We start from the raw sequence: 140212 nt of genomic DNA, 5'->3' as shown, positions 1-140212 counted from the left end.
GTTAGAACCGGACAGTGGCTCTTGAATAATGTTTTCATCAGGTGTCGCTATATCGGGTGCATCAAGAAATACATCCTCCTCATCCTGCTCCTCCTTTTTCACCTCTTCTTTATTAACTTGTCTAAACTTGTTATCGATAGCATGATGTAACGTTTTTGATGATTGAGCAATATCCTTGAGAGGTGTCGAGATTGGTTTAAAAAGTTTATTTAGTGACTCATCTCGTTCAGTCTTGCCTAATTTCAATGCCAAATATTTCTTGCGAATTGCTCTAGCCAACTCGGCGACTTTCTTCTTGCGCATGGCAATGGCAACCGTATCATCTGACATTTTGTTGGCGACTAAACAATTAGCTTACAATTTTATATATTTATCAAATCCTTTGCGGTATCGGCCATTGTTGAGGGCAAAATCTTTCATAATTACCAGCGTGCCATACCTGTCACGCCAACATTCTGAACACATTTTTTTAAATTGATCAAATGACACGTCTGGTGATACGTGTTCATCAAATATATGTTTTAAATTTATCTCGTCTTGCTTGAATAATACAATCATGTTACAATTGTCTCTTATTAGCTGCTTCGGTATTTTTGAATATGTTTGGCATAAATAGGCGGCATCGATATCTTTATGTCTGCACATGGAATAATACTCGCGAATCTTCTGCTGTCCATCACATGCAACATCGTCAAATAAGAACACGGAGTTTGGTTGAGCTTCGTTGGGATCAATAATTTCATCATTGTCTTTGAATGGAAAATACCCAACACCTTTAACTTGCGCTATTACATCTTGCAGTAGTTGGTATTTCGGTTGAAAGAGGGATTTCGAATAAACATAGACATTTTTGAATTTGGCGCCATTTGGATTACATAAAAGTGATAGCATGATGTTAGTTTTTCCACATCCGCTTGGACCACAAATAATGGCTCTGAATGAGTTTGGTAATAATTTTCCATGTTTACTGGTTGTCACTTTCTGGACAATGTCTAGATTATCAATTGGCAGCGTCTGCTCTTGTTGAACGACCTTCATCGTGTGACATGTGTAGTAAATAAGTACGGCAATATATTATAGATGTCGCCACTTGCATGTCATCAGTCCAATGTTGGTCTTCGAAGGAGGCGGTCTCTTGAACACTCTCATTAATAAACTGCCGATTGAGCTTCATATTCCTGGTGGTTATCAGTATTGTGGGCCTGGAACAAAACTAAAAAAACGTCTTGCACGCGGAGATCCAGGAATTAATCCATTAGACGCAGCTTGTAAACGGCACGATATCGCTTATTCGCATCATACATCTCTCGAAGAACGTCACAAGGCTTATAAAGAATTGGAAGATAGGGCTTGGGAGCGATTCAAGTCTAAGGACGCTAGTTTTGGTGAAAAAAGTGCTGCTTTAATTGTAACCGGTGGAATGAAAACCAAAAGAAAGTTGGGAATGGGATGTCCTCATCATCGTGGAAGAAAGGGACGTTATTCTTTCAATCGAGATGTTGTCTCACAAATCACAAAGTCCATGAAGAGAGGAGCATCGTTAAGAGATACTGCTTTGACGGCTGTACGAATAGCAAAATCGGTAATTAAAAGACTTGGTGGTCGCAAAGAAATTGATGTCCCACGAGTATTGCCACTAAAATCTGGAGGTTTCCTACCCCTCATACCTCTATTTGCCGGTCTTTCTGCTTTGGGGGCTTTAGCCGGTGGTGCAGCTGGGGTGGCGAAGACTGTGGTTGACGCAAAGAATGCTCAAAAGAAATTGGATGAAGACATACGTCATAACAAGGCGATGGAACACATCGGATCAGGTCTGTACCTGCGTAAGAAACCCAGAGGTGGATTTGGCTTGTATTTGAAAAAAAACTTCCAATAAAGCTACCCAATCGTCCGCTGTACGACTTGGACATTGCACATTACGCAAAAATGCTTAAAATACCACATTTTCGAGGAGTTTTCATGAATGACACTCTGCCTAGAGACGGTCCTCGACAGCGAGAATGTGCAATAGTTAACTTGGATGTGTCAACACATAACGGAACACATTGGGTAGCATATAGAAAGACAAACGATGACGTAGAGTATTTCGATTCATTTGGTAATCTGAAGCCGACCAAAGAACTTGTGAAATATTTGGGTGCACGTGCCAGAATTTTCTACAATAATCATCAGTATCAAACTTATAATCAAATCATTTGTGGACATTTATGCTTAAAGTTTTTATATAATGGAGCATATTAAAGGCATGGAACTGCTTATGGATCACATGTTTCACAAAAAACGTTTTGAGGAATTCAGTAAAGAAGAACTACAATTAATACCGCTAGATTATATTATACGAACTGTAGAACCTATAGAATTGTTATATATATGGCATAAATTGCCGGGAGAATATCGAGGAGAATGGAACTTGCAGATACTACTTTCGTGCTTCGTACATTACAACAGGCCAGATTGGAGGACTCACTGGGATGGGCCAGCCGATTCTCAAGCATCTTGCCATTTATGTAAACTTGCTTTAGAACAAATAAAAAATATGCGAACATAACATTGATTTTTATTCCACTATATAACCTATTAATCTATTGGCATGAATCAGTCATCATGTCGCAGTTGTTGAGAGTAGTTAGTACCAATTATACATTTTCATTTCAACCTTTCACACCAATCGTGTTGGATCCGAACAAAGATTATGAAATAGCTCTTCGTACCTTTCATTCCTACAACAGTATACCAAACCTTGAAAATAACAAGTTTTATTACTACAATGACAAAAACCAATTGACAAAATTTGATTTTCCCGATGGATGTTATGAAATTGTCGATATTGAAGAATACATACAAAAGAAACTGGGTGCTGACAATGAGCTTCGACCGGAAACGATATTTAGTCTAAAACCTAACCACAACACGTTACAGTGCCAAATATTCAGCAAATATAAGATTTCGTTTAAGCAACCAGCTTGGCACCATATTAGGATTTTCTCCGGCAATACTTACTCCCGGCAAAACATATTCTTCAGATCTACCTGTTAGGATTATTAAAGTATCTAGCATACGCTTTGAATGCAACATTAGTACCGGAGCCTTCGACGGTAACAGACCTGCTCACACGATCTACGAATTTGTCATACAATCGAACCCTGGGTACGCAATTGACGAAACTCCTCACAATTTGTTGTATTTACCAGTTGTGCCGCAGCGTGAACTTACCAATATCACAGTCTTGGCTCTCGATCAAGAAGGACGACCTGTGAACTTTAGAGGAGAAGAGAGCACATTGGTGTTGGAACTTAGATCACGAGGGAAATGGGATTAGTAATAAGACCATCTACTACTCAAAGAACGTCATTAGTTGTGCAGCAGTCTAAGCGGCAACATCTTACGTTCGCAAACAAATTGTTTTTACAATCACTTGGTTTTAAACTACAAAAATGACAACAATGTATGGAAAACGAGCACATTCAGACAGCGTAGTAATGCCTCCAATATTTGGTATTTATCGTAAGCCAATCTTTGATGAATCGATTCGAAAGGCTGAATACCGAACTTATGCACCATTCATCAAATCATTCAACTGCAATGATATTGTTGAATTTAGCATTAATCAAGTTGACTCGTTTTTTGCCATGAGCGAAACCCTGTTATGCATTAAAGGATCACTCGAAATAACTGGAAATGGTGACGTCAAACTAGCAAATAATGTGGGTGCCTTCCTTTTCGATTCGTGTACGTACAGCGAAAGCGCAAGGGAGATGGAAACAGTGCGGGATCCTGGCATCGTAAGTGCTGTACGTGCCATGACATGTTATACTCAAGAAGATTCTAATTATATGGTTATGGCTGGATGGAATTACCCTAAGGACCCAATTCTTAACGATACTTCATTCAACATACAGATGCCTCTTAAGCACATTTTTAACATTTTCAACGATTATCCAATGATTACGTGTGGTCGTCAAACAATAAGACTAGTTCGAGCTCGAAACGACAACGATTGCATTGTCATTAAAGAAAAACAAAACGCTGACAAAACTCCAACTGTTACAACCGCTAAGATTAACATTACCAACATTGAACTCAGAGTGAAGCACATATTTCCAAATGATGAAATTAAATTGGAACTCATGAAATCCATTCAACAAGATCAGCCTATAGTTATTCCATTTAGAAAGTGGGAATTACACGAATTGCCTGCCATTACCAAAGGTGCTAGGCGTGAAGTTTGGGCTGTTAAAACTAGCACATCCGTTGAAAGACCACGTTATGTCATTGTTTTCTTTCAAACAGGCAAACGTAACACAATCACATCTGATCCCACATTATTTGACAATGTCAGCATCCAAAGTATTAGATTATCGTTAAATGGAGAATACTGGCCAAACGAGAGAATGCAGTTGGATTTTAGCAAAACTGACTACAACGAGGCCTATTTCAACTATACCGAATTTTACCCAAGCTACATACATTCCCAACACAAACGACCTCTACTTGATTTCTTAGCTTTTAAGAATCGTGCATTGTTCGTTATCGATTGCTCGAAACAAGAAGAAAGCATGAAAGCATCCACCGTTGACGTAAAACTCGATATTGAAGCGTCTACTGGCTTTCCCACCAACACCAATGCCTATTGTATTATTATTCACGACTGTGTAATGGAGTACTTCCCTCTCACCGAAATTGTAAAAAGTCTAACTTAGATGCATAAAGTGTCATTAGTACACGAGCAGTCATCATGAGAGTAGCATTCGTAGATATTCAGGGATTCGATGTGGACGGGTGGTTTGTTCCCAAAGAACTAACCATCGAAATAGGTTTTAAACGAAGCCATTACATATTTCTACCTCCGAAACCATTCAATGCGCTAAGTAATGAGGATAAGAAGACTGCATCATACGTGGAGAAAAAACTGCTTGGTATTCGGTATTCTGATGGAGATGTAGAATTGTCCAAACTAAATGAAATACTTGAAACCAAGTTGTTGTATGCCGCTGATTACATATATGTCCGAGGAGAACAAAAGGCCGAATTTTTAAGCAAGAAATGCCACATTTTTGGAGTTTTTCCCCTTCTTATTGATGTTTGCAAGTTTGATGGTACGCCTCTTGCTACTGGAAACGTTGGTCCTGCTACAAACCCCTGCCACGCTGTTGGACTATTTTCATGCACCGAAAGAAATGTGGATCGTCTACGACACTGGTTTTCTTCTACTGTAATACCGTTGTAATTTTTTTCTATGTATAAATAAATAATTTAGAGATTTTTTTTTGTTTTTATTTAAACACCTTATTTACTGATCAAGTCTTATATTACATGAAGATTGAAATTTTCTTTTTACAATTTCAAAAATAATTTTTAAAATTAAAATAAATACAGATGCTAATATTACACAAGACATTGTCTATTTCACTTTTCATATTCTCGCTGTTGGTGTTGTTGCTGGCTCCCATGGTGTAGGCTGAATACGTCTTAACGGATATGTAGCTTGTGGTAGTTTTCTAAAGGCGTAAAGACCTTGCTGCTGCTCTTCAGACCTCCACGTTTGCCCCTCAATATGCAGACTATCGAATTGCCTATTAATTTGTTTTAAATCCTCATATGATTTAATATCTTTATTTAACAGGCTGAGTTTACTTTGAAATTCCATTACCCTATGTATGTACTCGATGGGATTCATACTAGTACTGATCATGTTCTGCGTGAAATGTCTCAATAAATTCCAACTTTGGAGCACACCTCCTGCGTCGAACGTCGTGTAAATGTCACATCATTCACGTTCAAATGTCACGTTATTTTACGTCACGTTATTTTACGTCACGTTATTTTACGTCACGTTATTTTACGTCACGTTATTTTACGTCACGTTAGGCACTGTCATGTTCTGTTAGGCATTATACGGAAAAGAAGAAGAAGAATTGACAGTTAATATTGAACGTTGACAAAAGAAGAATTGACAGTTGGCTTCTGTGTCGCCACCGCTTTCATTTGACACCCCATACGTCAAAATCGGACCATTAGCAAAGAAGATATGATAGAGTGCCGTTTTGGCAATTGCGCTGCAAGTTTACATTCTCCTGGTTACGTTGTTAATTTCAGAGATAAGATTTCCATGTTTTGCAAAAACAAGACCTTGTGGTTTTAAAAATATGCGATAACATTTACACAAATAACAACTGTGGTTACGTATTATCATCCGACTCCATCCGGCCTTTTAGCATTGAGGTTTGTCATATCTTTAGCGGTTTCCTGTTGTTGCAAAAATAACGTCTACATTCTTTCTTATCAACCATACGCATCCGGCATGTTAACAAACAACTTAAAATATTTTTGTAAATATTTCAAAATGTTTGATTTTTCGTAATTTTGTACAAATATTATATTTTCATCTCTATATATGATGATCGTATAGCATTTCACATTTTATACATGTTCAGAATGGCGCCCATTGTCATGCTCTTCATCCAAGAATGGCTCATTGTCATGTACTTCACCCCAGAATGGGCCATTGTCATGCTCTTCATCCCAGAATGGTCCATTGTCATGTACTTCACCCCAGAATGGTCCATTGTCATAATCTTCATCCCAGAATGGTCCATTGCCATGCTGATGATGATTATATTGCATTTTTATACATGTTAAGCATGGCCCATTGTTATGTACTTCACCCTAGAATGGCCCATTGTCATGATCTTCATCCCAGAATGGTCCATTGTCATGATGATGATTATACATGTTAAGCATGGCCCATTGTTATGTACTTCACCCTAGAATGGTCCATTGTCATGATCTTCATCCCAGAATGGTCCATTGTCATGATGATGATTATATTGCATTTTTATACATGTTAAGAATGGACCATTGTCATGATGATGATTATATAGCATTTTTATATACTTTCAGAATGGCCATTGTCATTGCCATGTTGCCTTTTCAAAATCAACAATCTTCTTACGATTCTCTGGTCATTGATGGTCTTTTACTTCTTCTCATGTTCAGAATGGGCCATTGTCATTGCCATGTTGCCTTTTCAAAATCAACAATCTTCTTACGATCCTCTGGTCATTGTTGATCTTTCACTTCTTCTCATGTTCAGAATGGTCCATCGATGCCAAGGACCCTGATGGCTCATCGTGAGCGAGAACCCGCATACCGATTCTGGATCACTTTTCCCACGGTGAGCGAGAATCCGCATACCGATTCTGGCTCACTTTTTTCCCACGGTGAGCGAAAACCGGCATACCGATTCTGGCTCACTTTTTTCCCACGGTGAGCGAAAACCGGCATACCGATTCTGGCTCACTTTTTTCCCACGGTGAGCGAAAACCGGCATACCGAGTCTGGCTCACTTTTTTCCCACGGTGAGCGAAAATCGGCATACCGATTCTGGCTCACTTTTTTCCCACGGTGAGCGAAAACCGGCCTTACTTACCTACTGGCGTTCCATTTACCTTTATTCCTGCTGTTTCTCCCTTAAGAGCTCTTTTCATAATTTCTTCAGAGTATGCATTGAATAGTAGTGGTGACAATACACACCCCTGTCGCACTCCACTTTTAATTTCGAACTCTTCTGATGTGTGTTCGTTAATGCGTATGTGTGCTTGCTGTTTATAATATAAATTTGTTATAATTCGAAGGTCATTGTATTGTAATTGTTTTGCTTTGAGGATGTCCATTAGCTGTTTGTGGCGGACTTTATCGAAAGTCTTGTTGTAATCTATGAAACAGACGTACATATCCTGGTTCACGTCCAAGCATCTCTGGATTAGTACGTTGAATGCAAAGAGAGCTTTACGGGTACCTGCGCCTCTACGGAATCCAAATTGGGTTTCTTCAATATCCATATCAAGTGTTTGGTAAATGAGTTTATGAATGATCTTTAAAAACATTTTAAGTGTGTGAGACATCAGGCTTATGGTGCGGTGGTCGGTGAATTTTCTAGCATTTTTCTTTTTTGGGAGACAAATAAATGTTGAGGTCAACCATTAATTGGGTATGTCACCCGACTGATAAATTTCATTAAAGAGCTTTAAGAGGACATCTATGTACACATTTTCTATTATTTTAAGGATATCAATAAGCAGTTGATCTGGCCCGGGCTTTTTCCGTTACTGGTGTTTTTTAGTGCATACAATATTTCTTCCTTTGTAATTTCTACACTTGTTTCTCTGTTTTCGAAAGATATGTCGTGTAGGCTTCCTCTATCGTCGTCGAAAAGCTCTTCCATATATTCTTTCCATCGTTTTAGCTTTTCATCAGTCGTTATAATAGTGTTCCCATTTTTGTCTAAAATAGTTGTGTTGTGGTTTCTTTTTTGCAGCCCTGCCATTTCTTTAACCTTTTTATGCAGGTTAAATAGATCGTATTTGTTCTGAAGATCTTCTATCTCTTTACATTTTTCCTCATAGTAAGTTTATTTTGTCTCTCTTTTTGTTCTGATTTCATTGTTAATTATTTTGTAATTTGATTGTCTTTGTTCTTGGCTTGTCTTCGTTGGTCCATCATGCCGAGTATCTCGTCGGTCATCCAGTTGTCTCTCTTTCTTATCGGTTCTTTTAATATCTCTTTGCATGGAACAAGTAGGCAATTTTTTAGTGTTTCCCATTGATATTATACATTTATTTTCTCATTATACATTTATTTTTCTTGCTTCTCTGAATATTTGATCACTTTGTTAGTAGATTTATGATATTTTTGTTATGGTTGCTATGTAGGTCAAGAGACCAGGTCTGAGTGGGTCTCATGGTATTCACTTCACATACCTTTTTAGTTGAATATTTACTATTACTTAGCCATTGAACCACTCTGAGTATATTAATTGATATCGCGGTCTAATTATTGTTGTTAAGTTGTGAAGTTTACTAGTCAGGAAAAGGGCTTTTAAGGTTACCTGTTCTAATTTTGATTTACCTCTAGGGGATTTTAAGAAGCCTATGACCACCTCCTATGGCCATTCGAATAGCTATGATGATTGCCGACTTCCGTTTCGGAGATGGCACTTGAAGAAGAAGATGGCCATCTAAAATATATCGGGAACTGATGAACGGTGATACTTGCATACCATATTGATATATTTGTCTGATTATTTTACTAAGGAGTGGTAATGAAGCAAGTTCGTTTTGCTGCCTCAATTGCCTTTATGTGTCTCATTTGCACTTTAGTATCACTACACAAACTTTTGTCAGTTGAAAGTTCAAACCACAATCTAAAAAAGAACGAATGGAGCATGAAAAAAGTAATAAGATAGAAAGGACCCCCTAATCTCTATCTGTATGTCTAATCTCTATGTGTTATTCTTAGATTACTTCAAACATTTTTAACTAATTGTCATATTAAATAATCTTAAAAGAATTTTTAATACATTTAATTGGAGATTACTGACAGATAAAAAATGTATATCAAACACATCGAAGTAAACACATATCTAAAGTCTTATCTTAAACGAATGTGTTGACCATTACGTTAAATCATGCATTTTTATAAAATTAAAGATTAAATACACTGGTCATATCAGAAAAAAATTTCGACAAATAAATACATAGATATGCTATCACCTATCTTCGAATTAAATTGAAAATATGTTTTGGTTTAGCAAATTTTTTTATCAACTAGCATGCATATCTAAAGTTTCTAGATGACTTTTACCCCTATTTTTACTTGTTCTGCTGACAAGGGAAATCAAAACTGCGACTGGAAATGCCATTTAAAGAAAAAGACGATTTTGGAATAAATTTTATGATTAGGGATAATTCTTAGCTATTGCTTGCTCAATCATAATTATCATTCTCGTTACCTTTACCTTTATGAGGGGTCGGCTTACCTAATTACATTTATCCATAAGTTTCAATCATCAGCCATACCAATATCAGGTCCATTTACCAACATGTCCTGCCTAATCGTCTCCCTCCAGGTCTTCTTTGTTCTTCCTCGCCTACTCCGTTCAGTAAATTGCAGTTCAACAATTCTTCGTATTGGGTGAGTATCTAACGTCTCCCCGTTGAAAATGACCAATCCAACTCAACATATACTCCCTTATTCTGACATCAATTAGTGCTACCCATATACTTCCCCTAATATACCCATTTTTAATTGTATTCTGTTTTGTTACTCCACTCGTCCACCTTCTTCTTCTTTAAGTGCCATCTCCCAATCAGAGGTTGGATATCATCATCACCATCTTTACTCTATCTACCGCTGCTCTGAAGAGGTCTATAGAACTGAATTTAAACCAGTCCCTTAAATCCTCCTTTTTCCTAAACTAGTTCCTCCTCTTATCTTTCTCTGTATTTATCAGTCTTAGAAGTTCATATCGCTGTCCCCTCATTACCTGTCCCAGTTATTGGAACTTTATTATTTTTATAGTGTTTATTAATTCGTATTCTTTGCCCATTACTCGCAAAACTTCCATTGAAATGACCACATTTCAAATGCTTCAAGTTTGTTAATTGATGCTATTTTCAAAGTCCACGTTTCCATCCCATAAACAAGATGGACCATATGTAGCACTTGACCATTCTGTAGCTTATTTCGAAATTTAGGTTTTGATTACATAGGAGCGGTCTGAATTCCATAAAAGCTTGTCTTGCCATTTGTATTCGGGTTTTATTTCATGTTGTGGTTCCCAGTGATCATTGATTGTGGTGTCAAGGTATTTAAAAGTTTTCACGCATTTTATATTATTGTCACCTATGCATATTATCGGGTCTTCTGGAGGGTTTCTGCTAATGACCATACCTATATTTTGTTTTCAAAATGTTGATCTTCAGGCCATAGTTTTCACCTATGCTATTAACCCTATCTAATAATAACTGCTGATCTTTCAAATTGTCGGTTCTAATTACTGTGTCGTCCGCATAGCATAGATTGCTAACTGGTATGCCGTTCACCTTAATGCCTAATTCCGTGTCTTCTAATGCTTCCGCGAATACATTTTCCACATAAAAATTAAAAAGCATCGGAGAGAGTATGCAGCCTTGACGGAACCCTTCCGGATTTAGAATTAATCCGTATATTTCTTTTGTTCAATCCCCATCTTTACCACTTGGTCCCAGTATAGATTTTGAATAATTCTGATCTCCTTCTGGTAAATGTTGGCCTTATGTAGTAGTTCCATCACGATATCATGCTTAACATTGTCAAATGTTTTCTCGTAGTCTATGAAGGTTAGGTAGACGTCTTTTCGTTGATCTAAGCAGTTTTGTATTAAGGTGTTCAAACATAAAATTGCCTCTCTTGTTCCTAGTCCTCCCTTAAATCCAAATAGTGTTGTCCCGCTAAGTTCTTCTAGTATCTTGAGTGTAGTATCCTAAGGAAGAGTTTCAGCAAGTGTCCCATTAAACTGATTAAGCGGTGTTCATTGCATTTTGTGGCATTAGCTGTTTTTGGGATCATTATAAATAATGACTGCAGCCATTCTCGCGGAATGTAACCAGTGTCATAAATTCTATTGAACAGCTTTATTAGGATTTCGATATTAGTAGGGGAGCAGGGGTCTAGTTGTAACAATTTTCATAAAATCAAATAAGTATATCTTGACAGCGATTCTCCCAATTATCATTAATTAAACACTAAACGCTGGTTTAACTCTTTCTGAATATAATTGAACTGAAGAAAAGGTAAAAGGACTGGTATTTTTTAATAAACTAGCATTTTACCAAAAAAAGTGCATTGTCAAAACTTACCCCGCGCTTGGGGCTAGTTGTAACACCTAATGGGGCAGGTTGTAACAGTACGAATATTGTTGGTAAATGCCAACGTTGGTCCTGTTGAAAGATGTTGCTCGACTTAATAACGTGGCTTCCGGTGTTCTTAAATATAAATGTAGATTTCTACGCATAAAATTTTGGACCCAATCTGGACCAACTGTATGATTTTGATACCAAGAAGAAGTAAGTTGCTTAGCACTGAGTAGTGTTGCCCAAATGCAAGACCAAGACGAGACTTAGACAGTCTTGGTCTTGGTCTTGCGCCAGTACACCTGGTCTTGGTCTTGATCTTGGTATTGCGCTCCCAGTCTTGGTCTTGGTCTTGCAGCAAGAGTCTTGCAAGTCTCGCAGTTGCCCATTAGCCTATTGCATATCTTAGAACAACGTAACAGAGAGGTACATTTTAAGCTTGAATATCATAGCCATAGTAAAGACTAGCCAAATTAATAAATATCTAAACTACTGACACCGGGTGGGGTTTGAACCCACGATCTAAAGTGATCGCTGTTATGTTTTAACTAACAAAAGTTAAAACTACCTCTTAAAACCCACAAAATTTCATTGGCATATCTCATCCGATTTTAGAGCAATAAATAAATCGTCAGTTTGTAAGAAAAATTTCAACCCCACCCTATTTGGTAAACAAAGCATTTATAACGCAAGAATATATATTCTTGCGAAAACGCAAGAACAAGACCAAGACTGCAAGACCAAGACCGATTTTGGGCAACACTAGCACTGAGTTTCACGGCACATTGGTAAGCCAGTTTTCGCATATGCATGGGAATTAATCCAAAAGATATTTCGGCGCACTTTAGTAAACAGCACAGAAATTTAATAAGATTCAGCGCAAGTTGTAACATGTTACAACAAGACCCAACGTTTTGTTACAACAAATCCCGTAGCACACTTTTGTATATTTATTAAAAAAAAACTGTAAATATACCTTCCAAGTCGTAAAATTGTTAATCAACATCAAAGTATAACTAAATTTAGAAAAGAAATGAACACCGAAAGTTTCATTTCCGTTTAAAACAATAGCGATAACCAAAATTTTATGAGTGTCAAATTTTATATTATCTCATCCAAGTGAAGCACGTGCACAAGACTACTATTTGCAACTACCGGAGGATGACTGGCTAGACGGTTTCATTTGCAGGGCGATAAGAGAATAAGATTAAGTCAGCTAAGTTAGTTAAAAACGTTCAAATAACCCATGAAAAAGCCGTGTTACTACTTACCCCTGTTACAACAAGCCCCTTGTTCCCCTACCCACTGGAACGAAATAAAAAAAAATCTGAAAGTTAAATCAAGTTTTAACTTGATTTGCTGACTCCTATAATATAATCTATTGTTGATTAGGTATTGTCTAGCCCTAGCTAATTAATTTAATAATTCATTGACCCGTTACGTCACTTTAATTAACACCATAGATAAAAATGTGATACATTATCAAATATTTTTTAAAAAATAATTACGTATTGATAAGAAATGTGTAAATAATATCGGAGTGCTCTATTTAAAAATTACACATCACACATATATTATATTGCCTATCAGCTAGCACGTTTTGTATCATGCGTGGAATCCATTGAACCATTGTAATGAAACGGATAATTCACACTACACATTTTGTAAACTATTATTAGATTTCTTAATTGTGGCCTCGATTGTTTTTTTGAAAATGGGTCATAGTTTTAAAGATTTGGATTGTCGCATTCAATAGGCCAGTAAAAAAGCACCTGAAAAAATCCTTGTACAGGTTTAAAAGGTTCCAAAAAGGTATACGAGGAATTCTTCTCCTTATTGCGCCATCTCCCTTCGAAGGTTGGCTATCCAAATGTCAATTGTAGCCTTGAAAACTGCTGCACGAAAAATTTCTGCGGATGACCGGGAGCGGTCAAACCATAATATCCTCATATCTTTCAGTAAGTTCTGTCGTTTTTCTACTGATTTCTTGCCCTCTAATTTACCTTCTAATATTATTTGAAGTAATTCGTATAGGTATTCCACTTCTCAACACATGACCCAAGTATTGATTTTTTATTTCTTTGATTATTATTAGTAATCCTTTTTGCTTACTCATGCGCCGAACATTATTGTTAGTAAGATTTTGTATCCATGGAATGGGATTCTTAGCATCCATCTGTATTGATCCATCTCAAAGGCGCCTATTCGTTTTTCTGTTTCAGTGTCCACTGTCAACTTTCATAGCTATATAGTCCAAGCTGTGGGTGAAAAACAGGTCGATTTCAGGATATAATTCAGGAATTTTTAAAACCTATCAGGTGTTGTAAAGGATGATGCCAGGAATAACTTATACTAAAATGTAACCAAAAATTTTGTGCGGTTTTTTATTTATGACGATTTTCATTTGTTAAATTTGCAATTTTTAAAGATTTTTAATTTTGCAGCTTAGGATATTCATTTTAGAGAAAAAGTTTTAAATAGAAAATTGTAGTAAATTAGAAAACCTGCAATTAGAGCTATTGCAAGTTTAATTTCGTTAATACGTTATTGCAAATCAGCGTGCGAAAGGTCCAAAATGGCCGTTTTTTGCAATTGCGTTATTTATTGTAAAAATAACTTTTATGTATTTTTTAAGGGTTTAAAATGAATATCTTTTAATACTAAACATAAAAAAAATTTGAAGTGCCCGATTTGTGAATTTGTTGCTTAGATATTATAATTTGTTTATCCCAAGAGGTCAAATGTCCAAGGTTATAACTTTTTGAAAAAAAATCGTACAGAGTTAGTCGAAGATCCACTCTCCTTCTATAGACTTATATTTTCATATTCTGATGTAAATAAATGCGTATAACATTTTTCAACCTCTTATTTCAGGTTTGGAAATAAGAGGGCAAATTTCGTTAAAAACATTTAGAACTGAAGCCGCCCCTGTACATCCTATGAGTTTCTAACTTGCAGATTATTGTTTCTGAAGCCAAAATAAAGATTCAGAACCAAATAAAAATATTCTATGACCAACTGAAGCCCAGATAATTGTTTTTGTTTTCTTAAATCGTAGTGACTTTATTTATAACTGTTATAAAATGATTTAGGTGAGCTAACTAAATGACCATCAACGATTATAATTTATTCTTAATTAAAGAACAATAGGAAACTTGACTGACATTTTATTTTCTTGACATTGACATTACAATACTTCAATTATCAATACTGTCAAATACATAAAGTGGCAACCATAGAGCAATAGCTACTTTTTATATTGTATATTCTAACACTCTCCCTCAATATGAAAAGTAGATAAGCTAAACATTAGACCCTAAAACAAAATCATTATACAATTTTGGTTTATTTCTAAAACGCGTAGGGTAACGCCTAAATTCTTCAACATCATCGCTTCTTTCTACACTTTCCATATTCTTAGATTCCACAATTTCATTGATACCACTTTTCCCTTCTTCGGAGTTTTCATTTACACTAAAACATTCCGACTGATTCTGGTTCACTGGTTTAGCTTTAACTTCAAAAATTCGCAAATTACATGTAACCTCAGGTTTAAATCGTACGTCGTGGCTCGATACGATTCTTCTTTCAGATGGGATCCATATTCTAAAACCATCCCTGTCATTCACGTAACCAACCAAATAACCATGTATCGCCTTGTCATCAAATTTACTGCGTAAATACTTGTTTACGTGAACATAACATTCAGTGCCAAATATTCGTAAATGTTTCAAACTCCCAACTGGCTTTCCATACCACAATTCATAGGGACTTTTATTTTCAATTGATGAGTTTCCTGTGCGATTCAGAAGATACACTGCAGTATTACATGCTTCTGCCCACAATGCTTTGGGTAACTTGCATGGGTTTAACATGGAACGAACACACTCTACAATGGTACGGTTTTCCCTTTCAGCAACACCATTCTGCTGAGGTGTATAGGGTGGAGTGATAAAATGCTCTATACCTCTACTCGCAAGAAGTTCAGATACCTTTCTATTGTCAAACTCTCTCCCTCCATCACATCTCAGTTGCTTTACTACATGGCCATTTGTTTTTGCTTCATTTAAAAATTTTTCTAAGAAGGTACATACCTCACTTTTGTGTTTCATAAAGAAAACTTTTCGAAACTTACTAAAGTCATCTTTAAAACATACGTAATAACGTGCTTTTCCCAGTGATTCTATAGACATGGGTCCATTCACATCTGCATGGATCTGTTCACCAGTGACTTGTGGCCGATTGATCCTAGTTTTAAATGGCAATTTATGCATTTTTCCAATTGCACATCCATCGCAAAAGCTTTCTTTGCACCCATCAATATCTATATTCATTTTTTTCAAGACCTTCTTTACGTGTTGCTTATGCTGATGACCAAATCTTTCATGATACACTTGTAACATATCTGTTGACACTTCTAAGTGTGCTTGAATGGGATTGGTCGGTTTCATAACACGTATATCAAGTGCATACAGGCCATTACTGAAGTACCCAGTGATTACAGATTCAAGAGTATTTTTATCATGTAGATTTACACCTTTTTCGTCGAGTACTGTAACGAACCCTCTTTGTGCAGCAGCTTTCACAGAAAACAAATGAGCGCTTGCTTCAGGAACATAAAAAACATTCTTCAGTTCAGCATCTTTCCATTTATTATTCAGACGCGTTTGAATTTTCACCGTTCCTTGTCCACAGGCTAGCATACATACATCCTTCTTACCAAGTGATATCTTTTCGGGTTCAGCAAACTCTGTATAAGATGAGAAATATTGCTTATCTGTAGTGATATGATTTGTGGCTCCACTGTCACAATACCATTTCCCAGCTTCAACACAATAATTGTTAGATGAGGCACTTAAAACAACAGACAAAAAAACAGCATCATTACTTTTATTCTCGCCTAAATTCTCAGCAGATTTTTTCAATGGACACTTTCTCGCCCAATGGCCTAATTTCTTGCATCTGTGATAAGAAAATTTTTCTTTTGCACGATGTACATTTTTCTTTGACTTTGTAGTAGCTGCACTTTGGCTCTGTTTGTATTTTTCTGTCGGGCTATTGCATGCAACAAACGCAAAAGATTCTGTGGTACTTTGGTCACGTAATTCAATGGCACACAATTTCTCAATCAATAAATTCAAAGTTTGATTCTTCGATGGTATCGTGTCCCACAAATCTTTGAAATTATCAAATTCCTTACCCAAAGTTGATAAGATCCGACCATTTAACATTCTTTCGGATAAAACATTTTCATCATGCTTCAGCAATTCATCATTCAAATCTACAAACAGTTTCTGTAACTTCGCAACATGTGTGCTAATATCTTCTTTTTCATCACGCTGGACTCTAAAAAAGGCTTCAATTAACATGTTTAACCGTTGCGTACTGCTACGTTCAAATCGCGCACGTAATTTGTCCCATATTTCACTAGCATGAGCACATGTCAACACCAGCTCGGCGACAGTTTTTCCTAGCGTACCTGCTAACAAACTTGCCGCTTTTGCATCGTCTTTTAACCATTGTTGATGCTTCTCTACTTCCAATGAAGTTGAATTTCCAGTAACCTCGGGACACTTAGGGTCGATTTCTCATACCTGCGTTAATCTATGGTTCAGTTGAACCAGGTTCACCCGTGATCTGTGGTTTTGTTTGAAATGCATTTCTCATTGTGGGTTCATGTCAGCGCTCGTTCTACAGCTTTCGAGAAATGCCAATAGATGGCAAAAGGTAAAAAACTGTCGCCATTTTGAACTACAATTTTTATGCTGTTTTTGAATAAAGTTAAATTTAAGTATTTATAGTCAAATAGTAATTTTAATAATTATAAATAAATATTATAAAAACAAAAATAATGTTATCATTTATCGTTGGGCTTAATATAATAAAATAGGATATATTTATTATATGACAGCGTTTCGTGTTAATACAACGCATGCGTAGTCCATGGAATCATCTGAACTGAGTTCTGAAATCTTTGAACGGCCGAATTCCACCGTTCAAGCATCGTTCAAGTTTATAAACTGCAATCGGTTGAACTTGAATTGAGAAAGACGATTTTGACTTTAAACTGACGTTTACTAGAAGTTCAGGTTAAACTGGAGTTGAACTCAATATGAGAAATTGGCCCTTACACGTACCGTTCACAATATCTTCAAGTGCATACGCTCGTAATAACATCGAAATGTGCCATTTCCATTTTGCCCAGTCTTCAGGACCCTCAAGTTTATCGACTTGAATTTTATAATCGTTATTGCTGGTCGCCATATTTTTTCACCTGTTCACAGTTCACGTGAATTGGGCCCGTAACCTGTTATAAAATGATTTAGGTGAGCTAACTAAATGACCATCAACGATTATAATTTATTCTTAATTACAGAACAATAGGAAACTTGACTGACATTATATTTTCTTGACATTGACATTACAATACTTCAATTATCAATACTGTCAAATACATAAAGTGGCAACCATAGAGCAATAGCTACTTTTTATATTGTATATTCTAACAATAACAATTAAGAAATTATTTCACAGTCAATGACTAAAGAAAGACTGATATTATCTTAAAATAAAAATTATTTTGACCGAAAATTACATTTAATTATTAAACATGATTTTTAAAATGTAGTGGAGATTTATTTTTCGTTTCGACTGTGATTTATTGTGTCGGTTGCCCTTAGCAACGGCTAGCAACTTATAATACATTGAATCACGGTTTTCGCTTTAAATTTTAAAGCAGCGCTTGGATTGACATGAAATTTGGTAAACACATAGATAATATGTTAAAGAATAAAAATGATATTGGGCCTTTGTGTGCTTTTGTCCTAGGGGTGAGTTTCACCCCTTATAAGGGGTGAAAAAATATATGTTCAAAATAAGTTCGGAAATGGATAAAACGACTAATTCTAAGCACCTTTTGTTCTATAGAATTTTTTCACCAAGTTAATACATGTCGAGTTATTTTCGAGTAAATACCTTCATTTTTCAACAACAAAAAAGACACGTTTTTAGGCGGTTTTTGACAAATAACTCAAAAAGTAAGTATTTTATTGAAAAAAAGAGTTTGAACAAAAATATAGCAAATTAAAAATTGAAAAAAATGGTGCGGGTGAAATATCTAGACCCAGTAGAAACAAAGTTCTAGCTAATGAAAAAGAGGTTCATATCCGTCAAATTTCAAAGTAAATTATTTCAACGTGAAATAACCGAAAAACCATGCACTTTTTGGAGGAAAATCATTACAACTTTTTTAAAGTGTTTAAAAAATATGTATATCTGTTTTAAAAAAAAGTTTATAGCATCAAAAGTAAGCAAGTTACGCTGAAAATAAGGTTGATCTCTTTTTTTTTGGTCAAAAAACTCGGGAAAGTCACCCTCTAATTAGTATCAAAAATGAAATTAATCAATTTTACTTCAATGTTGTTTTACTCGTGTATGTGTCGTTTATGTCTGTAAGTTTCATCGGTTCAAAGTGCTTATTTTTGAAGGGGCAGTAGTTAAAAGCACATGAACTAGTCAATAATCACGAGTGTATGCAAATTTAGAACAGCCATATCTTAACAAATTTTTGCCTTCCAAAAAAAGCAAAAAATCCAATATATTCATAACAGCAAAAACTAAATTTTTTTTACTCTTTGTGATTTTTGGTCACATTAATAAATTTTAAGTTATTTAGAAAAAAACCATTTTTTTTTTAATTAAAAATTAAAACAGATTTACTTTAAAACCAATTTTCTTTAAAATAAGCCCTTTGAACCGATGATACTTACAGATCATATAAATAATACATGAGCAAAGAAACTTGTGAAGCGGTAATGATTAATTTGATTTGCTGGATTTGATGCTAATTGAGGGTTGACTTTCGAGTTTTTTGACCAAAAAAAAAAGAGATCAGCTTTATTTTCAGAGCAACTTGCTTACTTTTGATGCTATAAACATGTTTTAAAAACAGATATACATATTTTTTTAAATACTTTAAAAAATGATTTTTCTCCAAAAAGTGCATGATTTTTTGATTATTTCACGTTGAAATAATTCACTTTGAAATTTGACGGATATGAAGCTATTTTTCATTAGCTAGAACTTTATTTATACTGGGTCTAGAGATTTCATGCATACATCATTTTTTTCAATTTTTAATTCGCTATATTTTTGTTAAAACCCATTTTTTCAATAAAACACTTATTTTTTGAGTTATTTGTCAAAAACCGCCTAAAACGTGTTTTTTTTTGTTGAAAAATTAAGGTATTTACTCGAAAATAACTCGAAAGATATTAGCTTCGTGAAAAAATGCTTTAGAACGAAAAGTGCTTAGAATTAGACGTTTTATCCATTTCCGAACTTAGTTTGAACATATATTTTTTCACCCCTCATAAGGGGTGAACCTCACCCCCAGGACAAAAGCACACAGAGGCCCAATATCATTTTTATTCTTTAACATGTTATCTATGTGTTTGCCAAATTTTATGTCAATCCAAGCGGTGCTTTAAAATTTAAAGCAAAAACCGTGATACAATATATTATAAGTTGCTAGCCGTTGCTAAGGGCAACCGACACAATAAATCATAGTCGTAACGAAAAATAAATCTCCATTACATGTTAAAAATCATTTTTAATAATTGAATGTAATTTTCGGTTAAAATAATTTTTATTTTAAGATAATATAAGTCTTTCTTTAGTCAATGACTGTGAAATAATTTCTTAATTGTTATAAATAAAGTCACTACGATTTATGAAAACAAAAACAATTATCTCGGCTTTAGTTGGTCGTAGAAAATTTTTATTTAGTTTTCAATCTTTATTTTGTCTTCAGCAACAATAACCTGCAAGTTAAAAACTCATAAGATGTACATGGGCGGCTTCAGTTCTAAATGTTTATAACGAAATTTGCCCCCTTATTTTCAAACCCGAAATAAGAGGTTGAAAAATGTTATACGCATTTGTTTACATTAGAATATGAAAATATAAGTCTTTGGAAGGAGAGTGGATCTTAGATTAACTCTGTACGATTTTTTTTTCAAAAAGTTATAGCCTTGGACATTTGACTTCTTGAGATAAACAAATTATAATATCTAAACAATAAGTTCACCAATCGGGCATTACAAATTTTTTTTATGTTTAGTATTGAAAAATCTTCATTTTAAAGCCTTAAAAAATACATAAAAGTTATTTTTACAATAAATAAGGCAATTGCAAAAAACGGCCATTTTGGACCTTTCGCAGGCTGTTTTGCAATAACGTATTAACGAAATTAAACTTTCCGTAGCTCAAATTGTAGGTTTTTAATTTACTACAATTTTCTATTTAAAAGTTTTTCTCTAAAATGGATATCCTAAGCTGCAAAATTAAAAATCTTTAAAAATTGTAAATTTAACAAATGAAAATCGTCATAAATAAAAAACCGCACAAAATTTTTGGTTACATTTTAGTATGTTATTCCTGGCATCGTCCTTTACAACACCTGATAAGTTTCAAAAATTCCTGAATTATATCACGTTTTTTCACCCACAGCCTGGGGTAATACAGCAAAACAGAATAAACGTAACATATGAATAAAGGAATGGCTGACGACAAATCATTGAAGACGTATAATAGCTGATTTTGCTTTGTTTTTTTGAACAATCATGGACAGTGAAAAAATCATTTTTTGGTATAAATTGTTTCTTACACATTTTAACGTTATGTCTATACCCAAATAACGGATACGTTAGTCTATACCTATACCCGTGCTACCCAGGTACCCGGCATTGTTTCGGTACACTTCGCTTGTTTGTGTGTGTTCACAAAGAGGGGATGGCATTAAGTAGGGCGAAACCAGACGGACCACTCTGCAGCGCTACTCTGTGGATCCACAAAGCAGCTTCCGATGATTGGCCGTGAGTTCTTATGTGAAGTGGACGTTGCACCCAAGACGAGCAACTGTGGCCAGCCACAGTCGCCGGGCCTCAAGACTTGTTTACACGGGTAGAGTTTTGAGGAGAGAAGACTCTACTCGCTACTCTACCAAAAATGGCTTGATACCGTTCACACGAGGAGAGTATAGGGGTACAAGTATAGTACTGATGCTAGTACATATCTCTCTCTCTCTTCTATCCTGACCCCCCGGAGGGAGTGTAGTGGTCGACGTGATGTCGTGTATTGTCCGTCTCCAAAGATCTCTGTCTCTGGTCATTTCTTTTAACTCATGCATAGGTCTTTTGCATATTCCTGTAATTTGATCGATCCATCTTGTTGGGAATCTTCCTCGTGATCTTCGGCCTTCCACCTTTCCTTGTACAATGAGCCTTTCCATGTTTTCTGTCTTTGCTCTCATAACATGTCCAAAGTATTTTAATTGTTGGAGATGGACTTTACTGGAAAGTCGTTGGCTAACTTTTAGCTCTCTTAAAATTGAATTATTTGTTCTATGGTCGGTCCAAGGAATTCGTAGCATTCGTCTCCAACAGAACATTTCAGTGGCGTCTATCTTTCTTCTTTCCGAATTTCTCAGGGTCCAAGATTCACATCCGTAGGTCAGTATTGGGAATATTAAGCAGTTGATCAACCTCATCTTTAACGTTCTTGAAATTTGACAGTCCCTTCATATTGTGGTCATTTTTGCTGTGGCGTCTTTTGCTAGGTCACATCTACGTTTTATTTCTTCCTGTAGTGACCCTGTGTTTGTGATTAATGATCCCAGATATAAGTATGAGCTCACAACCTTAAACCGATCAATTGTGGTTATGTGTGGATGATTGTTATGTAGTCTATCCACTATCATGATCTTTGTCTTTGATATGTTTAATTGCAGACCAAATATTTGACTTTCGTTTTCAACCAGTCGTATAAGATCAATCAGCTCTGCTTAACTATTTGCAAGAAGGGCGGTGACATCTGCGAAACGTAGGTTGTTTATTTTATGACCATTTATTGAGATTCCTTTTTCCCATCCTTCAAGTGCTCTTCTCATAATAATATGCTCTCTATATATATTGAATAATTGTGGAGATAGTATACATCCCTATCTGACACCCCATTCTGGATGAAATTCGTTTGAAAGTGTGTCAAGCACTTTAAATGATCCAGTAGTGTGTTCGTATAGTTCAGTTATAAGCGAAATAAGGTGTTACGCCTACTTCTTTTAGTATTCGCCATAAGTGTCTCCACTTGACCCTGTCGATGCTAGTATAGTGAACCCGATTTTTTTTATTTATGCATTTTTAAACACTCTTGATTATAAGTGCACCTTAAATTCTTAATTTTTTGCTTGAGCTCGTTTACTCCAAAGACCCCCTTTGCCATTCTTTCGACGATTTCATCCTCCGCAGCTTGCCTCATACTGTTATTTCTGTAGTGTACACTACCTAAATGCCATAAACACTGGTATTCGCCATACAGATCTACAAGTTTTAAAGTTTCTTATTCGGTGAACTTCATTTTCACTATTTACACAAAATACAATTCCAGCCGGAATGACAGCGTCCCTATGTACTCTCCTACCTACTCTACTCTACCACTTCTACCAGAATTGAGCGCGTTCCATGGGTAGAGACCGCAGGCGAGTGGACATTTTGGCAGTGGTGGTAGTAGTAGAGTAGAGTTACTTTGCCACATGTTGCTAGTCACTCTACTTTACCACCTACTATACACTCTACTTGCTACTCTACTGTGCTGAGCGTTTTTACGGGTAGAGTTACTCTACTCTATCAAGCACTTGCATCATTACTCTACCCTTGTAAACAAGTCTTCACTGCTAGTGGCGTCCACTAGTGGCAAAACCCATGCAGACGGACCACTTTTGTAGCAGCCGCAGATGCTTACGAGAGTTTATAGGGTGAGCACCTAAAATTAATTTCGATTCGGAACGGTTTTTGATTGAAGTACAAAACAGACCAGCTATATGGTATCAATATGGGATCTACATCTGGGATCAATCATGGAAAAAAGGCGGTAGTAGATCAGATGTAGAAAAAATAATGCTAAAGACACAACATGCATATTATAGCTCCCTAAATAAAATCTGGAACAGACGCGATTTATTAGAATTAACCAAATTCAAAATAAGCTGTATTAAGACTATCTTATTGTATGGCGCAGAATTTTGGAGACACGAAGAAGCAACTACCAAAAAATTACAAATCTGTATAAATAGATCGTTCGGAAAAATCATAAAAATATACTGTCTGGATAAAATAAATAAACTAACGTAGAACTATGGAGAATAACAAAACAAGAGAAAATAACAATCACGATTAAAAAATGGAATCGCAAATGGATTGGGCATACTCTAAGGAAAGACCAAAATAATGTAACCAGCCAGGTACTCCAATATCAACCAGATGGAAGAAATAGCTGCAGAAGAAGTGTAACAAGAGATCATGAAAGAATTGGCCTGAGATGGAGAGAAGTCAAACACAGTGCAAGAAATAGAAAGGAATGGGAAATACTTGTAGCGGAAATTTCTAAAGAATAAAACAGAAGCGGATGCGCTGATCCAGCCACCTTTCACTTTTGGCTAAGAAATGCAATAGCGCCCAATACCAGGGGCGACTCGTGATAGTATAAGGTGGTGAGGCACACTACACCTGAGGAGTTTTATTATTATGGTTAGCTTCTCCTTAATGGCCAGAAGGTTGATTTTGTGACGTCATAATGCTAGGACGAATCTAGGACCAATAATCCCGGACAAAAAATCCTCACAAATTATCCCTGGACAAGAAATCCCCAGACAAATAATCCCCGGACAAATAGTCCCCGGACAAAAAATCCCCACAAAAAGTCCCTGACAAATAATCTACAAAAATTTTTTATTCAAAATATCCCTACAAAGAATTCCGGACAAAAAATCATCAAGAAATATTTGCTGCCGATTAGTTCTCTAAAACTTTTCCAGTGAATTATGCGATCGACTCAAATGCTTTCAGCCTCAGTGCATAGAGTTATTTTGAATTCCAATTCCATATTGAAAACTTTAAGTTTTACATAACAAAAGAGTGTGCGTTTTTTCAAAAATCGTGTAAGATATGGGGAACGAGCTAAGGCTGTGGGAATCATGTTGCAATATTATTCGCTTAAATCTTTTGCTCACTCTGATTTGAATGTATGTTCAAAAAAAATTTACAAAAAAAAACAACCACAGCATACAATATGTTTATAACACTTAAAAACTACTTTTGTATGTAAACGTCCGATGTGGAAGTGGAAACGTTAATAAAATCATTTTTTAAGTTAAATTGTATAATCTTATTTCTCATTTAGAATAATAAATTACATAAATGCCACAAAGAAAAAATAGCTTCAGAACAATATATTAGATGATGATGAACAATGATTTAAAATGAACACTGTTTTAAATACATATCTATAAACTTCTAAAATATAATAAGCCATTCGTATATACCGCGCGTACATAGAAAGCTATTATCTACAATCGACTTGTGCTTGTACTAGTCGGTTCAGTTCGGCTATTCCCATTCCGTTCCGCGGAGCCTGAGACGGTTCGGCTATTCCTATTCCGTTGCGTGGAGCCGGAGGCAAGCCTCAAGAATGGATGAATTTTTTTTCCTAGAATCGGTGGCACATTTTTCAAATTTTGCCGGTTTTACTGTTGGCGTTGTCGCATACTGTTGCAGATGGTGTGAGGCATGCTTCAACTGTAATGATTTGAGAAAGTTGGAATGGCACGTGAAAGACGGATATATAATATAAGATAAAGAGTCAGGGCCGTACCGATTATTTTAATTTTTTTCATAAAAATAAAGGTATTTAGGAAATTTCAAAAAGCTAAATTATATTTAAAAAACTGTTTATAAAACAACGAAATAACGTAAATAGTCGATTGATATACTATTGAGACACTGCCTCACCTGCCTCATAGGACAAGCCGCCACTGCCCAATACTGCATACGGTTATAAACTTTCTGGGAAAGTTAGGTTTGTGGAGGACGGCGGACGGCCAAATTACTCATGCACCCGGAAGATATCCTAGGAACGAGCCTGTGCTCTTAAATTCAACTATGTACAATTTAAGCTCACTTATTTTCTGGTCGTTCTTCATTGATTGTATTTGTTTCTTTTTAAAAGAAATTATTATTCTCAAACTGCAGTAAATCCTGGGGAAGCCTCTAGTGTCGCAATGAAGTTATCTCAACGTTATAAGATATAAGTGGATTGTAACTTGAAGCAACTAGAACAGTAGACAGAGAAAATGACAATTCTGTCTCTGGGGGCTTAGAATAATTTAGTTTTAACGAGTTTCTGTGTACAGAAATATTTGAAATAGTTTCGCTACAAATTGTTCGTGCTTTAAAGCTCAGAGCAGATCTTAGGTGGGCTTAAAGAAATTTGCAATGGTAATGGACAACGATAAACGAGGCTTTGTTATACAGTGAGGACTTGTGTATGTCTGTATTAATGGATTATTTATTCTATTTAAAGCTATTGTTTGATTAGAAGTTCACAGTTCATTCTATAGGGGATTACAACATGCCCTCAAAATTAAATCAATATGGGGGCTAGGAGGCAAACATAAATCTTAAGCTATTAGTTCTTAATGTGTTTTAGATCATTTTAGTTGCATTTATTTGTAATTTTGTTTTGTACAAGGATTAATTGAACATTTTCACTGGAAGAATTCTGTGGCTTGGTTCTAAAAGGGCCAATGTCAAAATCTTTATATTTGACAAAACTGCAGTTGAAGTTTTTGCCGAAAATACTTTTATTTATAGTTTCATCATAATGCAAGTTGTACTCACCAAATTTTGCCCAGAGGATAATATATTTGAACAGAATAAGACTGTGTTTTTATTTTTTTTTCTGGATTTAAAAATTTCAAAAAAAGACGACCTTGGCCCTTGTTGCCTAAATTTTTAGTTGTATTTATTTTCTTTTGAGACATTGGCCATTAGAACTAGAACAATAATAAACATTGTGGCTTTATACTAATAGTTTATTATGTAGCAACATAGTTAATTGTAGACAAAAATAACAGAAATAAAAATTAATAATAGGAAGATACAAATGGTAGTAAAAGATACATACAAATAAAATTATTATTATTAATAAATTAATGAGAGAAACTGTTTCAAGAAACTTTTTTATCCTGAAAAATCACTTTCTCCCTCCAGAGCTTCATCTGGAAAGTGTTCCACTATATCAGCATTTGCAAGTATTTGTTAGTCTGCTGTAGCTGCCTTCATTCTATCTCATCTGTGGGAACTTATTTTCATCTACCTTCATCTATTCAAAGTAATTGTTGATACATTTGTGGGTTGCTTATTGAATTATTACTAAACTCTGTATTTATCCCGGATAAAAACATATTTTGAAAAATATATTTATCATCATTTGCGTAGTACCTGTGTATTATTTTTCCATATCCTAACCCATTTTCTCTAACTTGTTCTCCATATCCTAACTGACCAGCACCGAGAGCTTTTCCCAGACATTGCAACTGAAACAAATAGGGTAGGTGACTAGCGTCATCTGGCAATTGAAAGATGAAGTTTTTCAATCCTAAAAGCAACATTAATAATATTGAAAATATTAAAAATATTACTAAAAGATTTTTAAATTGAAAAACTTATTGGTACATTTTCCTGGTGACACCTCCAAGGCTTCTACAATTTTCAAGCCAAATGGATGCTGCCGTGAAGATAAAGGGAAGGAATTCTACACTATGCAATTCACATCCCGCGTCTGCAGCTTGGTAAAGTTCCAACGGAAAATGCACCTAGTTACTCTACGGAGTAATACGAATATAAAATAAAAATGTATACCATTTTTATTATTCAGTTGCAATGCGAAGGCAAAACAATCTTACTTTTCAATTAGAATACGGAGTGCAATCCAGCTCTCTGAATCGCGATTTTCGATTCTTATTGGAATCTCATCGGAGAGAGCGCAGGCTGGTTCTCCATATCCTAACTTACCAGCAACGAGAGCTTTTCCCACACACTGCAACTGAAACCAATAGGGTAGGTGACTAGCGAAATCTGGCAATTGAAAGATGAAGTTTTTTAATCCTAAAAGCAACATTAATAATATTGAAAATATTAAAAATATTACTAAAAGATTTTTAAATTGAAAAACTTATTGGTAAATTTTCCTGCTGACACCTCCAAGGCTTCTACAATTTGCAAGCCAAATGGATGCTGCAGTAAAGACAAAGGGAAGGAATTCTACACTATGCAATTCACATCCCCCGTCTGCAGCTTGGTAAAGTTCCAACGGAAAATGTACCTAGTTACTCTACGGAGTAATACGAATATAAAATAAAACTGTATACCATTTTTATTATTCAGTTGCAATGCGAAGGCAAGACAATCTTGCTTTTCAATAAGAATACGTAGTGCAATCCAGCTCTCTGAATCGCGATTTTCGATTCTTATTGGAATCTCATCAGAGAGAGCGCAGGGTTGTTCTCCAGATCCTAACTCACCAGCACTGAAAGCTTTTCCTACACATTGCAACTGAAACAAATAGGGTAGGTGACTAGCGTCATCTGGCAATTGAAAAATGAAGTTTTTTAATCCTAAAAGCAACATTAATAATATTGAAAATATTAAAAATATTACTAAAAGATTTTTAAATTTAATTTAAATATCTTTCAATTTAAAAATTTTTTAGTAATATTTTTAATATTTTCAATATTATTAATGTTGCTTTTAGGATTGAAAAACTTCATCTTTCAATTGCCAGATGACGCTAGTCACCTACCCTATTTGCTTCAGTTGCAATGTGTGAGAAAAGCTCTCGGTGTTGGTCAGTTAGGAGATGGAGGACAAGTCTGCGCTCTCTCTGATGAGATTCCAATAAGAATCGAAAATCGCGATTCAGAGATCTGGATTGCACTCCGTATTCTAATTGAAAAGTAAGATTGTTTTGCCTTCGCATTGCAACTGAATAAAAATGGTATACATTTTTATTTTATATTCGTATTACTCCGTAGAGTAACTAGGTGCATTTTCCGTTGGAACTTTACCAAGCTGCAGACGGGGGATATGAATATCATAGTGTAGAATTCCTTTCCTTTGTCTTCACTGCAGCATCCATTTGGCTTGAAAATTGTAGAAGCCTTGAAGGTGTCACCAGGAAAATATACCAATAAATTTTTCAATTTCAAAATCTTTTAGTAATATTTTTAATATTTTCAATATTATTAATCTTGTTTTAGGATTGAAAAACTTCATCTTTCAATTGCCAGATGACGCTAGTCACCTACCCTATTTGTTTCAGTTGCAATGTGTGGGAACAGCTCTCGGTGCTGCTCAGTTAGGATATGGAGAACAAGCCTGCCCTCTCTCCGATGAGATTTCAATAAGAATCGAAAATCGCGATTCAGAGAGCTGGATTGCACTCCGTATTCTAATTGAAAAGTAAGATTGTTTTGCCTTCGCATTGCAACTGAATAATAAAAATGGTATACATTTTTATTTTATATTCGTATTACTCCATAGAATAACTAGGTGCATTTTCCGTTGGAACTTTACCAATCTGCAGACGGGAGATGTGAATTGCATAGTGTAGAATTCCTTCCCTTTGTCTTCACTGCAGCATCCATTTAGCTTGCAAATTGTAGAAGCCTTGGAGGTGTCACCAGGAAAATGCACCAATAAGTTTTTCAATTTAAAAATCTTTTAGTAATATTTTTAATATTTTCAATATTATTAATGTTGCTTTTAGGATTGAAAAACTTCATCTTTCCATCTTTTAAATATTTGTTACTTTGTTACGCGTACCAGTTCGATCTTTAGCCGACAAATGCATGGGTCATAAAGTAATTTTTATTTATCTACAAAGTTCTGTACATATTCTCACCCACTGTTGCCTGTTATAAAATTGTTAGAAGCAGTTTATTTAGAATTCACCCAGAGAGTACCTAATTGTTTTCAAGATGTGAATTATGGCTTTGTTAAATTCGAAAAGAAAAGATCTTACTTTAAGCCGACGCACGTGAGGTTGAATAATGTAACAATACATTTCTTGCCGCCAATAAAACTTCGATTCAACCAATAGATTAAGGATGACCACACGGATTAACAACAAAAAAGCTTTACCGATAATTTCTCAAGAAAAAATAAGTAATTTTGTTATACAGTACGTAAATCGCTCAGCTGGACATAGGGAATACACATTGAGAGGATCGTGGCAACTGCGCTAACCTGTGTTAGTTGAAGCTTCTGTTCGAGTACGAGTTTTTGGTGCAATGGGGCTGTTAGAACGAACAGAATTAGTAAGTTTTGAAGCTAGGCTGTCCTACTCCTGTCGCCATTGGGGGTATAACGACCTATAATTGTTATAAACAAAGAACTTAAGGAATCACACAACAGCAATTTTTCGCAAAACTAAACATTTTTTTGTATTTTTTGGGTCATTCTAAGCAAAAAATAATTTACATGTTTTTTCGTAGGATGCATAGTTTTCGACATAAACGCGGTTGAACTTTCAAAAAATTGAAAAATTGCAATTTTTGAACCCGAATAACTTTTGATTGAAAAATAAAATAGCAGTTCTGCTTACCGCATTTGAAAGTTCAAGTCAAATTCTATTGGTTTTGATTACTTTCATTGCTAAAAATTAATTTTTTTATTGTTAAATAAAGCTATAAACACATAGTGACTAAATGATGTCAATGCATTTCTAATTTGAAATCCAACGAGTAGGCGCGCATGAAGACTATATCTACGTAGATTACGTACATTAAAACGCATGCATTAGGCATGGGAAACACTATGTGTTTATGGCTTTGTTTAACAAATAAAAACTTAATTTTTAGCAATGCAAATATTCAAAATCGATAGAATTTGACTTGAACTTGCAAATGCAGTAAGCAGAATTGCTATTTTATTTTTTAATCAAAAGTTATTCGGGTTCAAAAATTGCACTTTTTCGATATTTTGAAAGTTCAACCGCGTTTATCTCCAAAACTATGCATCCTACGAAAAAACTTGTAGGACCATTTTTTGCTGAGAATTGCCCAAAAAATACAAAAAAATGTTTTGTTTTGCGAAAAATCGCTGTTATGTAATTCGTCAAGTTCTTTGTTTATAACAATCTTATCGACATCCGGATCAACTGTTACCCAAAAAATTCGTGTTCTACGGGCCAAAATACATAAATAAAACTTGGGTAAGTCCATCTGAATTAAGGAGACCGTTGTACCCCCCTAGCGACAGGACTATCCATAAATAAATCAAATACAAAGTTTATGATTAACGAGTTAATAATTTTTCTTTAATTTTTAAAATATTTTTTATTAAAAAACTAATTTCAAAACTAAGCACTTTTCCCACTCCCTTAGGCCAAAAGTATATTATTTATACGACGATACTCAAAGGAAAATTGAAAGGTAAGGAAATTTTTTTAAATAAAAATAGGGGTCTTTTGCAAGCTTATTTGAAAGGTTATTCAATTCTCTATTCAGTAATATTAATATTAACATAATTATTTATACAGGGTATCCAAATTATTTTTTTAATTTAGCTAATTGACACAAATGACTATATTTAATCTATTTGATTCAAAATTCATTTTACTGCTGCCAGAAAACAAATTCAATGTTAAAGCTTATACTCACCTGCCTCTTGGCAGTAAATACTTATAAATAGATGAACAAATTAATGGTCCAATATTTTGGCCGCCATTCGGCAAAGATGTTTGTTTATAAAAGGGAAGCCTGTTCGTTTCGGATACAAAATGTGGTGCCTTGCATCTAGCAATGGATATTTAAACAACTTTGTTCCTAACGCTGGAAAATCCAACCAGCATAATTCAAAAGAGTTTTTAACTATGGGTGAAGGAGTTGTTATCAATATTATAAAAGTTGTGGGAAACAAGTCTTCACACAAGACTTATTTTGACAATTTCTTTACCAACTACAAGTTGTTAGTCTTTTACAATTGAGACAACAATGATACTTAGTCACTGGAACAATACGTAAAAACAGGCTACTAAATTATCCGTTGAAGAACACAAAATCCATTGGCAAAAAGATCGCGGTACTGTGGATTGTAGCTATGATCAAATTAATTTAGTGGCCTTTCAGCCACTAATTAAGTCAGCCTTTCCGAACCTAGAGAGGTAGGCTCCAAAGACCCGTGTCCTTTGAGTACCTGCGTTAGGAAATAATCCAGTCGCCTGTGACCACAGTCCACCCAATCTTTTAGGTTAGGGAGCAGCATCTTTGTCCACTGTTTCAGATCCTCCGTATTACTCCATTCTTCTTGCCATGTTTCAATTGGCCTTTCTCCTTCCTGTCTTCTCTCGAACATAGTAAGCTCTAGGCCTCTTCTCTCATATAGTTCTTTTCTTTCCACTACCAACACATGCAGCGGAGCACATTCAGTGATGGCCAGAAGGCTGCGACAGACACAGTCCTGTAGACGCATGCCACTCGCAGCAGACTTGTTCTGTCTACTTGTATCATGAGCCCCCTGTAGGCATGTATCTCTACCGCCCCACTCCAGACTGATGCCGCGTAGAGAACGTTCGTCTGCACAACACCGTGCCAGGCCATCCTCCTTTCCCTCAAGAATTTGGGTCCCCCTATGTTGGGCATCACCCTCCCCAACGCAGCCGCTCTATTTGCAGCCTTTTGGGTCACCACCCGCACGTGATCCTCCATTTTCCTTTCTGGTGCAACATGACTCCTAGGTACTTTACGTGTTTCTTGGGTATTACCTTGGGTATTATCTCCCATCGTAAGCTAAGCTGAGCGAAGCTGTCCAAACATATTTTACCATCTGGCGCGTTGAGCAGAATACTTCCTCTCATTATGTATTTATTTCGCGTTAAGAAATAAATGAATGCGATTCCTAATTCCCTCGATATTCGTGTCGGTTGTTGTTCATATATCAGGTACCGTCATACAACCCCAACACGTAATTTTCTTTTGTATATTTGGTTTCAAAAACATTTTTTTATCATTTTATTCGGTGCAAATTTACAATCTACTCCACTTACAACACAGAGTATTTAGCAAATAGCTGCAAACAGTTTTGAATCGTGGCATGCTTTGGGCACCATCCATGGATGGTTCTCCAATACACCTAATAAATATAATAATAAAATACTGGTTTCAAAATGTCTTATAAAAACGAATCTTGTCTTCGGTTGAATTTGTTACCCGAGATTATCACAAAAGCAACTACTTCTTAAATGAGAAATATTTTGTTTTTAGGTGCGTGAACGCAAGCGCTATTATGTGTCTCTTGCAAACCAAATCCGCACAAAAACCACATCCAAATGAGGATAACGAAAAATCACCATGGTTGAGCTCAAACTTTTCTTTTAAATTCTGATCTTTTTTTTTTTGTTTTTCAAAAACAAAAAATTTTAAATATCACTTTATTTTATTTCTCTATTTTGAATTTTTTAAAATATATAAAAAAATATTGTTTATATTTTTTTACATTATTGTGTCTTCCATGATATTCACGATGTTTCTCGATCAATTTTCAGAATCGACTTCTCAATTTTTTTGTTTCTTAACGTAGTTCATGTGAAAAATTAAAATAAAAAAAATCTTTTTTTATGGCTTAGTTTTTCAAAACATATTTTGAAAACTATTGAGTAGATAATTGGATAGAGTATAAGCAATATTAATTTTTTTGTCCTTTTATGAAAACTAAAATGAATTATTGTGAATTATAACCTGTTCCATACTTTTTGATATATGTGTTAGAAAGAATAAAAATAATAAAATTATAAAACCAGTACCTATTTTCCAATATTTCAATTAAATTTTTTTTGCGTTACCTACGTGCGGCGCAGATTTTTTAAACACATTTTAAAAATTTTGAAGTTGTTAAAAAAATTTTAATTTTGCGCCAAAAATTTTGTAAAAAAACACCATAATGTAGGAAATAGAAATTCGTACAAAATAAAACAAAAAAAGAAGTTTTTACGGTAATTAAAACCGAAGATATTGCAAAAAACGAAAAAACAGGTTTTAATTTTTTTTAAGTTATTGGGCTAGGGTTTTAAAAATTTTAAAATATTTTTTTCGGAAGCTCTTGAAGAAATTCGAGGCAGAGAATGATTTTAAGATTTAATTAGGTATACGGTTATTATGTCATAACGGTCAAAGATCGGAAAATGTATAAAACAATGATTTTTCGTTATTTTGAGGATGATGCCCCACCTATAAAAATCTGACAAAATCATGGACATAATTTGACAGCCAGAAAATAATCTTCCCTTTCGGCGTACGTTCGACCCAATTTTTTTGAAAAGTTTTCAAAATTTCAAAATTTTAAACAAATTTGAATATTTTGCCAAAATTTTTGTAAAAATACCGTGTTGTAGGGCGTAGGGAATAAAGAACACTACAAAATGAAAGGAAAAAGAAGTTTTTACGATGATTAGAACTGAAAATATCGTCAAAAAAAAACGAAAAAACATGTTTTAATTTTTTGGGGGTTTATAAGTGGGGCGATTTGTCCAAAAATATTTTAGTGAAATTATTTTTGATATTGAACAACAGGGTATTTTTATTTGTGAAATATCGCTTGGGGCATTTTTCACTATCTTAACAGAATATACCCTTTAATAGGTTAAATTTTAAAACGTCGATTTTGGAAATAACTTTTGACCTGAATCCAAAACGTCGAAATAAAGCAGCCCCAGTCTTGAAAATGAGAAATATTTTGTTTCTCGTGAACATTTTATTTTTTAGGTGCGTGAACGCAAGCCCTATTGATTGTCTCTCGCGAACCAAATCCGCACAAAAACCACATCGAAATGAGGATAACGAAAGATCACCCTCGACGAGCTCAAACTTTTCTTTTAATCTGGCAGAAAGCATGCACCGTGAAAAGACGGAAAAGGTCAGAAGCCCCTCCGCGTACGTTATTTACAATTTATCCCTTTTCAAAGTACTTTGTCACTTTGCGTGAAGTGCTTTTTGGAATACATCTAATTTCTTTAAATGTTTTTATTATTAATGAAGTTTTTTGGGGTGTCTGTGGGAAAATTATTTGTGTCGTTTCACATAAAAAGTTTATTTTATATCACACCATAGACTTTTATTTGTGATTAGTGTTATATATCAGTGTCGCCTTTAATTTGGCATTTTTAACAAAAGAACCTAAGTTATATATTTGTAATAAACCAATAAAATACGAAAACGGTGGAAGAAATGAAAAATGTTACTAAAAGGCAGTTAAATATAGACGAGAATCGACCAACTACAGTGAAAAATATAATTGTGATATAATTATAAATAAAAGTTGATTGAAATTTACACAAAAAAAGTTGATTACCGAATATGCAGAAAAGTATTTTTTTATTAACGGTGATACAAGTAAAGACGATAACCGAAAATTTACAGAGGAGCAATAAGACCAGTAATCACATAATATGTCATAATATAAATCTGACAATGTCTTCTCCTTGCAAAAGTTGTCTTACTTCGTAGTTCATCAGTTTTCTATTTCCATTATTACCTAAGTTTAGTGGGCCTACTATTTTTCGAATTATTTTTTAGGATCCTCAATCTGTCTTTATCTCTCTGTGTCAATCACATTGCATCAGCACCATATTATGGTAACAAATGTAACCTAATGTAACCCTTACACAGGTTATTGGCTAGCTCAGCCTGTCGTAGGTTCTGCGCTGTGCAAGAAAGAATCACTCTTCCAAGAATCTAAAGGAGGCTAAGCAATAAAATTCGAAAAGTTCACATATTCATTTATTGACCTTATTAAATCTATTAAATACACATTATCGCCATTCAAAATATTGAATAAAGGAAAATTAAAATTTATTAACAATAAAAAGACTTGTTGTCAAGAAAATAGTTCATTCAGCAGCACTTTGCGAACATCTAACTGCAAGAGGCTACTTATCTTATGCGATCGTCGAGGCGTCGAGGGATCTCCGTTGCTGTCTTCTGGTCTTGGAGGAACTTCGGCTCCACGTAGCCCTGTTGACTGACGGTGAAGGTGTTCGGGTGCAGGCCTTTACTGTAATTTCATGGTCACCGGTGCAAAACGGCGGTTAGATGGTATTTGATTTGTATAGACTGGTACATGGGCTCTTCCCAGCGACTAAATAAAAAGAAAATCCTAAAAAATAATTCGAAATATAGTAGGCCCACTAAACTTAGGTAATAATGAAAATAGAAAACTGATGAACTGCGAAGTAAGACAACTTTTGCAAGGAGAAGACATGGTCAGATTTATCAAGGCACAGAGACTCAGATGGATAAGACATTAGAAAGGAGAGATCCAGAAGCAATTATCAAGAAAATTACCAAATAGAGACCAGTATTAGGCAGACCACGAAGAAAACCGAAAGTGGGATGGGAGAACCAGATAATTGCGGACCTTAAGAAGATAGGGGTTAGAGAATGAACAGCCATAATCAAAAATAGGAACTAATGGGGAAATATTGTAGAAGATCACAAATCACACAACCAATTGTAAAACCAAAATATTAATGCGGACCGGACTGATTCCCCACGACAAATGATGATGAACAAAAGAACCTAAGTTATGTATATGTTACCGGCCAAACCCGATTTGAGGACAAACAAGTTTGGCCTAGTCCAAACTAGTTTGTCCTATCGCGCGTAGGCCAAACCAGTTTGTCCTAGGCCAAACTAGTTTATCCTGATATAATAAAGACTCACACTTCAGGAAAACTAGTACGGCGTAGTCTAAACCAATTGAGCCGAGTTGAAAGTAATTTAGCGAACATGAAAGGATTTTTTCCTGCGGGAATTTCCGAAATCACGTCCCAACAGGGATGGCAAAAAAAAATTATACATCGATATATTGTATCATATTATGATACATCAAATAAGGATATTAATACATGCTATAAATCAATATATTTTTGTATAAGTAATTAAATAATAAAGGTAAAGTTAAAAAAATGGTATAGGTACATTTTTATTTTAGTTTAATTAAATAATATAAAAAATAATAAATAAAAGCAGGAGGTTTTCTCCAAAAATTAAAAGAAAAGATACACTTACGAATAAAATCGAGTACGAATTAATATTGTGTTCAATTTTTAAAAAATGTGAAAAGGTTTAATTATCCACGTACGTCTGTCCGTGAACTCAACTCCTCCGTCATTATACCAAGTAGAATGACAAATGACGTGTCAAATGAAAGCTTATAATCCAAGGATGGTACTAAAGGTAAGAAATTTGACCTAGGCTGTTTGTCCGTCTATCCGTCCGACAGCGAATAAAACTCAATATTATTTTTGTTTGTTACGAATAATTATAATTTTAATAAAAATAATTATTTTCCAAGAACAAAGTATTTTATTCTATTTATTATTTATATTAAGCAGTACTAGTTTGCTGAATTACTTTCTTCTTCTTGGCTTTTTCCAATTATGAGTTTGCCGTTTTCGTCTACCATAGCACTCTATTCTCCCAGTCGCCATCTCTGAGGCCTCTATCTATCATAGCAAGTTATGGATCCCGCGTATGAAAAAAAAAGTTGATTAACAGCAAGCTGAAAATTTTTTAATAGCTTAAAGGTGTCTAGTCGGACAAATTTTGATATATGGGAACACTGGAACAGGGGAAGTTTTAATTGTGGAACTGGTTAAAAATTTAGAACGGTCAGACCACGAAAACGGCACATGTATTTTGTCCAACAGAACAGACTTAGACTCTCCGAACAGAGAATAAATTCTCATGCAAAAATCAGACTGCTATTTATCAATAAATGGGCGTTTTAATGAGTGGAACATGTAGAATATGTCAAATGACAGGAATTATGACAGGTGATAAATAGCAGTCTGATTTTTGCATGAGAGTTTAATCTCTGTTCGGAGAGTTTAAGTCTGTTCTGTCGGACAAAATAAATGTGCCGTTTTCGTAATCTGACCGTTCCAAATTTTTAACATGTTCCACAATTAAAACTGCCCCTGTTGCAGTGTTCCCATATATCAAAGTTTATCCGACTAGACACCCTTAAGCTATCAACAAATTTTAACAGTCCAGTAATATTTTCGGCCACCTGTGCTTCGGCATTATTTGTACATGCCCGTACCATTTCCGGGCTCCACTTTTACTACCACAACTTGTTTGTAATTGAGCATTCTACTTCTATTCTGTTTCATATTTCCTCTGTTCTTATTCTATCGTACCTGGTGATTTTTAGACACCTTCTAATAAACTCCAATTCAACTGTCCGTATTTTATTTCGTATTATTGTTGTCACTGGCCATTCTTCCGCTCTTGTAGAGTGGTATTCAGCACTATGCCCTGAAAAATCCTTTTTTGTTTTCTTTAGTTAGAGTGTTCTTCCATATCACTCCATGGAGTGTTTTCGTAGCTTGTTTTCCCCGTACTATTTTCATTTCTATATCTTTCATACAAGTGTCATCTCGGTTTATCATTTACCCTAAATACTTAAAGTCATACAACTCTTAATAGTGTCTTCTAAACTTACGTTTAAATCAGCAGCCAGTGTGTAATCAATAACTTTCGACTAGTTCAAATTGGTTTAGACTAGGATAAACTAGTTTATCCTGATATAATAAAAACATACACTTCAGGATAAACTACCTTGGCGTAGGCCAAACTAGTTTGGCCTGAAATGTGCGTCTTTATATCAGGATAATTGGGTTTGGCCTCGGCCATACTAGTTTATCCTAACGCACTTAGGACAAACTAGTTTGGCCTGAAATCGGGTTTGGCCGGTAACATATATATTTGTAATAAATAGAGAGCGGAATATATGCAACACAACATTACCAAAATATGTGCATATATATGCATTACTTTTACTACAAATATGCAGGTATATTTTCTAAATTTGTCTAAATATGCAAATACATATTAAAAATACTCAAAAATAAAACAATATATTAAATATAAACATTTATGTTTAATACATATTTATTTTTCGCATAAAAACAAATGAAATGATACACAAAAACGGATATTATAATTAAATTAAGAATCTAAATTATAGTATGAATAATTTATAATCAAATATTTTTCAAAATTTTCAACTAGCAACTGTTGCCTTCTATCACTAAAAACGTGTTTGGATACAGAAAAAGGTCGTTCTACATCTACTGATGTTACAGGACAATATTTTAATTTCACTCGTCACTCATTCATCAGTCACTCGTTCATCGTTACTACCGCCCACTGCGGTAACGGTCCCGGTAAGACGCCACGTCACTACTGAGGCGCCCACATAGGCTAAGTACCGGCTCAAAGAACTCCGCATCTTTGCCATTCAGCTATTGCTAATTCAACAGGTTAGCAACAACTGATTTTCTCATTTTCCTGGCTCGTCCTAAATATGCTCTCGATGCCCTCTCCTTCGGTTTCGCCCAGCGGTAGTATGAAAAGGGAATGCGTCAACTCGGATACTCCTACGGTCGTCTCTGGTCGACCGCCACATCTCCTGCTGTGGCGTCATATCATTACAAAATACAGTCTTATTCGGCTGTCGAAAAATGACAGCGGCAATAGGTTAATAAACTTAGAAAGATCACTTAACATGGTGACTGCTGAAACATTCTTCGCTAGAAATGATAAAGACAAATTCACCTTGAAATTACCAAGGTAGATCATTTTTTTTATTGTATACTGGAGACACCCATCGAATAAAATAAGTCCGCATCAAGAGAGGAGCAAATGTAGATTCTGACCTCAACCTGGTGGAAAGTAGTGTAAAAGCCAGAATTTCAAATATCACCAATGAAAGAGGTTATAATAAAAACATAATAAAATAAATAAAATATAAACATCTATTAATAAAACAGACCAAAACATGAAATCATAAATAAGGACTGGAAAGAGTATAAAATTTTTGTATTTTTTCATTGCATCTTTTTAGTGTACTTAATTTGTAGTGCATCCATTGTTATTTCATCTACTTCTTCTATGTCACTATTAATTGTCGTCTAAATCTATGATATTACTTCAGGCTGGTTCTAGTTTTTGTCAGAGTGCTTTGCAGTGGTTTATCCATTGGTCTTCTTTGTTCACGTACAGTTTAGCCACGTCCCTTTCTATCTGATTTAAATACTTATGACTTTAGCGTGTATTCTGTAGCAATTAAATTAAATTTAAGAGGCCCTTAAAATTTAATTTTTAACAGTCCTCTTAAACTTTTAAGTTAGATTGTCATTCAATAAAGATATATTATAGAGGGACGCTAAAATCAATTTTTTAGAGGAATCCACTAAAAGGTTTTCAAGTCAATAAGTGAGGAAAATGATAGAGAAATAGGTGGCAAAAGTGAGGTTAGGATTAGGATATCAAAGAAAAATATTCAAATAATTACCTACTTTACATAACAAATTTATAACACAGTCGAGTTAGAAGAAGAGGTAAATGATGGATCAAGAATATTACAGCAGGAAGTTTATTCTGCCATAACACATCTAAAGGATGGCAAAGCAGCAGTTCCCGATAATATACAAGCAGAACTACTCAAACTGGTGGACAACGAATCAACAGCCATAATCACAAAGATATTCAACACCATACAACTCTGGAGAAATATCAACAGAATGGCTAAAGTCTGAGTTTATTGCACTTCCAAAAAAACCAGGAGCCAAAAAATGCGAAGAATACCGTACGATAAGCTTGATGAGTTATCTCCTAAAACTGTTCCTAAAGGTAATCCATACGAGAATTTACAAGCTATGTTAAAGTCAAATTTCGCCCAACGAGTTCGGGTTCATAAATGGTGTTGGTACGAGAGAGGCTTTGTTTTCAATACAAGTGTTATTCCAGAGATGCAGGTTGATCACGAGAAGGTGTTTGGTCGAGTACAACACGCCAAGATGATGCAAATACTAAAAAAAGAAGCAGGAATTAACAACCAAGATCTGAAAATAATTAGAGACCTTTACTGGAATCAGACTGCAAACCTCAGAGTTGACGGTGAACACACCGAATATTTGAAAATCATGCGTGGAATAAGGCAAGTCTGCATTTTGTCCACCCTAATTTTCAATCTTTATTATGAAAGAATATTTATCGAAGCCTTGCACGAAATTGAAAAAGCTAGTCTACTAAACGTGTCCCGGCTAAATAACATCAGGTATGTAGATGACACCATAGTATTTGCGGACAACGTAGAAGACCTACAAGTCCTCATGAACAAAATCACGTATTACAGTCAACAATATGGACTCAATATAAACGTAAAGAAAACAAAACCGGATCGTCAGCAAGAAAAAGATAACAGAAGGTCAACTCTATGTCGACCAAACCCCTGTAGAAAGAGTGAGGCACTACAACTACCTCGGCACCATAATAAATGAAGAATGGACCAACAATCAAGAGATAAGGGCGAGCATCGGAAAAGCTAGATCTATCTTCAACCGTATGGGCGTGTTTTTCAAGAGCCAAAACCTTTGTCTTGGTATAAAGTAAGAATGCTGAGATGATAAGTTTTTGTCCTTTTTTATGGTGTTGAATAATGGACCATAACCGAAGATATGTGCCGAAAATTTGAGATATCGTTATATCGGAGAATTCTTAAAATTCCATGGACTGATCTGGTCACAAATGAGGAGGTCCTTAGAAGAATGAGGAAGAACCGAGAAGTACTAACCACCATCAAATCTCGAAAGTTGGAATACTTTGGACACATTATGCGAAATGAATCCAGATGTGCCCTCCTACAAGCCATGCTGCAAGGAAAAATATTTGGAAAGCGAGGTTCAGGAAGAAGAAGAACATCCTGGTTAAAGAACCTCAGAAACTGGTTCAATACAACATCTGTGCATCTTTTCCGAGTTGCTGCAGATAAAGTGAAGATTGCCATGATTATCGCCAACATTCGTCACGGATAGGCACATCAAGAAGAAGACTTACTTAAACTCTTTTTTCGTAGAGATAAAATCTGCAAATATATAAATGGGTATTATATTGTTATATAAATAACAAACATTGTTAAAAATATAGACATAATAAGCTAGTAAAATATTTAAAATATAAATTCAACTGTTTTTGTAAAAACATCATCCAAATTTTAAAATGCCAACAAATCTACAAATCTCTTTGTAATACATAAATACTACGATAACGTTATTTGTATATAAATAATTAATATAGGTACAGACAAAAATTACGGTTAATTACAATTTTTTCATTTAATTACTGAAGATTTAAAAATATTTTTAATAGTTAAAAAAGATCAAAAAAGATCAAGGCAGGTTTTGTTTATATTTGATTCAGAGTTGGACCACCATCTCCATATAGCTATTTCAGCATCCTTATGCCTCATCGCTGAAGCTCAGAAGTCTCAACTCTGAAGGAAATACAAACAATTTTGCCAATTTAAGGCAAACCATCGCAATGCAATGAACTCACCTCTGAGACGCAATTCAGCGACATCTCTCGTATTACGAGGAAAACAACGAAAAGCCCCAGATGCAAAGTTTACTACCTTTTAAACAATTAGAATAATTGAAATAAAAATATAATAAACAATATTTTAAATCCAAGACTTTTCGTTAATAAACTGCTTTCTGGCTGCATCCCATATCTCCGGATTTTACAATATATAATCACAAGAGACGACGAAAGTAGGAGAAAGCGAATAGAGGACGCTTAGACCACGCATTTACCTTCCCTTCGTCAAGGAAAAGGACCGAAAGACAGTTTCTAAATACTCAAACTGAGTAAAAATGAAAAAGATAAAAAAGATCAAGGCAGGTTTTGTTTATATTTGATTCAGAGTTGGACCACCATCTCCATATAGCTATTTCAGCATCCTTATGCCTCATCGGTGAAGCTCAGAAGTCTCAACTCTGAAGGAAATACAAACAGTTCTGCCAATTTAAGGCAAACCATCGCAGTGCAATGAACCCACCTCTGAGACGCAATTCAGCGACATCTCTCGTATTACGAGGAAAACAACGAAAAGTCCCAGATGCAAAGTTTACTACCTTTTAAACAATTAGAATAATTTAAATAAAAATATAATAAACAATATTTTAAATCCAAGACTTTTCGTTAATATTGTTAATCAATAATTAATTTTCAATAGTGTTAATCGTATGATAGTATAATAATAATAATAATAGTAACTTCCTGTGGGAGTTTTTTGTCAGTTCTTCTATCAGGCGCGGTCCCCTGCGAATGGGGATGCTTTTTGGGTATTCGTAGCGCCAGTACCCAGAGAGTAGCAGGGATACTTGCCGTGGAACAAAAACTGACACCTGGCAGTAGGTATAAAATGCACACCCATGAGAATGGAGATTAATAATTTATGTTTAGGATCGCAGCCTAGGGATCGGGGTACGTCTGGAGCCGGCGCTGGACGTGACAGCATGCGGGACGTCGGTGGCAGGGTGTTGAGGAGCCGGGCTCATGTCATAAAATTAGCTACAGCCCAACCACAACCACAACCACAAGAGAGCCAAACAACAACAAGAGCTCCACCCGCTGAAGGTGCTGCGCTGGAAGATCAGCCGGCGCTCACTCAAGCGGGACGATCGAGGCAGCGCATGAAATGGACTGTGTCCATTAATGAAAACATTTTGCGCTTCTACTACAAGGTGATAAACCTCGGTCAAGAAACAATCGGCTACCGACAACAGCTGTATGTCGAATTTTGCAGGGCATACCCAGACATTCAAGTATCGGAGCAACGAGTATCAGACCAATACCAGGTAATTATAAGAAACAACCTTATCCCAGAGAGACTAGACGCAATATCATCAGAAGCGAAGTCAAACGGGAGATTCATAACGATGTAGTAATTGAAGATCAAGTCCCAATTGAAGTTCATGAGCAGATTCCTGAGCTTCCCGTACAAGAAACTCAACCTGACAATATAGAGCAGGAAACCAACGCGTTACGTGATAACCTAGTAAGCGAAATGGCACGTGCGATCCCAGGAGTTTAGCGGAACAAACCCACTTAGCAGACCACCGCTACCACGAATAAACTATTGTAAGAAACCAGGGGCGCTGTTGCAAATTGTAAACACTGAAGTCCTACTCAATTATGTCGTAGAATTCCACACATTAAAATATTTGCACATGCTAATCTTTTGTGCAGCAATAGCAATTGCTAATGTAATGGGCACTAAGGTCAGAACACGACGTGGTAGTAACAACGAAAGGACTGGTAACAGAATTGCATCCTGGGAAAAAATGCGCGGAACAATTGAATTACTGCATAGTAGGGTGCATCGAAAAAATAAAAGTTGGAAATGTTATATCTAATATCGTGAAAAATTGCTAGTGTTATTTTTCAGCATATTAATATTTTTAATTTTTTTTTAAGCGAATTTTCTGCCCCCAACGACCTTGAATTTTATTATATATCTGATTTTTATGGAAATTTCAATTTATATTATTTGGAATAAAATATGTGCTAACTCGATCTAAGATCAATTAAATTAAAGAAAACTTAAAATGTTTTCAATTACAAATTTAAACGATATTTAAAGTTTTATTTGTTTTTTTAGTCTCCCCAACCCCTGTGAAATGTCCCGCTTCGTGAATCCGTGCGTGTAATTTTCATTTATGTTTGGTGCGCTGCCTTACTTTGTTATTATTGTTGTTTGTAAATTAAAGATTTTTAAAATAGATAAACCAGGACCATGGGGAATAAAATCAAGATGTACTGTGGACCGCCCCATATTTGGGCAACCACCACATATACCTGAAAATGTTTTAACGAAATACAAACAAGCGATGAAGTTTTTTGGTTGCAAGAGAATAAAAAACTCAGCAAGAAAGAGCCAGAATTTTCTGGTATTGCCGAACAGGTTGCAATTAAATTGGAGGAAATATGGAAAAAGACTTTAATTTTAATAATTTAACATACAAGAATTATTCAGCTTTTAAAAGCCTATCATGACAAATATATGAAACTTATGAAACCATTTAAGAACAGACAAAACAGTGAATTTTTCAAAAATAAAATTCAATGCTTTAAGAACAAAACTAAAACTACACGTTTCGATCTTGCAGCATGCAATTGTGACACTCTGGTTAATTGTCTTTGTAGCAAATTTTAAAAAGTGCCTCTGGATGAGCGTGAATTTTTATTAAATCAAAGAGGTCCCAGAAAAATGGTGATAAGCTCGATTGATAGGGAAAACAAAAACAAATATAATCAGAGAGAACAACGGTAAAAGAAGAAAGTTACCGACGCAAAGACAAAACTTTAGCTCAAGTAAAAAACAGTACCAAGTTTTATGGTCAATCGATCGTGGAAGAACACATAACACTTGTGCATGGGCCAGGGTCCAAATATTTCGGATATGGGTATCCGCTCTCTGGTATATCAGAAAGTATCAAATCCAGCTATTGCATGTGACGAAACAGTCGTAAATACTGGAGCTAAGGGTGATGTAATACGGCTTTTAGAAGAACATCTTAAAAAACCGCTTCAGTGGTTTATATGTCTGCGACATTCAAATGATCTACCCCTTGGACACCAAAAGAAGTTTGCCAGTGACCAAATCAAAAAACGTGAGGGTCTTCAAACTTTCTCCTATAAAAATTTTGATTCAAACGACTACTTTGAGTTAATTAACTAACAAGAATAACACCTTACAGAACCACCTATATTCTCTAGATTATCGAGTGACAATCTGCGAGATTTTATTAAGAATCCTAACTTAGACCCTTTTAACATTGATATTGAGAAATATCACTGCCACAAACAATGTGTAGAACGATGTGTCAAGCTTGTGACATAAGCTTCTCTAGCAGTTTGTGGAGCGTATTCGAGGGATGGATTTATAAAAACTCGAATTGATTCCACAAAAACTATGTCTCACTTTAATGCTAAATTGAAAGACATTTTCGAATAGATTGCTTTTACCATGTTTTTTTGTAATATTTATATACCTAATTTTGTACTTTGCTTTATATTTATTTTAGTATTAAAAAACTTGGGTGACGTCAGGGAGACGGATAAGATAGGCTATTTTGTTATAAAAAGAATATTTTAGTATACTTTTCTTAAATAAACTTTTTAATTGCCTTGTGAAACCAGAAAATATTTTCAAATTTAAACCGAATTTATTTATAAAGTTATATAAGGTATTAAATTTCCCTTACAAAAAAATTCGCATATTAATGTATTTTTTTTTAATTATTAGTTGCCGTGGGGGCAGAAAATATTTTTTTATTTCAACGCAATTTTACTAAACTACTAAATAGTGTGTTAGGCAACTTTTGTGAGCTATTACATTTTCGTCTCGAAATAAACATTTTTTTCGTCCGTTAACATTTTTTCAAAATTTTTAATTGTCTTCGGGGGGCAGAAGATATTTTCCAATTTCGAAAAAATTTTACCAAAATACTTTGGTTGATTGGGGGAACAGTTGGGGGAACAGTTGATTGGGCAACTTTTGTGAGGTATTACTTTTCCATCGCAAAAAAAATTTTTTTTCGCCTTTTCCGATGCACCCTACTGCGTAGGGATATTGGTCAAGTCAAAGAATATATACGAGGTATTAGAAGTAGAAAAGTCATCAAGAGAGCTGAAGGAATAAACTGAGTACTGCAAGACACTTAAGATATGACCCAGAAAACAACATAGCCCAACAGTGCCTAGACACATTAAAAAAAAACTCTTCGTTTATTCAGGACGACTAAGAAGGTACAAAGTGAGTAACTACCGAAAATCCGACAATGCCCTTTTTGAGACTGCTGAGAAGGCCTTCTATTGAAAACTCAATTCCACCGTAGAAAATCTCGATAAGTCTTACCCAAGCCAAGAAGAAATCCATAGTTTTGGGGAAATCAACTTACCACACCAGCTGCTCTTAACAACAATGCTGGATGGATAGAGGATACGACACAGAACTGCCAACACTACCCTACTGCTCTCTACGAACCCTTCACCACTGAATAAGTCTCAAATATCATCAAAGAGCTTCATAACTGGAAATCTCCTGGACCAGACGGAGTTCAAAACTTCTGGCTTAAGAAGTTTTGGAGTGTTCATGATTGCTTATCAACATTAATTAATAATGTTATTTCTAATCAGCAGGAAACACCATTATTTCTAACTCAGAGAACCAATTATTTAATACCGAAGGATCAAAATAACACCCAATATCCAGCCAAATACCGCCCAATTACTTGTCTTCCAACTTTGTATAAATTGGTCACATCCTCTGTAGCTCGGCGTATCTACCAACACTGTGCACTGAAAAATATTATAGAGCCTCAACAGAAAGGATGCGCTAAGAGTTCCATGGGTTGCAAGGAACAACTTATCATCGACTCAGTCATTTCTAATCAAGCATATTCCAAAAAGAGGAACCTATTTACTGCCTTCATTGATTACAAGAAGGCCTTTGATTTAGTGCCGCATGAATGGCTTATAGATATATTGAGAATATATAAAGCCGATGATAATATAGTGACCTATTTACAGCATATAATGGCAGAGTGGAAGACTAGAATTCACCATCAAATACCTGGTGAAAATAACATCGAAACTGAAAATATCGCAATCATCCGGGGCCTGTTTCAAGGAGACTCGTTAAGTCCCCTGTGGTTCTGTCTAGCTATAAACCCACTATCTCAGCTATTGAACTCCACTGGCGCAGGTTTTAGCATCAAAAATAACAACAATGTGGTGGCGAAGCTTAATCATCTGTTGTACATGCATGATTTAAAATTAATGGCTTCCACTCGAAACCAACTAGATGAGATGCTAAGAACTGTAGAATCCTTTTCAAATGATATTAGTATGCACTTCGGACTAGACAAGTGCCGTGTGTACAATATAGTCAGAGGAAAACTACAGGCCGGAGGATTCGATATGCAAAATGGCCAGAACATCGAGGCCACGGGTGAAAACAAATATCTTGGAGTAAAGCAAGTGCGGAAAATTGACCATAGTCAAATGAAAACTGAGATAACTACTGAGTTAAAGCAAGGGTAAAACAACTGCCTCGTTCACATCTTAACAGTAGAAATTTGTTTAAGGCACTAAACACCTACGCATGTTCCGCGCTTAGATATTCGTTTGGCATTGTTAAGTGGACAAAAACGGACATAGAGAATCTTCAACGAAAAGTAAGAACAAACCTCACAAAGGCACAAAAACACGATCCTAAAAGTGCAGTAGAAAGAACAACGTTACCACGGAATCTAGCAGGAAAAGGACTTATGGATATAGGTGAGTAATTAGATAAACAAATTGCTAATTTAAGAACAGAAATGCGCATAAATCACCTCACCAAAGAAGAAAAAATGCGCACCTGGATGGGTAAACCTCTGCACGGGCGATATCCCAATGAGGTCAGCCAAGACAATACAGCGTCGAACTATTGGTTGACATCAGGAAAGATGTTCCCTAGAAACGGAGGGTTCATTACTGGCCATTCAGGACCAGGTTATACCAACCAGAAATTACCTGAAATATATCGTCAAAGACCCTCAGGTTCAAAACGACAGTTGCCGATATAGATGTCAAGCCCAAGAAACCATTCAACATCTTACAGGGGGCTGCCAGGAATTTGCTGCAACTGAATACAAGCAACGGCATGACGCAGTGGGAAAAATCCTTCATCAAGAGATAGCAATCAAGCTGGGACTTCTCCAAGCGGACCATTTCCCATATTATCAAGACTTCCCTGAGAGTATGCTCGAGGATGGCAACTACAAGCTATGCTGGGACTGCACTGTGCTCACAGACCATACAGTGGCACATAATAGGCCAGATCTCGTACTAGTTAATAAATTAACAAGACAAACAACACTAATTGATGTGGCGATACCTAACAACAATAATCTACGTATGTAGTAAATTTACCGAAAAGATCGCCAAGTACAGAGATCTGGAAATTCAAATACGAAGACAGTGAAGAATGCAAAGTACCCAGACGATACCTATTATTATGTCTAATACTGGAGGCATTCCGAAGAACCTCCTCGAAAGCATAAAAAGGCTGGGTCTAAATGAACATCTTTACAAGACAATGCAAAAAGCTGTACTACTCGCAACGGCCAGATGTATACGAAAATTTTTGGGAGATAAACCTGCATACCAAGTCACCTAGGGCTCGATAACACGGAAAGAGTCCCACCAGAGCTCAATCCTTTTGATACCGTAGGTTTTTGGGATGAGTCAATTTTCCCCTTAGAGGGAGTGTGAGCCTTATGGCTAAATCTGGATAACAATAAAATTTTATAGTGGACGATACATGTTCAGCTACACGGAGCGAATAATATATCTTATTAGCTTTTTTGTTTGTGTGTATTTTTTTTGTTTGGAGTTTGGGATAAGTATTCTGCTTTTGTTTATCTATGTTCTTAGTTCTTTTTAAGTCTAGTTTATCTTTTTTCTTTTTCGTATTTCTATCTTTGCTACATTATCTTAGGGCGAAATTACACGGTTCAACCGAATTGAACCCTTTGGTTGAATGAAGCAGAAGTGAAAGCAATGCTATTTACACAGTATCTGGAAAGTAAACTGTTTAACACAATATATTCCTCGAAACATATCGTCAATTGAATTCGTGCATTTAGGAGTTACATTAATATGTGACCATTTAGTAAAATATTTATCGAAAAAGAAGCTAAGGAAACGCCGTCGTTGGTCGGTGCTCTCATGGGTATTAACCCTTAAACGCCCAACCTTTTTTAGGTTCCATGTACGCCCAAGGGTGGTAAAAAATGTCCACCTCGAAAATAGCTAATATATTTATTGAGAGTTGTTGAAAATGGATTAAACTTAAGAATCTTATGCTTAATACACACAACATCTTCTAAAATATTAATATAAACAATTTACAAACCTTACAACCAAATTACAGTGTGCATCAAAATTAACATGCCAGTAAAAGCCAGTAATTCAGATTTGTCGATTTTCTCCATATTCTTTCTTTCAGCCTCCTCATTGGCGGATAGTTATGTAGATTATGTAATTATACTTCGATAATTATATGGATTATCTTTCTACCAACGAGAAATTATATAGAAACCTTTAGTAATAAGTTTGCCAAGGGTGCACTTTTTATGCCCATCCATATTTAACTCAAGATGCTGCTTTTATTTTCAAAAATATTGGTAGAACCAAATTAACATTCGATAATGGGCTGTCTTTTTAACAATAAATAATTTTTAAAAAAATTTAAACACGTAATAAATATGTTACAAGGGAATACGCATTAGGTGGACATTTTTTACCCACCCTTGGGCGTTTAAGGGTTAAGGAGAAAAGCCTTAGGAAACCGTTTATCGAGAGAATTGGCATAGAGGACCCAGATGAATAACTTAATCATATTCGTATGAATAAAGCAAAATTTGATAAACTTCTTACAATGGTTACACCGTTAATGCAGAAAGAAAATAGGCAACAGCGATAAAATCGTGGTTGAACTTTGTATTGAAATCTGACGGTCTGTCTATAAGTATGATACAAATGGATTCAAAATCCCGATACGCGCCTTTTTGCCAGTGCCGGATTTAGGGTACTTGCGGCCCTAGGCCAAATTACCCCGAGCGGCCCCCGATAACTTCACGATTATGTAATTAAAGCATACAGACTTAATAATAATAGTAATAATTATAACTTTTATTCTAATTTTACTTTTTAAATCTCGCAATACAAAGTATAACATAAGTGAATAGAAATGCCTATAATGTTATATTTGAATACGGACATAAATTGGTTGAAATGTATTCACTAATTAAATAATCTTGGTTTGCAAAATTTGGCTAAAACCTCAAAACAGCTCTAACGACAATTTCTATATTTATAGAAATTTCGAAAAAGAAAATTTATAGAAAGAATACTGAAGATCTCTTGGACAGATCACGTGACCAACAACGAGGTGCTGAGAAGAATGGAGACTGAGAGAAAACTCCTAAATATTGGAAAAAAATAGAAAAACGAGATATCTAGACATAATTCACAGAAGAGAAAGATACAACTTTTTACGGCTCATAATGGAAGGTATGAACACACATTCGATACCAAGAATTTCTCAAGATTGAGAGCAATTTGCTGTAGTTATAGCCAACCTACAGTAATGGAGAAGGCACCTTAAGAAGAAGATATAAAATATATAATTCAAAATGTTAGCAAACAGCAGTTAATTGTAAAATTATTAATATTGCTAAAATTATTATATTATAAATTAGTATTGTAGTTAATTGTTAAAATTAAATACCATTTGTTTCATTCCGAGGGAAAAGTACAGATGACAACAAAAGACTAAAAAAGCCGAGTTAAAAAGACATTGTAAGTAAAAGAACAAGCAAAATAATATGAACTGTACTAGTAATAGGCTACGGTACTGAAAAATAAAAATATTAATGCCTGGTTGCACTAACAAATCTTAAGATCCAGCTTAACCCAGCTCAGCTTATAAATATGGCCGATTTGACTGTCACATACGTTGCACTATATTTTTGAATTCTTAACGATGCAATCCACATGACAATCCATTGTGACAAGCTGAAAATTGATCTAATACTCAAGAGTGCAACGCATATGTTTCTTTAATGCACGCCTTAAGCTTAAGATCTGTTGGTGCAACCAGGCATAAGAATACAACAAATAAACTTCTACATCATTCAATTCATTATTCTCTTATACTTAAAAACGTCAATGTCATGTTCTTAAATTCTTAATTTGTATAAAGTTGGATTAGTGATTAACATTGACACTCACTCCACTCCATACTCATAATAAATATCATATCTAAACTCTAAACACTCACTTTTCTAGCTTTTTGGCTGCAAAATCTTTAATCAAATTTTTAAAGTCTAAGGCTTGAAAAAACTCAGCATTTGAAACAAAACTAGCCAAACTAGACAATCTAGCATCTTCGTCAGAAGTCGAGTTCCTCAAGTAGTTTTTAATTCTTTTCAACACCCTGAATGATTTTTCTCCAGATGCATTAGATGTCATCATGCATAGTAGAATGCGCAAAGCCGTGTCCATATTCGGAAATAATGTTGTTAACTGTTTTTCATGAATGAGTTTCAGATACCGCAAAAGTGTATTCCTCGGAGGCTTGGTAATCTTGTTGTCATGAGATTCTCTTTCTTCATCAATTCTTTCATCAATTTCTTCATCAACAAAGCCTTTGAACTGTACACAATCTTCTCTATAAAGTCACCAACTATGTCGATTCGATACTTTTTAGTCAAAATAGAAACTTTTACCCTGATTTCTTCATTGGAAATTGACGATAAGTTGTTTAAAAATCCAAATGTTTCATTAAGACTGAAAAGGCGCGTTTACATGTATCCAGTAACTGGAGCCAGTCGCACTGGAACGACAGTGCTGGCATCATGTAAACGCTTTTTTGTTCCAGTCCAGCGCTGTCTGCCAGCGCTGTCTCGAATAGAAGGCTGGTCTATTTTTCGTGCCAGTGACACTCGTCCGCGTCCCCTCTAACCCCGTGCCAGTGGTTGTAGACACGTGTAAACACAGCGTTCCAGTCGCTGGCGCTGTCGTACCTGTGGTTTCAGTGGCCGTATTAGGATTTTTAATAAGAGTGCCAGTGAGATTGGCGCCAGTTACTGGATACGTGTAAACGAACCTATCCAGCGCTGTCTTAGTCAAGCACTCGCATTCCAGTGAGACTGGCGCCAGTTACTGGATACGTGTAAACGTTACTTAAACTTCGGACCTTTCATTCAATTCTGAATAAAGCGTGTCAATTACAACATCGAATGTATTAATCTTTAAGTCTTCTTTGCCAGTAAAGTGGGGTTCAGTGGATTCATCTTCTTTGCCTTAGCCAAGGAAAGCTTTTCTTTTCGGGCATCTTTTTATTTCAAGAATATAGGTTTCCTTTTTAGACAACTTTTTTCCTCTTTTTTCATAGGAATCAAAGTTGTCTCTCAGACTCAATGCGTACTCCTTTAAAGATTTGTATGCTCCAAGTCACATTCAAGTCTGTAGCAGTTTTTGCAATGTTTTGCTACTCTTGTCAAAACATTGTAAAATATCGAAAAATTGTTAACTGATTTCAATTCAATTAGTAAAAATTTTTTACCAAAAATGTTTTTTTACAAATCGCTGCGGCCCCCTTTTGCTTGCGGCCCTAGGCCGCGGCCTAGTCGGCCTAGTGGTAAATCCGGCACTGCTTTTTGCCATGATAAAAATGTTCCTCATGTTTAATTTTAAGGCGTAGGTATTTAATATAATTTTATTTACTTTTATCGTAAAGCAAACAAATATAAGTAAATACAAAGGTAAAGTTATTTTAAGCTTATTTGTACGTAAGGTTAACTTACTTTTAATTACTTTTAAAATCTAAAAATAAAAGAAAGTTTTTAACCGCTCATACAAGTTACATGTCATTCAGTAAATATTTAAGTGGTTAAGTTAATAAAAAAATTTGCATTGTTACCAGTAGCGTCGTAATGCTTTGAGATGCGTATCTAATAGTATTTGTACCTTGAATATATTGGCAGAGTTCTCATAGATTAACCCATTTTCTTTTTCTTTTTTAAAAGCAAATCCACTAATAGATGTTTGCGATCGCATTTTTCATTAATCTCTATTTCTTGCAACATGTATCAGATATTGTATGTCGTTGTCCCTGTAAATTGTCTTATGTTTCGGAGCCAGAACATTTTCTTGCGTCCCAATCCTCTTTTGCCATCAATTTTACGCCGTTTTCCTGTTCTTGATGGTTTCGAAAAGTTTGTGGTCTTGGTTGATTCTTTTAAGGAAATCTACATTTGTGACTTTCGCCGTCCATGGTATCTTTAGGATGCGGCGATAAAGCCACATTTCGAAAGCTTCTAATCTATTATATCCCGAGTTTTGAGTATTCAACCCTCTATGCCATATAGCAGTACCGACCATACGTAGCACTTAGTAAATCTTAGTCTTAGTTGAAAATCGAACTCTGAACAGGTCAGTACCTTCCTGAATTTAACGAAAGCTTGTCGAGCTTGCTCAATACGACATTTTACTTCCCTCTCCGATGCTCAATGTTCAAAAAGCCACGTTCTTAGGTATTTAAATTTGCTCACTCTTTCAATGGACTTAGTATTAGTGTTATGGTGGAGTTTTCGCGTGCATCCAAGTTTCTGGAGACGATCATGAATTTTGTCTTTTTGGTAATAATCTCTAAGCCCATTTGCCACCATCATCAGCATATCCTATGTTGTTGATCAATACTCCAGTCACTTTAATTCCCATCTCTGCATCTTCCCAAGGTTCTTGAAATATGGCTTCTGAATAAATGTTAAATAAATGTGTTAAAACACATTTCTGTCAAACACCCCTTCTTGTATGTATGGGTTTGGATATAGAATTGTCCATTTTTAACTGTGCCGTTTTATACCAGTACAAGTTTTCAATCCAAGTACGAGTTTTATGTATTTTTGGTCTATATCAAGTTTGTTGAGGATTTGCATTAACGTGGTGTTCGATCACGTGGACACGATCAAACGTTCTTTCATACTCTAAAAAGCATAGGAACATGAATAGCATCATTCGATTAAAAGTAAGTTTTTAAGTTTGGAAGAAAAAATATCGGTGATAAGCATCTGAAAAGAAAATAATTATAGTGTTCGAGATTTGTCCGAAAAGTTTCAAATAGGAAAAACTCAAGTTCATGACATTTAAAAAAAAGGCCGATCCTAAAGTTTAATAAAATACAAGCCAATCGACATGTCAACCATCCATTTCGGTCCAAGGGTATGGATTTTAGGGCCCTTCCCATTCGAGGTCTGTTTTTAGTTCTCATTTCCAAAGCTCCCAAAAATTTCAACAATTTCAACAATCCGACCTCTGCGGCCTCTTTTATTATTGATCATTAGTTTCCCAACGCAGTTCTAATTTTAAAAATCGGTTATACCGTACAAAAGTTACAGAGCTTAGAAATTTGACTCAATTTCTATAAAGAACAATGTTTGTATGTATGTATTATTGTGTTTCAATTTATCAATCAAAGATAGAATAAAAATTTAATTTTTTTAAAAATAACGCGGGCACATAAATTTGATACACCCTGTATACTGATTTGTAAATATTTATTAGAAGTTAGCTCCCAACGCAAGGTGGTTTCTCCTTAATAAATTTTTCCATGAAGAATATTAAAAACATTTTTGTAAATAAAAGTGAAGTGAAAGTAATTTAGGATTATTATTTTAAACCGATTGTTTATTACGGGAAAGGTCAAACCACAGGTAGATGTAATTATTAGTTTTTAGAAAAATAGAGGTAAAGAGAATTGGAATTTTAAATATGTTTGTTTAATGATAGCAATATTTAGATAATTTCCGAAAAGTCATTACTTTTGAGTAGAAGTATTGTTTGAAAGAATGACTGGGTTTTTCGATTGAAACAGAGGGAGGTGGAGAGAGAAATGTTTCTGATTGGCTTGGCAATTTGGAATGGGGAAAGTTTTGTTTGAATGTTGAGATAGTTTTGGAAAGAGGAATTCATTGTGTTACCGGCAGCCGAGAGGAGCAGTCAAAAGTTTTCGTGAATAGTTCAGAAGCAAGTACTAGTGGTTGTGTTTGATAAGTGAGAGTAGCTGAAAAGTGGAACGAGAGACAAATCAAATCGAGAAGAAATACCTCTTTGATTCTGTAAAGTCCAAGAGAGTAAGTTACAAGAATTATCGTTATTAAAATTATTTGTGACACCAAGTAAAAAAGATACTTGGGTCTCAGGAGATTATTGTTGAGAGAAAGAGAGGAGAGAGATTTGGAGTTTATTGAACGAGTCCTGGTCAAAGGAAGCCTGGCTTGTGTTTTGGAGAAATAGTTGCTGGTATCCTGCTGGATTGTTTGCTGAGAATGGAGAGGGCTTTGATTGGTAGCCTAACATAATCAACAAGGAGGAGCTGTTTGGGTCAAAAGGAGACATCATTGTGTGTGAATCAAAAGGTCAGTCAATAACCTATGTAATAGATTTTTTATAATCAGAAGTTAATTTTTTTACGTAAAAGCATATGAATTGAAGATTCCAACATTTCAAAAATTTAATAGGAAGTATAAGTAATTTGCGAATACCAAATTTGTTTGTTTAGCTGGGTTTATTAATGGTATCAAGAACAAAGCGATAAATATTTGTTTGAATTAGATTAATTTATATGGTAAAAGTTTCTTTTGGACAGTTATGCCCACAGAATTTAATTGATAAATTTACAGAACATTGCTTTTGATAATAAAGTTAATTGTATGTTTTTATTTATGATTTTTCTATTTATTTCCTTTTCCTATTTTATCCCGATAAGGATCAACTAAGAGATACTGAAACCACGAGAAAGGAATAACCTAAGAGAATTTAATTAGAATTTTTTTGACAAAAGGCACCCTGAGATTTTTTCTTAATATACTTATGTATGATTTGCGTTAATTAAATAATTGATCAAATAAATAATAATTAATATAAAAGTAATATAAAGCAGATCATAACAGTATGTATGTATGTATTATGTACAGTGCACAGATGCTAACGGTGCCGGTGGGGGATGGCGTCTATGCGCAATATTATAGTCGGTGTATGAGAGATAAAGTATTCGAAGTAACGAAATAACAAATTTTGTGTTATTTGTTTAATTTGTAGGCCTCATAAGTAGGATCGAATATACAACGGTTTTTCAAGCTCACTAAATCCAATAATACATTCAGTTATCATATTTGACCTTGGATGCATCAGACACTAATTGTCAATACCTTTCAAACTCATGTCTACTGATCAAAATCGGTTAAGCCGTTTAGAAGTTATCCAGCTCCAAAAGTATAATCCATTTAACAATTATCGCTGAAATGGTCTAGTTGTACTAGTTATGACGTTAAATTTAATCATGCAATCCGAGTCAATTTGCCAGCCATCCCAACATTTATTTTTTTTTTCAATCTATTCCGAATAGAAAAAAAAATTTAGTTTATATTCGAAGCACACAAAGAATTATACTGAAAAAAAAAAACTTGGGATGGCTTGGATATGAACTCGAATCATATGAACTATCACAAATTTAATATCGTAACTACAATTTACAATGCTTAACCCTTAAACGCCCAGGGGTGGGTAAAAAATGTCCACCTAATGCGTATTCCCTTTTAACATATTTATTACGTGTGTAAATTTTTTTTAAATTATTTATTGTTAAAAAGACAGCCCATTATCGAATGTTAATTTGGTTCTACCAATATTATTTAAAATAAAAGCAGCATCTTGAGTTAAATATGGATGGGCGTAAAAAGTACACCCTTGGCAAAACTTGTTACTAAAGGTTTCTATATAATTTCTCTTTGGTAGGAAGATAATCCATATAATTATCGATGTATAATTACATAATCTACATAATTATCTGCGAATGAGGAGGCTGAAAGAAAGAATATGGAGAAAATCGACAAATCTGAATTACTGGCTTTTACTGGTATGTTAATTTTGATGTACATTGTAATTTTGTTGTAAGGTTTGTAAATTGTTTATATTAATATTTTAGAAGATGCTGTGTTTATGAAGCATAAGATTCTTAAGTTTAATCCATTTTGAACAACTCTCAATAAATATATTAGCTATTTTCGAGGTGGACATTTTTTACCCACCCTTGGGCGTACAGAGAACCTAAAAAAGGTTGGGCGTTTAAGGGTTAACCTGTAATTGAGAAATATTACATACAAGTTCATACATTTTACTTATAAAAAACTTTGAAAACTTCTGATACAAGAACGAAAAACCGCTAAACGCCGTAAAAATGCGTGGCGCACACAATATTCAGCTACAAAAGAGCTGATATGAATATTACTTGGCTCAAAAATGTATTTTCATTTCGATAGAAAATAAAACTCCAGTTTTATTTTGAAAGATTTTCCATAATATTTGCTAAATTTGAAGTAAAACAAAAGAGCTTCGAAATGCAAACTGTATCAAAGTTACACTTTTGTGTCTCAATATACTTCAAATTAAGCAAATAATATTGAAAAATAGTTCAAAATAAAACTATAATTTTATTTTTCATCAAATTGGAAATACATTTTAGTACAGAGGAATAAGGATTTTCTCAGGACACTCAAATATCCAGGTAGCTGACCACTATTTTAGTTATTGTAGGCCTATAGGAAGAAAACCTACCTGGTTCCTGGCTAGAGTTCGCGTCCGTTTTTAATTATTAATAATTTAGTGCAATAAATTACAAACATTAATTTTTAAGAACATTGAAAAAGCTTCAAATTACCGATTTTTGAATGTTAAAAGTCAATTTGTTGCTTCACAATTTGCAAAATAAATGAAAATCGATATTTGTTAATAACTTTTAATAAAATTAACTTAGAATTTTAGCGTTTTATCCAAAGTTGGCTATTTTGGTACTTGACAAACTCTCAAAATTTGAGACCGATTTATTAATTAGTTTAAAATTTATTTATTTGTTTACCCCAGAGACTTTTATTTTGCAATATCAATATCAAAGTGAAATAAAAAAGATAAAAAAATTAATTAATATAGTCAAAAATCCTAATGCCAAATTTTTAAAATTTTGTAGTTTATAAACATTTAGAATAACTTTAAAAATACTGTCTGTAGAAATAATCTTTTTATTTATTCGAAAATCTAGTACGAATTTAACACGAATTTTCAATGTTGTTCTGAAGCTATTTTCTTGTGGCATTTTTATAATCAAGTATATTCAAATGGGAAATAAGCCACAATTTTACCTAAAAATGATTTTATTAACGTTTCGACGCCCAAGTCGGGTGTCGTTGTCAAAATACAAAATAATACTAAATAAACAAAAATGGTGTTGCTTAGTAAAAAATTCTTCTAATAATTTATTTAATCTGACTCATTTATATCGGCAATTCAGATACGTATTATACATTTTAAAGTAGACGACTTTAAAATGATATTGCCAATATTGATGAGTTGCGTTCCTGGGACGACTTTACTAAAAGATAGTTCATTCGATTACATGAAATCAATCCCAACTCAAGAATATCCGCCACAAAAAATCATAGCATGTGATCTGTCTTTAAAAAGACAACCAAATGCAACGGTGGCACTGAAATTCTCGCGTTAGAGATTCCATAGTAAATCACGAGGGAAAAATAATGTATATATATATATATATATATATATATATATATATATATATATATATATATATATATATATATATATATCACATAGTCGGGATAGTATCACGAGGTTTTTCCTGGTTTTCCCTCGTGATTTACTATGGAATCTCTAACGCGAGAATTTCAGTGCCACCGTTGCATTTGGTTGTCTTTTTAAAGACAGATCACATGCTATGATTTTTTGTGGCGGATATTCTTGAGTTGGGATTGATTTCATGTAATCGAATGAACTATCTTTTAGTAAAGTCGTCCCAGGAACGCAACTCATCAATATTGGCAATATCATTTTAAAGTCGTCTACTTTAAAATGTATAATACGTGTCTGAATTGCCGATATAAATGAGTCAGATTAAATAAATTATTAGAAGAATTTTTTACTAAGCAACACCATTTTTGTTTATTTAGTATTATTTTGTATTTTGACAACGACACCCGACTTGGGCGTCGAAACGTTAATAAAATCATTTTTAGGTAAAATTGTGGCTTATTTCCCATTTGAATATACTTGACGAATTTTCAAATAAAAAATTTAGCCTTGGTTCATTTGGGTTAAAGTTAGCCATGTGTTTTTTTAATTCGCAGCTAATTTGTTTATAATAATTAAGGAATCTCATTGATGCCATTTTAAAGAAGGGGATTTGTGTTTTTTGTTAGAAAATGTGCACAAATATTGTACCTCCACAGCATCCTCTACGATTTTTCAAAATTGTAGTTCAAACGGTTACTAGGGGGAACCTACAAATCCACCCTACGTACATTACAAATATGCAATTTGTTTATAAGTTAATTAATTAATAAACAGTCTAATTTGTTTAAACCATTCTTGAAAAAATATTTTTTAATCATAGTATCATTAATCATCATATAAAAAGTTAAAGTACACTTTAATAAATAATTTATTTTTATTAGATAATTATTTATTGAAGATAATTTATTTATTAAAGTATACCTTAACTTTTTCTATAACTAATAATAACAGTATAAATAAAAACATGGATTTTCGGGAAAAAATAATTTTTTTAAAAATTGCTTAAACAAAGACTGTTTATTAATTAATAAATGTCTAGCCAAATTGCATATTTGTAATGTACGGAATCATTACATATAAATTAAAAGAAGAAAGATTAAAATATATTCAGTAGATCCCAAGATATACAAAATTATAGTAGTTTTAATTTGCCTTTTCTAGTTCTTGAACTCGTGCATTTGTATGCTCCCAGCTCCCCCTTCACTTACCACGACTAGTCACCAACTGAACTACATTTTTAAAAATTCATGTAAAATACCAGCTTTTCGAATATGTAAAATGATTTTTTCTACGGAAAATATTTTTAAAGTTTTTCTAAATCTTTTTAAACTACAAAATTTAAAAATTTGGCATTAGGATTTTTGACGATATTAAGATAATTCTTTATCTTTATTTTGTACATTTTGATAGCACCACTTTTTTACTTTCATTAATTTGGCATACGCAGAATTGCCCTATCTTCATTATTTTCTGCCTTATGTTATTGCAAAATAAAGGTCTCTGGGATAAACAAGTAGAATAACTTTTTGAAGGTTTGTTAAAAGTACCCCAATACCCAACTTTTGGTGAAACATTAAAGTTGTATGGTAGTTTTAGTAAAAGTTATTAACAAGTAACGACTTTCACTTATTTTGCAGTTTGCGTAGCAACAAATTAACCTTTTAACTTTTAAAAATCGGCATTGTAAAGGTTTTTCAATGTTCTAAAAAATTAAATTTTGTAAGTTTATGTCAACTATTTAGCATTTGAATGGGGTGCAAAAACTCGGAAAAGTCGCGATTTTTTGCACTAAATTGTTAATATGTATTAAAAAACGGACGCGAACTCTGGGCAGGAAACAGGTAGGTTTTTTGAAGTTATACTTCTTTACCGGCGATAGAGGGTGAATTTTTATATATGTTAAAACCTATCAGCCCGGCGCATGCGCATTATAACTTTGTTCTGATTGGATGTTCAAATGACATGTCAAAAATTATCCGATATGGCAGCTGTAGGACAGCTGTGGTTTGGAGGTAAAGGTAAAGGTAAACAAATGTATAATATATTAGTTTTATTGTTGTGAGGACAGAAACAAAAAAGTTTATAATATTGTAGTGACTTTTAAATAGTTTTTAAAAGCAACAGGTACGTAATAATTGTTAATGTATCATGGGTATAAACCTACCTATTTGATCTGCCAAAATACATAGTATGTAATACTTTTATTTATATAATTTGATTACCATCAAAATTTCTATCAATATTCACCTAATATATTGTTTTCTTACTCTATGTTTTGTTGTATTTTTTCAATTCTAAATCATTTCAATTCAAAATTAAAATAATTTGATCAATTTTCAAAATATCAAAATATCACAACCGTTTAGTTAGTCGATCTTCGTAAATAATGACACATAGTGTCCGTGGCTAAGCGTTGAAGGCGAATGAATTCCAATACCAACCGCGCTTATCAGAGTTGGTTCGAGTCCCAATAGAAACTTTCTTTTTTGTTTTTTTTAATACATTTTATGATTGTAAGTATATTTATTATATAATTGTATTTTCAGAAAATACGTATTTAGTTAAAAAAATTTTCAACAATTAATGTTCAGACATCATTAGTGGCTTATTTAATGTGTTTGTGTGTGTTTTATTCTTTTATTATTTTAATTTTTGGCACTGTTCTAATAAAAATGTTTGAGAAGTAGTAAGTATAAATTAGTTTAATATTTAAACAAAATATAAATAAAAAGTATATTAATTTCGTTTAAATTATATAATAGAAGTATAACTTCTTACGTGCGTACAAAGTACACACACACATTCTTTTTCCTATAGGTCTACAATAACTAAAAAAGTAGTCAGCCACCTGGATATTTGAGTGTCCCGAACATGGTCTATTTCTAGCTTATTTCCCTGGAGTATTTTGGCGTCACGTAATATTCATATCAGCTATTTTGTAGCTGGAATATTGTGTGTGCGACTCATTTTTACGGCGTTTAGCGATTTTTTATTCTTGTATTATTTACACATATACGTTAAAATCGGTTTATAAACGCCCATGAAAGACATCAAGCATTTATTTATATATACTAATCATATTAAAATTTAATCCTCAAGTAGCTGTAGATTATGTTATTTGTTTAAACATTTGTCATGTTGTTTAAAAGTCCGGCTAATATTCGCCACCACCACTCTGGTAGAATATTGTGAGTGCTATTGTCATTTTTTGCTCTTGATTTTTGTACAAGGCATGGTTTTCCGGAGTAAATTGATTAGGATACGAGAGGTAAAGATATTATGTAGTAATATGTTTTACCTTTTGTTTAAGGGTTGTATTTAAAAACTTTAAATATTTTTTTGCATGTTATACGAATAATATTTATTTATATTTATAATGTATTTTTAGAAAGAAAAAAGTTTCCCATTATTTAAAGAACATCAAAATCTATCCAGTTAATACTGTGATCAGGGAAAATGACGATTTTAGTCCAACACATATTTTGCAAGACATTTATTAGTTTAACAGGGATCATTGTATGTACAATAATAATTTTTAATGTAATTACAAACATCACTCCGACCGCAACGGAACAGTAAGTTTAAAATTTAAATTGTATAAATATAAGTATTTATATTTATAAGTAACCATATAAGTAGACATTTGTGTTCACTAATATGGTTATACTTATAAGGTAACAGCACTGATGGTGCTCTACTTAAAGCGGAAACGTTCTGTGATAGATGCATCCATTTATAGTTATTTAACCAACAAGTGTATTAATAAGGGCGATTAACAATTGAGATATTTTAAGGCGTGAGCGGCGCGATCGCGTTAATGTTCGAGATTGTTAATCGCCATTTTAATTCACGAGTTCGTTACAAAACTTTTCCGTCGACCGTACTTTTCAGAAATAAAGATATATCCATCTTTTGATTTTTCAAGTACAGAGAATTTTAAACAATTAAGTAAATAATGACATACAATGACAGATAGTACTAACAGCGGCTACTTGATTTTAAATTTTTTAGTGGGAATACAAATAGGTATATGTTTGGTTGCCTACACCACAGGTCACTGCCAATCACAGAGCGTTTAATTAATTTATGCAAGCAATGTATGTTGTGTTGGCTATAATAAAATCGTTCATTAATAGAAAATTTTTCATTAATAGGGGCCATTAATCAATGATTTTGAAGGTGTTCAAATTGATCATAAATGGACGGAAAAGTGTTTTTTTTTAAATAAATATACCTGTCATAAAATATTTTTTCATTAAAACTTGTTTATTTAAAGATTATATACTTTTTACAGTCTTTATCTGCGGATACTTGTCCTTTGTTATTATGTGTTGTACAATATTTTTGATCGTTCAATGACAAAGTCAACAGTTCTTGTTTTGTTCACTAAAATACTTTTAAAGAATATTGAGGGATTAGTACCGTCTCTTTTATACAAAAGTACTCCAATTATTCCATAATTGTTATACAAAATATTTCTTCTTGTGACTCTTGATAATAGTATGAGGTAATTTGTGATAATTTGCTTTTAAGGGGATGGGTACTAGTGGAGTCACTGAAGGTGAATATGAGCTATTACCTCCAATTTGGTTGAACCTACATATATTTGCATGAAAATTGGTGAGTGGTTAGAGGATATCTCAAAGAACAAAGATGACATGGTGTCAACTTGCGCTTTTACCCTGGAGGTGGACGCCACCCCTTCTCGAGGGTGAAAATTATTTTATTAAAAATAACCCCATAATTCAATAGAGGGACAAATTTTAAGCAAAATTTGTTATATAAAGTTATTAAAATAAATCAAAACTTTTAGAGTTATTAAAGGTCAAAGATTTTAATTTTTCTTGAGAAAAATGCATGTTTTTAACCAATTTTTCATCAATAACTCAAAAAGTGTAAGTTTTTACAAAAAAGTTTTGCTTATCAAAATTGAAGCTAATAAAAAGCGAAATAAAGCCCTTACTACAAAACCTTTTAATGTTAACTAAAACTGAGTTATAGGTAATTGAATGTATATTTTTTTCGGCGAGTAAAAAACTCTAAGTATTCAAGCTGAAATAACAGAAAATTTATGCATTTTATAACATAAACTTATTAAACATTTGTCAAAGTACTTAAAAATGTCTATTAAATGAGCCCCCTAACATGTTTATAGCGTTAAAATTTATGCTCCAAAACTTTTTTTTTAATTTATCTTTTAAAATATTTCTAAAAAATGTTTTAGTTTTTTTTTAATAACTCCGTTCGTGTTTACGATATTAGGTTTATCTAAAAACTGTTCTAAGTTAATTCCAAGTGCTATTTAAGCACGTTGAACCTAATATTTTAAACCACTAAGTTTTTTAAAAATAAATGGTTAAATGACCCTGGTTGCATGGCTCACACAGCAAAATTTAAAATTTAAACGTTTCTATCTCGGTTAATTTTTACCCTATAGAAATAGTAAAACAGGTAAAATATTTGACACAGAAAAAACTAAAATTTAGTTATATATAATTTTTTACGTATATTGAGTATTTTTGGAGTTATTATCAAAAGAATATGAGAATTACAGTAATTTTAAAAATTATGATTTTTTTCAATTATATCTTTTTTTCAAAAAGAATTTTTTCTAAACCGGTCAAAATTATCGAAAACATTACTTATGCTAATATAAAGAAGTTTTTGTAAGGATTACTATAAATTTTAATTTTTGTGGAAATGGCGTATGTTTTATTTTTCACTTTTTCCTAAAAAATTCGAAAGGGTTCTTTTATTTTCATTATAACTTGCTTAATTTTGACGCTATTACTTTGTTCTAAAGCTCATTGGATAGGTATTCCAAAGTACTTTGGCAAATGTTTAGCAGGAATATTCTATACATTGCATCGTTTTCCCATTATTTAAGCTTGAATAATTAAATTTGAGTACTCGTCGAAAAAAATACACATTAAATTACCAATAACTCACATTGAGCTAACATTAGTTTAGTTCTTTATGTGAGAAATGTATTCAATTTTTTATTATCTTCAATTTTAGTAAGAATAACTTTTTTGTAAAAGCTTATAGTTTTTGAATTATACGTGAAAAACCGATTTAAAACATGCATTTTTTACGAAAAAATAAAATTTTTGGTCTTTAATAACTCAAAAAGTGTTGATTTATTTTAATAACTTTATATAACAAATTTTGCTTATAATTTGTCCCCATATCGACTTATGGTATTATTTTTAATAAAATAATTTTCACCCCCGAGAAGGGGTGGCATCCACCCCCAGGGTAAAAGCGCAAGTTGGCATCATGTCACCTTTGTTCCTTGAGGTATCCTCTAATTACTCACCAATTTTCATGAAAATCGATGCAGGTTCAACGAAATCGGAGGTGAAAACCTTCAGTGACTGCACTATACGTAGTTTCGGCTATTTAAATAGGATTCGTTTTTTTTTGTTTTTAAAAACCTGAGAAAACTTAATAAGTATTTTTGAAAAATTGAAACGCAGAATGAAAGATTACGTTCTTACCGAAGGTCGAAAGTTCCTGAAAACGTCTGTAATGTTTATTTTAATAAGTTACAGGGGTGAAAAACTAAGAGAAAATGTAGTGTGATTTTTAATTTCAAATTTATTTATGCTAAGGGACTTTCGACCCTCGATAATAATTTAGTCTTTTATTCTGCGTTTAAGTTTTTTAAAAATAATTATTAGTTTTATTAGGATTTGAAAAAAATGGACACCATGTGCGTGGTGATATTTTCCAAATCGAACATTCGTTATCTTTGTCATACAACGCACTGAGTTAAATAGAATATGATGACAGACAGTGAAAATTTTAAATATTTGACATGGCTTCGAGAATATTTTGATTTGTTGATTAAATAATATTGATAGTGTATTTGATAAATAATTGATTTAAGACGTAAAACTTATAAAAAGGTTAACTGTTTGTTATTTATGGACGATACAAGCAGATAATTAACCAGGACATATTCTGTGATTCGAGTATTTTGTTGTTAAAGATGTTCAAAATTGTAAGCGTTCCATAGTAACAATATAATATTAAAAAATCACAAACACTTTTCCTCTTTTCTCGATTGAATATTAGTTTTTGTTGTACAGTATATAAATTATTACAATCACTGAATACATAATTAGTGAAAAAATTATCATATTTATTAACTGAATTAATAATTTGCAATTATACAAGTAACAGTTATCCAATAACATGCAAAAGCCATTTCTTTAAAGTTAATGATGACATTGCCAAGTAGTAATGTTTACATATCCATACCAGTGAAAATTTTACAATTTGCCGTGTATAGACAGAAAAAGTAGGGATAGCCGTAAAATATTTGCGAATTATGTACCGATGGCCTTAATACCAAACTTTTAGTTGGTGTGTATGTACCTAAGTTTATGAAATAATTTTAGAAGCTATACAGAGCGATTTATTAGTAATGAAACTCAAGTACAGCCTGACATACAGCCAAAATCAATAGAGGAAAACGAAGTTTCATTTTGTAAAGATGTTGCATCTTCTCAGTTTGGTAAGTAATATTATAATTACTGTTAATTCGTATACGTACTGTTAGTATGGTATAACTAGACCCAAACCCTGACATCCAAAGTGAAAGTTATCCTCGAACACGAAATTGTTTTATATGGTCCACATAATGTTCAGAAAAAAGTCACACCATTTTGAGCGTCGGGTTTGGGGGGAGAGGAGGGAGAAATCGGTAAATTCGAAGTTTTTTACGTTTTTCGTCAATATTTCTAAAACTATGCGGTTTATCATGAATAACTCTCTATACAAAAATATTCTACATTAAATTTGAAATAAAAAAGGTCCTACGCATAATCCTCCTAATATAAAAGGAACGGTTCCAAAGTTACGGAGGTAGTATAGTATAATTGATTCAAAAAAAAGGCCTAACCCAGACATCCAAAGTAAAAGTTTTCCTCCAACACCAAATTGTTCTATATGGTCCACATATTGTTCATTAAAAAGTTACACCATTTTGAGCGTCCGGTTTGGGGGGCAGATGGGGGAAAAGTCGGTAAATTAGTAGTTTTCTTACGTTTTTCGTCAATATTTCTAAAACTATGCTTTGGTGTAAACAATGTTTTATACAAAAATGTTCTACATAAAATTTAAAACAATAAAGTTTGTATACATAATTCTTATAAAATCAACGGTTCCAGAGCTACGGAGGGTGAAAATTGGGGTTTTCGATACTTTTTATATGTTTTGAGAAATTTATAATAGATTGCATTACTGATGAACGAAATTTTCTTTAACAGGACTGTCTTTTGTAAATAAAATTTGCTATTTAAGTGGCCGATGGTGTGTTAGTGATAAGCCCTTGAAGAAACGTCAACCTCACCACCCAAAATCATCATCAATTGCCCAAATAATATAAAAAGTATCGAAAACCTCCACTTTTCACCCTCCGTAACTCTGGAACCGTTTATTTTATAACAATTATGTATAGCACCTTTTTTCTTTGAATTCTATGTAGAACATTTTTGTTATAGAACATTATTTACGCTAAAGCGTAGTTTTAAAAATATTGACTAAAAAAGTAAAAAAATTACTAATTTACCGACTTCTCCCCCATCTCCCCCCAAACCGGAAGTTCAAAATGGTGTAACTTTTTACTGAACAATATGTGGACCATATAGAACAATTTGGTGTTGGAGGAAAGCTTTTACTCTGGATGTCTGGGTTAGGCCTTTTTTTTGGACCAATTGTACTATACTACCTCCGTAACTTTGGAACCGTTCCTTTTAGAAGGATTATGCATAGGATCTTTTTTATTTCAAATTCAATGTAGAATATTTTCGTATAGAAGGATGTTCATGCTAAACCGCATAGTTTTAGAAGTATTGACGAAAAACGTAAAAAACTACGAATTTACCGATTTCTCCCCCCTCGCCCCCCAAACCCGACGCTCAAAATGGTGTGACTTTTTTCTGAACATTATGTGGACCATATAGAACAATTTGGTGTTCGAGGATAACTTTCACTTTGGATGTCTGGGTTATGCCATTATTTGGATCAATTGTATCATACTATGTCCAAAATCCGAATTAAAACACCTATACAGTGATGAGCGCCGTATAACCGGCAAAATAACGCAAAATATGGAAAACATAATACATTATGAAGTAAAAAGGAATGAAACTAGTTGAGGTGGAAATTATCGATATAAACGTATAAATTAACAGTACATTACATAGTGTCCTACCTTCAGACGTATCGGAGGAGTATGACAACTGTCACTGTGACAGGAGAATTTTATAAAATACTCCTGTCACAAACGTCTAAAGATGGGAAAATATGTAAGGTAATGTTAATTTATACGTTCATATCGATAATTTCCACTTCTATTAGTTTTATCTCTATTTATTGCACAATGTCATATGTTTTCCATCTTTTGCGTTATTTTGCCGGTTATTAGCGGACTCATCACTAGGTTTATAATATATAATAGCCCAGTAAATGACCATTTTGGAGGGTAATTTTCAGGTTCAACTCCGAATTGCATGAACATTTGGATTTAGGTTCTACTTAACATCCAGTTCAAAGTTGGACTTCGGTTGGTTGCATTGGTTGCATAATTTGGTAATAATAACTAATAAATTGTTTAAAATGCCGAAGATGAGACTATATACCTGTAAGTCACCAGAAGATCAAGAAGGGAGAGTTGTAAGAACACAAGTAGATTATGTATTAATTAGACAAAGATATAAGAACTCAATTAAATCTGCAAAAACCTATCCAAGTGCCGACAGAGGATCAGACCACAACCCAGTAGAGACCAAAATTAGGCTCAAAATGAAAATAATATAGCGAAGAACAACAGATCTAAAAATCGATACAAGTAAACTAAGAAACCCATTAATAAAACAACGCCTGACAGATGAAATCAATAACCGATTAATGAATGTTAGAGAACAAATTCTACAAAATACTGGAATGGAGACAAAATGGTTATAATGGTTATTAATGGAGACAAAAACAGATAAAAGTCAAAAAGAAATTCTGATACCAACTCGATAAAAAAAGAAACAATGGATGACGGAGGAAATCTTAGATTTAATGGAAGAAAGATATCAACATAAAAACAAAGATAATCAAATGTACAAAAATGTAGATAAACAAATAAAATCCAAAATTAAGCAGGCAAAAGGACAATGGTTAAAAGAACAATGCGCAGAAGTAGAAGTACACCAGAAAAGACATGCTACTTTTAACACACATAAAAAAAATTAAAGAACTCAGAATAACAGAAAAAGAAAACCGGGTATATTAAAAGATACAAATGGGAAACTTGTGTTGAGTACTAACGAAAAATTAAAGAGATGGAAAGAATACATAAATGAATTTTTCAAAGACAATAGGACAGAGCAGATGGAAGTCGAAGTAGAAGATGATATGGTTTTAAAGATATTAAAAGAGGAATTTAAATCGGCATTAAAAAAACAGTAAAAATGGTAAAGCAGTAGGTCCAGACCACATCCTAGTACAAAGCTTAAAATTCATTAATGATGAAACCTTAGATCTTATCGTAGACTTGTTTAACACAGTGTACAAAACAGGAAACATACCAAAATAATGGTTACTCCCCACTTTTTGTGCTATCCCTAAAAATACAAACGATAAAGATTGCAGTGAATACAGAACAATATCATTAATAAGTCACATTCTCAAATTATTCTTGAAAATAATACATGGTCATATTAATAAAAAAACTGGAAAAAGGAATAGATCATAGTCAGTTTGGGTTCAGGAACGAACTAGGAACCATAGAGGCGGTATTTGCTTTTAAGGTGTTAGCTCAAAGATGCATAGATATAAATATGTATTTGCATTTTTGTTAGCTTGATTTTGAGAAAGCATTTGACAAAGTAAGACATGAAAAATTAGTCCAAATTCTAGAGACAAAAAACAGACAAAAGGGACTTACGAATAATAACAAACCTTCACTGGAATCAAAGAGCTCAAATTGTAATAGATAACGAACTCAGTCCAGAAATTGAAATCAGGAGAGGAGTTAGGTAGAGAGAGGTATTACTCTTTAATATATATAGTGAAGCCATTTTTGAAGAAGCATTACTGTCTCAAAGTGAAGGAATAATAATTAACGGAAGATCTATTAACAATGTAAGATATGCAGATGACACCGTGATTATGGCAAGCTCTGCTGAACAACTCCAATCACCACTAAACAAGGCCAACAGTTTCTGTGAAGAATATGGACTAAAAATGAACATAAAAAAAGACCAAATGCATGATAATAACTAAGAAAACAAACTTATAAACAAGCATACTTTTGGGAAATGTACTGTTAGAAAGGGTTGATAAATACAAATACCTAGGTACCTAGATTTCAGAGAAAAAAGAACTATACATTGCAGAAATTACTTCAGAGTTCACGGAATTTTAACACTTCCATCATTATATATTTTAGAAACGGTTTTCTTAATTCGTAAACACCTTCATGTCTTTTCAGCAAGGCCTAATCATCTTTACTCCACCAGAAATTCAACCTTTGATATTTATTTACCGATCCCGTCTACTGAGTTAGTAAAGAAATCTATATTATATTTCTCCCATCTCCCATTAGAACTTAAATCTGCAACATATTTCCCAAAGTTCCGTAAAATGACAAAAGCCTATCTATCTAAAAGACCATATTATTATTTAATAGAAGAATTTCTTAATGAATAACTAAGAAAATTGCAGCAGCTTAAACCTATTAGTTCCTTATGTTGTATTTTATTTGTTGTATGTTCAATTTGCAATTTATATTTTTTTGCAATACATATATTTTATCTTTTGTTTTGGCTTTACTTTAGTTATCTTTGTATACCTACAGTAGATTAACGATTTATCCAATTTTAGTAAAGTGTATATTTGTTATTGTTATTTTTGACTGTATGTAAGCTTTGTCCATAAAATTGTAAAATTTTCAGTGACAATAATGCATATTTCTATTCTATTCTATAAGATTTTTTTTTTAATTTTAAAGATTTTAGTTTTAACCAAAATTTTTAATATTATTCTGAAGCTAAATCGAAACGTCAAAATGAACTAATTTTAAAGTAAAATTGTGGCTTACTCCGTATAAAAATAGTAAATTATGTCAACACTTTTAGTTGGAAGAGTTCTGGTATTGCGATCACCATCAACAATTAAAGAAATGGAACACCAATTTGATTGGCTTCAAGCAGGCGGACATTGGCACCCTCCAAATTGTAGAGCTAAACAAAAACTAGCAGTCATAGTTCCTTTTCGAAACAGAGAAATACATTTATCTGTGTTTCTTAGACACATGCATCCTTTTCTCAGACAGCAGCAACTGGATTATACTATCTTCGTGATAGAACAACAAGGAGATAAGCCTTTCAACCGCGGAATGTTGATGAATATTGGCTTTGAGCAGGCGATGTCGATGGACCAATTTGACTGCTTTATTTTCCACGATGTTGATTTGTTGCCTGAGAATAATAGAAATTTATATATGTGCGGCAGTGTACCTAGACATATGAGCGTAGCTGTTGACGTACTTAGGTACCGGTAAGTACATGCACTTTTAGACTTTTAGCGACTTTGTATCTCTCAAACCTTCTACTTCTCCTTCTTCTTTTAATGGCGTTTCAGCCCAAAATGAGCCTTGACCTCTTCAATAGGGAGCCAAGGGTCAATGTATGTAAAAATGTAAAGATTTTATCAGCAGAGCACATAACACATAATTATTTTTAAGTGCAAATCTGACATCTGACCTCTGAAGGTAGGTAGTCTGCAGATACTAGTTCACAGATTTAAGATAATAGCGAAAGAATTGAATATGACAATCTCATCTCAGAAAACTAAATAAAAATAGTAATTAGCAAAGAACCAATCAGATGTAAAATATAAATTGATGGCATCAGTGTTGAACAAGTAATGGAAATGCAATATCTTGAAATCACACTGTTCAGCTGTGAGGACCTGGACAAATAAATGAGAGATCATGTACAGAACTCAGATACACTGGCAGGATGCATTAATAACACTGTATGAAGTAACCAACATATTAAACCTGTGATGAAGTCAAGAATTTATAAAGCCAGTGTAAGACCAATAATAGCATATGCACTAAAAACAAAACCCGATACAGCCACAACACAAGGGCTACTAGAAACGGCAGAAATGAGAGTACTAGGGCAGTCAATGAGGGTATTTGGCTCCGAATTCCATCCTACTACATCGATTTACTTGATATTTTCACTGTAAGTAGGAAATAGCTCAAGAAACAAAGTGGTTCCCACCCCTTCTCGGGGGTAGAAAATTTTTTGATTAAAATAACCACGGAAGGGGCTAGAGAACCTAATTTTAAGCAAAAACTGTTTTATAATTATTTTTTGAAAACTCATTACTTTTTAAGTTATTCGTGGTTGAAAATTGGCCATTTTCATTGAAAAATGACACCTTTTTGGACGGATTTTTGCGATTACCTTAAAAACTATGCATCTAACAAAAAAACTATATATAATATTTCTGTAGGTTATAAAAAACAAAGAGATTCGTTCCATCATAAGTCTTCTAGTTAAAACACAAAGAGGGATATGGTAGGTAAGAAGAGTTTGTTTTTTTGCTGCATGCCCAAATCGGTGTATTCAACTTGAAATAACAGAGAAACTGTCGATTTTTGGTGTATAATCATAGTAATAACTTTTGTGCTGCTTGAAAAGACCTTTAAAATGAGCAATACTAAATGTCGATTACATTCAAACTAAGCGAGATATTCTGCAAAAAAGTTGATGACTAATGTATTTTTTCTTCAAACGTCAAATAATGATGACATTACTTATCTAACTTGATCCTGTCAAAGTTTGATGTCTCCGCCGGCAGCAGTTTTTTTCCCATTTCTTTACGGCGGAGGGAAAAATGTTGTCATGGCAACAATATGAAACATGTCACAAAGCAACAATACAAATGTCATTAACAACAATTAAACATCATTTTTATTTATAGTAATATTAAAAGTACAATTAGTTAATGAGGCATTTTCAAAATTGAAACCGTGCAAAAATGTTCCCGACTCTTGATACACATTATTAATTGTTGATGATACTGATGGTCGAGCACAACTTTCAGCAATCATTCCCGATGTTGGCGAATCATGAGGGTTTAAAAATTTTTGAGCATTATCGTTCTTATTTCTTATTGAATCCTCTATATATCCTTCGGCAACCGTGCTTGATTTCCAGCCCCCATGTCCTTTGAGGCATTCTAGATTTCCGCCTACATCAATTAAAAGTGTTGCACTTGGATAGTTGTCACAGTTAATTTCGAGTAAAAATAGCGTATGAATTGTACTATTTATGGTTGAAAATTGCTACGTTTGAAGAAAAAATAGTATACTTTATTCGGCAAAGAAGCGACTTTTCTTGACTTGCCCTCTATTACGCGCCTCACTTCGTTCGGCGCGTAATAACGGGCGCGTCAAGAAAAGTCATGCTTCTCCGCCTCATAAAGTAATATACTATTTTCTTCAAACGTCAAATAATGATGACATTACTTATCTAACTTGATCCTGTCAAAGTTTGATGTCTCCGCCGGCAGCAGTTTTTTTTTCCCATTTCTTTACGGCGGAGGGAAAAATGTTGTCTTGGCAACAATATGAAACATGTCACAAAGCAACAATACAAATGTCATTAACAACAATTAAACATCATTTTTATTTATAGTAATATTAAAAGTACAATTAGTTAATGCGGTATTTTCAAAATTGAAACCGTGCAAAAATGTTCCCGACTCTTGATACGCATTGGTAATTGTTGATGATACTGATGGTCGAGCACAACTTTCAGCAATCATTCCCGATGTTGGCGAATCATGAGGGTTTAAAATTTTTTGAGCATTATCGTTCTTATTTCTTATTGAATCCTCTATATATCCTTCGGCAACCGTGCTTGATTTCCAGCCCCCATGTCGTTTGAGGCATTCTAGATTTTGCTACGTTTGAAGAAAAAATAGTATACTTTATTCGGCAAAGAAGCGACTTTTCTTGACTTGCCCTCTATTACGCGCCTCACTTCGTTCGGCGCGTAATATCGGGCGCGTCAGGAAAAGTCATGCTTCTTCGCCTCATAAAGTAATATACTATTAAGAAGAAATGAGAAGTAGCCCAGATAACAATATAAACTTGTTTCAAACTTGCAACAAGTTTGATATATCAAACATGAAAGCTTGCTGCAGGTTTGCCATGGCAACTTTGCAAACTTGCAGCAAGGTTAAATCAAACTTGCTAGTTGGTGTGTGACAAACCTGCATGAAGTTTGTTTTTTCAAACTTGATACAAACTTGCTACAGGTTTGTTTTGAGATACTAGCCACAATTTGAATAAAACAACCTGAATAAAAAATACAATACCATTTTATATAACTATTTATTAATCACTCGACTAAAATACAATCTATTGTATAAAATTATTCATTGGAACTTACATTAAACACCTTAGCTTCAGATTCCGATGCTTGGTTTGGTCTATCAGCTCTGAAACAAATAGAAATTGTTAAAAACTCTTGCTGTGTGAACAGAATTAATCTATGTTATTAAGGCCCGGTCTTTTCACCTACGAGAAACTATTTATTAGGAAGTTTATCCGGCAGATTACATGTAAATATGTCAAATAAACCTCCGAATAACTTTTATTCGGAGGTGAAAAGACAGGGCCTAAATTTAGGCCTCTTTAAAGAGATAAAAATATGTTAAAGTAACAATTTTACAATAAAACCTAAAATTTATTTATTATATCTATTTTATAATATATAATTTATTTTAAATAGTATGTGAGTACAGTTAGAAGCTACAAAAAAAAACATAAAAAGACTTACCACTACCTCAATGCCACCAGAGTTGACCAGAGCAAAATGAGTAGGTACTAATCTGTAATTCAGTAAGCATGCAGTTTGGTCTATTAACAATGAAGAAAATAGGCTTCAGCTTAGTAATAATAATTAAGGTAATAGTCTCGGAGAATTGTACGGAAAATTTAAGTTGTAAAAAACTTGAAGAAAAATATCAACATAGCCACAACAACAAACTCTCACCGCGTACGCGTAGCAGATTATTTTTCCCGTGTTGCCAGTTGCCAGCCATCAAGTAAGCTTTTTCCCTCAACTTACCTTAAAAATTCTCACTTTTATGAAAAAATTCGCTCCTATTTACTAAATCTGCGAAAATATGTTGAATTATTTTTAAATATTTTGATTTTTTTAAATATTGTGCAATTTGGACTGGAGCAAAAATTCCCTTTTGAGATAACTTTTTCAATTGTATGTTGAAAATTTTCACAAACCCAGAAATTTCCCTCCGGGTGGCAACACTTTCGTTGTCGTGGGCGGGCCATCAGTCGGGGCGCCGAACGAAAACCGAATCGAAGCGGTCTGTGCAAAGCTAAGTTTGAAGCAAAGTTGCTACAAACTTGAATAATTATCTTTGTCATAACAATATTGCAGCAAACTTGTCACAAACTTGCCTCGTCATATTTGACGCAGCAATGAAAAATCAAAGAAGATCAAACTTGCCACAAGTTTACATGCTATCTGGGAGGTATATTTAACCCTTCATCCATTAGAATTTACATAAATACATCATTTTCCTTCTACAATACTATATTTGAAAAGTTGGACTGGATTAAAATGAATGGTTTTTGAAAAAAATAAGATCAAATTATAGAGCGCATTTTTAAATTTTCTTAAAAATCTTCCTTTTCCTCCACGTAACTCGAAAAAGATAAGAGATACGAAAAAAGATACCACACAAAAATGTAGGGCTTTTTCAAATAAAAATTTGTTTTTTATTTTTCATTACCGTATTTCTTATAATTTTCAAGTTACATGGAGTAAAAGGAAGATTTTTAAGAAAATTTAAAAATGCGCTCTATAATTTGATCTTTTTTTTTTTCAAAAACCATTCATTTTAAACCCGTCCAACTTTTTGAAAATAGAAATAGCACTATAATAAAAGATATTGTAGAAGGAAAATGATGCATTTACATTTTGGTGGATGAGGGTTAAAATTACTTCTCATTTTTTCTTAAAACACAATAGTTATCAATTTTGTTTGCAGCATATCTTGCTTAGTTTTAATGTAATGGACCTTTAATATAGCTCATTTTAAAGTTCTTTTCAAGCACTACAAAAGGTATTGGTAGCATTATAAACCTAAAATCGACCGTTTCTCTGATATTTCAAGTTGAATACACCAATTTGAGAATGTACCAAAAAACAAACAATTTTCACCTACCATATCTCTTTTTCTATTATAACTAGAAGATTTATGAACGCAAGTGTCTCTTTGTTTTTTTAAAGCCAACAAAAATGTTTCATATAGTTTTTTTTAGTTAGGTGCATAGTTGTTAAGGTATTCGCAAAAAACCGTTCGAAAAGGTATTATTTTCAATGAAAATGGCCAATTTTAAACCACGAATATCTCAAAAAGTATTGAGTTTTCAAAGAAAAATTATAGAACAGTTTTTGCTTAGAATTAGGTTCTCTAGCGAATTCCGTGGTAAGTTTAACCAAAAAATTTTCCACCCCTAAAAAGGATCCATTGGAATGGAATTGTCTATTATATTTAACGAGTTATTCCACAGTGCACCAAATGTCAGAGATTCGGTCATACAAAAAACTTTTGCCATAGAGAAACCAGATGTGTAAAATGTACAGGGTCACATCACACTTCAGAATGTACCAGGAAAATAAAAGATAAAAATGTGACATGTGTAAATTGTGGAGAACAGCATCCCGCAAATTACAGAGGGTGTATTATACATAAGCAACTTCAAGAGAAAATGCATCCAAAACTTAGAGAACGAAATGGACAAACTTCTAAAGGAAACAGGGCTACAACACAAAGAATGACATATGCACAGGTAACCAATCAAAATAATCAACAAGAGGGTAACACTATGTACCAACAAAATAGTATAAGTCAACCTAATGATATCTCTGAATTAAAAGCAATGATGAGAGATCTCATTACGCAAATGGGAACAATAATGGATCTTATCACCGCTCTTGTCTCAAATATATCATAATGGTCCAAACACTAAAAATAGCATTATGGAATGCAAACGGCTTAAACCAGCATACTCATGAACTCAAAAGTTTCATAACCAACAATGAAATAGATGTCATGCTAGTTACTGAAACTCACTTTACAAATAAAAGTCACCTAGCCCTAGTTAACTACAAAACTTACTTTACCAACCATCCAGATGGGACTGCACATGGAAGCACAGCGGTACCCCGTCAAAATAGCTCCGTCAAAAAAGCTCCGACAAAATAGCCCCGACATAATATCCCGCACACAAAATAGCTCCGACAAAATAGCCTGCAGACAAAATAGCCACGGAATAATAGCCCGCCGACAAAATAGCCCCGACAAAATAGCCCCGACAAAAAAGCTCGCTTCAGAATTCATCATGAAATAATTCCTTAAAAATACATTTTTTCGGAAACGGTAATTATCCTCTATTCAGATGTTTATCTTAACCACATTAAATAAAAATGGTCTTTTCAGAGAACTCGAGTCCTGTCTTCCCTGCCTCTTGGAAGTTTGAACATTTAAGTTAAGCGAAAATCAATGTTTATTTATGATATAAACATTTTTTTCTGTTTTCGGGCAACAGTAAAATGCATTTTAAATTAAACAAATTAAATACATTCCTCCTTTTTGTCAAATAATTTAAATTAAAAAAAAGTTTTTAGACACCTTGTATAAATAATTATGTAATTGTTTATAAGAGGCTGTTTTAGCCGGGGCTATTTTAGCCGGGGCTATTTTGTGTGCGATCTATTTTGTCGGGGCTATTTTGTTTGCGGGCTATTTTGTCGAGGCTATTTTGTGTTCGGGCTATTTTGACGGGGCTTTTTTGACGGGGCTGTTTTGACCGAGCTATTTTGACGGGTCACGAGCACAGCAATAATAATAAGAAGCTCAATAAAACATCACGAACTGGAAAGATATACAGAAAATCACCTACAAGCCACTACCATTGCAATAGAAGGAGTTACTGGAATCACCAAAATATCTTCTGTATACTGCCCCCCACCCAAGCACAACAATAAATGAGACAACTATGAGATTTTCTTCAAAACGCTTGGAAACAAATTTATAGCGGATGGAGATTACAACACTAAAAACACAGTATGGGGTGCGAGAGTTACAACTACTAAGGGTCGTGAACTACCAGCTGCAATGCATTGCAATAATCTAAACTACCTGTCAACAGGAGAACCCACATATTGACCTTCGGACCCTTATAAAATACCAGACCTTCTTGATTTCTATATCACAAAAGGAATTGACAGCAAACTAGTCACAGCAACATCCAGCTTAGACATGTCTTCGGATCACACTCCAGTCCTTATGAACATGTACTCCGATATAACCCAATATCCAAATCCACCCGCTCTGTGCAATAAAAAGACCAATTGGGATACTTTTCAAGAAGTATTAGATGAAACAATAGATTTAAAAATATCATTAAAATCACCTGCAGATTAGGGTGGGCCGAAAAAATTTTTTTTGGAAATTTTAGTTGGCATAGTAGAAAAAAGTTGCAAAATGGGTCGACAATTAAACCTATTTTTTTTTAATTTTTACTTTCAAAAAAGAGCCGCGCCCCAGGGGGCTGAAAAAAAATTTTTTTTTAATAATATTTTTTTAATTTGGTATAGCAAAAAACTAGAAGATATTAATTCACTTATAATGTGGAAAAAATTTAGTTAAATTTTTTTAATATTTAGCCGCGCCCCTGGAGCTTTGAAGAATTTGATTATTACTTTTGAATATTTAGCCGCACCGCCCCTGTGCAATTCGCCTAAGTTGGCGACCGGAAATAGGAATATAATACGAGACAGACATCAGTTTGTCTTAAACTGTTGTTAGAACATGGTATTGTTCATTAAAGGCATTTTTTTACCGCGAGAACTGAGAACGTTACGCCGTGTTGTGTCATCGTATCCAGGACTGCCTTTGTTTATTCAATCAGTTAGTGATAAGTGATAAATTACATAAAATATCCGTGCAAAAAAACATTGGTCGTGTTATAGTGCAATTTGGACACATAACATAAACATGGATAAAGTTAAAACTAGGAAAACAGACATTTGCCCAATATTTGGCTTTTCTTCCGACTTAGAATGTAAAAATTGTTTGCCGACCAAAGAGGATGTGTTTCGATGTTATTTATTTACAAGAGAACAGATCAAGGGAAATTCGAGCAAGCAGCCGCCTGAGTGGGAAGTTGCGAAACTGGTTGCCAATAAAATAGAAGCTATATGGAAACTTGCTTCACTTCCAACAGTTGGTTCCAAACGCGTCATAGCCATGATAATGGCATATCATAAGAAATATCGCAACCTAAGAAAACCCCTAAAAACACGAAAATCGCCATCTTTTTTACAAAAAATGCAAAATTTCAAACTGGACTCTAAAAAATTATTTGACATTTCTTCATGTAAATGCAGTGATTTTAAATCTTGTAAATGTGAAAAACTCTATAAAGTGCCTTTGTTAGAACAAGGGTTTTTAAAGGATCAGAGGAATGATAGAAAAATGCGAATTGCTGGAGTAGATAAGTTAAATACTGAAAAAAATAAAAAAAGGGAAGAAAGGCTTCTTAAACTTTCAATACCTTCGACAAGTAGTCAAAAGAATGATTCCAACTCATGTAGAGGCGAACCCGAAAGTGAAATTTCCTCCAGCGAAGAAGACTTTACCAAAGATGAAGACTTTAAGTGGTCATATTCTCTAGAAGAGCCACAGGAGAAAAATTCACTAACGAAAACATCCAACCAACTCAGAGTTGCATTACCAAATGTTGCTCAGATTGCCGATATGACTGGTGCATCAAATCGAATAGTAGCCAAAATTGCAACAGCTACATTGGAAGATTTTGGACTTGTCACGTCAGATAATCTAATTAATGTAGTGGATAAAAATAAGGTTCGTCGAGAATTACAAAAAAGAAGAAAACACTTACAAGAAAATGCTACCAAACAAAGAAAAGACATTGAAGCTATTTACTTTGATGGTAGAAAAGATCAAACAATGAAGCTAGTTGAAGGCCGCCGTAACATTGAACAAGAGGAACATGTAGCCTTATTAGAGGAGCCGGGAAGCAAATATTTTGGTCACCTATCAATAAATCCACCAGCAAACGCTGCCAACATAGCGAAAAATATTTTATCTTATATGAAGGAAAATTTCGTTAACCCAAGAAACCTTAAAGCAATAGGCTGCGATGGCACGAACGTCAACACTGGCTGGAAGGGCGGTGTAATTAGAACAATTGAGGTTCAAATTGGAAAGCCACTTCAATGGGTTGTTTGTTTGCTACATGCAAATGAGTTACCCCTACGTCACTTGCTCCAACACTTTGATGGACAAACGAAAGGACCAAACTCGTTTTCGGGACCAATTGGTTTATTGCTGGCATCATGCGAAACCAAACCCATCCAAAAGTTTGAGTCAATTGATATCGTATTACCTGAAGTTGACAAAAATAGTTTAAGCACAGATCAGAGATATCTATATCAGATTTGTTGTGCAATTAAAAATGGTTTTTGTTCTGAAGCTTTATCTAAAAGAGATCCTGGAAAAATCAATCATGCGCGGTGGTTAACCACAGCCAACCGACTACTGCGCTTGTATGTAGCCACAACTAATCCTTCCCAGAATTTTCTTCTTTTAGTTGAGTTTATTACGAAAGTTTACGCACCTATGTGGTTTAACATAAAATCGCGTCCTTCAATTGAATATGGCTCCATACATTTATGGGAAACCATAAATAAATCAAGACACCTTCCTGAAGAAGTGAAAATAATTATAGATAAAGTGATTCAAACTAACGCTTATTTTGCCCATCCGGAGAATATATTGACAGCTATGATTGCCGACGAAAGAAGTCATATTAGAGAACTTGGTTTTCGACGCATATTAAAAGCTAGAACTAGAGATCAACCAGAAAAAGTTCGTGTTTTTAAAATCCCTGCCATAAATTGGAATGCCGAGAATTATAGTGAGCTAATTAATTGGAATGAATGCTTTTTAACAGAACCCCCGCTAACGATGGATTTTAAAAATGAAGAACTGCTAGCAGCTATTAAAAATAGGTCGTTTTTAAATATAAGCAAATTACCAAGTCACACTCAAGCCGTTGAGCGATGTATAAAGATTGTAACAGAGGCATCTAGCAAAGTTTGTGGTCACTCGGCTAGGGACGGATTTATAAGAGTTAGACTAGAGGCAAGACAGAACTTACCTACATTCGAGAATAAGTCACAATATGTTACAGCTAAAAAGGTAAGAACATCAAATAATTAACTTTTACTTTACTACATATTATTAAATTTAGATTTACAACATAACATTTAAGGGAGGGAGGCGGGTGCAAATCGACATGCAGCCACCTCCCCGTGGTAAGTTGTGGGTTGAATAAATGATGATAAAAATAGAATGTTATTGCAAAATTTAAATAAATCATCATTTTTTCAAGCGAAGAGCTGCATATTTCGAATTTTTTATTCAAGTGCATTTTTCAAAACGCCAGGGGCGCGGTTAAATATTAAAATAATTTGACCAAATTTTTTTCTCATCATAAATGGGCTTATATCTTTTAGTTTTATGCTATACCAAATCAAAAAAAAAATTCAGAAAAAAATTTTTTTTGACCCCTTGGGGCAGGGCTAAATTTTTTTTAATTAAAATAAAAAAAAACTGTTTGATTGTCTGCCCATTTTGCAACTTTTTTTTACTATACCAACTTCATTTTCCAAAAAATATTTTTTCTTCCCTTTTTCGGCCCACCCTACTGCAGATGTTGAATGGGCGATAACTAACCTCATAAAAAACATACAGAAAGCTTCGTGCGCGGCAACTCCAAACTACAAACAGTCAATAAGAAAAGAATCCTGCCCCCCAACTATAAAAGAAAAAATTTCAGAGAAAAGAAGGCTAGGAAAAATTTGGCAACAAAACAGAACAGTGAGCAATAAAAATAAATGTAATAAAGCAGCAAGGGAACTAAAAAAAATAATACTTGAAGTAAAAAATGATTCTATACAAAGATACTTAGAAGAGCTTAAACCAACAGAAGCCACCGACTACTCACTATGAAAAGCCATAAGGAAACTAAAAAGTCCTCAGACACCAATACCACCAATAAGAAAAAACAATGGCAAATGGGCAAGAAATAACATGGAGAAGTCAGATGCCTTTGGTGGCTATCTCTCACAAGTCTTTCAACCAAACAGCTTGGAATCAACACCTCAAGAATTGGAGGCAATAAATAGAGTACTAAATGAACCTTATCAAGTGGAGCTGCCCATACCGACATTTAAGTACAATGAAGTTAAGGATGTAATAATGAAAGAAATTAATCCTAAAAAAGCTCCTGGTTATGATCTGATAACGTGTAGGATACTACAAAAATTAACAAAGAAAGGAATAACGGCAATATTACAAATTTTTAATGCAATAATAAGATTAAATTATTTTTTGCAAAAACTGAAAATGGCAGTTATAATTATGATCCCAAAACCAGGAAAAAAACTAGAGGAATTAACATCATATAGGCCAATAAGCTTACTTCCTGTGCTTTTCAAAGTGCTGGAAAAATTAATAATGAAAAGCATCAAGCCAACACTAGATAGCAAAAATCTCATACCAGAACATCAGTTTGGGTTTAGACAAGAACATGGAACCATAGAGCAAGTACATAGATTAGTAAAACATATCAGCAACGACTTTGAAAATAAGCGATATTGCTGAGCCGCGTTCCTTGACATAAGCCAAGCGTTCGATAAAGTCTGGCACAAAGGTCTACTCTATAAACTAAAAAACCTATTGCCTCATCCGTATTATGAACTTTTAAAATTTTACTTATCTGACAGATCCTTTTCAGTTAAATACCATTCAGAATATTCAGAATTATACCAAATAAAATCAGGAGTACCGCAAGGCAGCGTGTTAGGACCAATGCTGTACCAGCTTTTTACTGCAGATCTACCAACTTCAAGAACTACAATAACAGTAACCTTCGCAGATGACACTGCAATACTCGCCTCACATCATGATCCAGTAACTGCCTCAAGACACTTACAAGCCAGCCTTAATAATATCCAAGCATGGTTAAAAAAATGGAAAATTCGAGTTAATGAGACCAAATCAATCCATGTTACCTTTACACTAAGAAGAGGTATAGGTCCAGCAGTATTATTAAATAATCAAATGATTACTCAGAGAAATGAAGTCAAATATTTAGGTTTACATCTTGACAGAAGATTAACATGGAGAACAAATATATTTACAAAACGAAAACAATTGGGTCTCAAACTAAGACAACTTTACTGGCTTATTGGCAGAAAATCACAATTAAATCTCACAAATAAGATCTTAATATATAAAGCCGTACTGAAGCCAATATGGACGTATGGAATTCAATTATGGGGTTCTGGTAGCAATTCAAACATAGAAATCCTACAAAGATTTCAGAACAAAGTTCTTCGAATTATAACCAATGCTCCGTGGTATGTTTCGAACAACATAATAGAAAAAGACCTCCAAGTTCAATCCATAAAAACTGAAGTCACAAAGTACAGTGAAAAATACAAAAACAAAACTGGTGCTCACTCTAATGACTTAGTGCGCGAACTGTATAATGTCAACGATGAAGTGCGTCGACTAAAGCGTTTTAAGCCTACAGACTTAATAAACAGATTTAAATAAAATTAAGTAACATTTATTACCACTACATTATTAACTTTGTTTGTTAACTATATGTTAAAGGAAGTCTCTCACTGGAGAGAATTCCTACAAGTCATTTTTTTTCTTCTACTAATTGTCATCAAATGTACTTATTGTTACGAGTGATAACAGATTGTAAATTAAATGGAGCTAAATAAAAAAAAATATTTAACGACCAATCATTATCGTTTTAATAAAAGTCACTATTTTCCAATTACTGAGTATTTTATTCAGTTTTTCCATTTATTTTGCCTTTGTAGTTTACCTATATAATAATGTTTATACTAGGTCTAGTACTAGCTTATCCTGCAGTGACCGTATTAATATCGGGATAAACTGGTTTGGCCTAGGCTAAACTAGTTTATCTTATCGCGATTAGGACAACCTAGTTTAGCCTAGGCTAAACTGATTTATCCTATCGCGTTCAGGACAAACTAGTTTGTCCTAGGCCAAACTAGTTTATCCTGAAATCGGGTTTGGCCGGTAAGGTAACATATACATTATTAGGGGAGTGCATATAGATTTTCACTTCGGAAAAAATCAAACAAGATAGAACTTTTTGTAATTTCATTAAGAAATGTTTAATAAACAACATATCAAAAAGTTCTGCTCGAGAAATGGGTGCTTCATTTTTTATTAAACAAATGAACTGCGAAAATCGATGTTTTATTAAATAACTCCGAAAATATAAATTTTTGAAAAAAACTGACTTGAAGCCAATGAAAAGTTCAGAAAATTTTACAAAAAAAATCTTAGATAAAGATTTTTCTAAAATTAAATCTGTAGCTTCTATAATTTTTTATTTATAACGCTAAAGTCACCCTTCTCACAAATATTGGCGCACTGTAAACCAGCCTATGGCGAAGTGCACGGTTGAGTTTTTTTAATGTAATTCTTGAACTTAGCGATCAAATGAAATTTTACAAATTGAACATGAAAGAAGAATAATTAAGCTATCTTATAGTTATAATAAAAAGGAACAAGATGTATGAGCATAAGTACGGTGTGGACTAAATTGAGACTTTCATGAATTTTGTTTAAAAATGATTTAAAAATGTTTAAAAAAAACTGATACAATTTTTCTTATAAAACTCTCAATTTTGCACAACTTACCTTTTAATCATCTTACTAAACGATGTTTCATTCAAAAATAATCTCAAAAATTTAATTCAAATGATACGACGTCTCAAAAAACGTAATTTTTGAAAACTTTATAGTTTTACAGAATTAACACCAATTTAAGACGGTATTACGCAATTTTTAACAGATTTATTGCAGTTTTATAGGTGTTTTTTAAAGCTCAGGATGTCGTCTTTAAAAGGAACTGAATTATTTTACTTTAGAAATGAAATAAACTATTTCTTTTTGAGAAAATTAAGAAAGATAACAAAAATGTAATACAAAAACCGAAAATTACCAGCTAAAAAAATGTTTATATAAAGTGATCAAAACCTTTTTCTGTAAAACTTATCTAAAATACATTTAATAATAGGCTTCAACAATAATAAATGTTCAACAAAAAAAATTTTTTAGCTCTGATACAGTATGTCTGCGTAACTTGGAACCTATTGATAACTTTTTTATTATCAGTCTTACGAAAAAAAGGTATTCTTTATAAAATATCATGCATCGTATATAATCTAAGATGCAACTATCAAATGTCAAATTTTATTAATGTTATACGAGGTATGTCAAAAAATATCAATTTCACTCAAGAGTAAAGTACCTTTATATTTCACAACATCGAAAATTATTATTAAGAAAAGTTGTTTGGAATTAAAAAATATGTTTCACTGTTCAATTACACCCTCCTAACTAAAATATTGTGAATAATAAAGGCACTTAACTCTTAACTAAAATTCATATTTTTACATACCTCGTATAAAATTGCAAAAGTTTGATATCTGTTAGTTGTATCTTAGATTTTAGACCAGGTAGAGCATTTTATGAAGAATAACTTTTTTTCGTAAAATTGATCATAAACTAGTTATCATAGTTGAAATAAAATGATGATGGGTATCCGTAATTTGAGAAAAAATTGAAAAAAAAAATTTTTTATTAGAATTATGTAATTGTATATTAAAACATAGTTTTTAATTTCAAACAACTTTTCATAATAGCATTTTTTGATATTCTGGAATATGAAGGTATTTTACTCTTTAACGAAATTGATATTTTTGACACAACTGTTATAAAATTGATAAAATTTGATATATTACGGTTGAGTTTTAAATTTTCGACTATCTAGAGCATTTTATGAAGAATAACTTTTTTTCGTAAAATTGATAATAAAAAAGTTTTGCATGTGGTTCCTAGCTACGCAGACATACTGTATAAGAGCTTCTGTATAAGAATTTTTAAATTGTAATGCCATATTCGGATTCAGCATAATCAAAAACAAAATAAAAACATATTTGATCAAAGTAAAATGATGAATTCAACGATATTTTTTAAATTATTTTTACAAAACAATTGTTATTGTTTCAACAATTAATAAACAATGAGCGGTCAAATCTGCGAGTAGAACTTTTTACTTTAACATGTATTGTATATAAACTAACAAAAAAAGTTTTAAAAAAATATAAGCTTGTTTGAATTTTTCCCAAACAATGCATGTTTTCGTTCTAATTGCACTCCCCTAAGTATTTTATTCAACTTTTCCATTAATTTTGCCTTTTTAGTTTACCTATAATATTTATACTAGGTCTAGTACTAGTTTCCCCTGCAGTGACCGTATTAATATCAGGATAAACTGGTTTGACCTAGGCTAAACTAGTTTATCCTATGCGTTTCGGACAACCTAGTTTCGCCTAGGCCAAACTAGTTTTTCCTATCGCGTTCAGGACAAACTAATTTGTCCTAGGCCAAACTAGTTTATCCTGAAATCGGGTTTGGCCAGTAAGGTAACATACAGCCCCGTCCGCTATAACTTTTCCCATGCTGTACGATTCATTTTCAATCAATTTAAGTCAAAACATAAATTGAAACGAACGTCGATTTTGTATACTGTATACAGAGTGAGGCAGATAAAGGGCCTATTAGAAATATCTCGAGAACTAAAGGTAAGAGAATCATGAAAATTGGAATACAGGGGTTTTGAAGTATGAACTATTTAATGAAAATATTTTGATCTCTTTACTACTTCCGGTTATACCGGAAGTTGATTGTAATTTCGTTTTTTCAAATGGGACACCCTATATATTTTTACATTTTTGGATTCTGCTCGATGTCTTCTTTCTTAAAATATAGGTGTTGTAATATTATACAGGGTAGTTTAAAAGATAATTACGGTTTTTTATAAATTTTTTAGCAAACTTCACACCCTGTAGAATTGTACTGATTTGATATCAAAACTCCATTTATGTTAAAGTGATTTTTAGTATAGTCTATTATTATTAAAAATTATTAATATGGCGAAATGTTTAATTTTAATGTACAGGGTTGGTCGAAACTCGGAATGAGTATTATCTGAGTTTTCTTAAATGGAACACCCTGTATTTTAGTATTGTAATGAAATTAAATTTTATAGTACTTTTTTATTTCTTAAGCATTCCCTATACCTAACTGCTTTAATTTGTAAGTTATTCGTAGTTTTTTAAGCCTAACAATAATTGCAACAAATATTACGTGAAATTTTATTGGGTTTGCCGTGAAAATATTCAATCACAAATAATTTTTCGAAAATAAACACATAATAATCTCGACTGACCCTTAATTTATTAATACTGGGTGATATATCAAAATACCTACGTAGTTAAGATTGTTGGTGTGTTTAATATTAATAAAAACATACAATATTCCATCTAGTTGGCTATGACTGACACTAAATATTCTTAAACATTTGCTTTGCTTAAGCTTAAACATTCCACCATTTTTGAAGTTCCATTGCTAATATGAATTTTTCTCATGAGGAACTGATTCAGATGTTTTTTTGTTCTAGGAGAGTATAACAAATAAAAATGTGCTACTAGCAATAAGAGTTTATCATCAGCAATTCCATGATAGATGACCACCAAAAAGAGAAACTTTTCAAAATTTACTAGAGCGGTTTCAACGAACTGGAAATTTAGATTACGAGAAATCTGATTGAAGAAAAATTATTTTAAATGGTTAAAATGAATTAAATGTTAGTGTCACTGAGAATCTGCATATTAGTATGAACGTTCTCGTAAAGTGTCTAGTACGTCGAAACTACTCTAGTAAACTTTGAAAAGTTTTTCTTCTAAACTTTGAAAAGTATTCTTCTTGGCTGTCGTGTATCAGGGAGTTGCAGATGATAAATTCTTATTGCTAGTAGTACATTTTTGTTATACTTACTCTCCTAGAACAAAAACTTTAATCAACTTTAGTGTCCAAGCCATAGCCAACTGGGTAGAATATGGTTTGTTTTTATTAATATTTTATGCACCAACAATCTTAACAACGTAGGCATTTTGGTATCTCATCCAATATTAATAAATTAAGGATCATTCTAGATTAACATGTACTTATTTTCAAAAAAATATTTATGACTGAATATTTTCACGGCAAACCTAATAAAATTTCACGTAATTTTTGTTGAAATTAATGTTTGGCTTAAAGAACTACGAATACCTTACAAAGTAAAGCAGTTAGGTATAAGGAATGCTTAAGAAATAAAAAAGTACTATAAAATATCATTTCATTACAATACTAAAATACAGGGTGTTCCTTTTAAGAAAACTCAGATAATACTCATTCCGAGTTTCGACCAACCCTGTATAATAAAATTAAACATTTCGCTATATTAATAATTTTTAATAATAACAGACTATATTAAAAATCACTTTAACATAAATGGAGTTTTTGATATCAAATTAGTACAATTCTACAGGGTGTGAAGTTTGCTACAAAATTTATAAAAAACCGTAATTATCTTTTAAACTACCCTGTATAATATTACAAAACCTATATTTTAAGAAAGAAGACATCGAGCAGAATCCAAAAATGTAAAAATATATAGGGTGTCCCATTTGAAAAAACGAAGTTACAATCAACTTCGGGTATAATCGGAAGTAGCAAAGAGCCCAAAATATTTTCATTAAATAGTTCATACCTCAAAACCCCTGTATTCTAATTTTCATGATTCTCTTACCTTTAGTTCTCGAGATATTTCTAATAGTCCCTTTATCTGCCTCACCCTATATAGTCTGGGCTGATTATCGGAGAATAGGCCATTTTTGGGAAAAGTTATTTACCAGCAATTTTATTGCTGGAATCGAATTATAAGATCCTATATATTAATAATATAGGTATGCAAAGTCCTCAGATAGTGTGCTACTTTTTTTATAAACAAAATGGCGCACGAAAATCGTGATTTTTTTCAATTATTGCTCTATAACTCCGAAGATTTTAACTTTACAACAAAAAGAGCCAAATAAAAATTCACCGTGATTAAATTCTGCACAGAGACGTGTTTTCCCGATCTGCTTCGACGAAAATTTTCTTTGGAAAATGCGGCTTTTCCCAACAAAATTTTTAATTCCCAAATAAAGTTTTAGATAAGTAATTATCTACCAATAATTAAGTAATTTGGTGACTTAAAAGCCTTCTTGGTTTAGATTATAGTTCCAGAAGCTGGTGAAAGGTGAACGAATATTTTAGCAACAATTCAATTGTTAATTAATAATTTACGGTCGCAATAATAACCAAAATAATTATGATACACTGATCAAACTTTGAAATCTTATAAAGATGAGATGCCTGTTTAACATTTTCTCGACAAAATATAAATTTTTAATTTTTTTGCATAATCTTTAAATGTTTAAAAAAAAAAAGTTATAAACAAATTAACGTTTCTCAGGAAGTTTCTACTATATTATAATTTTAAAAAATAGCTAAAATGCGCATTTTAAATATCTTGAAAATAAATGCTTTAAAACTTTTTGCAACCATTTGCAAAAAAGTTATGAAACAGCAAAATAAACATACGATAACTACGGTGTTTATATTTTTTTTTAATTTTTTCAAAGCGTAGAAGTGAGTTTAAAGTACAAGCTAATTATTTACAAAAAAATATCGATTATAAGTTTAATGGTTATATTTTAATTAAAGATTATAAATATGTTTTTTTTTGTAATTTACACGCGCGAGAGTAGAATAATACAGTACTGTATCTAAAATTTTCACTCGGAGCGATGACCGGCGGCCGCGCGACGTACACTTTTAATAAATAATGTATACTGCCTGTCAGTCGCTCCGACTCTGTATCAGGCCTACTTTTGCGCTAAATTTACAAAAAAAAGTTATTTTTAATCTTTGATTAAAATATAACCATTGCACTAATTTTTGACATTCTTTGTGAGTAATTAGATTGTACCATAGACTCACTTTTAAGCTTTGAAACAATTAAAACAAATTATAAACAACGGAGATATCGTATATTTATTTGCTGTTTCATAACTTTTTTGCAAATGGTTGGAATATTTTTTAAAGCATTCATTTTCAAGACCTATGAAATACGCATTTTAAGTATTTTTTAAAATTAGAATATAATAAACAATTTCTGAGAAATGTTAATTTGTTTATAACAATTTTTTTTAAACATTTAAAGGTTATGCAAAAAATGAAAAATTTATATTTTGTCCACAAAATATTAAATAGGCATCACACCTTTATAATTTTTCTAAGTTTGATCAATGTCTCATGATTATTTTGGTTGTTATTGTGACTGTAAATGGTTAGTTAACAATTGAATTGTTGCTAAAATATTCGTTTCATTTTCACCGGCTTCTGAATTTATAATCTATACCAAGAAAGCTTTTATTTCACTAAGCTATATAATTATAAATAAATAATTACTGGCCCAAAAAAATTATTTGAAAATTCGAGATTTTGTTGGGAAACCCACATTTTTCGAGGAAAATTTTCGTCGGAGCAAATCGGGAAAAATATGTACTTTTGTACTTTACTAATTAGACCAGCGTATTATAACTATTTTTTTTTTCAAAATTTAAAGATTATGCAAAAGAAAGAAAAATTTATATTTTGTCGATAAAATATTAAATAAACATCTCATCTTTATAATCTTTACAAGTTTGATCAATGTATCATGATCATGTTGGTTTTTATTGCGATCATAAATTGTTAATTAACAATTGAATTGTTGCTAAAATATTCGTTTAATTTTCACCGGCTTCTGGAATTAAAATCTATACCAAGAAAGCTTTGATGTCACTAAGTTATTTAATTATTGATTAATAATTACTTACCTAAAACTTTATTTGAAAATTAGAGTTTTTGTTAGGAAAACCCGCATTTTCCAAGGAAAATTTTCGTCGGAGCAAATCGTGAAAAACATATCTCTATGCAGAATTTAATTGCGGTGAATTTTTATTTGAGTGTTTTTGTTGTAAAGTTAAAATCTTCGGAGTTATAGAGCAATAATTGAAAAAAATACGATTTGTCGGCGCCATTTGGTCTATAAAAAAAGTAGCACACTATCTGCGGACTTTGCATACCTATATTATTAATATGGAGGATCTTATAATTCGATTCCAGCAATAAAATTGCTGGTAAATAAGTTTTCCATGAATTTTGCTAATTAGCTCAGAGTAATACTATATACTACACACATCGGCGTACGTTTCACTTTCTGTTTTGACTTAATTTGATTGAAAATGAATCGTACCACTAGTACCACATGGGAAAAGTTATAGCGGACGGACTACATGCATTATCTGAAATTTAATTTTAGATTACCATATAAAAACATATTTGGAGGCGTTACAGCACTCACCACGCAACATTTTAGTCTTGTAAATGGCTTTTCAAACTCGTTTTGGGGATGGGGAGGCGAGGATGATGATATTTTCAACCGATTACAAGCTCATAAGCTTGATGTGACAAGATATAGCTCTGTAATTGCTAGATACAAAATGCTGAGGCATCAAAAAGCAAAACCAAATCCACAAAGGTAACAAATATTATAATATATTTTTATGTTTATATATTTTTAAAATGTTTTGTAATATTTACAATATATCCTTGAGCATAGCTGCAAAATGTCGCCTGTCAAAATGTTCAATGTGTTTTCGAATCCTGAGAAAACTAATAAGAATTTTTAAAAATATTAAACGCAGAATGAAATATTACATTATTAGCGAAGGCCGAAAGTCCCTGAAAACTTCTATAATATTTATTTTTGCACGATTGATCATTTTTGACTGTTTACCGTGACAGATTTTACGTCAGTAGGTGACATTTACTAGCAACTCGACGGTAAGTAATCCAACTCGACGGTAAGTGCTCCAACTCGACGGTAAGTAATTCACTTACCGTCGAGTTAAAAAATCTCTTAATTTTAATTTATTTTTTGAAAGAATAAAGAAAACTAACGAATTATTTATTAATATTAAAACTTATGGTACAATTTGTTAAATTATTTAATGAAATACCACTTGTTTGGGCTGTGGTTTCACTTCTAACAGAAATTCCTGCAGAATCGCATACATTAATAGTATCCAACATTTTTTCTCCTCAAATACGCGATCAAAGTTGAAAACTTGGAAATAGCAATGCAATCATAAAGAAAAACGGTGGATTTAATCATTGAATATTCTGCCCAGAGGCTTCCAGGAGCTTTCAACTGCATATGTCTTTGAACGAAATATGCCAATAGAGTCTTTTCTTCGATTCTTAAATTCTTGCCTTCGCACCATTTTTTAAAACTTTGGTAGGTATTTTGATAACGGATTTTGGATTTTTCGGGAATAATTGCGAAACACCCTTCTTCCCAAGCCCGTTCAATTTCTTCAAATTCACTTTCGCTCATATTTTAATTTATAATAATCAAAATTGTACTTAAAATTATTGACAACTAAATAAAAACTCAATTCTCCATTGTTGTTATGCACCCTAGTTACTACCTAACAACCAAAGTATCTATCTTGATAAAATGAATGAAACTAGTCAATATGACGAAAATGTATAATTTTATAATTTATAATGGTATCAATCGTGCAAAAAACGTTATAAGCATGTCGAACGTTAAGGGTAACCGATCTCAGACAATAATTGAAGTCGTCGTGCCGCTCCTCCTCCAAACAATTGTCTTCGATCGGTATAAAACCCTTACCGTTCTCCATACTTAAATACTATTTTGCACGATTGATCATTTTTGACTGTTTACCGTGACAGATTTTACGTCAGTAGGTGACAATTACTAGCAACTCGACGGTAAGTAATCCAACTCGACGGTAAGTACTCCAACTCGACGGTAAGCAATTCACTTACCGTCGTGTTAAAAAATCTCTTAATTTTAATTTATTTTTGGAAAGAATAAAGAAAACTAACAAATTATTTATTAATATTGAAACTTCTTAGGCCTATAGCCAACATTTTTTCTCTTCAAATACGCGTTCAAAGTTGAAAACTTGGAAATATCAATGCCATCATAAAGAAAAACGGTGGATTTAATCATTGAATATTCTGCCCAGAGGCTTCCAGGAGCTTTCAACTGCAAACGACTTTTCGTCTTTGAACGAAATATGCAAATAGAGTCTTTTCTTCGATTCTTAAATTCTTGCCTTCGCACCATTTTTTAAAACTTTGGTAGGTATTTTGATAACGGATTTTGGATTTTTCGGGAATAATTGAGGAACACCGTTCTTCCCAAGCCCGTTCATATTTCTTCAAATTCACTTTCGCTCATATTTTAATTTATAATAATCAAAATGTACTTAAAATTATTGACAACTAAATAAAAACTCAATTCTCCATTGTTGTTATGCACCCTAGTTACTACCTAACAACCAAAGTATCTATCTTGATAAAATGAATGAAACTAGTCAATATGACGAAAATGTTTAATTTTATAATTTATAATGGTATCAATCGTGCAAAAAACGTTATAAACATGTCTAACGTTAAGGGTAACCGATCTCAGACAATAATCGGAGTCGTCGTGCCGCTCCTCCTCCAAACAATTGTCTTCGATCGGTATAAAACCCTTACCGTTCTCCATACTTAAATACTATTTTGCACGATTGATCATTTTTGACTGTTTACCGTGACAGATTTTACGTCAGTAGGTGACAATTACTAGCAACTCGACGGTAAGTAATCCAACTCGACGGTAAGTACTCCAACTCGACGGTAAGCAATTCACTTACCGTCGTGTTAAAAAATCTCTTAATTTTAATTTATTTTTGGAAAGAATAAAGAAAACTAACAAATTATTTATTAATATTGAAACTTCTTAGGCCTATAGCCAACATTTTTTCTCTTCAAATACGCGTTCAAAGTTGAAAACTTGGAAATATCAATGCCATCATAAAGAAAAACGGTGGATTTAATCATTGAATATTCTGCCCAGAGGCTTCCAGGAGCTTTCAACTGCAAACGACTTTTCGTCTTTGAACGAAATATGCAAATAGAGTCTTTTCTTCGATTCTTAAATTCTTGCCTTCGCACCATTTTTTAAAACTTTGGTAGGTATTTTGATAACGGATTTTGGATTTTTCGGGAATAATTGAGGAACACCGTTCTTCCCAAGCCCGTTCATATTTCTTCAAATTCACTTTCGCTCATATTTTAATTTATAATAATCAAAATGTACTTAAAATTATTGACAACTAAATAAAAACTCAATTCTCCATTGTTGTTATGCACCCTAGTTACTACCTAACAACCAAAGTATCTATCTTGATAAAATGAATGAAACTAGTCAATATGACGAAAATGTTTAATTTTATAATTTATAATGGTATCAATCGTGTAAAAAACGTTATAAGCATGTCGAACGTTAAGGGTAACCAATCTCAGACAATAATTGGAGTCGTCGCCCCGCTACTCCACCAAACAATTGTCTTCGATCGGTATAAAACCCTTACCGTTCTCCATATTTAATATACTATTTAATAAGTGACAGGGGTGAAAATAAAAGATAAAGTTTAGTATGGTTTTTAATTGTAAATATTTCATTCAAAAGAAACGTTTTATTTATTCTAAGGGACTTTCGGCACTTAGTAATAACGTAATCTTTTATTCTCCTTTTAAATTTTTCAAAAATACTTATTAATTTTCTCAGGATTCTAAAAAAATGAATACATTTAAAGCACATTGAAAATTTTGATAGGCGACATTTTGCACCTTTCCCCTTAACTAAGAACAATAGATACACTTGAGTCCACGAGTCTTTACCCGTGCGTCATTAATACCTGGAGAGATAAAACACATACTTTTTATCTAGCATCATTCTTTTTCACGCTTGAAACTAATGACAAACCAGCTACCGCCTGTTATTAAGTAAAAACACACATGTTACTTTTATGAGCACTTTAGAGTCAGTACATTGAAAAGAGATAGGGGCAAAAAAAGACGATTGGGGCTGTTTTCACATATTAAGTACAATTTGTGACGTTTTGGTTGTTTTACTTTTGTGGCTGTCAGTCTGTTGAATTTTTGCTGTTATTTTGTGGAATTTTTGCCTTTTGAAGTTTGTTTATAGTATACAATCAGTTGATTTCACAACTAATTTTATATTGGAGTTTAAAGTTATATGGTACGTTTATTTTATTTTATGATTAATTTTGACAACGTGCAAAGCTAATCTCGTTGACACAGTTAAGGAATGCTTGTGTTTAATGTTCCGTCAAAGTGAGTAAAATAACAAAAATAAAATATGTTATTGAATTTCTTTATAAATTGTTTATTTATTTATTAATCAATGATGTTAATAGAATTTATTAAGCTACTTCAAATATAGCTGTAATTCTGCATCAAAATTTTAAAGCAAAACTAAAGGCCGGTTTTCACGCTATGTCGTATTATACGTTTTGTCGGATAGGACAAATCCTATACAACAAAACAAGGCGTGTAAACAGCAAAATTATGTTTTTCTACGAGCGTGCAAAAATTTTTACTTTCGCGCACGCGTTTTAGTCTAGAAAGTTTTACTTTTCCGCGCGCGTTTTTCTTTTCCGCACGCATTTAGATATTTTAATATGGCCTTAAAATAAATATAATACATGCAATAAACTAATATTTAGATATTATTTACTATTTTATTTCAAATGTATCTTAATGTGTTCCTGTTTTAATAAAATGAACGCGACAATTCGATGAAATAAAATTATTTTGACATAATATTCGAAAGTCTAATCGGTAGACAATAACAGTCGTTTTGAATCATCTTCATGGAAACCAAGATCGTCGTCATGCTAACTAATTATATTGAAAGTTTGGTTTTGACAACCTTGTCAAAGAATTAATTTGTGTATGTATTTTCATATTAATTAAATTAATTGATTAAGATTTGGTAATTTTTTAAAGACTCGAAGAAAAAATATTGTTCCTAACTCTTGCTGAAAGTCTCATTTCCGCACTCGGCTGCTTGCCGAACTCCCGCTTCGCGTCGTTCGGCAAACTGCAGTCTGACTTTCTGCACTTTTTAGGGAAATAACTATATTTTTGGTGTTTACACGCCATGTTTTATTGTATAGGATTTGTCCGATCCAACAAAACGTACAATAAGACGTAGCGTGAAAACCGGCCTTTAAAGTTGACATTCTATTTATTTGATAACGTCAAATTTTAACCCCCTGATCGGAAGTGTAGCTACTTACTGTCACTTGCTGTTGCGTTTAGTAAATTTCCGACTTATTTCGTATGCTTTAAATGATGATGCACGGGTAAAGAACCCTCAACTAAATTATTTCACTAAAAATTAACCTGTGGAGGTAGATCCATTGATCATTTTATTTATATAAATTAAATTGAAACAAGTTTAATTATTTTCGAATCTTCTTGCTAGTTTCACTATTTTTTATCTCTTCAAGCGTCATACATCATTATTAGTGTTGGCCAAAATCGGTCTTGGTCTTGCAGTCTTGGTCTTGCAGTCTTGGTCTTGTTCTTGCGTTTTCGCAAGACCAAGACCAAGACCAAGGCCGCCTAATTTTAGCAAGACCAAGACCAAGACTTACCGTGCAAGACTTGAGCAAGAACAAGACTGAGTCTTCGAGACTCTTGCGTCTTGCAGTTAGAACTGAGGGTCGTTTTAAGGAATATATAAGTTCGGCTATATTCTTAGATATTCTATGAGAAACAAAAAAAAATTGTAACAACAATTTTAAAAATTGGACTTTACGAACAATACCATAAACATACACAGCGAATCAAAATATCTATTAAAAGAACACTCGACACATTTGACATGTACTCAGAGGTCATTAATATAATGTAAGAATAAAATTTTTTAGTAAAATCTTTCTCAGCAGCTGACTTCTTTGCTCTGAAATTAATTGTGCTGGTTTTGAGAATATGTAGTCGTCTTCTAATCATATTCATATAACACAAGATTAGTAGGTAAATAAGGCGGATTCCCGCTCACCGTGGGAAAAAAGTGAGCCAGAATCGGTATGCGGATTCCCGCTCACCGTGGGAAAAAATGAGCCAGAATCGGTATGCGGATTCTCGCTCACCGTGGGAAAAAGTGAGCCAGAATCGGTATGCGGATTCTCGCTCACGATGATCCAGAATCGGTATGCGGGTTCTCGCTCACAATGAGCCAGAATCGGTATGCGGGTTCTCGCTCACGATGAGCCATCAGGGTCCTTGGCATCGATGGACCATTCTGAACATGAGAAGAAGTGAAAGATCAACAATGACCAGAGGATCGTAAGAAGATTGTTGATTTTGAAAAGGCAACATGGCAATGACAATGGCCCATTCTGAACATGAGAAGAAGTAAAAGACCATCAATGACCAGAGAATCGTAAGAAGATTGTTGATTTTGAAAAGGCAACATGGCAATGACAATGGCCATTCTGAAAGTATATAAAAATGCTATATAATCATCATCATGACAATGGCCCATTCTTAACATGTATAAAAATGCAATATAATCATCATCATGACAATGGACCATTCTGGGATGAAGATCATGACAATGGACCATTCTAGGGTGAAGTACATAACAATGGGCCATGCTTAACATGTATAATCATCATTATGACAATGGACCATTCTGGGATGAAGATCATGACAATGGGCCATTCTAGGGTGAAGTACATAACAATGGGCCATGCTTAACATGTATAAAAATGCAATATAATCATCATCAGCATGGCAATGGACCATTCTGGGATGAAGATTATGACAATGGATCATTCTGGGGTGAAGTACATGACAATGGACCATTCTGGGATGAAGAGCATGACAATGGACCATTCTGGGGTGAAGTACATGACAATGGGCCATTCTTGGATGAAGAGCATGACAATGGCCATTCTGAACATGTATAAAATGTGAAATGCTATACGATCATCATATATAGAGATGAAAATATAATATTTGTACAAAATTACGAAAAATCGAATAATTTGAAATATTTACAAAAATATTTTAAGTTGTTTGTTAACATGCCGGATGCGTATGGTTGATAAGGAAAGAGTGCAGACGTTATTTTTGCAACAACAGGAATCCGTTAAAGATATGACAAGCCACAATGCTAAAAGGCCGGATGGAGTCGGATGATAATACGTAGCCACAGTTGTTATTTGTGTAAATGTTATCGCATATTTTTAAAACCACAAGGTCTTGTTTTCATGTTTGTCAGGAAACTATTTTTGCAACAACAGGAAACCGCTAAAGATATGACAAACCTCAATGCTAAAAGGCCGGATGAAGAAACTGATAATACGTAACCACAGTTGTTATTTGTGTGTAAATGTTATCGCATATTTTTAAAACCACAAGGTCTTGTTTTTGCAAAACATGGAAATCTTATCTCTGAAATTAACAACGTAACCAGGAGAATGTAAACATGCAGCGCAATTGCCAAAACGGCACTCTATCATATCTTCTTTGCTAATGGTCCGATTTTGACGTATGGGGTGTCAAATGAAAGCGGTGGCGACACAGAAGCCAACTGTCAATTCTTCTTTTGTCAACGTTCAATATTAACTGTCAATTCTTCTTCTTCTTTTCCGTATAATGCCTAACAGAACATGACAGTGCCTAACGTGACGTAAAATAACGTGACGTAAAATAACGTGACGTAAAATAACGTGACATTTGAACGTGAATGATGTGACATTTACACGACGTTCGACGCAAGAGGTGTGCTCCAAAGTTGGAATTTATTGAGACATTTCACGCAGAACATGATCAGTACTAGTATGAATCCCATCGAGTACATACATAGGGTAATGGAATTTCAAAGTAAACTCAGCCTGTTAAATAAAGATATTAAATCATATGAGGATTTAAAACAAATTAATAGGCAATTCGATAATCTGCATATTGAGGGGCAAACGTGGAGGTCTGAAGAGCAGCAGCAAGGTCTTTACGCCTTTAGAAAACTACCACAAGCTACATATCCGTTAAGACGTATTCAGCCTACACCATGGGAGCCAGCAACAACACCAACAGCGAGAATATGAAAAGTGAAATAGACAATGTCTTGTGTAATATTAGCATCTGTATTTATTTTAATTTTAAAAATTATTTTTGAAATTGTAAAAAGAAAATTTCAATCTTCATGTAATATAAGACTTGATCAGTAAATAAGGTGTTTAAATAAAAACAAAAAAAATCTCTAAATTATTTATTTATACATAGAAAAAATTACAACGGTATTACAGTAGAAGAAAACCAGTGTCGTAGACGATCCACATTTCTTTCGGTGCATGAAAATAGTCCAACAGCGTGGCAGGGGTTTGTAGCAGGACCAACGTTTCCAGTAGCAAGAGGCGTACCATCAAACTTGCAAACATCAATAAGAAGGGGAAAAACTCCAAAAATGTGGCATTTCTTGCTTAAAAATTCGGCCTTTTGTTCTCCTCGGACATATATGTAATCAGCGGCATACAACAACTTGGTTTCAAGTATTTCATTTAGTTTGGACAATTCTACATCCCCATAAGTTTTTATTTTATGTTATATATTACAAAGTTATGTATAAAAAGAGCCAACTTTATTCAGTAAATATTTCAACTGTGTAATCAGGCTGTCATCTGGACAAGGAATTCCGAATAAGTTCCAATTAAATCTGCCAATTTCGATGATCTTCTTTGTAAATTCATTATATTTGTAATACGTGCTGCCATCTAGAAAGTATAAATGTCCATCTATATATTTAAATACCGATTTAACGGTGGTCGGTACTCCAGGGAATATGTCCTTTATAAGTCCTCTGCTAATGACTAGGTCTATTATGTCGTCATATTCAATGAATGATGTATTGTCATACCATATATATGTCTTTCCTGTATGAGTCTGAAATACAACGTTTATCTCGGCATGGGGTGGTAATATAAACAGAGGTATATCTCTTGAAATAGTTATGCTGGGAAATGATACTGAGTACATAGTATTATTTGATGTAACAATTAAGTTACCAGCCGTATTCTGAAACACATACGAAATATTTCTTATTTGTTTAGGTAAATAAGTACTCAAATGTTCGGGATTATTCGGTACCATGTGACCATTTAGATCATTCTTCCATACAAATCCGTCATGTATTATATACATATGATGGTTCTTAAACTGAGGATCATATGCCAGAAAGAGAATATTAGGATATTCAATAGCACAAAAAGGCGGTGCAGTTTTCGTTGTTTGGTGAGGTATAATCTCGGTTGGTATAGGACGGGGTCTTGTAGTATGCACCCTCGATTTATGCGATCGAGTTGATGTACTAGCCTGTGTAGGAATATAAGATGTACTTTTTCGCGGTGTTGCCTGGGTTGATGCACTAGTTTGCTGCGTAGTAATATATGTACTTTTGCGTCCGTATAAAGCCTCCATACCGTTAATATCATCCTGAGTAATAGTGAGTAATTTATGTGAATACCAGGGATACATTACAGCATTCTTATCGTTACTATGCGATAAACCTAAACTGTGACCAATTTCGTGAAGAATAACCATAAAGAGATTGGCAGAATCATAATCTGTATCGTTCACATTATAACTCCATTTTTCATCCAAGTCTACATGTATTTCTACGCAAGTATCATTAATGAGGGGAAAATATGCATGTGCTAATTTTCCACCACGACCATCAAACTGCTGTCCACACTCTCGGTTACCCATACAGTTGGAGCGAAAATAATGCTTTCCTTTAACGGCTGTTATAGTGATATCTGGTGTCGGAACAGGAAGAGTTACTCTGCTAAAATGCAAATTTGAAACATCTTCCCACATTTTAAAGGCTCGTTCAACTATTTGAATTATATGGTGCGCTCGATCAGCCTGAGGAAAATACCATCGTAGATTATGTTTATACCATTTTCCAGTAAGAGAGTAATCGTTTTCACCAGTTTGGCATCGAGGTTTTTGCATTAATGCTATGGTATCATCGTTTAATGTACCATCAACATATAAATTATATCGTTCTTGGAAATGTAGGAGCGTTTTATTAAAATCTGCTAGAGAACCATTTTCTATATACCCATACTGATGAAAAAACCTCATAGCATCGTCTTCGGAAAAGGCGTCGGTTGCTGCTATAAAACGCAGGAGTAGCATACACATGAAAAACACCTCCATCATTGTTTACATACAAAAATAGACTAACCTATATTTGTGTAAGCATCAATTTATATATAATCCCATAAAACATATGATAGAGTGCCAAAGTGGTCTTATACATAACATGTTGTTAAAACAGACGTCATAACGTAATTTGTCATTCAAAATCCTGTAATTTGAGGTGCTACATGATAAGATTCTACATATAATGCGAATAATATAAGATAGAGGGTCAAAGAGGCGTTATACGTGACATGTTGTTAAAACAGACATCACAACGTAATTTGTCATTCAAAATCCTGTAATTTGAGGTGTCATACGATGAGATTCACCATACAATGCTAATAATAAACGATAATGTGTCAAAAGGGCGTTATACATGACATGACGTTAAAACAGACTCCACAACGTAATTCATCATTCAAAATCCTTTAATTTGATGGGTCACACATTGATTTCTGATTATCCATTCCAAAGATACATGGTACATTGCCATAACGGCCTAACGGATAACTTGGTTGAACTGTAAATGCTTATTTATTGTTATTGACGTTAAAACAAAGCCATTAGCATAGAAAAATCTCTTATCGCAGTTTGATCTCTAGCAAATCCTAATTCGCTCAATTTTGCACCAAGTGCTCCGTGCAAAATATCAGTAGAAAGGTATTTTCATGTATATTAAGAAAATCACTGACCAAGTGTGTTACGGTCATTATTTATGACTAAAAACGATAAATTCTCACTACTCTCATACTAATACACATTATATCTATATAAAATTTATCTGGAAATATGGAGGTCTGGATGCTGTCAAATGTGCTCACGAAGAGGAAGAAGAGGAAGCATTCGAAATGCATCAACGCATTCTTCGTATATCCTAGGCCGAACGTCACCAACATAAAATGAATGTTTTAAAAAAATATATCATATTTGTACAAAACTAATAATCAAAGACTTGGAATTATTTTTATATAAATATTTTAAATAAAAATATGTTTAAACAAAGTGTTTGTTACCAGCACCGGATGTAGTCAGATGATAACATGTAACCACAGCTATTAGTATTATAAACTGTTATCAGTATTCGTTAACCGCAAAAATTATGTTTTTCCAGGTTTTGGTTGTATTTAATAAAAATAAAAGACAACATATTTAATAATAATACCATTTATGTTTTACATGCAATCTGTTAAATCATTCTAATTTTATAATAAAATACATATTCTCTTAAAGCTAAACTTAACAAAGTATCTGGACAAATAGCACAATATGCGTTAAAGGCTTCAACTGGGCCATACAAAGAGTCTTTGACACACAAATTTTTCTTAATGAAAGTTGAAATGTTTATATAGTATTCGCGAAATTGTAAACTCTTCAACAGCACCACTTTATGGGATATTATGCTCTGGTCCGCTTCTTTACATTCTGGAGAATATAGCACCACAGCGGGCAATCCTTTCCAAAAAAAAAATGTATTGCTATGCGGTGGATTAAAAGGTAGATCCTTAAACTACATCTGAACTATTGATCCAACTGTTGTGTTTGCTATCCAGTCCTAGCCATTTAACATACATCTTGGTGCCTTTTCGTCTAAGTACTTTTTCAACCAAGTAAATGTCGGGATTTTTCGTTTTCTGCAATTCTTCTTCGTAAAACCCACCGCTAATCGGCGCACCTTGCATGTCTTCTAGCAAATACGTTATAGGATTTGTTATCTTCACTTGTACAATTCTAAATAATTCTGTAGTCCAATTGGGTGTGTAGGCCTTTTCAAAGAAATGTTTTGCCTTTGATACACGTACAATATCACCAACTTTAAATTTTCGCGGGCCGGCAATCTTTAAGTAACTATAACTTTTGTGTAAAATAGCTTTTTCGTTGGATTTGTTGACCTGAGATGGTTTGAATCCCGTTTTACTGTGCTTCGTATTGTTGTATTCCTCGGTGATTATCGGTAGGACATCCAGCCATTTGTATGATCCATGTAAACTAAAATATTTGTACAACTTTGCTTTCAACGTTCTAATAACTCTTTCACAAATGGCAGCCTTTTTAATCGTGTAGGTGCTGTAATGATTAATTTCGTGTTTTTCATTAAATTTTGAAATTTTTTGTTGTAAAATTCGGTTCCCTGATCGGATTGTAGGTTCTTCGGCACTCGTCGAGTATGGGCGAGAATATCCGAAAATGTCCGAGTAATTTCCTCACCGGTTTTAGTCTTTAGAGGGCGTGTCCAAACAAACTTTGAAAAACAATCAATGACAACTAGTATTAGTTTGTAATTTTTATTCTGGTGCGCATAAGGACGCATTTCAGCCAAATCCATCTGCCACAAGTCATCGAGTCCTTTGATTATTATTCGGCGACGAGGATAGTTTTTGCGTGCATGTTTATGCAATTCGTTCACCACCTGTTCTTTAGACATTCTTATATACGACTTTCAATTGCTTTTAGGCGAGTATCTATATTCATCGAATGAAGATTGTCTACTACACCCTGTAATGCCGCGTTCATTTCTTTTATCGTCTTCTCCATCCGGTCTACTTTCAACGAATTTTTTGCAACTTTATCTGCAGCCATGCTAACGTTTTTATCTATATCATCCGAATTGTTGATGATGTCTTGTTTAATTGTAGCAAGAGTACCATTAATTTCGTTTATTTTAATTTGCATCGAAGCGTCATGTGTCTGTAGAATGGGAATTGTAGTTTTAAGAAGCTCTTTTCTTACTTCATTAAGGCCGATGGTTAAATCCTGTATATCATTAGTTTTTTGCTGCAACAACTTATTTACATTATTCTCCGTATCCTTTTTTACTGTATTCAAATCATCTTTGATTATTTTTTGCAACTTTTGCTCGAGAAGTGGGACTGTGGTTTTATGAAGCTCTTTTCTTACTTCATTAAGGCCGATGGCTAAATTATGTATATCATCAGTTTTTTGCTGATGACATTAGTACCAAACAGCTTAGATGGTATGGACACGTACAAAGAATGTCCGAAGAACGACTCCCGAAACAAATCCTAACGTGGACCCCTCATGGTAGACGAAAAAGAGGAAGACCCCGCCTGAGTTGGAGAGAAGGCATAAATCGAGAAATGAGAGAAAGAGAATTGGATGAAGACCTTTGGATGGACCGAAGTGAATGGCGACTAGGCATCGGAAGACGTAGGAGAACGTTTTAAAACCGATATATATATATCAGTTTTTTGCTCCAATATCACACCATGTGCTTGAATTAATGGCAGGTGTACGTTACGCAACTCCATTATTTGAGCATCAACGTATTTTTTCGTTGCAGCATCACCATTTTCCGATGGGTCCTTAACATTACAAATTTTTACATGTTCGGCATTAATATTACCGTCAGAAGTATGTGGAAATGTAACTCGCATCACCTTTTGGGCGCTACCACCACCACGAGAATGATGACCGAATTTGTCGACGCTCATAATGGAAATGATGTTGTCATTCCCAGTTACTCTATTATATTAGCTTCTTTTAGTTCATTGATGATAGCCACGATTTCGTTGTCGTGAGATGTGTTGCCGGCGTCTTTTAAAGCCACCAAGAGTTTCAGCCGATCAACTAACTCATTGACGTCATCCCAATAAATATACTCTAAGGGTGCAGCGTTGTATGTTAAACGAGAGTCATCCAACCCCGTTCCTGTGACCGTAGATGAAGATGCTGACCGAGCTGTTTTCGTTCTGGGTTCAAGTTCTTTTTGTGATCGAGTTGCATGCTTTTTCATTGTTGTCTCAGATGGTTTGAATAGAGGTTTAATAATTGCATGGTATTTTTCTCCGCTGGAACCTTTAAGACGTCCTAAGGCATCCAGATGAATTTCTGTGTTAATCAACAGTGTTTTATACTTTTGTAAATCGTCTTCATTATACTGTTCTGGGCTGGCATAAAATAACAGGTGGTATAGGCCTGGCGTACCACCTAACCTACGTTCTTCAAAATCACGTTCTCCAATTATTACTATGTCTCCATTGGTTTTGTCAAAGTTTATTCGACGTTTTCCCAATATCCATCCACTAATAGCATCATAAAATGGACCATAGTTTCTATCGATTTTGTCATCTTTTCTCAAATATTCTTTTATGTACTTGTGACTTAGTGGAGGATAGCGGCCGATAAATTCTTCTGTAGCATCCACCGGAATCTCGTTAGAACCGGAGAGTGGCTCTTGACTAATGTTTTCATCAGGTGTCGCTATATCGGGTGCATCAAGAAATACATCCTCCTCATCCTGCTCCTCCTTTTTCACCTCTTCTTTATTAACTTGTCTAAACTTGTTATCGATAGCATGATGTAACGTTTTTGATGATTGAGCAATATCCTTGAGAGGTGTCGAGATTGGTTTAAAAAGTTTATTTAGTGACTCATCTCGTTCAGTCTTGCCTAATTTCAATGCCAAATATTTCTTGCGAATTGCTCTAGCCAACTCGGCGACTTTCTTCTTGCGCATGGCAATGGCAACCGTATCATCTGACATTTTGTTGACGACTAAACAATTAGCTTACAATTTTATATATTTATCAAATCCTTTGCGGTATCGGCCATTGTTGAGGGCAAAATCTTTCATAATTATCAGCGTGCCATACCTGTCACGCCAACATTCTGAACACATTTTTTTAAATTGATCAAATGACACGTCTGGTGATACGTGTTCATCAAATATATGTTTTAAATTTATCTCGTCTTGCTTGAATAATACAATCATGTTACAATTGTCTCTTATTAGCTGCTTCGGTATTTTTGAATATGTTTGGCATAAATAGGCGGCATCGATATCTTTATGTCTGCACATGGAATAATACTCGCGAATCTTCTGCTGTCCATCACATGCAACATCGTCAAATAAGAACACGGAGTTTGGTTGAGCTTCGTTGGGATCAATAATTTCATCATTGTCTTTGAATGGAAAATACCCAACACCTTTAACTTGCGCTATTACATCTTGCAGTAGTTGGTATTTCGGTTGAAAGAGGGATTTCGAATAAACATAGACATTTTTGAATTTGGCGCCATTTGGATTACATAAAAGTGATAGCATGATGTTAGTTTTTCCACATCCGCTTGGACCACAAATAATGGCTCTGAATGAGTTTGGTAATAATTTTCCATGTTTACTGGTTGTCACTTTCTGGACAATGTCTAGATTATCAATTGGCAGCGTCTGCTCTTGTTGAACGACCTTCATCGTGTGACATGTGTAGTAAATAAGTACGGCAATATATTATAGATGTCGCCACTTGCATGTCATCAGTCCAATGTTGGTCTTCGAAGGAGGCGGTCTCTTGAACACTCTCATTAATAAACTGCCGATTGAGCTTCATATTCCTGGTGGTTATCAGTATTGTGGGCCTGGAACAAAACTAAAAAAACGTCTTGCACGCGGAGATCCAGGAATTAATCCATTAGACGCAGCTTGTAAACGGCACGATATCGCTTATTCGCATCATACATCTCTCGAAGAACGTCACAAGGCTGATAAAGAATTGGAAGATAGGGCTTGGGAGCGATTCAAGTCTAAGGACGCTAGTTTTGGTGAAAAAAGTGCTGCTTTACTTGTAACCGGTGGAATGAAAACCAAAAGAAAGTTGGGAATGGGATGTCCTCATCATCGTGGAAGAAAGGGACGTTATTCTTTCAATCGAGATGTTGTCTCACAAATCACAAAGTCCATGAAGAGAGGAGCATCGTTAAGAGATACTGCTTTGACGGCTGTACGAATAGCAAAATCGGTAATTAAAAGACTTGGTGGTCGCAAAGAAATTGATGTCCCACGAGTATTGCCACTAAAATCTGGAGGTTTCCTACCCCTCATACCTCTATTTGCCGGTCTTTCTGCTTTGGGGGCTTTAGCCGGTGGTGCAGCTGGGGTGGCGAAGACTGTGGTTGACGCAAAGAATGCTCAAAAGAAATTGGATGAAGACATACGTCATAACAAGGCGATGGAACACATCGGATCAGGTCTGTACCTGCGTAAGAAACCCAGAGGTGGATTTGGCTTGTATTTGAAAAAAAACTTCCAATAAAGCTACCCAATCGTCCGCTGTACGACTTGGACATTGCACATTACGCAAAAATGCTTAAAATACCACATTTTCGAGGAGTTTTCATGAATGACACTCTGCCTAGAGACGGTCCTCGACAGCGAGAATGTGCAATAGGTAACTTGGATGTGTCAACACATAACGGAACACATTGGGTAGCATATAGAAAGATAAACGATGACGTAGAGTATTTCGATTCATTTGGTAATCTGAAGCCGACCAAAGAACTTGTGAAATATTTGGGTGCACGTGCCAGAATTTTCTACAATAATCATCAGTATCAAACTTATAATCAAATCATTTGTGGACATTTATGCTTAAAGTTTTTATATAATGGAGCATATTAAAGGCATGGAACTGCTTATGGATCACATGTTTCATAAAAAACGTTTTGAGGAATTCAGTAAAGAAGAACTACAATTAATACCGCTAGATTATATTATACGAACTGTAGAACCTATAGGATCCTGGACGCCCATATAAAAAGCATGGAAAACGGAAAGTCTACCTTGGACAGAGGAGTCCTGTGATGGACATTTAAGTCAACCTTGGACAAAAATTCAATACAAATTAAATGGGTCAATTCTCTATTAGACATGATACAGTCTAGCATGGACTGAACAATTCTAAATAAAATTCCAAGAGTTATCGCATTCGAAAAGTGTTTTTTTTGTATTACGAAATAAAATACCAAGATGTTACATATTATTTATTAACAAATTATAATAATTCTAATAATTTTAAAATTGTTTCTCTTTGCAGTTCTGCCTTTTTATTTAAACCTAAATTCATTAGTTCACTAATAATTTTTCGTTTTTGATGCATTTTTTCCTTGTATGATTTTCGTATCGCCATCCCACGTTCACTTTTGTAAAATGCTCTTCTCTTTTCATTTGCTTCATTTTTCCTTCTAATACCTTCCTCACCTCTTTCACACTTGCAGGTTGATTTGACATGTAGTTCATGCTCTGATGTATATTTTTCTAAATTGCTAACGCCTCTGCTCGCTAGGGTAGAAATTTCTTTGCGTATACCTGCACAGAACTTTCCTCTCGAATGTAACCATTCTGATTTAAATACTCTTCTCTCGTAATGGGAGTGAGGTTTACCTAAAAGTCCATCTCCATCTCGACGAAGGGGTTTTTGACCATCAGCACAGGAAATGTATCTCAAAACACCAACACAATGATCCAAACAAATAATTTTCCTAAATGTAGTTTTTGGATGTAGTCTTTTCCCTGCACGTTGTAGTTTCTTCTTGTAAGCCAACACTGTAGATCCATTCGTAAAATGAATTAGTGAATGGAGATGTTCGTGTGCAGTACTTCCGTCGTCTGCTACTAAATGACAACGGCAAATGGAATACCATTTTACATTAGGAGCACATGCTAGAAGAGAAAAGTCACTCTCATTTAAGAGTAAATGATACCATTCTCTCGGTGACTCTTCGTAGTCCTTTGCCATATCCGCTGGCGAAAGAGCTTTGATGTCATTGACACTCAAAAGAGCCAGATAATCACTTTTTGATAATTTAGACATATTTTAACTGGATACTTAATAACGAAGAACTGAACTCTCAAAGCAGTCTCATTAGACTAAAAGAGTCCTTACGAACTCGTTAAGATTATATGCCAGTACAGCTTCCCCCACCCTAATTGTTTATTTCACGCATGCGCCATTAACACGGTCAAAGTTCAAAATATTGTTGTCTAGACTTGCAACTAACCAAGTTATCCAAAAATTTTGGCTTGCTGTTCTGTCACCGCAACTAAATCTCAACCCTACGTTAGGTTAGGCAGTGCAACAGAGGTTAGCAGAGCGTCTCACGTCACGCCATTCACGTCACGTAAATGCATGATAGAGAATTGACCCATTTAATTTGTATTGAATTTTTGTCCAAGGTTGACTTAAATGTCCATCACAGGACTCCTCTGTCCAAGGTAGACTTTCCGTTTTCCATGCTTTTTATATGGGCGTCCAGGAGCCTATGTGTTTATGTAGGTTTTCTTAAGTGTCATTCACGTCACGCCATTCACGTCACGTTCTGACGCTCTGCTAACCTCTGTTGCACTGCCTAACCTAACGTAGGGTTGAGATTTAGTTGCGGTGACAGAACAGCAAGCCAAAATTTTTGGATAACTTGGTTAGTTGCAAGTCTAGACAACAATATTTTGAACTTTGACCGTGTTAATGGCGCATGCGTCAAATAAACAATTAGGGTGGGGGAAGCTGTACTGGCATATAATCTTAACGAGTTCGTAAGGACTCTTTTAGTCTAATGAGACTGCTTTGAGAGTTCAGTTCTTCGTTATTAAGTATCCAGTTAAAATATGTCTAAATTATCAAAAAGTGATTATCTGGCTCTTTTGAGTGTCAATGACATCAAAGCTCTTTCGCCAGCGGATATGGCAAAGGACTACGAAGAGTCACCGAGAGAATGGTATCATTTACTCTTAAATGAGAGTGACTTTTCTCTTCTAGCATGTGCTCCTAATGTAAAATGGTATTCCATTTGCCGTTGTCATTTAGTAGCAGACGACGGAAGTACTGCACACGAACATCTCCATTCACTAATTCATTTTACGAATGGATCTACAGTGTTGGCTTACAAGAAGAAACTACAACGTGCAGGGAAAGACTACATCCAAAAACTACATTTAGGAAAATTATTTGTTTGGATCATTGTGTTGGTGTTTTGAGATACATTTCCTGTGCTGATGGTCAAAAACCCCTTCGTCGAGATGGAGATGGACTTTTAGGTAAACCTCACTCCCATTACGAGAGAAGAGTATTTAAATCAGAATGGTTACATTCGAGAGGAAAGTTCTGTGCAGGTATACGCAAAGAAATTTCTACCCTAGCGAGCAGAGGCGTTAGCAATTTAGAAAAATATACATCAGAGCATGAACTACATGTCAAATCAACCTGCAAGTGTGAAAGAGGTGAGGAAGGTATTAGAAGGAAAAATGAAGCAAATGAAAAGAGAAGAACATTTTACAAAAGTGAACGTGGGATGGCGATACGAAAATCATACAAGGAAAAAATGCATCAAAAACGAAAAATTATTAGTGAACTAATGAATTTAGGTTTAAATAAAAAGGCAGAACTGCAAAGAGAAACAATTTTAAAATTATTAGAATTATTATAATTTGTTAATAAATAATATGTAACATCTTGGTATTTTATTTCGTAATACAAAAAAACACTTTTCGAATGCGATAACTCTTGGAATTTTATTTAGAATTGTTCAGTCCATGCTAGACTGTATCATGTCTAATAGAGAATTGACCCATTTAATTTGTATTGAATTTTTGTCCAAGGTTGACTTAAATGTCCATCACAGGACTCCTCTGTCCAAGGTAGACTTTCCGTTTTCCATGCTTTTTATATGGGCGTCCAGGATCCTATACTTTTTTACTGAAAAGAAGAAGAGATCTAGCGATAAGCGACCACTTTTGCACTCAGCGTACAGGGTGGTCCTCTTTCGGGAAAGAAGAAGAAAAAACTTCTTACAAGCCTCTGGTCATTGTTGTTGTTGATCACTTCTTCATGCAATCATTGCGTCATACAGGTATACAGGTGATACACACACAGGTATCCAGGTGACACACAGGTGACAATAGGTTTGCGTCATACAGGTATACAGGTGACACACACAGGTAAAAGCAGGTGACAACGTTCTTACACCCTCTGGTCATTGTTGATCACTTCTTCGGGAACGAAGAAGAAGAGATCTTGAGATAAGCGATGAGTTCTTACAACCCTCTGGTCATTGTTGATCAATGTCACGTAAATGTCACATCATTCACGTTCAAATGTCACGTTATTCACGTCACGTCATTCGCGTCACGTTATTCACGTCACGTCATTCGCGTCACGTTATTCGCGTCACGTTATTCACGTCACGTCATTCGCGTCACTTTCTGTTCGGCACTATACGGAAAAGAAGAAGAAAAATTGATAGTTAATGTTGAACGTTGACAGAAGAAGAATTGACAGTTGGCTTCTGTGTCGCCACCGCTTTCATTTGACACACCATACGTCAAAATCGGATCATTAGCAAAGAAGATATGCTGTAATGCCGTTTTGGCAATGTCGCCATCTTTGTTTTTTTGTCTCAACTTATTCGTTACCCCTCCGCTTTCCAACGAGCCCTCTTACGTCAAAATCGGACCAATAGCAACGGAGATATGCTGTAATGCCCTTTTGGCAATATTTTTATGTCTCACGTGACAGACAACATTTTGGCAGATAAGCACGAACTTTGTGTCCTTCGACAGATAAGAAGAAGAAGATCTGTAACAATACGAAAGGACTAATAATTGATAAGCGAAAAAGAAGAAGAATTGACAACCGAAAAGAAGAAGAAGAATTGACAGCATGACAAACGAAAAGAGGAAGAACAGGTGGCCATCTTGGGGCTTCGTGACGTAGCTTCGTTCTCATTGGTCGGTAGGCTGGACTTTGATCTCATTGGTCCATGGGTGATGCTGCGGGTGGGCGGGGCTTCGTTCTCATTGGTCGGTGGGCGTGGCTATGGTCGGTGGGCGTGGCTTTCTGGCGGCAAACATTAAAGGATGCCGCACTTTCCCACGGCCGGCAAAATTTTCCCACGACCAACCGGCCCATACTCTGCTAAGATTCCTGCGTTGCGACGCCTACTAGGTCTGGATTCCGCGTATGAAAAAAAAGTTGATTAATAGCAAGCTGAAAATTTGTTAATAGCTTAAGGGTGTCTAGTCAGACAAACTTTGATATATAGGAACACTGGAACAGGGGAAGTTTTAATTGTGGAACAGGTTAAAAATTTGGGACGGTCACACTACGAAAACGTCACATGCATTTTGTCCGACAGAACTTCCAATTGATTTGTTACCCTTTCATTAAACTCTCATGCAAAAATCAGACTGCTATTTATCACCAAATGGGAATTATGAGTGGAACACGTAGAATATGTCAAATGACAGGTATTATGACAGGTGATAAAAATAGCAGTCTCATTTTTGCATGAGATTTTAATGAAAGGGTAACAAATCAATTGGAAGTTCTGTCGGACAAAATGCATGTTAAGTTTTCGTGGTCTGACCGTTCCAAAGTTTTAATAAATTTTTAACCTGTTCCACAATTAAAACTTTCCCTGTTCCAGTGTTTTCCAAACTTTTTAAAAATATGTCACCTTAGCACTTATATAAATTTACATAAATATTTTTTTTATTATTAGTTTTCTAGGAATCTAACCAGAAATCTTATCAGTATATATTATTATAGTAAGGCTATTATGTATTGTTTCTGCTGACTGTGCAAACGAAACAATACATAATAGTCTTACTATAATAATGTATACTGATGTGTCCTGTGTTATGAGGTCACTCGGCTAAACAAAATTCTACCGAAACAGCGCGGCTATTTTTGTAAGTATCATATACCAGACAAAAGTATAGAGAAAATGCAGGATATCGTGTAAATATAATACCGAAATATTATTTTAACTATCACTTCTCCAAGAAATTAACGCGGTCATTTTTAATATCTCAAATTTCCTAAACCTGTTGTCCAATTTAAGTGATTTTTTTTAATATTTTGTCTTATTCTTTATAAATATCGCAGTAATAATGGATGTTGTTGCTAGACAGGTCAATTATTGTCAGTGTATACCGGGTGTACCAATCAAATTGTGTTTTTTCTCACTTTGTGGAATATTGTAACATTATACTAACTTATTATTCTAGCATGCAATAGCATACTGAAATTAAAGCCCAACTATAGCCTCATATTTTCTTAACATTATGTTTTTTTATTTATTCACTTATATTGGATAATGCAAAAGTTAAGTACTTTTTTAACTAGCCATGTTTTCATCAATACAGAATGTTTTTAAATAAGTATGGCAAACTTTAATGGGTAATTCTGCACGAAAAAGTAATGACAGTTTGCTTCATAAACGTTTACTTTATAAATGCTTTGTTTACCAAATAGGGGGGTTGAAATTTTTCTTACAAACTGAAGATTTATTTATTGCTCTAAAACCGGTTGACATATACAAATGAAATTTTGTGGGTTTTAAGAGGTATTTTTAACTTTAGTTAGTTAGAACATAGGTAGGGATCAGTTAGATCGTGGGTTCAAACCCCACCCGGTGTCAGTTGTTTCGATATATATTAATTTGGCTAGTCTTTACTATCGCTATGATATTCAAGCTTAAAGTGTACCTCTTTGTTACGTTGTTCGAAGATATGCAATACGCTAATGGGCAACTGCGAAACTTGCAAGACTCTTGCTGCAAGACCAAGACCGGGAGCGCAATACCAAGACCAAGACCAAGACCAGGTGTACTGGCGCAAGACCAAGACCAAGACCAAGACTGTCTAAGTCTCGTCTTGGTCTTGCATTTGGGCAACACTAATCATTATGTTCATGAGCCTGGTTGCTTGTTAACTCTTTTGCAGGAGATTCTAGTCTCTTGGCATATTTTTTGTAATGTTCTGTTATTATTGTTTTTATGAATGACATATTGAGATCTTGCTCTATCACATAATTTTGTACAAGGGGCATTCAGTATTGGTATAAGGACTTTGTTCTAGAATCTCTGCAGTAATTCTAGATTTGTTTGACTCGCTGTCCCCCACAGTTGGATACCATAGGTCCACACTGGTTTTAATACCGCTTTATATATCAGTAGTTTTTTCTCAAGGCTTAGTTAATATTTAAGACCAATGGTCCAGTATATTTCTCGAAATAATTTTATTCCTGTACTAAATTTACAATCAAGATACAGCAGAAATAAACAAACCAAGACACGTTAAATGCTACTAAAAGCACTTCTGAATCATAATTTACAATGTTTAAACTTTTAAAATGATGATTTGGGATTTACAATGTATATACATTGTAAATTATGATTCGGGAGTGCTTCTAGTAGTATTTAAGGTGTCTTGGCTTGTTTATTTCTACTGCATCTTTGTAATTTCTACATCTACTTTGTAAATTTATTATAGTGTTTCGTTTTTGTTAAAATGTGCTTTTGCCAATTCAACCTCCTATCAAGGTGGATTCCTAGGTGCTTTAGAGTATTGGTTTGTGGAAGATTGTTTCCTTCAGAGTTACAGTTGGACATGTTTGTTTTTTCATGGTGAAAATAATATGGGCAGATTTATTCTCATTCGCCTTTTTCTTTCATTTTTTAAGCCAGTGTTGGATATTGTTAAGGTTTTTGGTAAAAACAGACCGTCTTTTCTACATTATTCCGGCAAGTTTCTTTGGCTATTTAATTTTTTTCAACTAATTATATTTTGGTAAGACAATTATTATCACTTTTTAATTTCTTTATATTTTTTAGGTATAATCTCCTTAAAGAAGGAAAGAAAAAATATACAATAGATGGACTTAACTCTCTGCACTACAAAGTATTACAGAAGCAGAAAAAAATGCTTTATACATGGATTTTGGTAGATATTAACACTAAATGAACATTTCACAAAAAAATTTATTCGTACGAACAATAATTGAATTGGTTCATATTGGACTATATTTTACTCAAGTCTAAAGAATATAATGTACCTACATTAGAGTATCAGCCCTAATTTCGCAGAAACAGAACAAGAGAACTAGTTGTTTCTGACTTCCAGGCCTTCGATATTATTTTTTTATAATATAAGGTAAATCCTGTATAACAGTGAATGTCAGATGTGTTTTAACGAAGCTTTTATATAAAATAAAAAATATTCAAAAAATTGCTTTTGTAGTGAATTCTTTTTAAATCAATCAAAATCAAAAAAGATGAATCGAAATAGTTATTTTCATAACTAGTGCGGAAAGTGATACTTTCACGCACGAGACTGCCGTTGACCCGAACGACGCGATAGCGGAGTTCGGGCAAGCAGTCGAGTGCGGGGATGACACTTTTCGCATGAGTTATTAACAATATTTTTTCTAGGACCGTACGTTTGGAAAAAAGCTGCAAAAATAGAGTTATATCAATTGTTATTTAGAAGTGAAAATACACAAATTAATTCTCTGACAAGGTTGTCAAAACCAAACTTTCAATATAATGTTACCACGTGTTAGGGTTGCCACGACGACGATATTGGTTTCCGTGACGACGATTCAAAACCATTGTAATTGTCTAATGATCTGACTTTTAAATATTATGTCAAAATAATTTTATTTCATCGGTTTATCAGTAGTAATTGCACAAGAGCTCTAAAATTCTATATTAATTTTAGAGATCGAGTGCAATTTGTTGCGATTATTTCATGAATGAAACTGTTCAAAACCAAAATTTTATTGTAGTTTATTTATGTACCTAAGTACAAATTAGTACAATTAAACACAGAGTTGTTATAAATATTTGACGGTTGAAAGTCATCACTTTTATAATTTTTAAAACAATAATTGTCATTAATGTCACTAAATGTATTTTTTCATAGCAACGAAGGGCATCTGACGTAATATACTTGACGACGGGAAATTATCAAAAATTGTCAAGTATATTATCAGAAGAGAGTGAGAATAAATTGAAAATAATGCGACAGTTTTTCGAAAATTTGTTGTCTGGCAATAGACACGAGAGCCCGCAGGGCTCGAGTGGTTATTGCCCAATGACAACAAATTTGAGTAAAAATGAAGCATTTTTTTTTCTTATTTATTCTTACTGCCGTGTGATATTCGTAAGATTATTTTTTAATACATATAATAAATGTGACAGTCGTCAATACTAGGAAAATGGTTGCCATTAAACAGAAACAATCTACTTAAAAAAATTCTATCGGTAATTGTCTACAGTAGATAATTCTCAGTATAATTTTAATCTGATTGGACAGAATTAAACACGTGATCAAATATCTTACTATACGATTGGAAGTTAAAATCATTAAAAAAGCATCAGTTTAATTTTGATTTCTGTAGCTTTCTATTGGTCAGAATCTCCTATAAATGAAATAATCAGTAGTAATTGCACAAGAGCTCTGAAATTATTGAATTTTCCCGAGTGACACTTTGACAGTTTTAATTTCACGAGCCGAAGGCGAGTGAAATTATGTCAAAGTGTCACGAGAGCAAAAATTCTATATTAATTTCAGAGGTCGAGTACAATTTGTTGCGATTATTTCATGAATAAAACTGTTCAAAACCAAAATTTTATTGTAATTTATTTATGTAAGTACCATTAAACATACAGTTTTTATAAATATTTGACGATTGAAAATCATCACTTTTATAATTTTTAAAACATTAATTGTCATTAATGTCACTGAATGTATTTTTTCGTAGCAACGAAGGGCATCTGACGTAATATACTTAACGACGGGAGATTATCAAAAATTATCGATTTAATTCAGATTTCTGTAGATTTCTATTGGTCAGAATCTCCTATGAACGAAATAATCGCGCTAATTTCATTAAAACATGAACACAATAAGAAAAATTTGAAATAAATTAGTAAATATTATCTAAATATTAGTTTATTGCATGTATTATAATATATTATAATGCCATATTACAAGGTATTTTACTTTCCTGCACGCCATGCGGGAAAGTTCAGCTTTCAGAAACAAAATGCGTGCGTGAAAGTAGCTCTTTTAGCAAGGCCGTAGAAAAAATATTTTACAATAATACGCAATTTTACTTTAAAGTAAGATTAATAAACTTAATTTATTTATTTCCAATAAAAATAGTAAATTGCATTAAGATGCCACAAGAAAACAGCTTGAGCAATATTAAGAAAAAAAATCTATAATATACTTAGGTATTATACTGAGTACCAAAAAAAAGTTGATTAATAGCAACCTGAAAATTGTTTAATAGCTTAACAGTTTCTAGTCAGACAAACTTTGATGTATGGGAACACTGGAACAGGGGAAATTTTAAATGTGGAACGTGAGTTTAATTGTGGAAAGTGTCATCCTGACAAGTTTATGATTGTGAAAACGAGCGGGTTGTTTTTAAGTTTATTCAATAACAAACTTTATATAATATATATAAAAAAATGTTTGTCCGACAAATATGTTGGGCATTTTAATAAGTCCGACATGCAGAATATGTCAAATGACAGGAATTGTATTGATGGTAAATAGCAGTCTGATTTTTGCATGAGAGTTAAATAGTATGGTAACAAATCAATTGGAAGTTCTGTCCGACAAAATACATGGGACATTTTCATTGTCTGGCGTTAAAAACCTGTAACCTGTTCCACAATTAAAACTTCCCCTGTTCCAGTGTTCCCGTACATCAAAATAGACACAAGGTTCAAAATTAGATACAAGGCCATCTCAGATTTTAACTTTTACAAAAATGGCGGGCATTCAAAATGGCGACTATGCATGTATGACTAATAACACGATAACCTTTGAACTAAAACTCCGACTTCAACCAAATTTGGTATATGGGTTATTTTTTTGGTGTATAAGAACGAACTCTTGAACCGGAAGAATCGGTTTACAAGAAGTTGTAATTTTACTGATTTTTTATGTAAATATGTGTTATTTTTTTTTTCAATTTTTCACTGTGTTTATATTAGTTTTTCAAAAAGGTAATACCGGCATAAAAAAGAGCGTAAAAATGTTTTTTAGGAAATATTTTGAACTTTTTAGTTTTGTTAATTAACATTTAATAAATGCATAAATTATCTACACAATGTGTAGTACCTATGTGCGGCAGATTCGTACAAATATTATAAGAATTTTTATGCATTTTATGATAGAAGCATATAATTTGGACCACATATACTAGATATACAAAGGTTCAAATTTAGATATGAGGCCATCCCAGATTTTCCCTTTTACAAAAATGGCAGGCATTCAAAATGGCAACTATTCATATGTGACTAATAGCACGATAACTTTTAAACGAAAAATCCGATTTCAACCTAATTTGTTATATAGGTCCTTTTTTGATGTGTAACATCGAGGTCTTGAACCGGAAGAATCGGTTTACCAGAAGTTGTGTTTTTCCTGATTTTTTATGTAAAAATATGTTGATTATTTTTTCAATTCTTTCACTCTGTATGTATTAATTTTTCAAACAGTAATACCGCCGTTGAAAAGAGCGTAAAAATATCTTTTAGTAAATATTTTGAACCCTTTAGTTATGTTAATTATCAATTAATAAATGCATAACCTATCTTCACATTTACCTATGAACCTATGTGCGGCAGATTCGTGCAAATAATATAAGAATTATTGTGCATTTAATGGTAGAGGCATATAATTTGGACAACACACACTACACATACAAAGATTCAAATTTAGATATGAGGCCATATCAGATTTTGTCTTTTACAAAATGGCTGACATTCAAAATGAATCTGCTGCATATAGGTAGATGTGAAGATACGTTATGCATTTATTAAATGCTAATTAACATAACAAAAAAGCTCAAAATATTTTCTAAAAAATATTTTTATACTCTTTCCAATGGCGGTATTACCTTTTTGAAAAGGTAATATATACAGGGTGAAAGAATTGAAAAAAAAAACAACATATTTTTACATAAAAATACAGTAAAAACACAACTTCTGGTAAACCAATTCTTTCGGTTAAAGACCTTGATCTTATTCATCAAAAAAAGAACATTGATGCCAAATTTGGCTGAAATTGAACTTTTCATTCAAAAGTTATCGTGCTATTAGTCACATATGAATAGTCGCCACTTTGAATGCCCGCCATTTTTGTAGAAGGCAAAATCTGAAATGGTGTTATATCTACGTTTGAACCTTTATATGTGTAGTATATGTGGTCCAAATTATGTGCTTCTGCCATCAACTTCACAATAATTATTATAATATTTGCACGAATCTGTCGCACATAGGTATATGTGAAGATACATTATGCATTTATTAAATGATAATTAACATAACTAAAAAGTTCAAAATATTTCCCGAAAAACATTTTTCGCTCTTTTCAATTGCGGTATTAACTTTTTGAAAAATTAATATATACAAGGTGAAAGAATTGAAAAAAAACAACATATTTTTAAATAAATGCCAGAAAAAACACAATTTTTGGTAAACCGATTCTTCCTGTTCAATACATAGATACCAAATTTGGTTGAAATCGGACGTCTCGTTCAAAAGTTATCGTGCTATTAGTCACATATTATGTATAGTCGCCATTTTTGTAAAAGGCAAAATCTGAGATGACCTCATATCTAATTTTGAACCTTTATATGTGTAGTATATTTGTTCCAAATTATATGCTTCTATCATTAAATGCACAATTGTTTCATATATCGGCTTTACTACATAAATAAATGCCATAAAATCACTTTTCGAAGACAATGAATATAAAGTGGAACCCCGATAAGTCGGCCCCCGATAACCCGGGAGTCCGGCTAACCCGGACCGATTTTCATCAGATAAACATTTTTATTTTCAGTACATTTGTATTTTGACAACAACACCCGATTTGGGCGTCGAAACCATAATAAAATTATTTTTCAATTTAATTGTGGCTTATTTCCCATCAAAATAGTTAATTATCAGATAAACATTTCAACAATAAAAATGTATGTAATATAATATTTGAGAGATAATTTGTATTTGTGTAATTTGAACTATACGATAGTAAAAATAATTCATGGCACACGCCGGCAGAAACAACAGGCACCTGTCTGTAGCATTCCTTTACATATTTATTTTTAATACTTTACAGTGGTCTTTAGTTTTCACTGTTCTTAAATAACATAACATCGTTCCGATGGTGGTGACTGTATTGTGTGTAGTACAGTCTTGTATTGTTCGCTTCCGTTTGCTTACTAGACGGAGAGCTAGAGCTGAAAAATCATCGTCATAAGTAATATGGAGTTTTCCTGTGAAATGTCTTCATTGTATATTGACAATTATGACCCCTTGCAGGCAGACACCTCAGTGGATAGAGGAAGTAGCAATAAGGAATGAAAGGGGAAAGTTAGTGCAGTCATTAAAGGTTTCCACCTCCTATTTTGTTAAACCTCCATCGATTTGCATGGAAATTGGTGACTAGTTAGAGCAGGGGTGGGCAAAGTGCGGCCCGGGGGCCGCATGCGGCCCTTTAGACATTTTTTTGCGGCCCGCGAAAAAAAGTAAAATATTTTCATTTAAAGATGTTTTTTCAATTATTATAACGAGGACATAAAACTAAACTAAAACTTTATAAAAGCCATTAAGGTTCGTTTTTCATATTAAAAAAAAATTTGATTAAAAGTTTGTAAATAATAAATAATGTGTTTCATAAATATTTTTTTACTATTTAATCCTTTAAAAGAAAACAAAAACACTGCAATAAATCTAAGATTTTTCAAATTTATAACTTTGTTAATTGTTATTTAAATTCCGTTTCCATCTATTTAAGCACGAAATTTCCCTTTAAATATATAAGTAACTAATAGCAATGTGAAGAGAGAATTTACTATTTTATTTTCGAATAAACCACAATTTAAGTTTGAAATTAAATTTATTTGACGTTTCGATTTCCACTTCGGAAAATAAAAGTTGTCAAAAGTTTAAACGCTTTTTTCTCAAAACTGCTTTTTGTCAAAGGCGGTGGACATTGTAACTTAAAAGCTACTTGACAGGTTCACGTAAAATGTTTCATAGATTTTTTTGTTTTATGCTTATTTTTTGTTTAACAATAATAAATGTGTTGATTTTCACCCTTTTTTACACAAAAATTCGATGTTTTCACTTCTGAGTGATATCAAAAAATCAAAAATCGTTCAAACTATAAAAAGAAGTTTAACGCTGTTTAAACAGTGTTAGTTTAAACAACTAATGCTGTTCGACAACGTTGCTTCAAGATACTCATAAGCTAATGAAATATTTTTGAATTTTTTGTTTCATATGATTCAAAGACGAGTTCTAATATCTAGCAAAACCCATTTTTTGAGGTGTCTGCAAAAATTTTCCAACGTTGGCTTTTTCAATATTTGGTCATGAATTTTTTTTTTTTGATATTCTTTGAATTGTAGTGATACTTATGTGTTAATTTAAATATAAAATATTTCTACCATAGTTTCAAACAAAATTCACAAAAATTTGCTTAAAATGTTAATTTCAAACCATACCCTTCCGCCTTAAGGGGTTACATAGGTCTTGCGGGTAAAAAAGTGACTTTTTAAAAAAATTATATCTCGAAAACTAAAAATTATTTTTATTTATAATTGGAACATGTAAAAGTATAGTACTTAATCATCATCATCATCATTTGGCTCTACAACTCTATGTGAGTCTTGGCCGCGTTTACTATTTCCCTCCATTGTTGTCGGTCTTGAGCAGCTATTTCCCATTGCTGTACTCCCATTTTGCGTAGATCGCTGGCTACTGCGTCCTTCCATCTCTTTCTTGGGCGACCAACTGACCTTTTTCCATCGGGCCTTTCCCAGAATGTGGCGTTTAGAAGTCTTTCGTCACTTGATCTTAGTACGTGACCCGCCCATCGTATTCTGTTTGATTTAATGTAGCGTACTATGTTTTCATCTCCGTATATTGTCTGGAGTTCATCATTGTGTCTTCTTCTCCATTCTCCTGTTGTCTCTTCTCTGCAAGGCCCATAGATAGTTCGCAGTATCTTTCTTTCAAGTACCAGTAATTTTGTTGTTTCCCGCTGATTTAGAGTCCAGGTTTCGCTTCCGTACGTTATTGTGGGACGAATTATTGTCTTATATACTCTTATTTTTGCTGGTCTTGAGAGTATTTTTGATTTAAGTAGGGTCCTTAACGAGTAATATGCCCTGTTTCCTGCAATAATCCTGGCTGCCACGTCCTTTTCATAGTTATTTTCAGATGTTATGATCGCTCCCAAGTACTTAAATTCTTTGACGACTTCAAAATTGTATTCATTAATTGTTACGTTTTGTCTAACCCTTGGTCTTGGGTTCTTCGTAACCACCATGTACTTGGTCTTGTCCTCGTTGACCTTAAGACCAACTTCCTTGGCTCCGTTCTCGAATAGGGTGAAAACTTCTTTTGCATCTCTGGTGGATTGTGCAATTGTGTCCACGTCATCCGCAAAGGCTAATAGTATTTTTGATCCTTGGGCGGCAAATCCGTTTGTCAGTTGTGGCTGAGCTTTCCTTACTGCATGTTCCAGTGCGAAGTTAAACAGCAGGGGGGCGAGAGGATCTCCTTGTCTAAGTCCTGTGTCAATGAGGAATTCCTCCGACGTGTTGCTGCCAACTCTGATTCGTGCGGAAGCGTTCTCCGTGCTCACCTTTGCTAATCGTACCAGTTTTCCAGGTACTCCCATTTCTATCATAGTCTCCCACAATGCTTCTCTGCTAACAGAATCGTAAGCTTGTTTGAAGTCCACGAAGATTTGGTGTACATCGCGGTTGAATTCCCAGTTTTTTTCCAACACCTGGCGTAGGACGAAGATCTGGTCTATAGTCGACCTTCCCGGTCTGAATCCGCTTTGGTAGTCGCCTATTATTTCCTCTGCGTATGGAGTTAATCTTCTAAACAGTATTATGGATATAATCTTGTATGTTGTATTAATTAACGATATTCCTCTATAGTTCCGACATATTTGTTTGTCTCCCTTCTTGTGAATAGGTATTATATGGCTTTCATGCCAGTGTTTCGGTATTTCTTCTCTTTCCCAGACTTCTCTTATAAGATGATATATCTCAAGATGTAGTTTGTCTCCCCCTTTTTTTAGTAGTTCCGACTGTATGCCGTCTGGGCCTGGGGCTTTATGGTTTTTTAGGGACGAAATTGCGGACTTTACTTCAGCTAGTGTGGGCCCTGGTATTTCAGGTTCGGCTAACTGGTACTGTCTTTGTTGCCCTGTCGTTGTGGGGTTTTCTGTATTTAAGAGTTGCTCAAAATACTTTCTCCATTGGCGGCTTATCTCTTCGTCGTCAGTGAGCAATTGTCCTGCATCGTCTTTTATAAATCTTGGGCTGTTGATCGTGTTGCCCGTCATTGTTTTTATGTCCCTATAAAACTGTCTAGACTGACCGGTTCTATGTTCCTCCTCGAGTTGCTGTATTCGTGCTTCTAGGTACTGTTTCTTTTTTCTTCTCAAAAGTCTTCTCGTTTGAGTCCTTACTCTGTTGTAGTCTTCCCTGTTCTCTTCTGTAGGTCGCGTTAGTAACTCCAGCCTCTTGATTGCTTTCTGCTGTAAGCTTTGTTCGCACTCCTGGTCAAACCACTGGTTTTTCTTCTTGTTATTCTTTTGTTTCCCTATCGTTTCCGCTGCGGCGCTTTCTATGGCGTTTGTTATATTTTGCAATTTCTGGTCTATGGTCAATTCTGGTGTTGATGTCTCTTCTTCTTCCATTGTCTGCAATTTATTTTGGATCAGTGACTGATATTGGCGTTCATTATCAGGTAGATCGAGCCTTGAAATGTCCCATCTGTTTCCTTGTTGGCGTTGCTTTGGATGTCTCGTGTTTAGCCTTGTTCTCATTTTTATTCTGACCAGGAAGTGGTCAGAGTCACTTTCTGCTCCCCTTAAACTGTGTGCGCCGATGATATTGCTAGAGTGTCTTCCGTCGATGAGCACGTGGTCTATCTGGTTTCGTGTGATTCCGTCATTTGACACCCAGGTTACTTTATGTATATTTTTCCTTTGGAACTGTGTAGTTTTCACTACCATATTGTTGGCTACAGCGAACTCTGCCAATCTTGATCCGTTATCATTGGTGTTATCGTGTAAGCTATGTGTACCGATCACCGCTCTAAGATGGTCCTCTTTACCTAGTTTGGCATTGAAGTCTCCCAGTATGATTTTGACGTCGTGTCTGGGTGCCATTCTGTACTGTTGTTCTAGAATTTCATAAAATTCCTCCTTGTCATCTTCATTTGCTTCTTCAGTTGGTGCGTGGGTTGAGAAGAGGGTTAGGTTAAACCATTTTCCTTTAAGCCTTAGAGAACACATGCGCTTGTTGATTGGTTTGAAATCAATTATGGCAGACTTGAGTTTTCCGTTAACTACAAACCCACATCCAAATTCGTGCCTTTCCTCTTCTCCTGACCAGAAAACCAGGGAATTTTCCATTTGCAGGCTTCCCGATCCTGTCCATCTCATTTCCTGGATCGCTGTTACGTCCATCTTATATTTTTGAAGCTGTTTTATGGCATGTGTTGCAATTCCGGGCCTGAACCAGCTTAGCACGTTCCATGTGCCTAAAAGAATGTCCTTATTTCGTAGCTTGGGTCTAATCCGTGTTTCATGTCTATTCCGAGGCAATAGTATTCGATTCGTAGCGTCTTTCTTTTTCCTTGTATGGGTTGCTGGTCCATAGCAAAACCCCCTTTTCGGAGGACCATTTCTCCCTTCCTCGTCAGCCCTGACCCTGCCTTCCACTGGGGTTGGTTACCCAATCTCCAACAGGGTTGCTCAGGTTCTCCGGGGTTCACCCGTGCAGCCTAAGCCACACTTCGTGGAGGTGAGGATAGGAATTGAGTAGGAGAGGCTAGAGATGCTAACTGGAAGCAGCATCATGTATTGCGCTTCACTACCCCATTTGAACCCCATACTTAAGGTACTCTCAAAAACACTTTCAGCCAAAAATATTCATTTTTGTAGAGTTGACTGCAATTTTTCGACAACGGCCTTTTTTTTGTCCACAGTCTCATCTGAAATCAAAAAATCAAAAAGTTTCTTGTAGTTTATACCTCTGGCTAGTGAATGAACGAAGGAAATAAAAAAAATGAAATTTGAAGATTTTACATAAGTTTAAACACCTTTTCGACCCCAATTTTTCTCATTGTTTCAAAAATGACCATTTTTAAACTAGTTTTTTTATAAAACAAAAACGACTTTACCTAATAAAAATTCCTTCCTTCATTCACTAGCCAGAGGTATAAACTACAAGAAACCTTTTGATTTTTTGATTTCAGATGAGACTGGACTTAGTTATGCTGCCCACCGCAAAAAAACAGGGCTGTTGTCGAAAAATTGCAGTCAACTCTACAAAAATGAATATTTTTGGCTGAAAATTTTTTTGAAAGTACCTTAAGTACTATGCTTTTACATGTTCCAATTATAAATAAAAATAGTTTTTAGTTTTCGATATTAATGTTTTTAAAAAGTCACTTTTTTTACCCGCAAGACCTATGTAACCCCTTAAAGAAAACTAGTAAAAAGTTCAAAATTCGAACATGTAACAAACAGATAACAAATTTTGCGGCCCTCGGTAATAGACCAAAAACATTTTGTGGCTCTTGCTCAAAAAAGTTTGCCCACCCCTGAGTTAGAGCATACTCCAAGAAATAAAAATGATTTGGTACTTGCACTTGAACTTGCACTTACAACTTGCACTTTTACCCTGGTGGTGAATACCACCCCTTCCCGCGGGTGAAAACAATTTTATTAAAAATAACCCCACAAATCGATAGAGGGACAAATTTTAAGTAAAATTTGTTATATCATGTTATTAAAATAAATCAATACTTTTTGAGTTCTTCTTCTTCTTCTTTTGCCCTTTAATTCGTCCAATTCTGAACATAGGCTTCCCCCAGTTTCCTCCATTCGCTTCTGTTTAGTGCTTTCTGTTTCCAGTGCGTTCCTCCTATCTTTTTAATGTCGTCTCCCCATCTCATCTGGGGTCGTCCTCTTGCTCTCTTTCCTGTCCATGGTCTCCATTGTTGTATCGTGCTATTCCACCTATTGTCCGTTTGTCTAGCATTATGACCTGCGAAGCTCCATTTTATCCTGGTTATATGTTGACCTGCGTCTTTGACTTTTGTTCTATTTCTGACCCAGTTGTTTTGCTTTTTGTCTGTCAATTTTACTCCTAACATTGCTCTCTCCATGGCTCTTTGTGTCTTTATTATTTTATCCATGTTTGCCTTGGTCAAGGTCCATGTTTGGCATGCGTATGTGAGAATTGGGAGTATGCACTGGTCAAACACTCTTATTTTTAAGTATTGTTGTATTTTTTTATTCTTTAGGACCCATTTTAATTTTCCAAATCCTGCCCAGGCTAATCTGACCCTTCTTTTTACCTCCGCTGTTTGCTTTTTGAGTTATTAAAGATCAAAGATTTGTCTATTCAAGAGCATATGCGTGAAAGTTAAGGATGATAAGAAGAACGTATTAATTAATTGTATGTTAGTTAAATATTATTTTTAAGTTATTTTGATATTTAATTGAATTCTCTCTATCAATATAAACTGAATATGTCCAGAAACTGCTGGTGTCCAATAGTGGGTACATTTGACACATTCGAATACACTTTTGCTAAATCTATAATATCGAAATAATATAAAAATAATATTTTAGTAACATACAATTAATTAATATGTTGTTTTTATCATCCATCCCCTTCACGCATGTGCTCTTAAACAGACAAATCTTTGATCTTTAATAACTCAAAAAGTATTGATTTATTTTAATAACATGATTTATAACAAATTTTACTTATAATTTGTCCCTCTATCGATTTGTGGAGTTATTTTTAATAAAATAGTTTTTACCCCCGAGAAGGTGTAGTACCCACCACCAGGGTAAAAGGTTAAATTGGCACCAAATCATTTTTATTTCTTGGGGTATGCTCTAACTAGTCACCAATTTTCATGCAAGTCGATGGAGGTTTAACAAAATAGGAGGTGAAAACCTTTGAAGACTACACTAACTTTCCCCTTTCATCCCTTATTGCTACTTCCTGTATCCACTGAGGTGTCAGCCTGAAAGGGGTCATAATTATCAATATACAATAGACATATTTCACATGCCAAACTCCATATTACTTATGACGATGATTTTCGGCTCTAGCTCTTAGACTATACGTTTGTGTTTGCATGTTTTTAGTAATTTAGATGTGTAGGTATTTAATACTGTGCATATTTAAATATATATTTCATGTTTTTCAATTCTAACGGAGTTTATCTTTAAGTATACCGTATTTTATTAATTTTTACCATATTCTCTGGCTAACCCGGATTTTAGATAACTCGGATCGGCCGCAGTTCCGATTAATCCGAGTTATCGAGGTTCCACTCTACTAAGCTTGTTCAATTTAAACGCATCTTTGATCCAGAAAAAATTTATCGGTAAACAAAATAATTACTACTATATTTAATGCACATTGTTGCACCAACCGATGCATACCCTGTTTAAAAAATTTTTATGGCGGTGTGTCGAAGAATTCTTTAACGCTATTTTGTATTTCTTTGTCCATCTGATAACGATTACTTTCTAGTGCCATTTTCAGTGGCCCAAAGGTGTGAAAATCGTAAAGCGATAAATCGGAACTATAGCGTGGATTCTCTAATATCCTCTATTTCTTTCGTTGTAGATAAAGCCGAGCAATCTCGTTCAGTAGAATGACAAAGCTTTTCTGGACGTTTTGTCATATTGCTTGATAAATCTTGGTTAGAGTTTTCCCATAAATATGTCACTTTATAGCTCAGAGAAGTAGATGAGAGACAAAAGAATGAAAAACAAATTAAGTACAATTTAAATGATGAATTTGCAGAAGAAACTGTATACTGATACTAACTAAAAAGTGAGAAATTAACGAATTAGAGAACTAGTGAATATGAAGGTGACATTAAATGATGAAATAGAAAAATAAAAACTACTCTGGTATGGATATATGCGAAGTATGGACGAGACAAAAATACCGCTGAGAACTTGCAAATGGAAACCAAACAGAATGAGGAAAACAGCTTAAAGAAACTGACAGGTCTAACTTGAGGTGCTCATGAACATATATCCTACGAACCTCAGCGCTTGCACTAAGTTTACTAGCAACCCAGAATGGGGCTGCAGTCTGGGAACACTCAACACATTCCTCGAAAGTAAACACTGCTCTAAATGAGACGGATCAAATCATTATAGGGTTCCTTAGAACCACCCCAAAGTGAATACAAAGGCATACATAATTGTTTTTTGTAATTCCACCTTCAACTTTACCGTGCACTTCTCGTTGACTCTTACGGATAATACTCCAAGGTAATAAGCTAGAAATAGACCATGTTCGGGACATTCAAAGATCCAGGTAGCTGACTGCTTTTTTAGTTATTGTAGGCCTATAGGAAGAAAACCTAGCTGTTTCCTGCCTAGAGTTCGCGTCAGTTGTTTAATTACTAAGAATTTAGTGCAAAAATATCGATTTTTTTCGATTTTTTGCACCCTATTCAAAAGCTAAATAGTTAATATAAAATTACAAAATTTAATTTTTTTAGAACATTAAAAAACCTTCAAAATGCTGATTTTTTGAAGTTAAAAAGTTAATTTGTTGCTACGAAAACTGCAAAATAAATGAAAATCGTTATTTGTTAATAACTTTTATTAACCCATTAGCGCCGAGATTAATAAATTATTGATTTTGTATTATTTTTTGCAATATTATTAATGAACTGTGTTTAAATAATAAAAAACTTCATAAAATATTTTTTCTGAGATATATCATTTCTGAGATATTAAGTGTTGCCTTAAAGCAACGCTAGGCGCTTAGACTACCTAGTTTTTGTTGAAAATAATAAACCAAAAAATTAAAGCATTTCGGATACAGTAAAGTAAGGAATAAAACAAAAATAGATATTTATTCATAAAAAAATGTAATTCGGTGTGATTAGTTATAAAAATTTACACTATCGAGAGTGAAACGGTATAAAACAAGAAGTACATAGTCCAATATCATATTTTAAACACATTGTTCTAACGATAGATTTACATGTTTTAGACGCACATCTTCTCTTTTTCCCATCTGGAATGTACTGTATCAAATGATTGATGGTGTCAAAACGAATGTCATCCGATACTCGGCTGTCGAGAGATGCTGTCAAGGAAGCCGACGGTCTTCCACGTCCTTTACTAAGTACACTACACTTCGCTAAATATGTGCTTACAATCTCTCTTGTAAAATCTAATTGCGATACCTTTTCTCTGCCAGTTTTATTATACAATATCCAACTATTTTGTAATGTAACATCGAGCATCCACGTAAAAATTGGCCAATACCATTTTTTGCCACGATACTGATCCGGTAGCAACTTACATTCTGATCTGATCCATTTGGTCAGTTCCTCCCTTAAATGTATTATTTTGGCGATCAATTTCGATCTAGAAACAAGTATGTTTCGTTTGAGTTTCTGAGAAAATCTTCTTACTTGACCTACTTCTTGAGTACCGCAGGATGATGAAATCATTGTTACTGCTGCTTTATCCACCCACTGGACATATAATTATCTAGAACAAAAATGATAAAATTTAAAATATAGGTAGTACAAGCGCCTAGCGTTGTTTTAAGGCAACGGCTGGGTTACAACAGGCACTGACTAGTAGTTATTGATCAATTCATATAAATTATTTAAAATATATTTTGTTAGAAGTATAATCAACACAAATTTAACATATATAAATAATAAGTTTCATTTATGTCGAAATTATGGTACTTACTCAAATCGAATGTCCATTATTTTCAAGTTCTAATATTATACTCGACTTCAAATGCACTAAACTAACAAACAGTCCTTAACACCGCAAATAGATATGCATAACTGAGTGTGGGCGATTATGGTAGATGGAATTTGCAAGGTCACACCTCTTTTATGACTGTCTTTTAACTTCAAGCTCCTCCCAAATACAGGCATGTCTGCCGTTGCTTTAAAGCAACGCACGGCGCTAATGGGTTAAAACTACCTTATAACATTAGTGTTTCACCCAAAGTTGGGTATTGGACTACTTAACAAACCCTAAAAATTTGAGACCGATCCATTAATTAGTTTAAGAGTTATTCTAATTGTTTTTCCCAGAGCCCTTTATTTTGCAATAACATAAGACAGAAAAGAATGAAGATAGGGCAATTCTGCGTATGCCAAATGAAAGTAGAAAACTGATGCTCTCAAAATGTACTAAAAAAAGATAAAAATTTATCTAATATAGTCAAAACTCCTAATGCCAAATTTGTGAAATTTTGTAGTTTATAAACATTTAGAATAACTTTAAAAAGATTGTCCGTAGAAAAAATCATTTTACATATTAAAAAAGATATATTGAATAAAAGATATAATAAAAGATATATTTAAGATTCTTTTACACGAATTTTTCAAAATGTAGTTCACTTGGTGACTAGTCGTGGTAAGTGAAGGGGGGGAGCTGGGAGCCGACAAATGCACGAGTTCAAAAACTAAAAAAGGCAACTTAAAACTACTATAATTTTCTATATCTCTGGATCTACTGAATATATTTTGATCGTTCTTTTTTAATATGTATGTAATTTTCTGTTAATTACAAATATGCAGTTTGTCTAGACATTTCTTAATTAATAAACAGTCTAATTTGTTTAAATAATTTTTTCCCAAAAAATCAATTATTTTAATCATATTATCGTTATTAATCATATAAAAAGTTAAGGTATACTTTAATAAATAAATTATCTTCAATAAATAATTATCTAATAAAAATCATTTATACCCTATTCCACGAACATACATCTGTTGTGGATTATCTCGACAACGAATATTTTACTGTGCAAATTATGAAGAACGAAAGTAAATTGAAAAATACATTATTGTTTATTGGAACAAATATTAGAGCCATTTACTTTCGCACTTCTTATCTGGCACACTAAAATATGCGTTGTCGCGATAATCCAAGACAGTCGTATATTCGTGGAATAGCCCATATTTATTAAAGTGTACTTTAACTTTTTCTATGATCATTAATGATACTATGATTAAAAAAAATAAATTCTTGTAAAAAAAATCTTTTTTTTACGAATTGTTTAAACAAATTAGATTGTTTATTAATTAATAAATTTATAAACAAATTGCATATTTGTAATGTACGTAGAAATTACATACACATTAAAAAATATAGATCAAAATCCATTGAGTTGATTCGGAGATACAGAAAATTATATTCGTTTGAAATTACTTTTTCGGTATTTTAACTCGGTGGATTTGTAGGTTCCCCCTAGTAATCCTTTGAGCTACATTTTTGAAAAATCGTAGAGGGTGCTGTGAAGGTACAATGTTTGTGCAATTTTTTTAAGAAAAAATACAAGGCCCATTCTTTAAAATGGCATTAATGAGATGATTCCTTAATTTTTATAAACAAATTAGCTGTGAATTAAAAAAATATATGGCCAACTTTGTCCCAAATGAACCCAGGCTAAATTTTTTTATTTAAAAAGTCGTGTTAAAATACTATCTTTTCGAATATATAAAAATATTGTTTCTACGGCAACATTTTTAAAGTTATTCTACATAAATGTTTATAAACTACAAAATTTCAAAAATTTGGCATTAGAATTTTTGTCTATTCAATTAGTTTTTTTTTATCTTTTTTTAATACATTTTGATACTATTCTCTTCTAATTTCATTTGGCATACTCAGAATTGCCCAGTCTTCATTATTTTCTGTCTTATCTTATTGCAAAATAAAGGTCTCTGGGATAAACACATAGAATAACCCTTAAACTAATTAATGGATTGGTCTCAAATTTTGATGGTTTGTTAACCCGGGAGTAGTCGCGCTCACTTCTGTAACGTCGATAGTCGCGTGTGAGATTCTATCTCAAAATACGAATTTAAAACAAATTTTTATTTTATACTATTTTTATCTACTTTTTATATTGAAAATATATATTTCTAACAATTTTATTAAAAAAACCTGTGTTAACGGCCACCTGGCAACATCGGCCACCTGTCCTAACGGCCAGTTTAAAAATTTTCCAAACCAATTATATGTAGACTACAAAAACTGGCAATACCGTCCACCTGTCTATATCGGCTAATAGTTCTTTCATTTTTAGTGGCCGTTAGTGACAAATTTTACTGTACAGTAAAACCTGTGTTAACGGCCACCTGCCAACATCGGCCACCTGTCCTAACGGCCAGTTTAAAAATTTCCCTAACCAATTATATGTAGACTACAAAAACTGGCAATAGCGGCCACCTTTATATATCGGCCAATAGTTCTTTCATTTTTAGTGGCCGTTACTGACAGGTGTTACTGTATTACGAAAAAGGATGAAATGTGAGATTCTATCTAACGGCGCAACTACTCGCGGGTTAAAGCTAATTGGCTCTCCCCAAAGCCGTAAATTCCACAAAAAGAAGAAAAAAAATTCCTACGCATTACTACACCCTTCCTCGAGGCACTTACGAAATTTTTTCAAAATTGCAAAATTTTTCATCAAGTTATCGTGAAAAAGGATAAAAATTGAGATTCTATCTCACCACGCGACTACTCGCGGGTTAAGTACGCCAATATCCAACACTGAGTGAAATACTAAAGTTCTAAGCTAGTTTTAGTAAAAGTTATTAACAAATAACGATTTTCACTTACTTTGCAGTTTGCGTAGCAACAAATTAACTTTTTAACTGTCAAAAACCGGCATTTTAAAGGTTTTTTAATGTTCTAAAAAACTGAATTTTGTAATTTTATGTCAACTATTTAGCCTTTGAATGAAGTGCAAAAAATCGAAAAAATCGCGACTTTTGCACTAAATTGTTAATAATTAAAAAACGGACGCGAAATCTAGGCAGGAAACAGGTAGGTTTTCTTCCTATATGTCTACAATAACTAAAAAAGTAGTCAGCTACCTGGATCTTTGAGTGCCCCAAGAAAATCCTTATTACTCTGGACTATAAGGTAGAGTCGTTGATGAATCGAGCGGCGCCCTTTCTAAGCACATTTTAAAAAGTAGAAAGGATAGTACACATCATTATCGTGCTCCTCTTCTTATGAATATCTATAGATTTTTTTTATCTACTCAAATTATGGTTTTCTGCAATCGTTATAAATTTGTAATGATTGTCACATTCTGATCATCTATTTCTGTGTTCCGTAATATGTTTGCAAACCTTCTGTGTTTGTTTTTATCGAAGGCTTTCTCAAAATCAACCAGACGTGTGAATACGTCACAGTTGACATCTCAACACCGTTCTATGATTGTTTGTGTAGTAAATATTGCCTCTCTAGTGCCATTTCTAAATTTACTGTTTAGGCACAGAATAACTAATCACACAAAAGCGAAACTTAGGCCGAAAACGGTAACATAATTTTCATGCTCATGCGTCACGTAAGTGGTGCAACCTCACTTTTTCGACTGACAATGACATTTGTTTTTAGTTAAATTTTATATTTATATATGTTTTATTTTATATTTTATTTATATTTTCTAGTTAAATTTTATATTTCAAATTTAATTAATAACCACTTGTCAAAAATATCACATCACTTGGAATGGTCTATTTCTTAGAACATCAAGTTCTATTCTGTAAATAGTGCACAAGGTCAAATATTTCGGTCCCAAAAAAATCAATGGAAACGACAGTCAGATTCGCTTCTGTGTGGTTAGTTATTCTGTGGTTTAGGTATATTATTAAAAATAGTTCTTTTTGATTTCCTGTTTATGTATACTTTTTCTAAATAAAAAATTTGTTGCAAGATAGGAAAACACGTGCTAAGGACTAACAGTATAACTTAATACAATTACTTGTTACATCAGTAAGTTTTGTTTCAACTAAAAAAAATCTGATAACAAATTTCTGTGGTGTTGAATTCCTTGACCCAAATGATACTAATTATGCGATCTATTCTATTCTTCTATTTAGTTGGATTAAAAATGACATCTTATCGTTTTCTTGTATTTAGTTATTGTTTATTTATTTAATCTGATGCGCAGTTTATACGTAGTTAATAATAAGCAAGAAATTTATCAAAGAAATAATCCATTAATTAAAATAATTATAAATTATGGTCTATACGAGAAATTCAGAGAGAGAAAAGTTAACTTCTCACTAAAAAAGGAACTATCTTCAAATAATAATTAGATCAGGAAAATGAGAATTTGTTAGTACAGTTCCTGCAGCTGCTATTCTCTATCTAATTATTTTTTATGTTCCCCATTATCATTATCAATTAGACCTAATTTGTCCATTGTTGAACATAAGCTTCCCCTAGATATTTCCATTTACTTCTGTTCTGCTCCTCTGCTATAGAATAGAAATTTATATGCTTTATTGTCATTGACAATTGTACAATTTTATAAACAGGCTTACAATTAGTCCGAAAAAAAAAACAATAACAAATACAATTTACTAAAATTACATAAATCGTCAATATAATTAAAAAATAATGAAGTAAAACAGAAACAATATATTGCAAAAGTTAAATAAATTGCAAATTACATAATCTACCTTAGGAACTAATAAGTTTAATAAGTTTAAGTGTAAGCTGTTGCCAAATACAGGGTGTTTCATTAATAATTGTCCATATAGTAACTGGAGAAACCTTAGCACAAAATACGAAGGTTTCGCCTAAAACACCTAAATAAAATATAGCTCCTTACTGAGTTACAGGGTGTTTTATCTAAAAATTGAAATATTAATTTTTGCTCAGCATTTTAAAACTATTCGACGTATCCTTTTCATACTTGGCAGGAAGTATAGGTACTGTACAAACTACTAAATTATGTTAAACAAACGTTTCTGGCTATTACTAGAAGAGTACGACGGGGGAAAGTGAATGGTTGGCCCTTTCCAAATTCTACGCCATTGGCGGAATTGCTATTTTAGTTCAATTTTTGAATTCTCCAATACTTTCTATAAAAATAATATACTTTTCATTCGTAACGATAAATTCATTAGTTTCTGAGATCTTTGAAGTTAAAAATGAAACGACACGGTTATTTTGATTAATGTATTTTGTCCCTTTATTTTTAATTTCAAATAATATATATCGAAAACTATTCATTTTATCGTTACGAATGAAGAGTATATTATTTACATAAAAAGTATTGGAAAATCAAAAAATTACACTAAAATAGCAATTTCGTCAGTGGCGTAGAATTTGGGAAGGGTCAACCAGCCACTATCCCCTGTCGTACGCCTCTGGTAGTAGCTAGAAACGTTTATTTATCTTAATTTAGTAGGGTGTACAGTACCTACACTTTCTGCCAAGTATGATAAGAACACGCCAAATAGGTTTAAAGTACTGGGTACAAATAATTTTTAAATTTTAATCATACAGTATGTCCCTGTAAGTTGTATCCATATGGAAAACTTTTTTATTATTAATTTTACGAAAAAAAGTTATTCTTCATAAAAATCTCTGCTTGGTCCAAAACCTAAAATTTAACCATTAAATATCGAATTTTTTGAATATTATACGAGGTATGTCAAAAAGTTTGAATTTCACTCAAGAGTAAAGTAGCATTATTTTTCACAATATTGAAAATTGCTATTATGAAAAGTTGTTTGCAATTAAAAACTATATTCTAGTATGCAATTACATCCTTCTAATTGAAAAATTTTGTTTTTGAAAAATTTTGGATAACTAACATTATTTTCAGTTATTTTAATTCAGATAACTCTTTTATTATTAATTTTACGAAAAAAAGTGATTCTTAATAAAAAGTTCTGCCTGGTCTAAAACCTTAAATACAACCATCTTATGTTAAATTTTATCAATTTTATACGAGGTATATCAAAAAATATGAATTTGACAATAGCAAAAATTGTTATTATGAAAAGTTATTTAGAATTAAAACTATGTTTCATTATGTAATTACATCCTTTTAATTGAAATATTCTGAACTATAAAGATACTTTACTTTTGATCTAAATTTATCTTTTTTGACATACCTCGTATAAAATTGATAAAACTTCATATAAGATAGTTGTATTTTAGGTTTTAGACTATCCAGAACTTTTTATTAAGAATCACTTTTTTTCGTAAAATTAATAATAAAAGAGTTATCAGAATTGAAATAACTGAAAATAATGTTAGTTAACCATAATTTTTCAAAAAAAAAATTTACAATTAGAAGGATGTAATTGCATATTAGAATATAGTTTTTAATTCCAAACAACTTTTCATAATAGCAATTTTCAATATTGTGAAAAATGAAGCTACTTTACTCTTGAGTGAAATTCAAACTTTTTGACATACCTCGTATAATATTCAAAAAAATTGATATTTGCTGGTTAAATCTTAGGTTTTGGACCATGCAGAGCTTTTTATAAAGAATAACTTTTTTCTGTAAAATTAATAATAAAAAAGTTTTCCATATGGATACAACTTACAGGGACATACTGTATATGAATCATATCAAAAATTAATCAAAATAACTGTGCCTTTTCATATTTATCTTCAAATATCTCGAAAACTAATGACTTTATCGTTACCAATTAAGAGTATATTATTTACGTAGAAAGTATTGGAGAATCTAAAAATGGCACTAAAATAGTAATTACTCCAGTGGCGTAGAATTTGAGAAGGGTCAACCATTCACTATCCACTGTAGTACGCCTCTGGTAGTAACTAGAAACGTTTGTTTATCATAATTTAGTAGGGTGCATAGTAGTCGCACTTTCTGCCATGTATGAAAAGGATGTGTCCAACATTTTTTAAATGATGAGCAAAAATTATTTTTAAATTTTTAGATAAACCACCCTGTAACTCAGTAAGGAGCCACATTTTATTTAAATGTTTTAAGTTAAATCTTCGTATTGTGTGCTAAAGTTTCTCCAGTTTCTATATAGACAATTATTAATGAAACACCCTGTATAGATAAAAAATACTACTTAGATATACTCTTTATTACTTAATAATTCATTTAAGTAACTCTTCTACTGAATAATAGTTATAAATATATATAAATAATACTTAGTTATAAATAAATATTTGCAAATGAATTAAATAAGTTAGTATGTAAGTGTAAAATAAATTAGATATATTGTTGTAAAATCCATCTTTGTCAAATACTTGCCAACTGTCCTATTCATACGCTCCACCATTCCATCCGATTGCGGGTGATAGGCCGTGGTTCTTGTCTTCTTCATGCCTAGTTTATCACAGATTCCTTGAAATAGATCGCTCTCAAAGTTCCTTCCTTGGTCACTATGGATCTCCAGAGGTACTCCAAATCGGCTGATGCAGTCTTTGATTAACACATCTACAATAGTGGCGGCCTTCTGGTCTGGAATTACGAAGATCTCCACCCACTTCGTGAAGTAATCCATTACCACCAACATGTATTTGCATCCATTGTCACTTTCTGGAAATGGCCCGGCAATATCCAAAGCTATTCTTTCAAACGGACTTCCAACATTGTACTGTCTCATAGGAGCCTTTCTTTTCCGGTAGGGTCCGTTACTTGTAGCACAGGTAGTACATTTCTTACACCAGTCCTTCACATCGTCGGAACTATTCATCCAATAAAATCGTTCCCGAATTCTCTGAAGGGTTTTCTTTACACCAAAATGCCCTCCTGATGGACTGTCGTGTAACTGACGAAGTACTTCGGCTATTCTGCTCTTTGGAATCACCAACTGTGTTCTCCTCACTGAACCATCATCATTTTCTATTACTCGTTTGAGCAAGCTGTCTTCCAAGATAAATGAGTCCCACTGGGCCCAATACGTCTTAACTACTGAGCCTAGGCTTGATATTTCTTGCCAAAATGGTCGACGATTTTCTTCTTTCCATTTTCGAATCTTCTGTAAAACTGGATATTTTTCTTGTTCTTCCTTGATCTTGGTAGGCGTCCACTCGTCGTTGACCACTGTTGTTCTTAGTACCGCTGCTTCCTTTGACTCTGTTTTGTTACAATGGGAACATTCCGCTGGACACGGTCTTCTAGATAGAGAATCAGCGTTCCTGTGGCTAACTCCGGCCCGATGCTCGATCTTGAAATCATATTCTTGAAGTCGTTCAATCCATCTGGCTATCTGGCCCTCTGGATTCTTAAACTGCATTAACCATTTAAGGGCGGCATGGTCGGTTCGGATTAGAAACTTCCTTCCGTAGAGGTATTGATAGAAGTGTTCCACTGATTTGACTACTGCTAGAAGTTCTCTTCTCGTGACGCAATAATTTCGTTCAGGTTTTGAAAGCACTTTACTAAAATATCCAAGGACTCGTTCCTGTCCTCCTTGGATCTGCGACAGCACTCCTCCAATTCCCACACTACTTGCATCCGTATCTAAGATGAACTCTCCTTCTGGCAGTGGATACCCTAATATTGGCGCTGTAATTAAATGCCTCTTCAAAGTTTCAAAGGCCGTTCGGCAGTCTCCATCCCAGCAATAATCCCTTGCTTCCTCTGTAAGTCGCGTTAATGGCTTAGCGATATCTGCGAACTTCTTAATGAATCTCCGGTAGTAAGTACATAGTCCCAGAAAACTTCTCACTTGATGTTTATCAGTTGGTTCCGGCCATTCCTTAATGGAATCGATTTTTCCTTTGTCCACGGCCACTCCTTCTTTGCTGACTATATGGCCCAGATAATTGACTTTACTTTGAAATAGCTGGCATTTCTTGGGGTTTAACATTAACTGGGCAGCTTTAAGTCGATTAAAAACGTCTTCTAAATTCTTCAGGTGGTCTTCAAACGTCTCCCCCAAAACGATTATGTCGTCTAAATACACCAGGCACGTTTTCCAAGATAACCCTCTCAACACATTTTCCATAAGCCTCTCAAATGTCGCAGGAGCATTACAGAGTCCAAACGGCATAACGTTGAATTCCCATAATCCAGATCCTGTCGTGAAGGCCGTCTTCTCCTTGTCCACTGGATCCATTTCTACCTGCCAATATCCAGACTTCAAGTCCAACGTAGAAAACAATTTACTTCCAGCTAATGTGTCCAACGTGTCGTCGATCCGAGGCAGAGGATAACTATCTTTCTTGGTAATATTATTCAACAAACGGTAGTCCACACAGAACCTCGTAGTTCCATCTTTCTTCTTGACCAGGACCACCGGAGAGACCCATGGGCTCGTAGAAGGTTCTATCACCCCGTCTTTCCTCATTTATTAAACAATCCTTTCAGCTTCCTCTCTCTTCGCCTGTGGTAATCGTCGAGCGGTTTGACGAATTGGCCTAGCGGTACCAGTGTCAATTTTATGTTTGACAACTGTCGTTCTTCCTGTCTTTCCTCCTTTCGGTACGAATATGTCACGATATTGCCGAAGAAATTCCCTTAATTTCCTTTTTTCTACTTGGTTTAGAGACTGGCCTGCAACTGCAACCATTTGGTCGAACTTGTCGTTGGAATTATCTGATGTTGACGTCTGACGGATTATGGACGTCACGGGTACACAAGTTCCTACTTTTGTCTCCTTCTTGATGGTCACCGGGTAATCATTGATATTAATCAATCTCACGGGAATTTCTTTAGCAGAAGTAACCAATTCCTTTCCAATTATGATTCCTCGGCCAACCTCCTCGTCGTGGTTCCATGGCTCCATCATAACAGGTGTTCCTTCTTCTACAATTCCCTGTAGCCGCGCTACGATGATCGTTTCACTCCTCGCAGGCACAACCGTATCTTCTCTAATAGCTGCTAGCATAGTGCTGTCATCATGTGGATGAAGAAATACCTCCTCGTTGCCAACTTTGATTACCCTGTTCTTAAAATCCAATTGAAATCCATGCAAATTCATTACGTCCATTCCTAATATAACATCTTCTTCGATGTCTGCAACTATGACAGTATGGACGAACTTTTCTGCTCCAATCCCTAATTGTATCTGGATTTCTCCGTGGGTGTTGGCATTTTCACCTGTGGCAGTCCGCAGTCGCAACCTCGTTGGTAAGAGTTTCTTACGGCTGTTTATAACTGACGGTCGTATAATGGTCCTGGTCGCTCCGGTATCCACCAACAATGTATACTTTTTACCATTTATTTCTCCATCTACATATACACTATCTTCACGACATTTCAAAGAAGCTATTAGTATGAGATGGTCTTTAGAGTAGTTCTGAGTCGAGGCTGCCCCCCTAGGGTCTGTGCGCTCTCTTATTTCCTGCTGGCGAGTTTCTTGATTTGCGTTCTTCCTTAACCTCCGTGCGTGCCCCTTTTCACCACAATTGCAGCAATTCATGGTCTTCGTTTTCTTCGATGTAAAGCCTTTCATCATATTTACCAGCTGGTCAAGTTTGTCTTCATCCTCTTCTTCTTTCACAGTTCGAACTGCACTGTACTCACCAGAGGCCTGCGTAGCTGATTCGAACTCGAGGGCCGCGGACAATACATCGACCAACGTCTTGTGACGAGCTAATCGCAGTGTTCTTTGCATTTCATGATCACGAAGACCATCAATAAATGTTTGAACAGCCAACATTTCCATCATGTCTTCGGGAGCTGTTGGATAAGCATATCGTACTAGCCTGGCAATATCTAGCTCATATTCTTGAAGAGCTTCATCTTTCTTTTGTCGTCGGTTTTTAAGCCGCGCTTGATAGACATACTCCAAATGTTCGTGCCCATAACGCATGTTTAGTCTCTTCATAAGTTGTTCAAAATCA

At 33.9% G+C, this 140212-nt stretch overlaps 2 protein-coding genes across 2 annotated transcripts; both read left to right on the top strand.

Annotated features, from left to right (window-relative positions):
• Positions 1–3443: 3443 nt before the first annotated feature.
• On the top strand, positions 3444–4700 carry LOC126880741 (uncharacterized). The gene has a single exon (XM_050644788.1). It carries the CDS (start codon positions 3444–3446, stop codon positions 4698–4700), a length of 1257 nt encoding a protein of 418 aa, XP_050500745.1.
• Positions 4701–61830: 57130 nt separating this feature from the next.
• LOC114331815 (beta-1,4-N-acetylgalactosaminyltransferase bre-4) lies at positions 61831–114757 on the top strand. The gene is made up of 6 exons (XM_050643837.1): positions 61831–61939; positions 62060–62246; positions 66078–66193; positions 70809–71229; positions 91172–91390; positions 114361–114757. Exons 2-6 carry the CDS (start codon positions 62128–62130, stop codon positions 114488–114490), a joined length of 1005 nt encoding a protein of 334 aa, XP_050499794.1. The 5' UTR covers positions 61831–61939; positions 62060–62127; the 3' UTR covers positions 114491–114757.
• The last annotated feature ends 25455 nt before the right edge of the window (positions 114758–140212 follow it).

The sequence above is a fragment of the Diabrotica virgifera genome, chromosome 2 (assembly GCF_917563875.1).
Source record: "Diabrotica virgifera virgifera chromosome 2, PGI_DIABVI_V3a".
NCBI lineage: Eukaryota > Metazoa > Arthropoda > Insecta > Coleoptera > Chrysomelidae > Diabrotica > Diabrotica virgifera.
The sequence above is the reverse complement of the archived record's forward strand: the minus strand, read 5'-3'. Positions and strand labels throughout refer to the sequence as shown.

Bases quoted from the DNA above. Each gene is read 5' to 3' on its own strand.
- LOC114331815 (XM_050643837.1), top strand. From the start codon at position 62,128: ATGACGATTTTAGTCCAACACATATTTTGCAAGACATTTATTAGTTTA. The intron at 62,247-66,077 runs GTAAGTTTAAAA...AAATAATTTTAG, and splicing joins ACTCCGACCGCAACGGAACA to AAGCTATACAGAGCGATTTA. The intron at 71,230-91,171 runs GTAAGTACATGC...ATTTAATTTTAG, and splicing joins GTTGACGTACTTAGGTACCG to ATTACCATATAAAAACATAT.
- LOC126880741 (XM_050644788.1), top strand. From the start codon at position 3,444: ATGTATGGAAAACGAGCACATTCAGACAGCGTAGTAATGCCTCCAATA.